Raw genomic sequence first — 140,438 nt, 5'->3', positions numbered from 1 at the left:
CTGAAAAACCACTCCAGCAGTTCAGCTACAAGGCTGCATATTAAGCTATGGAAAAGCTTACGAGTAGCTCAGAGGTACCAAAATACTGTTGCCACAGCAGCGAAGACCTCGATCAGAATTGAATTTTAGCACACTGTACAACCATCTCAGATACATAGCAATGATATTTTTGACACTAACGAAGAATCTGAGTGTAACACAACGTATAAAACTACTCAAACTGAAGTGCACAAGTGTTTTCAAAAGCACTGAAAACTATTTAAGCCCAACCAAAAAAACCCTAGAGTTTACTCAAGGCAGAAGTGGAAATGCAGCACGTATCCAGTACTTTTGGTGCACTACCAGGGGCACAGCATTTCAGCAGATAAAATACCTGGACTCCAAACTCTTTGCAATACAGTGTTAGAGCCAAGGCAGTCCACCTTGAAGGCTCATCAGCTTGAGAGCGCGGATGACTCCCAGGACAGTCCCTAGAAGTTCACTCATCAATCAGAGCCGTTGGTAGTGCCCTCCACCCCAAAAACGTCTCTTACATGAAGGAGGTGGGGGAGTCAATGGCACAGGAACTTAGCACACTCACTGGGAAGGACTACAGAGCTCTAACCCTGGGGATTTTCCTCCCTTTTTAAGGGCAGGACGTGGTGTTCCTATCTGCAGACACAGAGGTTATGGGGACGCATGAAGGCTACGCACAGATTGACTTTCCACTTTCAAATAAGACCGCCTGCCACGTTATTGATTCATTTCATTTTTGTGGAGACTTTTTCAAAACACGGTCACCTGTGTATAGCCATGTCAGAACAGTTCTAGTTTTACAGTTACAACCGGCGCTCCTTGTCAAGGCAGCACAGCACTGATGTGAAAAGATCAAAAGCATCAAAGAACACACTGATATTTTTAATTCATTAAAAAAAATTCTCACTTCTTGCTTCATAAAAGCTAATTAACAAAGGAAATATGCCACTGGATGATGGCACGGGTAGGTCACCAATACCAGTACACAGTTTGGTATGACACCTGTCTTCAGAGAAAGACTTGCACGTCAAAAACAAGATCAACTTAACTCAAAAGCCTCTATAAAGCACTGGGAGAGTAAATAAAACATTTTAGCAAAACACTCACCCATGAACATGTCTGCTAAAGAAAGAATTTGTGATAATGGTTATTAGACAGAAGAACAAAGCCATCAGACTCAACCTGAGAAGCTTGTTTTGCAGTGTTGTGCCAGCTCTAAGCTTTGCACTTGCTTTGTTTACCAGTTCTCACCTGTCCTAAGAACTTAAGGCACAACAGTTTCAATAAGCATGTCTGCAAACAAACAGGTGCTCCTTAACGGGTGACATTTTACCTTTCGAGCCTGCTCCTCAGCTCGCTCCTTTTTTATTTTTTCCAGTTCAGCCAGAAGAGCTGCAGTATCATCGTCATCACTGTCTTCCAGGTCATCATCTTCATCATCCTCCTAACAGCAACAAAAGCAGAAAAGAAACAGTTTATGAATTTCACATAATAGACACGGCTTTTAATTCTGAACACTGATTGCAGAGATGTCTCTCTCATTTGAAAAAAAGAATTAGGAGAAGTCCCCCAGTAGTGGTGTGTTCAGCTGAGGCTGACTTCTGAAGCATGTGGGTGCCAGTAGCAGCAGCCAATATCATACAGATTGTTTATTTGCTCCTATACTATAGACACAAAAATGTAAGTGTCTGTGTTTTTAGATGACTGCAATTCTCCTTATTTTTTAATAATTCAAATGCTATGTTACTGACAGATTCCAGAAAACAGCTGGCACTCTTCATCATTGTAACACAAATCATTATAATCGTGTGCCTGAATACCTCATCCAGCATTGCTGGGACCAAATATAGCACAATTAGAAACAAAACAAACATCAGCACTCTGTCAGTACTTGGACAACTTCAATACATCAGTGTTAAGGAAAGGAGCCAAGAGCTCATTACTCATGCAGACAGTCAGGGTATCTCAACTGTTCTACCTTTGGGGAATTGTAACTAACCCAGTACTTGACTGAGGTTAAAAAACCAGCAATACTTTAAGTGGTACCTTCAATTCCCTAGTTCTTGTATGGTAGTAGTCACAGCATCCTTGCTCCCTTCTATGAACACCATTAATCACAGCGTGTAACTACTATGGCCTTCCACCAGAATAGAGGAACTGGATGTAGAGTGTCCCTGAACCAGTTCTTAGTTACAAGTCTTAATTCATTTTCTTTTAATATCTAGAAGTTCATATTCTATCAATGGCAAAACCCCAGGCAGGACAATGGAAGGAAAGAAGACAGAAAAGAATGCATACATCAGTAAGAGGGTCATCTGCATCAAGGTTTGCTGCAGGAATCTGGTCCAGTCGAGGCTTCTTAGACACAGAAGATGACGTTGTGTGTTCTGTGAGATAAGATTTAAATAAATAAATAAGAAACAGCACAAAGTCAATTTCACTTAATGGCATCTAAAGTCAGATATCAATCAAAAAATGCATAATTAAGTTGTCTTGCACTAGACTAAGAAATATGAGCTTATGCTTAGTTTCTCCTCACCTTTCAGTCTTAATGTCCATGCTAATTCCTCCCATGTAGGCACCCTCAAACGAAGCACTAACATCCCCGCGCTAACCATTCAGACTCCAAGTGTTTTGAAGTCATTACTTCAAGAAAGAACAGTGGAAGCTGTGGAGAAACATCCTTATTCTGTATATTCAGCCGGACTGTTTCCATTGTGGACCACCCCAAAGCATTACAATTATCTACTTGGGTCCAAATGACATCTGCTTTTAGCTGTCAATTAGAAAGTTCCATAATACTCCTGTACACTTCACAGTTAAACCTAAAGTACCTAAATTCGGTCAAGCTTAATATTAAAAAGTGAGTATTTCTCAAACAAGAAACAAACACTTTTAATTTTTGTTTCAGTTCTCACTTCACTGTACCTGAACAGAACCAGATACTTTAAAAAGCAATTTATTACTTCACTGATGCTGTAACAGCTGAAGATGAGTCATTCTCCTTTTCCTTCCTGTCTCATTTGTCCAAGTACGAAAAAAAAAAAAAAGCCCTTTATTTACTGTACATACTTGCTGCCAATTCATTACAGCCATACTGTTATCAGCTGGCCTGCTTGATGCTTCCCTACTGGCTGGCCTAGATTTTTGCTAGCATGAAGCCAGCACAAAAGCCAGTGAACATTCCCTTGCAGGTCCAGAGCTCGGAATCAGGCCAATATCCCACATTTTGCTCTCCCAGCACGCTGTGTGTAACTTGCAAACTTACAGCATGGAATTTTGTGCGAGAGCAGCGTCATGTAAAGGTACTAAGAGCTGCTTGTTAAAGGTTTGATTTTACCTCTGGTTGGTCTGTCTCTGTTCTTTTCCCTCGCAGCAACCCGCTCTCTCTCCTCTAGCTCCCTTCTGAAGTCACGGTTACGCACCTCTTCGGGAGCATCCTGAGTGGCCTGTCTGAAACAGCAACGAGGGGAAAAAGCTGAAGCTGACAGTCAGAAGCTGATAGCAATTTTTCAAACGAGGCCAATAAATCCAGGGGTGAACTTGTTATGTATAAAGAGTAGAAACTAGGTACCATGTAGACACATGCTTCTTTCTCTGTATGCGTTACATACATACATGCATTAAATACACATGTTCCTTCCAGTGGTTCTCAAATGAATTTTATGAACCTGCATACAGTCTTGCAAAACCAGGCTGACTACATCTGTATTTTGCAGGCTTTTGTAAATCTGTTCTCCTGCAGCCCAACCCCAGCGGCCTAACTGACATCTACCAACATTCTGGTTAACTCTCTTTGCCGTTTTATCATCTCACATTGCTGCAAACAAATGTCTCAGGCTTGCAAGTAAGACCAAAACGAGAGCATACTGTCCTCAAATCTTTTCTCCCCATAAGATAGAAAACATACCACCGCAGGGAAAAAAAAACAAAAACAAAAAACAAAAAGAAATGTGCAGGGAACAAGCACAACACTAGCTTTAGTGAAACACATTGCAAATGCATCTTTTCCCCTCTTTTACATAATACATACAGGCAAAAATCAAGAGATTTTTATTCAAGTCACACCAAGTTCCACCTAGAGCGTGCTGAACTTCTGCATAAAACTTGAGAAGAACTGATGAATAAAATCAAGCAGCAATTCTTTTCACCTTACTGTGAACCCAGGTCTGGAAGTAAGAGTGCCTGGAAGAAACCCAGACTCCAGCCATTATAAATACACTGTGTGCACAGGCTGTCTTTATGCTGAAGCATTTCATTTGCTTTTATAATTAAAAACTTGAATTCAGAATCCCTGACGTGGCTGCAAAAATCGCCCCCAAGCCCTGTGTCATTCAGCCATGGGAGAGTGGGACTGAAACACCGAATCTTTCCTGTAATGATGCAGTCCTGGCAACTTAGCAAAGACAACTTTGTATTAGGTATTTGGGAGAAAGAACTTAAGACACTTAATGTCCTCTCATACACACACACTCAAAGGGATTTGTTACAACACACACAGTATATTCCTGTATGTATTTCTCCCTGCACACTACTCTCAGAATAACAGACTGGTGTTCCACACGCCTGCTCTGTTTGAAGAAGCAAAGCACCAGCCATTTTTCCCACAACATCAAAAGGCATTTGGACAGCATGTTTTGTGCCGCTGCTTTTGGTATTCTCCTAAAACATTCCAACTCCTGTATCCACGTTACCTTCAAAGTTATTCAAACGGGCAGGAGGGAAGCAGTGAAAGAGTAAATATCTGCACTCAGAAAGTAAAACCTGACCAATAGTTTAAGCTAGAAAAAAAAATACCAAACATTTTTAGGCTGACAATTCATTAAATCCAAGCACCTGTGGCACATTTAGTCCAGACTTCATGCAATCTTAAAAGAATATAAACCAATTACTGTGCATTCCAAACACAGGATAATATTCATATAAAATCCCATTATCTTTCAGAGTAATTAGAACACGACTCTTCTAGGACCTCTTCTAGTGTTTAACATCAGCTCTTCCAACACCTACTAATGCCTGAGTGCTGTTTCATATCGCCTTGCCTCTTCTTAGTGCTCTTTCCCAGTGGTTCCTTGCCAATACATAACATGACTTTCCTCCTTTTAAGGCACATCCAACTTCATGCCTCCTATCCCACCTTGTTCTGCAAGTAAAGGCACCTTACTGGCTGAGCTGTCTCCATATGTTCCCAATGCTTTTCTTTTCACTCCACTCACTACCTGAAAAGCTTTCTCTCTAAAGATCACCTTCTAATGATTCACTTCCACAGGCAGTTATCCATACCTCTAAAACTAAACCTTCCAAATCAGTTGCAACCCATTCAATCTCCTAAGCCTGCTTTTGAGACTTGCTGTTTCAGACCACTCATTCAGCACTGTCTGCTCAATGTCAAGCAAATGAATATCTAAGTGAAAAAAATACAGAGTATTAGTCACATCAAAAAGAAAGAAAACAATGAAACATCCCAAGCCCGTTTTGCTATAAGACAGACAACAACAATACTTACCTGTATTTGATTTTAGTATGAGAGGGAAGATCTCTGCTGGAATATTGCTTGGATAGCTGACTTAAATCTCCTTCACCTTTTCCTCTTCCTCCTCTCGCAGGCTCAAACGTTGGCCTCGCTGCTGTCGTCATTTTAGTTACTACAGAGTTGAGGGCAAAAAACAGTCATTACTATAACTTAATGGCATTCACCAGAAGCTACATCGTTACTGGAGCTGTAGCAGCAAGAGCAAATTCTACACAATACAAACTATCACTTGAGCCTTAAAATTTAAGGAGTTATTTTTGGACAGCTTCTATTCAGATATTCTAAAAATAAAGCCTCTTCCAACACGTCTGAAAGTTGATATAGAGACTCTAACAAGAATGCGAGGTCGCGTTTATAAAAGTGGATAAAATGCCAGGAGCCAGTTTCTATCCTTAAGTCTTGGTAGCAGTGTAATTCATTTCTTCCCCCTCCTGGAAAAAAAACACAGCCAAAAACGACAGCCTAATGAAAACTATCTCTCCATTATGCCCCAAAGTTTATCTTAGTATTATCACCACAAATGTCAGCCGTGGACTGTAGCATGCCCAGTGCTGATAACTGAACAGTGATGATGGTCACGCATCCCGAACACTGTAATCCTTGTCCTGGCCCTGTTTGTTTCTCCAGTACAGGCACAGCACCAACACTGGTGATGCAGCATTGCTGGCCAGCAAACCTTCTGAAGTGCTTCTGTAAACTAAGTGCAATTAACAAGACCTTTCTCAGACAAACACAGAAGTTCACCAGCTCTCCTAGAGAAACTCACATGCTACCAGAGTGATCTAATAATGAAATAACTGATGCCAAGAATTGCAGGTATGGCAAAGGAGTGAAAGGTGCTCAGCCCAGCCTCAGCTACACAACATCTGTCAGCACACATTGTGCTCAGCACTGCAGACAGCAGCTGGAGGCCCTGCAGGCCCAAACCAAAGGGCCAGAAGTTTAGGGTAGTCCATCAAGGAAAAAGAAAAACCACCGAAAACCAAAACAAAACAATAAAACTAACCAGACAAACAAAAATCCTGGATGATCAATCAGTGCCATCTTCAGTCTGTTAAATGAAACTACGCTCATTTCTGCCTCACCAGCAAGCGTACACCCACTAAGCACAGCCTGAAGACTTAAAAGAAACAGACACTCCGAAGGTGCTGGCACAGGCTGCCCAGAGAGCTGTGGTGCCCCATCCCTGGAGGTGCTCAAGGCCAGGCTGGATGGGCTCTGGGCAGCCTGAGCTGGTGGGGGGCAACCAGCCCATGGCAGGGGGTTGGGACTGGGTGGGCTGTGAGATCCCTTCTAACCCAAAACATTCTATGATTCTATGAAGAGAGGGAGCAGGCAGGAGCCCGGACTCACTGCCCCCAACTGCTGACACTTCTAGTGATGTTGTGCAGGTGAGCCAGAGCTCAGCAGGCCTTGTAGGCTTTGATGCAGACCCACGAGCTGAGAAAGACCTGATCCCACGACTTATCTCTGCTATTTATACGTAATGGAAGAAATCTCCGAGTTCAAGCCCCGGCTGTATACACCCATGGAGCATTACCAAATCCCACGGAAACTGCTCCTGCAGCATCTTTCTGAGCTCATCCTGCACTTGGCTTGGCCGGAAAGGACCCGAACTGCGCCTGAAGCCACTCAGGCCCGTTTGCTCCGATGAGGTTTCGGCAGCGCAGCACTGGAGCATCCCCTTCAGTGCCGCAGAACGCAGGGCCGGCCGAGCCGCGTCCATCGGCGCACCCCCGCGCCCAGCCAGGCCGCCCCGCCGCCTCAGCCGCCCGTCCAGAATCCCACCAGGCCGCCCCCCGCCCCGGGACCGCCTCCCCACGCTCAGAATCCCCGACTTAGTCCCTTCAGCCCCCGCCTCTGACCTCAAGGCCTCCTCCCGCTGCGCAGCCAGGCCCTATGCCACCGCCATCATCCCGCCCGCTACCCACAAGGCGCCGCGCGGCGGCCACAGAGCGAAGCGGCGGAAGGAGAACCTACCATAGAGATGGAGACCGGAAGGGCTTTACGTCACTGCGGAGGCGCGTCCGCCATGTTTGCTACCGAGGCGGAAGTAGACGCTGTTGCTGCCTGCGTAGCGATGGCGGCTTTCTCCAGCTTCACCTGCAGGCGACCTGGGCTTGCGGTGCGAGCTGCTCCTTGCCCTGCTCTTCTCAAACTCTGGCCGTCCACGCTGGGCCTGGCCGATCCCCTCGTGCCTCCCTCACCCTTCCTGTGAGCTCCAGCCACCCGCCCTGCGCGGGCAAGCCGCTGTCAGGGCATCTGTCACAAATAGGTCCGTGAACAGAAGGGAAGGAAGGAGTGCAGGCTGTGAGCCGGCTGGAGGAACAGGGCCCTTCCAGTCCTTGTGTCAGCAGCACCACCTGGGCTTGTCTCCCAGCTAGCAGCTCCCCACAGCCGATGCCCTTAACGTGGGGTATTTTCATTGCTGTCTGCAAAAAAATCTGAAGTGTGAGAGCCCATCACCCAGCGTTTAAATATAGTCTCTCTCTGGTGTTTGCTGTTACTTCTAGCTTTGTCAGACTTTGGGAATCACGTGAGGGTATGCGATGTCAAAGGTTCTTTGATATATCTACAAAGGAAACTTTTTCCTGGGAAGCTCCTCGTGCAGCATGCAACTTCGAAGGGAGCCCACGAGAGGTCCCCGAAGATACTGCCAAGCAAGGAGCCCCAGCACCTAACAGCAGAGTGCGCCCTTCGGAGCCGTCAGAGAAAGCCCTTGGAAGTAGTGGGCCCTCGCTAAACAGAGAAACCACGTCACCTCCTTGGTTTGTGTCCGCTTCCAGCCGTGCATTTCCACCTCTGCAAGTGGGAATTTCTGCATTCCAGGCCCTGTTTTCACGATTATAAACCAACGTATCATCAGATAACGTAAAAAAAGACAATGACAAAATCCCAGGTCTTTCACTTTCCTATGCCTGCTGTAAACAGACCAACTCAAGACCAAGACTGCTGTCTTCCTGTGGAACATTGAACCTTGTACCTCTTTGCACCAATAATTTGCACCACGGATGCACCCTTGGCTATTCCTCTGCTGAGCAATTTGGCTGTGGCAACTCTAAGGAAGAGATTTTGAATTGCATGGGTAACATGAAAGCAGGAAAATTCACCACTTCCCTTAATAATTTCCTCAAGTGATTAATTATTCTCGCAGTTCAAAATGGCACTTTATTTATTTTTAATTTCATCTTATTTGGCTTTCTTCCCAGCCATGGGTGTCCGCTGTGTGTTTCTCTGATAATGTGAAAAGCCCATTTTCTCACTAGGTATTTACACTTTGTAAGCTAGTCCCATAACTACCTTTGGATGAGGTAAGCAGACTGGCCACTTCTAGTCCTTTCCTTCTTCCCACCAAGTACTTGCTGTCTCTTTCTTCCTCTCCTTCTAACTTATCAACATCAGAAGTATGAGAACTCTTTCAACGTCAGCCCCAGTGACGTGAACTAGAGATGTAAGATCCCATTTCCCCCCAGCTTTCTGTGCAGCTGTTTATATAGAAAGAATCACACTGGCTTTCTTCCCTGCGCCACTGCACTGGGCACTCAAATGCAGATGCAAGTCTTGCTGATTCTTATATTCTTTCCAGGGCTGTTGCTTTCTTGGTTAAAAAAAATAATAATAATCATGTAGTCTTTGATCCAAGATGAATGAACATCTTTACTGGTGTTAAATGCATCTGGCTTGAAAAAAAAAAAATCCTTTCTGGTATCACTGGCATGGTCTCTCAGTCACCACCCCAAATTCTTTATGGTACCTGTACATATTCTTACTGCAATGTTGTATTTACTTGTAGATCACCAGCGCAAATGCGGAATACAGAGACCACCATGTTACTTCCTCTGGGGTGCTGTCAGAAATCCCATTTCAGTGACTGCTTATGGAAGTGTCTCTGGGTCTGACACACGCGTTGGGGTGCAGTTCCTGCAGCAAAGTGCCTGTTTTGCAATCATAATGACACTACCAATCAAACATTTCATGAACTCTCCATTTGTTACATTTACAGGGCCACTTTATGACCAAACCCAAACTCCTGCTGAAGAATGAGAGCTCCCCAGGATCCTTGGGCTTCTGGTCTCTGCAGCCTCCCCGTATTCAGAGATGTTTTAAATGTTCACACCAGGAGACCAATATTCTCTGGTTATCTCAGTGCTCCAAGATGCTGGTGCTTTTGCAAATATGTGTTGCTCTTAAATGTTGGTCCTTCCCTGAGATTATCAAAGGACTGAAGAATGCATCACTTCCTAAAAGAGAACAGAAACATTTACATAAACCTTGTGCCTGTTTGGAGACTAATTAATGTTCTTCTCATCTACTTCTTGGCCTCTGACATTATGAAGATTTCTCACATTCCTAAAGGACTTTAAAAAGCTCCTCTTGGCCTTACCAAGGCAGGGATTTATCCCCTTCTTTCCTGTGTCATATTTCTGTTCTTTAAAGGTTCTCATGTATACTTGTTGCTATCTTTTCCTCATTTCTTCCATTTGTAACATTACTTTTAGATTTAATTGTTGCTTTCCACTGTTTTTTTTTCAGAGTGGGAACTTAGACAACTTTCTTCCCTGAATCCCTGGCTCTCGCACTGCCAGCTCTGAGACCACCTTCTGCCCACCCTCAAGCACAGCATCACGGTGTGTGACCTGTGCTTTTGAAGCTGTGTGGGACTGTGAGCAGCACACCAGCATGTCCCTGAACTGAGCAGAGATTCATGCCCAAATGGAAATATCTGAGCTGGAATTTGCCACCCTTCCTGTAAGAACCTGTCCTTTGCCATCCAGGGCATGGCTTGCACGGCCACAGCACATTTCCTCCTTTGGCACGTGTGTGCTTTGAACGGCTGAGCCTCCCGCTGGCCTGGCGACGTTGCAGGGAACTGTCAGGAGTGGCAGCCCAGCGCAGGAATGCTCAGCATCCAAACAGCAGCCTTAAAAGAAGTTGGTGGGAAGTCTCTGTTTCCTTGATTGGGAAAAGAACAGAGGTCTGGCCGGGCTGTGACTCAGCCAGTGAGCCAGTGCAGGGCTGCTTTCCGATGAATACATCTAAAAGGGCTGGCTCACCATCATGCCTTCTGCACTGCTGTGGTGCCGTAAAACCCTGGTACTGCTGTGAAACCCTTGTGCTGCTCTGAAACCTGTGTGCTGCTCTGAAACCCGTGTGCTGCTCTGAAACCCGTGTGCTGCTCTGAAGCCCTTGTGCTGCTGCTTCTCCGCATGCCCACTGAGTCATCTCAGCCCTCAGACTCCTCCTGGCTGCCTCCCACCCAACCGGTTCTTTGGCTGTTTGCCTCTGTGCTCTATCACAGCTCCTGGACTGCTGTCTGCCTTTGCTTCTTGAGGTTAAGTGTGACATGACAGCTGTCAATGTCTTCGCAATGAGGAAGAGACCTGTAACTATTCACAACAGAGAAAAATCCAGGAGTCGGCAGGAATTCCCTGCAAGAAAAGGCACAGGGCAAGGACATGAACTAGGCCCTTCCAAAGCGCCCAGGAGAGGCCCACGGAGGAGCAGGCTGTCCCCTTGCAGCCCATGGGCACCACGCAGAGCACATCTTCATGCAGCCATGGAGGAGCCCACGGCACAGCAGTGGATGAAGCCTGGAGGAGGCACAGCCCATGGATACCCCCAGAGGAGCAGCCCCGGGCCGGAGCTGCAGCCTGTGGAGGGGAGCCTGCAGTGGGGCAGGAGGGCCAGGGGAACTGCTGCCTGTGGGGCTGTGCTGGAGCAGTTCCCCACCCACGACATGATGTCAGCCCAAAGGCACTCAGCAAGGGAGGGAGGAGGGTGCTGTGGGCATGGGTGGCACTGAAGAGCACACAGCTCTGCTGCTCTCTATCTTGGGCACACGCTCGTCCCTGTGGAGGAATTCTTGTTTCTGCAGAATCAAATGATTTCTTTGAGCTTGGACAAAGCAATTAATTTTAGCCATGTGATATTTACGTGCAGATGAGCTGCTGGGCCATACCTCTCTCGATAGCTGCATCCAGTGTTAGGCAAAAACACCCCACCGTGACTTATTAGCCAAACAGCTCTGCTAAGGGCTAAGCTAATTTTATCCTTTTCTCAGTGCTGGGTGACAATGACTCAGTCCCTGCCTGTCTGGAAGGACTGTCAGTACCTGGGTGCCTAGACACCCAAATGAGCATTGTATCACCCAGCCAGGAGGCAGGGGCCCACTGCCCACGCACCGCTGTGGTCTGTCTTGAGGTTTTCTCACTGTCTGCATAGATATGGAACAAAGAATACCAGTGAAACACCCCACAAATAAGCTTATCAGGCAGGATGGAGTAGGGATGCATGGGGCAGCAGCTACCTCATTAGAAAGCCTGTCCTGGTGTTTGATCATCCTTATGGTAAAGAAATGTTTCCTAATGTCCAATCCAACCCTCCCCTGGCACAGCTCTGTGCCACTCCTGTCCTGCCACCAGCTCCCAGCAGCAGAGCATGGCACCTCCCTCTGCCTCCCCTCCACGGGGAGCTCCAGGGAACCTCCTCTTCTCCAAGCCAGACAAGTTAGGTTGGATGAGACCCTTCTTGTTACTGGAAGATTCAAGGTGCAGCTAAGTACTTCTCGTAAATGGGGCTGCAAGGAACACAGATGCCAGCATGAAAGCACGGACTCTCCTAGTTTATATTGAGTCTCTGAACCAGGAATGCAAGGAAGAGTTTATGAGAAGAGCAAACATCCATGTATCATCCTGACCCATTTAAAACCCAGCTTAGTTTCTTTTCCAGCAACATTTCAGTAGTGCAGCCCTCAAGCTCACCGAAAACAAGGTAAGCCATGGGATCAGTTCCCACGTCTTCCAAAGATGCTATATTAATTTATGACAATTTTGTAGCTAAGAGGATTCCAGCTGCTGTCAGCCAACCCTCTTAACCTGCAATAGCCCACCTACAGCTACTGACCCTGCACTCTGCAACGTGTTTATCCAGTCTCAAGGCAATGCGGGGTCTGGAACAGTCTCAAACACCCGCATTGTTCCTTATGGGTGTGGGCAGAAGTCAGTTCACTCGGAGTCAAGTGAAAACAAAGAACAACAGCTTGGAAAACAATGCACTCTGGACACAGGAGTGGGAGCTGCCAGGTTGATCCTTCCTTATTTCTTTGTTACAGTTCACATTATTTCAGGTCTGAGACCTCAGGAGAGCCCTTTGCTTATAGGGACTTGCAATGAGCGGAAGAAAAAGAAATTTGTATTTCCTCTCCAGCACAGCCACTAGCTTGACAACCTTGGAAAAGTAACCCCTGCTCCCCAGGTCCTGCACAGTTCCTTCTTTATAAAAAAGATGGATGAAGCACCAGAGGCTTTTTCTCTGAGACCTGTAGACACAATATCCCATAAAACAGCAGGGCGTGAAGTCTGATTTCCTGTGTTATATAGCCCAGAGAGCTTTTATAGAATAACAGAATCACTGAATCATAGAATGGTTTGGGTTGGCCTGAGCCCTGAGCACCTCCAGGGATGGCTCACCCTCAGCTTCTCTGGGCAGCCTGTGCCAGCACATAACCACCCTCACTGTGAAAAATTTCTTTCTAATGTATAACCCAAATCTACCCCATTTGATTTAAAGCCATTACACCTTGTTCTATCCCTGCACTCCCTGATGATGAGTCCCTCCCCATCTTGCCTGCAGGCTTTTTTAGGTACTCTCCTAAAAAGGAGACTTAGGAGGTCTCCTTTGTGTCTCTTCTCCATGCTGAACAAGCCCAGCTCCCTCAGCCTGTCTCCATAGGAGAGGTGCTCCAGCCCTCTGAGCATCTTCATGGCCCTCCTCTGGACCCAATCCAACAGCTCTGCATCCTTCCTGTGCTGGGGGCCCCAGGCCTGGACATAGTGCTGCAGGTAGGGCCTCATGAGGGTGCTTCCCTTTGTATTTTTACCGTCAGAACTCTAACTTCTATCTGAGCTAGACTTGACACTGAGCCTTGTATGCATGGTTGGCTCAGGGTTTGCAGTGGCCAGCTTCCCCAGCCAGGGCTGAGCGCAGTGCTGCAGGAGCTGGAGGTACCCCAGCAGGGCGTGGTGCAGGCGTTCTGCACGTTTGCCTCTCCTTGGCAAGATGCTGCCTGCTTCCGTCTCACTGCTGCTAAGTAGCAGCAACTGGAACTGAACTTTACATTCCCCTCCCTTTCCTGTTCTCCCTGGCCACTGCCTGAAATGAGCGCAGCACGAGCTGCCCATCTCACTTCTGGGCCGCAGCTCACACTGCTCACATGCAAAAGCACACATGAAGCACCTCGATCTTATCGCTCTCACTCATTGCTGCATTAGTGTGTACTTAGCGACTCTGTCTTGCCATGCTCAAGGATGGCTCAGTGATAGCCCCATGCTGGGTGCTGCACTGCTGGGTGCTGAGGACCAGGGGTGAGCACAGGGCTCCTGTCCATCTGGGTGCTGCACGGAGGACCTGGAGAGCATCATGTCATGGTACAAAGGCTGATGCTCAATGGGACTGCAGTGGTCCAGGCTGGGCAATGAATCTTTTCCTGCTGCACTTTTAATAACGAATTAAAGTACTTTAATGAAACGAACAGTGGTTTCACATACAGCCCAACAGCAGGAGAAATTGCTCAGAGCAGCAGGACAGTGACTGGAGCACTAGGATGGAGCAGGACAGTTGGCCCTAAGCCCTACTTGCTTCCTGAAGGAGGAAGGACTAAAACCTTGGCCTCCTGGCTGCTGATGCTGAGGCTAAGAGAGTGGGAACAGGCTTGCGCTGAATGCCTGCAAGGACAGGATTCATGGCTGCACAAGCTGAGGACAAGCAAAGTTTTCACGCCCTTTACAAAGCATGACAAGAGTTACAAACATGTTAAAACACCTCCCAAGAAAGTCAAAACAAGCAGTGTAAACAACCAATAACAGTTCTGTGGCAGTTCCCAGAACAGAGGCTGCAAAATCCTTCTCTTCTTTTAAGCTGACTTAAAATAACAGTTCTGCCAGGTTTGCTCTCCAGAGACCGGGAGTTTTGCACTTCTGTTTTAACCTGTGATCTCAAACAGCCACTCATTTATTTAAAGCACTAATTTAAGATTAGTATTTCCTTCCACTCTGCGGTCAGTTATTGTGCCCAAAAGCATTTCTGCTTTTGTTTTTAAGAGGAAGATCCTTACAAGCACACATGCTGCCGTGCACACATGGATAGCAGAAGCTCCGCCTGTGCTCAGGGCAGTGACACTATCCCAGGCATAGTGGCTCTGCTCTTCACATCTGAATCCATCCCAAGGCAACGCTGGCCAAGAGTAGCACAGCCAGAAGTACAGTGTGGAAAATATGATGTTAACATACGCCTACAGCAGCCTCAAGGTGTACTGCAGCAACAAGACATGGAGAAAAACCTCACTCTTCCATGGCCAGTGAGTCCATTTTTAAGGAGCTGAGTTCCTGCCCATGTTTCAGGGATGCCACCTCATCCTCACACAGACGCATGGGATGAGCCCCCATCCCTGCAGTGCTACATGGGCTACAGAGTGACTTCCTGTGGCCATCTCTGTCAATGCTCTGTGAAGGCAGGTGAGAAAAATGCACTGCCTAGCCCCGCAGGATTCACCTTTCCCCCCTGTCTCATGGCGCTCCCCACTGGGCTGGCGGAGCCTTTAATGCGGAACACGTTGCTCCTCCTCCCACTCCTCAATGCCCAAATAATGCTGGAGACAGTCAGCCCTGGGTGTGGCTGCTGTCTGCCTCCTGATTACAGCTGGGCCCTGCCAGTAGGTTTGGCTTTCTCAATGATCATGGCTTTCTCATTCCCTCTTTGAGATGATGCAAGTGCAACAAGCCTGTACCTCTCTTTGCGGTCCCACCCATGGGTTTTCTGCCAGTGCAGCCTGTAAGGAGCTGCCTCACGCCTTGCTTCCATGCAGCACCTGGCACAGCAAGGGTTCAGCACTGGCTGAGCCACACAGGGCTTGTGAAAAGTGAGAAAAAGTAAGTATTAGTGCCTAGAAGAAAAGCATTCAAGTGACTGACTTTCATGTCCCAAACAAATTTAAGATGTGAAGGAACTGCTGTGGCTGTGCAAATTGACCGTGGAGCAAAGGTCATTCAGAATATCATCTCTTTTAATCTTGGCTTAAAGAGTTGAATTGTCGAGCTTTCAGAAGGTCTTTAAATAACTCATTTCTATAATAAATTCACACTATTAAAAGCATTGCCCCATACCATCGAAATCTATCCAACTTAGCTGTCAAACACTGGATTTTTGTTGTGCTTGTCTCTGGCAGCTTGGAGGTTGTCGTAGAATTATCCAGGTTGGAAAAGACCTTCAAGATCACCAAGTCCAGCCATCAACCTGACCTACCGAGTCTCACCACTAAACCACGTCCTTTAGTGTCACGTCTACACATCTCTCAAATACCTCCACGGATGGCCACTCCACCATGGGCAGCCCATTCCAATGCCTGACCACCCTATTCATGAATAAATTTTTCCCAATATCCACTCTAAACCTTTGCTGCTACTTGAGGCTATTTCCTTGCTTCACTGTCACTTGTCAACTGAGAAAAGAGACCAAAACCCACCTTGCTGCAACCTCCTTCCAGGTAGTTGCAGGGAGCTCGGCCTACTCTTCTCCAGACTAAACAATCTCGATTTCCTCAGCCTCTTGTCTTGTTTTCTAGTCCCTTCAGTTAATAGAAATTTCTTGAGTCTGAAGGCTACGATAAAGTGCTGAAGGATGGGGACTCTGGATTTCATTGCTTTTATTCAGTATTTATGCAAGTCTGCATCCCTGACAGCTCGAGGTATCTGGTGGCCTCTCAGAATCATGGAATAATTAAGGTTGGAAAAGACCCCTAAGATGCCCTAGTCCAACCATCAACCCACTCCCACCATGCCTACTCACCACATCCCTCAGTGCCACATCTCCATGGTTCCTCCAGGAATGGTGACTCCACCACTTCCCTGGGCAGCCTGTGCCAGTGCCTCACCACTCTTTCTTCAGAAGAACTTTTTCCTAATATCCAATGTGAACCTCCCTTGGTGCAGCTTGAGGCCATTACTCTTGCTGGTGCACCCTATGCTGTGAGAATCGTGGCAAGAAGAGGGTAATGAAGCAGCACTGTTGGTGATGCTGGTTCCTCACCAGCACGAGGGGCACCACAGGGAAGCTGTGAAGATGCCAGTGTAAGCATCTAACAAGCAGGCAGCAGAGAGTGGCACGAAGACCTGTCTTAAGGTGGGAATCAGAACTCCAACAGCGCATTGCTAAGCTCTTCCCCAAAGGGTTGATTACTTTCCTTCTGCTCCTCTTCCTCCCACCCTTGAATCTCTTCATTTTAACACAGAAACTGTTTCAGTTTTTCTTTTCTCCCTAACTCAGCACTGGGCTCCTTTCCCAGTCTGTGTTTTTGAGTTAATTTTAGCAAGAAACTCCATCCCCATGAGACAAGGAAAAGGCAGATGTGCTCTCTGACATGCAGTGGCATGTCTGCTGGGACTGCCACGCTCTGAGCCAAATCTTTGACAGTGCTGCCTCCACTGAATCACTTTCTTCTTCTTCTTCTTCTTTTTTTTTTTTTTTCCCAGAAGAACGGGACAGTCACATACAGTCTGGCAGCCCACCCAGAGCTCATAGCAGGAGACAAGAGATCTGCCCTGGAGAGATATTTGAAGTCGAGTATGTTTGGAAAGTCTAGGCTAGTAGGGTCAGGCATGTGAGGAGAAAGGAGTTATTTGCAGCAAACTCAGTGTCAGCCATGTGAACAGAGAGACCAGGCTGGAGGCACAGTGTGGGAAAGTGGGCAGACAAGCCAGTGGCTTCCTGTTGCTACAAGGGCTGAATACTGGCATGCTTTTCAGGATCATTTGGTCTTGGCGCTTGAGACCCTTGGGAAGAGGAGGTCCTCCTCACTAGGTCAATGAAGATGAATGAAAGCCTCCTTTCTGTCTCATTTCCCATCTTCATGTTGTTCTCCTCATTTTCTTATCACAGAAGAAAAAGCTTTCCTCAGCTCTCTCCCATCTGCTCGTTTGACCTCTCCCATTTTCCCTCCTGGGTTTCTTCACATCTATTTCTATCCATTTCCCTTCTTAAGCTTTCCTTAGTATCTCATCAACTAATTTTTGCTCAATCTCCTTCTCTTCCTCCTGGTCAACATCATTTCCTAGAAACTCTTTTCTTGCCCCTTGCCCAAACTCTGTCTCAAATCGCTTCTCCCCACTTTCTCTCTGGTATGCCTTGCTAATTCAGCATGCATGCAATCTCTGCTGTGCAGCATCTCCTCTCTTCCCACGCACGTTTACCTGTTGCTGATACATCACCTTTCCCTTGTCCCTTTGACTGCCCAGAGAGGTGGTGGATGCCCCATCCCTGGAGACACTCAAGGTCAGGCTGAATGGAGCCCTGAGCACCTGACCTAGCTGTAGGTGTCCCTGTTCATTGCAGGGGAATTGGATTAGACGGCCTTTAAGGGTCCCTTCCAAGTCAAATGATTCTATGATTCTATGATCATCTGTATCTTTGCGCCTTCCATGTGCTCCCTCTTCTCTGTCACATCAAGCACAACTGCTTGCCTTCAGTGCCAGCCTCACTGGGTTCATTGCAGTATTGTCCCTTGGCCCATGTTGGCATCCATGTTGATAGTCAGCATGGAAATGGAGACCCTGACTCTTCAGACTGTCTAGTGCTACTTATGTGCTGGTACATGCAGCAAAAAATAGGCAGGCATAGGCCAGCCTCACAGCCTGGAAAGAAAGAAGGTTTCCCAGAAGCAGGTGAGAGGCCCTGGAGGCTGGGAAGAGTGCTAATGCATTGCAGTGGGGCTGAGGTGCCCTTGGAGGTAGAACATCTCCCTTTCCTGGTGGAAGGACCTCTCTGCTCAGCATGCTGCTGGCTGTCATACCCATCTTGAAGCACTCCAAGCCGCCTTCACACTGGATTGGGACCATGCCCAGCTTGGAATAACGCAAATCAGTCAGAGTGGAATGTTTAGAAGCACTGCATTGCCTTGCTTTCCCTACAGAACATGGCTCCAGGCATGGGGAAAATATTTCCTTCTGTTGCCCAGGTAATTGCAAGCCTGGGATCAGATAAACACCCAACAGCTCAGGTTTAGCTTCAGCTCTTGATTTCCCAGTAGCGTTTTTTACATCCAGGGAAATGAAACGTTGAGCCTGTCCTTTGGAGCTGCTGTGCTCTGGCTGGGCCGTGCATGTGTTTCCATTCCCATCATCTTTCTGCACATGACTAATTCTTTCTGCCAGGGCTGAGTGACCAGGCCACTGCCTGGAAACCAAACAAGCCACTTACTGCATTTCCTGCCATTCCCCAGCCTGTCCAGCCTGCCTCTGTCTCCCCAAGCTGATAACATCACATGAAAAGGCGTTGACGTATTTCTTTGCTGTGCTGCTTCAAGAAGTCATCCCCGAGTGCAGAAATGAGAGTCTTAGAGCCCGGGCTATTTTTAGGACTTTTACAGGCTCCTTCCCTGACCTTGGGCGGGTGCCTCGGCAGCGCTCCGTCCCATGGCGTCACTCACGCTCCAGGCTGCACGTGCCATACAGCTTCTCTTGCAGAGCAGCTGAGAATTGGCAGCACTTGGGGACTCCTGCTTGGAAATCGCTGTGGCAATTGCGTGACAGCTTTGTGTGACAGCGTCCTTTATGGCACCTTGGCTTTTTTAATTTGTGGGAATGAGTTACTGGCAGTGTATCTGATCGTATCCAACTTCTAGAATGGGGAACTGCAGATTTTCTTGATCCTGAGGAAATAAATACTCTGTAGTCTCTCCCACCCCACTGCTGTGAAAACATTCATTTTCCCAGCTATCACAGTAATTCTTTTACCCGTTTACCCAGAAGCAGCTGCTGTAGGTTCACAGGCAGGTGACAGTGGATCATAAACTCGAGGAGTGGTTTCATTCCTTGCATTTTTTTTTTTTTTTTTTTTGCCAGCTCTACCTTTGGCCAAGCATGGGCACGGTGCTGGCAGCAATTGCGGTGGTGGACACCCCACAAAGGGACACAGCGTGTTCCCGGCGGCGCTGACATCCTGCTGCCTCTCTCCTTCCTCCCCTCTCCCTTCCTTCCTCTCCCTCGGCCGGGCTGGTGGCTGCGGACAGCAGCTCACCTCTTCTTCTGGGCGGCAAATCTGACTTTGCGGCATCCCCCCCGGCAGCCCCAGGAAGAGTTCTGGCTGCGTCAGCCAAAATTCCTCCCGGGGACTGTGCTGCAATGCAGACACCACACCCCGCTGCTACATACGGCACCGCCGAGGGCTTCCCTCCTCCTCCTCCCAGTTAGCCGCGATGATTTCGGGTTGCCCGGCGTTCTCTCCTCGGGGCCGCGGTGACCGCAGCGGGTATAAGCGCGGCACCGCCCGTGGCCTCCGGACTCCGCAGCGCCCGGTGCCCGCAGGGATCACCGCCCGCCGGGTTTCGCCTCCCTCTCCGCTCCGCCCGACGCTTTCTGGCTCCGCCGCTGCCCGGGCGCGGAGTGCGGGTCCTGCGCCGTACCCAGCCCGGACGGACGGGGCGAGGCAGCGGGCCGTGAAGATGTCAGTGCTGTATTTGCTCTTCTTGTCGCTTCTCCCGAGCTTTTCCCAGGGCAGAGTCGTCGGCAAGGACGAAGCTGGCTTTGCCGAGTGTAACGTGTTCTTCCCCGGACGAGTCCCGCCGGAAGGATTCACCGAGCCCTTCCACGTGAAAATCTGTCAGCAGTACAACGGGGAGCCGCGCTTCGCGACCCTCTACAGCACCAAGGACAAAATCCCTCTTTATTCCGCTTTCAAGTACGCGGGGACGGCCCGAAGCGGGGCGGAGGAGAGCTGGCTGCTGGAGCCGCAGGTAGGGCAGCTTCCTCGGGTGCGGCTGCCGGCGGGGAGCTGGTCTCAGCCACGGAGCCCCACGGGTGCCCGTGAACCCCGGCTGACTCTGAACTTAGATTTCGCTGCGCTCGAAAGTGGACAGATAAGAGCTCGTCGGGAGAGCTGGGTGCGAGGGGCGGCGTGGGGGCGAGGAGAGCCCCCCTGCCCCAGCTGCCCCACTGCCCTGCAGCGCCAGGGGGTGCCGGGGCAGAGCCCGGCTGAGGTTTGCCGTGCTGCCAGCGAGCCGGTGCGGCAGGAGCCCTTCGTTCAGCCTCACTGTGCGGGGACAGAACGCGCGCGGGTGGCACTGCAGTGCTGCCGTGTCCCCGTGCTGCGGACTCGGCTGACTGCAGCCAGGTGCGTGGGGCAAGCTGCGGCCTCGGAGCGCTTGGCTGCCCTGGTGCTTGCACCTCCTTGAGGTGCTATATTTAAAAGAAATCCTCACAAATCTGCCCTGAGGGACCAAGTATGTTTCCCCTAAATTCTTTTTTTTTTTTTTTTTTCCCCACATTTCAAGTGTTTGCAAACACTAAGCCCCCACGTGTCGCAGGAGCTCAGAGCAGCCCGCGAGGTGCTTGGCCGTGGTGTGAGGGCATGGTGCTGCACGCTGGGGCAGGGGGAGAGCTCTCCCTCATCCTGGGGCAGTGGCTGCTCTGCTCCTGTCCCCCCGGGCTGGAGGTGAGATCCCGAGACCAGCAGGCCAGGGCAGGGCAGATGGGGGTGGCATCTCCGTGCTCCCCTTGGGCTGGCCGCCCGCTCCTGGGGCTGGCTGATCTCTCCTGCCATCACTCTATGAGAGGTGTTCTCTTGCCTTTTGGAGGCAGAGGACAGCTTTTAGAAAACTCTGGCATTACAGCGATGAGAAAGGGAGCAAAGAGCCAACTGAGCACCTGCTGTCAGCACCAGCGGGCAGCGAGGCTGAGGTGGGGCCTTCCCCATTCACCTCAGCCCCTGCACCCACAGTCACCTCAGGCCACCATGCCACCTCCTGCACCTCGGGCCTGGCTCACCCACCTGCTCGGGCAGGCCGAGAGGCCTTCCAGCAGCAACTTCCCTCCTTGTCCAGCCCTCACGCTTCCGCCACCTTGTGCTCACCCTGCTCTCAAGCCCCAGACTTTGTGTTTCCTGCCTCAGAAATCTACTCAGCCCCAGAAGCCATCAGCTGGCTCTGCCTCGAGCTGCTGTGGCCTCCCACCTGTGTAGCCCGTGGGATGCAGTGGCTCTGTTCTTAGGTGACACCAGATGGTGACAGCGTCAAATAGCTGAGCACTTCCAGGATGTTTCTTCTACAGAGCAAGTTGCTGTCACTAGTGCTAAACAAGAAAAATCATACAATCGTTTGAGTTGGAAGGGACCCTTAAAGGCCATCAAGTCCAACTCCCCTGCAATGAACAGGAACACCTACAGCTAGATCAGGGTATTCAGAAAAAAAATAATCCCCTGGACTCTTTTGCTTCCTTCTCTCCTCCTTTGCCTGCTGTTTTCTGAGCAATTTGTTTGCCTGTTTTCTTCTTTTTCAACTACAAAGCATCCCAACTGACATCATGATGCACATTCAAAGGGATGCTCCACGTACACCCATGCCTGACTCCTGGTCAAGATGCAGAGCTTTACTGAGGACCAGTGAGCTCCAGGCAAAAGAAGCCTCACAAATTTTAGCATGGAGAAGAGAAGGTTCCAGAGAGACCTCCGAGTGGCCTTCCAGTACTTGAAGGGAGTTTACAAGCTGGAATGGGACCAACTTTTTACAGGGTCTAATAGAAATAGGAAAAAGGACAATGGCCTTAAGCTAAAAGAGGGGAAATTTAAATTAGATGCTAGGAAGAATTTTTTACTCAGATGGTAGTGAGGCCCTGGCACACGCTGCCCACAGAGGTTGTGGTGCCTCATCCTTGGAGGTACTCAAGGCCAGGTTGGATGGGCGCTGGGCAGCCTGAGCTGGTGGGGGGCAACCAGCCCACGGCAGGGAGCTGGAACAGGGTGGGCTTTAAGGGCCCTTCCAACCCAACCCATTCTATGATTCTATGAAAGTGAAAGGCTTCCTAAACAAGATGTGCTCTTGTACAACAGTGAATGAGTCAGCTAAGGAAAGATCTCAGTATGGCCACCTTGGAGGATGCTGTGCTGGAGGTGGGAACATCACTGATCTCCATGTCTGAAAGACACTTGTGGCACAGCAGGTGGCATTATGGAGGGAAGGAAGACAGAGATCGTCTCCCTCCTGCTTACCCTACCCCCTAACTTGAGGTTTTGATGAGCAGCATGTAGTGGATAACTTGACCACTGCTCAGTCAATGCTGAAGCCCTTATGGGGCTGCAGAGACCCCAGTAAAGGCTGGTTGGAGAAGGCTGGAGCAAGGCTATCAGTGGTGAGACAGGGCAGTCATGCTCTTTCTGGCTTAGAAGCATCATACCTTGGGTGGGCAGCAAGGCTGCAGTCCAGACTGATGCAGGAGGAGAAAGTGGAGAGCAGATTTCTCACCTGACTCTCATGTTCTTTCTGCTTGGGCTAAATCAGATGGTGAAGAAAGGTCTTCACAACACCTGCTCTACAGCAGGCCATAGGGATTACATCGGCTGGCACTGAGACAGCCAGGTGCAAACAGGCTGAACTGCACAGTGGTATGTGCTTTTTTATGTGTGCATGCACACCCACATGGAGATAGAGCAAGCAGGAGGAAATTGCTATAAAAATTCTCTCTGCATTCTGATGGGTGACTCAAGGTTGTCACATGCTTTGTTTTTTGGATCAGGATATAAGTTATGAGGGCTCTGTCTCACACCCTGTATGCCTACCTCCTCAGGAATGTGTGTACCAGAAATGTAGCACTGAGGCAGTCATCGAATGAGAAATAAGAGGAATGTCAGGACCACCCACAGCTGATTGGCAGCTGGAAACAGTGAATTAATCTAGCAATCAGAAAGTTAATAAGTGAGAGGGCAAGAATGGTAGGATGATGATCAGGAGACTGATGGGATGTCTTGAGGCCTGGGTCCCCAAACCTGCTCTGTTGCTGACTTCTTTTAAGACTGGAGGTAATGACCTTAAGTTGTGCCACAGGAGGTTCAGGTTGGATATTAGGGAAAATTACTTCTCAGAAAGAGTGGTGAGGCACTGGCACAGGCTGCCCAGAGAGGGGGGTGCATTCTCCGTCCCTGGAGGTGTTCAGGAACCATGGAGATGTGGCACTGAGGGACGTGGTCAGTGGGCATGGTGGGAGTGGGCTGACTAGGTTGGACTAGGTGAGCTTAGTGGTCTTTTCCAATCTCAATGATTCTATGATTCTTAGGTTTAAGAGCAAGGCACTTTGGTCTGAAAGCCTATAGTTTAGTCTGAATCTTGGCTTTAGAGAAATGAAGAACACCGGAGGTGCTTCTTCTCTTCCAATCCAGGATAGGCTGGGTAAATGTCCTGGTATTTTCATCTGGTTGGTGACTTCCACCAACCAGAGGACCAAGGCAGGGTTTGTGTCACTCAGCCATGGCTACGTCTGAGCTGCTGTTCTTGTCAGCCTTGGTCATTAAGAGAAATGTGCTTCTGGAGCCACTGGTGAGCTTCCTACAACAGAGACTGTAAGAGAGCATGAGGTTCACTCCCTTCTGTAGAATGGCAACCCCCACTTTATGAAGAACATATAATAATGATAGGTGCTTGGGCTCTAATCCAAACAGGTGTTTGGATGCATAATTTATTTTTAAATCCTCACAGGATCTAGTTGTTTACCTGCCTGCTTGGGCCTTGCCCCTAGCTATTGCAGGGTATTTTTGCAGGTGAATTCACGCTTGGCCCATGGATGCAGATGTGCTCTTGTTGCAACACAAACCAAAGGCTCTGGGAATCAGAAGGCAGCTTGCTCACAGGTTAGATGCAGTGCTAGAGTCAGCTTGCCTTTGGAGCTGGATTACAGGAGGCATGAAATGCCCAGTAATACGTGAGTTATTACAGACCATGGTATGAGTTATTATAAGCACTCACTGATGTCAGAGTCTTACGCATGCACAGCACACAGCCACATTTTTCATGTTCTTTCTTAATTGCACCCAAACAATCCCAATGGTATGTGCAAAACCCTGGAGCTGAACAGCTAAGCAAGCACATATTTGCTTGATAGGCACCTCCAGGTATGCATTCATCAGCTCATAACCAGAGAAACTCAAGTCTATGCCCTTGCAGCCGGGGAATCTTTGCAAGGAAACAGCTGTGCAGTCTCAGGTCTCCATGTCTTTGAAGTACAGCACCTCAGTCTCCCCCCACCATTTCCCTTATTCTGACAAGGAGGCAGTAGGTGCCTGAGCAGGAAAGGGACTGCAGCACTGCAAAGGGAGCAAGAAGGAACGAGGATCTCTGAAAGGATGTCAGGCTCAGAAGGGGGCACAGCACTCTCGTCTCACGAAAACGGGAAACAGGGCAGGCAGGAAGGGACTGAGATTTTGTGGAGCGCAACGCAGCAAAAGAGCTGGTCAGCTGCAGCCCGTGGGCTCCAGAGCAAGTTTGAGGTGTCTGAGCGAGGGGTGTAGAATTAGGCAGAAGTGCAGAAGGATTTTCTTTTAAGTGCTATCTTTAGAGAAAAATGCTGAGACTTGTGCATCAGCACGGAGGAATTCTTCCAGTCCCGAAGCAATCAGCCTTCAAGACGAAGCAAGATCCCTCCTAGCAGGCAGCCGCGGGTAGTGCAGCCCTCGGAAGTGGTTCGTGTTGGCGCTGTGTCCAGCCCTGCTGCAGAGACAGCACTGAGGCCAGGCTGCAGGGGATTGACTGCTGCAAGAAGCAACCAGACCTCGATTTGTGCAGCGAGGATGATGGATAGCTGCATACACTGAGCACAAAGCACACAGGAGGGGATGCAGGGAGATGCAGCTCTGAGAGGGTGCCAGCTCTGTGTAAGGTTTCAAGGGCATAAATGGTAGCCATGCGTCCAAGCACACTCCAGGAGAGCCCAGGCACCAGGAAGAGTGACTAGGGCGTGATTCAAGGCAGAATATGAAATGTTTGCTGTGTATGTCTCCAAAACATGTGTTATACAGTGCAGTAAACAGCCTAGGGGCCAGAAGCAAAGAGAGCAGATTTAATGGGGTCAATGCAGTGCTGGGATGAGAAACAGAGATTTCAAGAGGCAGTGACTGCCAGATGCTGCCTGCCACCATGTAGTTCCTACCAGCATGATCGCCCTCTAATTTGGGGAAGAAAATGGCAATCTGGCACACCCCCCCTGGAGAGGCTGCAGGCTCAAGAGGAGCAGGGAGAGCTGCAGTCACCTGAGAAAGCCCTGAACACACCATGGTGCCCCGATGCTCCTGCTCCCACTGTGTATTAGCTCCTTGCATAGCTCTGTGGGGTTGTTAGTGCCTCTGGCTCCATGCGGTGGTGAGGGCAGACACAAGCTCGTAGCACAGATTCCATTGAGGACCTGTGGTGACAGTCTCCTCAGCCACAGGAAGCTGGGAGATCATTAAAGATGAGGTTCAGACTGCTAATGACAAGCCTGGGCTCAGTGTTAAAGGCAGTGAAATTCAGGTCATCTGCCATGGTGTCCAACTTACTCAATTAGTGGAGACAGGTAAATGCCTTCTCTAGGCATCCTACATATCATGCCTTTCATTCTTCATTGCTTGGATTTGATTAAAGATGAGACAGCAGATGCTTAAAAGAATTGAAAATACCTTCACCGCAGGAGGTGAGAACGTAGACCTAAATCAATCCTTCTATTAAAAATCCCTTCTAGGTTTTCCCTTAATACCAGAAATCCCTTCTAGAAAATAAGCACCAGTTTGAAGCTTAGTGGAGGGTGGCTGGTGAGATGCTGGAGGCTGCGCTGTGCTGCAGGCCACACTGGAGAGCTGCAGCTAGCCCTGGCAATCTAAACGGACTCATTTAGCAGGACAGCAAAGGCAGCGTACACCCCTCTGAAGCCATTGCCACAAGGACAGTGAGGAAGGAGTGGAGCATGTGATCCATGGCACAGCATGTAATAGCAGTCCTCATGGAAAATGCACTTTAAAGCCTATTTTACACATTGCTTTGTAGGAAGGTGAATTGCATGCACTAACCCTTCTCTCTACTTTTTCAGATAGATGATCCAGAGAATGACCAGCGTGAGATGGTGCTTGAAGCCGATGTTGTTGGCACTTTGGACAACCTTGGTGCAAATCAAGCTCTGACCTCAGACTACGTGGGCTCTGGTTATGAGCGAGGGCTGCTGAACCCCAGCTCGCTCAACAAGGAAGACTTCCAAATGGCCACCTACACACTGACAAACGCTGTCCCTCTGCGTCCCTCTCTGAGCAAAACCTGGCACAGCAACATTGAGAGGGTGGTGGAACAAGCTCTGGTCCCTCATTGTTCCAAGAAGGACCAGCTGTACCTCCTTGCAGGAGCAATTCCTTCCAGTGTCCGAGTTAAAGGCAAGGTGTCAGTGCCAGAGACCCTCTGGCTGGCAGCGTGCTGCGATGCTCCAGAGGGATGGTCTCTAGGACTGGTGAAAAAAGTCGGTGATGAAAGCAGTTTGGCAGACCTCACGGTGGGAGAGCTGGAGAAGCAACTCCTAGCAGGGCTTGACTTGTTCAAGGGCAACTGTGGAGAAGACAACGAAAGCAATGAGAAAATGGAAGCAATACTGCAAGCTGTTAGTCAGATCCGATCTGGAGAACAGGTAGGAACAAATGACAACGAGGAGGCCAAAGACAGTGGCTTGGTGAGAAAAGTGGTTGGCATAATCGCTACCCCTTTCATCAAACTTCTGGAACTCCTCATCTACCTGATTGTGGAGCTGGTGAAATTTATGTTTTATATTCTGTGGCTTGTTATCAAGCGAGTTGGCAGTACTATTCTGAATGGAGTCTACAGCCTGTGGAACGGGACGGTGTCCTACCTTAAAGCCATCAGCATGGTGCTCATCAGCATCCCCTATGATGTGGGGAGGGTCATCACCAACATCTTCTTGGGCTTTCTGGGAATTATTCAAGATGTGGCAGTCATCACCTACAGGATTCTACGCATCCCCATGGGGTTTGTCCTTCACCTCGCTTCTTTCCCTTACTACTCCATCTGTGCCATTCCCTCTGTCGTCAAAGACATGGCCACTGGGATTGGTGGCACCTTCTCGCTGGCCATTGATGCCACAGCCTCCATCCTGCATGGCTTTTATTACGTGGCTAGCCACATAGCCAAGCGGTTTGTCCCTAAGGGCTCCTCTGGTGACTGATAGGGATGGAAATCAAGGCTGCAAAGACAAAAAGTGAGAGAAGAGTGGGGCAATGCTTTAAGATATGTGGCCAAACGCTGTTGATTTTGTTCTGGTATTTATTGTAAGTGACATAATAATACAGGGAGTAACAGGGAGGGCCAAGGTAACTTCACGAGGGGACATCACCATTGCAACTCAAGCTCTGTCTGTTTCAAACTGTTTGGATTTTATCGGTGCAGGTCACAAACCTCCTGTGATTTGCAGACATCAAGCTGCTTCCTCTGGGAGATGCTCTCTAAATGTGGTACAAGGTTGCTTCTTTCCTACTGAGACAACACTGAGACCTATGCACTGGCAGTGACCTCTGCAGAAGCACATCCCTCGTGGTGTGGAGGTGGTAGTCTGGGGAAAGACTTCAGTTTCTGAAAGAGAAAAGGTGGGCAGGGTGCAAAGGGGCAAGATGGGGAGTGGGAGGGGAATGGGTCCAAGTCCTGCTGCTGGTTGCACCGCTCACTGCACTGGAGTCCCGCCAGCAGAGCCTGGGAAGGAATTTGGCTGGGTGTGTTTCATCGCTCTCAAGACCAGCTGCCAGCTCCTTCCCTTCACCACACCAAGTTCACTTTCCCTGAAGTGACCAATCAAGATCCCATCCCCAAATTCCTTGCCCTGGCTGGTGGGCTCCAAAGCCCAGTAGAGCCGTGTGGATGATGCTTTTGGCCTCAAAACAGCCTGTGTGTCAGTGATCAGCCTGCCCTGCCTATGTTCAGAGCTGGCGATTCATCCAACACACAGCTGATCCTTTGTGCCAGAGATCTCTGCTGGATTGTGCTGGGAATTGGTACTGTCCTGGTAATCCTTCTTAAGCATATTTGTCTAAATGCAGCTCAAGTGGAGAAAATGATCCTTGTGTGCTTTCCTGTAGGACTGGTCTGGGTTGGTGGCAGCACTGATGTACTTACAAGAGAGACAGGGGGAACACATGACAGGGGAAGAGCAAGGGAGCACTGGAGGTAATTTTGCTGCTTTCACAGATTTTATGTTTTAATAGACCTTGCCTGGAGAACAGGTGGAGGTGAGGAAGGCCTGGGGCACAGTGTGCATTCTGCTATGTAAATATCTGTCCAGTGACTCATTTATGAGCAGTGTTCATGTCAGAAGGGCACCTGTCCCCTCTTCTGCATTCCCTGTCCTCACTGCTCCTGTTTCTTCAGCCCTTGTTCCCATGGATGTGAGCCAGGAGCCTCCAAAACTGGGACACGAGAGCTGGGGTGTGCACGGAGGAGACTCCGTGGGGACAAGAGAAGAGGGAAGATCTAATCATGTGAAATCAGCAACATTTGACCAATCCCTCCTTTGTGCTGAAGCTGCCAGTGAAGCAGTGGACACCATTGTGGGTGCCCCAGGGTCCCCTCGGGAGGCACACGTGGCGGCACTGGTGTCCAAATGCAGCTCCAGCTGCCCCCCACACACCTCTCTTGTGCCTTAAGCACGGCCTTATCTCTGACCTGCTCTCATATCCCAGTGCACTGGGGAGCTGGTGTCACCACATGTCCATCACAGTTGTCACCTAGCGAGGTTGAGGCCAGCCCGTAGGCACGTGTCTGTGCTGCAGCCCTGGTTGCAGAGTGGCTGGTTCTTTCCATCCGGGAGACTGCAGCACTGTAGGATTTGGGCAGATGTGGAGCCGTACTATTCAAGTTGTCTGAACACGCTCAGATTCCAACATGAAGAACCCTGACCAGCACAAGTCATTTTTCTTCTCTGCTGCACGTCTGAGCAGGCAGCGGGAAATCTGCCTGAAACACCCAGTAATTGTTACAGAACAAGCAACATCCTGCTGCAGAGTATTGTTTCAGATTATTCTTATCTGGGCATGATTTATGGCTTGTGAGCTTTACTCTGTCCTTGGAAATGTACGGCTTTAACAAAATAAAAGTTACTTTTGCAAAGAGGGATGGCTATCACATTTCTGTCTCAACTGCAAACAAGATAACACAGCCCAGAGAGCTCTGGCTAATCGAGAAAGTAACAGCAGCATAGTTGTTCTTTTTTATGGCTTGACAACTGATATTAATGGCCCTTTTGTGCTTTTAAAACACCTCTGCACTATCGAAGCACGTTAAAAGAGTTAATTCATTATGCTACAGAATATGTAAGTAAGAGCTGGGGGTTGCAGGCAATGTGTTTAGCACTGCATGTGCCTAAAGAGTCCCCTGCCTGGACAGGCTGGTCTGCAGTGGGAAGGGACTGGAGCAGGAGGGGAAGGGAAGTTTCCATGCGCGGGAACAAGGGCTCAGGGCCTTCTGCTCTGCTGGGAATGGGACCCCTCTGCCCGGGGTGGATGGATCTTAGGGCAGGAGAAAAGGTTGGGACCAGTACCAGCAGCTGCCTCTGGGCAGGTTGCTCTGTGCTGACGCCTCTCCTTGAGCACATCCTCTGGAGAGGTCTGTGTGCCTTTGGGATCTGCAGCTTGGTGCTTGAGAGCAGCCCTGAGCCACAGATGGACAAAGGGGAAAGGGCTGGTCTTCCTTACCTTTATCATGATAACTGTGGGCTTGGAGTCACTCACAGGACAGGGAAGGCAACATGAATTGAACTCGCCTCAACCAAATCACCCAATCCTTCAATGCAGGAGTTTCTGTGCACTTCAAGGTGACCCTTGTCTCTGTTATCTTCACTCTGGGTTGAGCCCAGTGTAACAAGCCATGCATCTATAACAACAGCAACCCCAGCAGCACAGCCCACAAAGCCCAGCCCGAGGTCTGGTCCTCTGGGTCCCACCTCTGCTGCCATCGTGTGCTTTGGAGCTCCATCCTCTCAAGGTAGGCAGCTGCTGCAGTCCGGAAGGGAATCGAGCCCTATTTGTTCACAAGTTATCTCTTCAGCTTAGGCAGCGTTAGGAAATGAAAGGAAAATAAATACACGTGTAACTTGTTTGGCCAGAAAGGATTGCCTGGGAGCATAAAGTGCAAGGCGTGTCTGCGCTGTGCTTCTTAGCGAGATTGCGATACCACACACTTGGCGTGGAGTAATTCCTCTTTGTGCAGTTCTGGGCTTGCTTCAATTTGTGAATATACCTAACACTGGGTAACATCTGCCATTGATTTCAGCAGAACTGGTGTTTTCAGCCAAGCAGAAAGGCCTGCAGACTTCCTCGCAGTGTTGGTATTACAGCTGGTTGGAACACCTTCAAGGAAATGTATTGTCAGAAAGGGTTGATTTATCAAAAAGGACTTTTTCTTTCATTCTTTTTTGTTTGTTTGTTTTCATAGTAATTTGCCATTTTTAGTGGAAAAGTCTTTTTGGGTCCAGGCTGGAAGAAGGACCAGAAGCATCCAGGAAGAGCCCATGCTCTGAGTTGGAGGTGTGGATGTGGACATTCAGCACGTTCCTGCCTAAAGCTAAGCCTGGCACATGAATGTGGCTGTCTCCATCTCAGAGGGACACCCACTTTGCGTGGTACCTCATTTTCTTCTGTTTTCAGGATTAAAAAAGAATCCTGTTTCCTTTCCAAATGTGTTGAAATTGTGACCATTTTCCTGAGAGGCAGAAGCCTCTGTTCCATCCTGTTGTGGTGAATAAAGCCTAGCCCAGCATTTCCGCAGAGCCAGGTGAGCAGGAAGATGCCAGCGGGCATGGAAGGAGCAGTGGGAGCTCTTCTCTGGTGGAGGGAGGATGGCAGATGGATGGGATGCTTCAAACCAAGTGGCCAGAGCTCAACAATAAGGATTAATGGCAAAGAAGTGGTCTCTGCTTGATCCTGACACCAGCAAGCCACAGAGCTGAGTGGAGGAGCCATGGAGGGATGAGAGGTTTGAGAAGCCAACACTATTTGGATTTATGTCACCTAAGTGTGGGCATCTAAAATCTCTTAACCTACATGTTTCTATTCTATGTATCAGTGATCCACTCATCAGTGATCCACAGTGATGAGTTATCCAGGCTTTAACCGGGATGCCTCAGCTAGGTGCCCAAAGCTGGGGTCAGTGAGGCCTAGATTGGGGCTGGTGGCGGATGGGACTTGACCCACCCACTGAGACCCTCGAGGTGCCCATTGGCTCAGGTCCCCCAGGTGATTGCACAGAAGGGAAACTCTTTCCACAGCCCCCTGGAGGGCTGTTGGGATGCTCGTCCCTTCCACGTGGGCAGGACAGATGCAGTGACCAGCACCTCTGAATGCTGCCAGAAACCCTCAGGGCTCACTGCTCCATCTGGGTGGTGGTGTGGATTTCTGTGTGGTCCTGATGCAACAGATGGGATGAACCATCGAGTGCACCTCAAACTTTCCAAGTTGGCCCCACCTGTGCAGAATGCTCCCGTTCTGCCAAGAACCTGACCCAGAGTGTTTTGAATGCACATTTGTGGGGTGGCCATGCACATCCTCCACCTGTAAGGAGCTGGCGGGGTGGGGGCCTCTGGTGTAAGCAGACACCTTTGCACTGCTGGAGATAATAGCCTACACTTGAAAACAAAGCACTTCTCTCTGCAGAATTAAGGTGAATCGTCTCATGCTGGGCTGCCTTTGGAAGAGTCTGAGAGACCACGGACTGCGCTGGCTGCAGAAGAACTTTGAATGGTAACAATTTTTTTTCCTGGTGTCAGAGAGGTGTAGATAATCTTGGAAGCTCATCATCCGACCAGGCTCACAATTCAGATGAATGGCATCACCAAGGGCTGGGGAAGGGGTACAACAACTCCAGGAATGGAGAATTCATCCCCACATCCTTTAATGCCATGGATCATCCCCCCAAACTCAATGAGAAGTGGGATTTTGTGCAGTGGGATGTATGTGAGAGCCTGGTACCTGATCTGATCTTTTCAATATCACCATGCTGTACTGCAGCTTTGAGCAGGAGTTTATTTTTCTGTAGGATGAACACTGCAACCCAACTGTAGCCAAAATGAGTCTTCTTGTACTTCCCACGTCCTGCTTTTGGACTTTTTTTTTTTTCCAAGAAATGTTAATATTCTACTTATCAGGCTCAGGCAGGAAGAGAAGGAGGACTTCCCTTCTGGAAAAGCAGTTTTGTGTGGGTCAGGAATGTTTAGGTCTTGGTTGAAAATCCTGATGAAAGCCAGAGCACAAAAAGCACACATGGGTAATTTACAGTTAAGCAGCAAATATAAATCCAGTGATTTTATTTTCTATGCTGAAAAACACTCACCAAAAACCCCTTGGTTTTTTGTTTTTTTTTTTTGCTGTTTTTTTTTTTTTTTCTTTGGCCTTGGGGTCAGCCCAGATGAATCTCTCTGGGTACCCGCCACCCATGTGGGGCTGCCCACCTCACTCCAGCCCTTGTCCCTTCCTAGATCCTGCTAGGCATCACACAGGGGTTGCCTACAGGGGGTGGTGAAATCATCCCACATCTGCCCAGTGTGGCACCTGAGCATTCAACAAGGAGAAGTGCAGAGACCAACACCTGGAGAGGAACAACCCCAGGCACCAGGACATGTGGGGGCCAAACAGCTGGAAAGCAGCTCTCAAGAAATGGGCCTGGGGCTCCTGGTAGGTACCAAGTTGAACAAGAGTCAGCAATGTGCCCCTGCTGCTGAGAAAGCTGAATATTCTTGGCTGCAGCAGGCAAAGTATTGCCAGCAGATCCACACTTCTGCCCATGACCATGTCCAGGCAGCTTCTGAAGATCATCAAAGAGGAGACACCTCCACAGACTCCGGGCAGCCTGTGGCAGCGCTCCATCACCTGCACAGCACAGAAGTGCTTCCTGAGGGCCAGAAGGAACTTCCTGTGTTCCAGTTTGTGCCTAAGCAAAGCCAAAGTGTTGTGTTTGAAATTATGGCTTCTTTGGCAATCAGTGTTAAAAGAACAGAGATTGAGAAGTACAAGAAGGCCCAAACCCATCCCATTTAACAAACTGCCCTGCAACACAGACCCTGGGCTTCTTGCAGGAAAAGAAACCCAGCATCCTTCTTGGGCATGACACAGTGTCCATCAGATCGTGATGTCCATGGGATCATGATGTCCACTGCCCCAACCATAATCACTGACAGCTGCATATTGAAACAACATGACCGTCAGCAAGAGCAATATATTTTTTGGGACCTGTGTTTGCAGTGGAGATCTGGACTAAAGACCAGGACAAGTACATGGAAGGGAATGACACTTCTAGGACCAGAGCTCTTCCCAAAACATATTGTGTTCTGCTGCGCTGACACAGTCCTGAGCACTTTGTAAATAATGCATTGAAGAAGAGGCAGGTTTTATCAGTTTTATTTAACCAATGAAATTCCTACTGATAACAATGAAAGTAATTTCAGCAAGTATAAATGCAATACAGTTTTAAACAAACCCCATTGTTCCGTACCTATAAATAGATTTTTCAAAACCTCATAAAAAGTGCAGATTTATGAATTGCTGTTAAAATGTTAATACATGATTCCTTTGTTTAAAAATGCATTTTTGTCTCTTAACTCACAAAAAAAAGTTCCTTCTGCATCTGTTCAGATAAATTCAAGTCGGGTAACTTAAAAACTAAAAAAAAAAAATCACACACGAAAAAAAACCCATCCCACTAGGTCAGTCTGTCTTCTGAAAAAAAAAAAAAAAAAAAGAAAAGAAAAAAAAAGAAAAAAAAATACCAATCAGCAAGAACAGAAAAAAAAAAAAAGGTAAAAGCTGCTGTGGACACCCACAGTTCAATCCTAGCAGCTGCCATGCCTTGCAGGCAAACCTCCGCGACAGCACAGACCCTGCAAGCTCTGCCCAGAGCTGAGGGCAGGCGGTGGCCCGAGGGACAGTGCAGGGGACATGTCCCTGTGTCACCCATCACCCGGCAGAGCCGCAGGGGACGTGGTGGGACGGAGCAGCAGGATCAGAGCTTTGTCTTTCTTCCTTTGTCCCCAGATAGGACAGAGCTGGCAGCAGCTGTGGAACAAGGTGCTCCCTCTCCAGAGGGGAGAGCTGCAATTGGCAGGGAGCTGCCTTCCTGCCGGGATGGCCCTGCACTGCGCTCCTGACAGGAGGCTCAGGCCCAAGGCCGTCTCTGGAGAACCACCTAAATGGGGAGCAATTCCTGCCCTTAGCGAGCCAGCCTTTGTGGCTGCCAAACCAGAGGCCCACCTGGGTACTGCAGAGAGGCCTGGGAGCTATGCTCCCCGCCTCGGCCTGGCAGGCTGGCCAGGCGCTGGGCCATCAGTCTGCCTGTCTGTCTGTCCCTCCTCACCAACAAGGCTCCCACAGCACTCGGGTTGCTCTGTGTGCACCATCAGCGAACTGCAGAGGGGATCAAGTGGCCTGCTGAGCTGAGGAGGGCCGAGCCTTGTAGCCGTGGCCTGCGCAGCAATGGCCCGGCGTGGCCAGGCATTGCCATCTCAGCACTGCCAGAGCTCCTCCCGCATCGACAGTGGTATTCCACCTACAGCAGGGTCTGTTTAGCAAGAGCAGTTTAAAGTGGCTATGTTTATCAAGTTTGCTACCTTATGAATTTAAAAAAAAAACAAACAACAAAACAAAACCCCCCAACAACTATAAATACAAAGACTCTCACTCACCAGACGCTCGCAGCCGGTGTGAATCATAAACCGCATCAATATTCTGTTAAAAAGCTTATTCTACTTAAAACTATACATAGTACAAGAGATTGAAAAGTGGCAGTGGTGTACGGCCGCACTGCCCGCCCAGTGGCCCACAGTCAGGTGCTTCATAGAAATCAAGGAGTTACAGTAACAAAGCACAGGACTGCAGAGCCCATCACAGCTTCTGATTACACTGCATACAAAGTACCAAGGGAAACACAAAATAGAACTGGTGTTAATACTGATGAATTAAAGAGTAACTATAAAGATCAAAACAGACGTTCACAGCATGCTACATATATTGCTCACAAACTTTCTTTTTCTTTAAAAAAAAAAAGAGGCTAATACAAAACAAGAAGTTGGCAGTCTGATTTTCAGTTATGTCAGATAGAAAGATAAAGCATATACATTCATTATATAACTCTCCAGCAAAAGGAGAAGGGGTAAAACTGAGAGATTTCAAGTTTACAAAATTCCTATTTTTTAAGCTACCGTTTATATCCAGTTCCGGTCAATCGTCATGAAATATTGGTGCCTGCGCCTCCTCACAGAGTCCAAGGGATGCAGCCTAATCGTTTTAGTTTCCCTGCGGGAACATCTTTTTGCCCTGGATGCTGGAGCATCTCATAGAAAAACAGAATCATAGAATGGCTTAGGTCGGAGGGGACCTTAAAGCCTACCCAGTTCCAATCCCTCTGCCATGGGCAGGATTGCCAACCACCAGATCAGGCTGCCCAGAATCCCATCCAGTGGGGCCTTCAATGCCTCCTGGGATGGGGCATCCACAACTTCTCTGGGGTCTCCAGCCCTCTGCAGCCCCGCTCACCTGGCAATGGATGGGGAGGGAAGCAAAAAGGAAGGTTGGTTTGCATCCAGTGGCATGGCATGAGCATGGAGTGGTGAATGAGGAGCATACTTTACGCAGCCACATGGGAAAGGTTCCATTCCCCTCTCCATTCACGGAGTAAGAAAAGAGAAAAGCTTTCCAGAGCAGCTTGGGGTTTCATCTTTGAGGAAATCTCAGAAGAAGGTATTTCCTACTGCCTCCTCTACACATGGACGTACTGAAGAACCTTTTAGACACATCGGTGAAGCTTCTCCAACTGACCAAAGTGTCAACATCCTTCTAAACCAGGTTCATCCCCTCAAGAAAGCCTGTTGTCTTCTGTTTCTGACTCCTACAGCATGAGCTTCTGCCCACATTTAGTATATTCACTGGCAACTTTAACACTGGCTCTACCTACTGTCAAGAACAAGGGCAGAATTTGGATTCCTATCTTCCATGAGCTCTGATCAATACCCAGACATGTCTACATCTCAAGTAACTACTCAAGTTTGCAACTGGAGTTATTCCTTGAATAAATGAAAAACCCGAACCCATTTGTTCTGAAGGCCATTTGCGTCTGTCCAACTACGGGGAACACAAAGAGCGGCTCAGTTGGGCCCTGTTGGTGCCTGCCCTACTCCCATCTGCTCTGCACACGAGCAACTCGAAATTCCCATGACAACTCCCCGTAAGAAGCCTGCCCGGCTCAAAGGCTCAAACGGGTACGTTTTGCCAAAGAAAGCATTTTGTCAGTGGATCCACTGGATTATTCCTCTAATTCCACAGATGGAACATGACGCAATACTAGCAAAAGCTACTTAAATGTTTTAAGCAAGTACTAAGTGTTGTACTTTACATCAGATTTAGATTTCCTGCCCAGAAATAACCTGATCCTGGAATTAAGTGTTTCTGAACAGGAGAAAGGTCCTCTGAACTCAGCAATGAATGGTAATGTCAGAACTGTATGTTGTTTTACACTGTTTTACAGGGTTATGGCTGTAAGGCTGCCTCTGCAAGATTGCTGGGGGCTGTGAGTTGGGATGATAGGAAGCATGTAAGGCGGGGTGGTGGCAGCAGGTTGAAAAATGACAGGTTTTGCCCCTAGTGAGCAGCAGAAGGATTAAATGTCTGCAAGAGAGACCTAATGTGTGCCGAGGGAGCAGGTGCATGATGGCATGGCAAGAAAACTTGCTCGAAGAGACAGATTAACATTGTTCAAGATACACCTCAAGTTTCCTTGTGTTACAGTGCTACTTCCATCTCCCACCGCTGAGATCCATGCAGCAGGTATGAAAGTCAAATTAATTTTCAACTGCAGATGAAAAGCTTCATTTAAGATTTCCAAAGGTGAAAAGACTGCTGGGTGCTTCTCTTTAGACCACCATACTATGCTGGCAACATTAGGGAGAATAAATCTAAAGCTCAGATGGGGAAAACTGACATTTTTGTCCAGCTCTTGGAATGACAGTTAATGGCAAACCAATTCTAACAGTTTTATATTCCGATCAGTTCTGGGAAAGTTCCTTTACTATGAATCCAAGCCCACCTCCATTTTGTGCAACATTATCCCTATTTATGGGAGAAGGATCTGAACACCTAAGGAAAGCATCTGAAAGAAAATCAGTTGAATTTGAGAAGATTTGGAATATATTCAACTGGCCAAAACTCTGAAGTCCTAGCACAAGCTATCCATTTGCTAATGGCAGTTGATCTTTTCTGCAAGCAGAGGTGAAATAATCCAGCTCTTCGAGAAGGGAGTCCAAACTCTGGAATATGAGCCTGAAATGCATGTTGATGTCCATGGAAAACACACATGCATGAGAAACAAAAACCTGTTTTGCAAGAGCAGCAGCTTACAGTTTAACTTCTTTTGGAAAGATTTCTCTATTTTAAGCCTCCCCCAAAACCCATTTTGTTAACAACTGCTGCAAATCACATGGATCTGCTTCATATTATTGCCTTAATCTCTATGGAAACTGATTTTATTCTATAGAACTTAGGTGATTAAGTATCTTTAAAAATCTGATTCAAAAATGCAAGCGGGCACCTTGCAGAATTTTGCTGAGTGCCTAGTTGCTTAAATTCCCACTGAAATTCTGGCAACTAGCTCCTCTTCCCCAATCCCATGAAAGCATCTCTCAGCATTGCTAGGAACAAAAATACTACTGAAGAATTTGGTGCTTTGACCTTCTGCACTCAAGTAAAAGAGAAGCAAAATGTGTTCTTCCGTGTTCTGCTCTAATCTGTTCTAAATTTGTACCGAGGCCTACATTTATAGTTGTTTATAATCATGGATTTTCCTGTGCTTTAAGGACTTTTTTAATACACGGGAAGAGCTGATGTGGCAATCCACTAGTTCTTAAAGCAGAAAGTACATCCTCTTCATTTTAATGCAGGCTTTAGGACTTCTGAACTGCTAAAAATAAATCCATCTGCCGCTTACCAGAATGTTCATAGGGTACCTCAACACTAGTTGTAACAGCTATCTCCCAAATTCTACCTTAGTTTAAAATGGTTTCTGTTCCAGCATGATGACACTCTTCTGATGTTCAGCTGCGGGCAGAGTATTCTGGGAAATGCAAACGTTTTCTCCAATTAGCATCTTTTCCACTTCTCTTCATTACCAAGAAAAAAAAGGAACAATTTCAGTGATAATGGACTCCATCATCAGAACACACATTTTACAGTGATTCTGCAATTATAAGAAGCTGTCCCTGCTCAAAGGCTCTATTCCCTACTTACATTCCCTACGCTAGCTAGTTAATTTGTACCTAACGAGCTTTCTCTTCACAGACAGGAGACTGTACACTTCATGTTGGTCACAGCTGGGATTTTGCGGACTAACATTAATGCTGGTAAATATCAATTCCAATAAAGGAACACAGATGGAGAGTATCTACACTTCCAACAATTACTGTACTCTTCAGAATAACACTAATGATCAAAGCGTGAAGATTCACATTCGTGAGTGCTTTAAAAATGCAAAAAATCCAAGAACACTTGCATATGAAAATTTGGCACAGTGTGAGCCTAAAGCATGCATGAAGCATATGGTAGAACTGTATGATTTTAAAGATCTATTCCGAACAAATGTCTATTAAAAACCATAAATTTGAGTATAAAAAACTAGGCTATAAACTGTTACGCCGTAAATGCAATACTCTGGAAAAAAAAAACGCCACATGGAAAACATTTTCAGAAGTTTCAAGTTTGCTTTTAATATTAAAAAAAAAAAGGAGTAGCAAACTACCTGACATTTCCTATGGTGGAATGTCTTGCAGGCCATATGTGACTTGATATGGCACTTAAAAAAAAAAAAAAAAGATTACTGATTTACTACAAATTTTATGGAACGATCCATTTATGGTTTCTATATTTCAAATCTGCTCATGTACTTTGCTCAGAAGGCATTCGAGTTGGCAAGCGTATTTCAAAAGGAAAGAAGTAAAGGCACTCATGTTTCCAAACACAAAACCCAACCTACTCTATGAGTCTTCGCATTTCTGAAGGGAAACTCAGTGGTCATATTCCTTACCCAAACGTAGTTTCACCTCCTTTCCGGAGCTCAACTGTGCTTCTTGAGAAATACTTGACTTTTCAAAGCAAAGGAATTTAAAGTAGTACTGTACAGTTCTCATCACTTGAAAAAAAGCAAAAGTATTGCATGAAAAGTCCTCTCAGAAGACCTGCTTTATGCACAAAAGCCATTAGGTGCGGCCACTACAGTTACAATAGGTAGGAATAAGAATGAGAACAACTTAGAAAGTTAATCTCAAGTTCATACATCCTCATGTCCTAACACTTCTGAGAAATCTTTGCAGTCAGCTATAAAAAATAAATACATCTGATGTTTTCTCCAGTGCTCTCTCTAGAAGAGACTCTGATGCTGTCTGTCAGATAGTTTTCTAAACAGCCAACATTACATTTAAAAAAAAAAAAAAAAGAATTACTGATTTCTTCCTCAAAAGCTTTTCACACGCAGCGCCTGCAGCCTGAAAGTGCAGCAAAGTGTACAATCATCCAGCCTTCCCACCTGGAGCACACGGACAGAGAGAAAAACCGACATGCGAAGTCACGGCAAAGCACTGGGAGAAGGGCAAAAAACTAACTTCAGAAGCATACTGGTCCATGATTTTCTCAATGAGAAGTACGACTGGACTGGTAATATCATCCTTTTTCAAAAACTACTCGGTAATCATCAACAGATAAAAATCCCGTATTATCTCCTAAAATACCATGGAATATTAAAAGTAAACCTATCCAGTTAGTTCTGCGTGTAGGCAACAGAAAGAAAGGTCACTCTCCTCAAAGTACTATGGGAAGTCCAAACCAAGAGACAAAAGTTTATGCAGTGACAACTTACATCCTACTGGGTAAGCTTAAGCATCTCTTTAGGCACTTCACTGGTTCATTAAATGCAATACAAAATAAAGCTATAAATATCAGCATTTTGTGCTCTTAAAATTAGTCAAAAGCAACAGAAAACAGCACAAAAGTGTGACATTTTTGGCAGCTTATTTCTTCCCTTCCCCAATATTACCAGTTGTCTAAGAATGCTTTGTTTTGGGGATGCTTTGGCATCTCAGTATCAGGTTGTCTTAAGCCACAAAAGCTAAAACAAAACTGCTAGGCCTTAGACAATAAAGAAATTTGGTTTTAAAATTTCTTTATGGCTATAGAAGAAGGACACTTTAGCAGTGACATGATAGGGAAAAAAGCTTGCTTTTTTTAATATTGCACTTTTCTTTTGTTCACCCACACTAATGCATAGAAACATTTTAAGCTTTGAATATTAAAATTTCATGCTATGAAGTTATGGGAAATAAATTTCTATACATCCAATATGACAGAACACATATGCTAGCCTTCCTTTACTTTCCTTACTTAAAACATCGAGAAAGAAGAGAGTGCAAAAACCCCACAACCCTATTTTTGGTCAGCCCGTGTATCAGCTTTATAGGTGCCAACTCAACAAACTGCAACATGTGATGAGCATGGACATTGTAAAGACAACTGAGGGTGGCTGTCAGTAAAACAAGATTACGCATGATTCAAACACGGTAAGTGTAGCTGAAATGGCAAATTGCGAGGGCTCTCCTCTTGGGAAGAGGCACGATAAAGCAGATGACTTTTGCACTTCCGTAGCATGCTGTAGAATTTGTCATGATTAATTTCACATTAAAGCGTGGTCAAGGTTTGCATCCACATTTCACATCACCTTCAATTGCTGTAGTAAGACAGTGACTGGCAGGCAGTCTCCAGGAGACACAGAAGAATCCAGTGGGCAATTCAATGCAACACAGCACGTGCATCTCTGTCAGAGTTATGACCTGGTGGTACGCTCTCAGAACAGGCAGAACCGATCTTCTGCTGGGCTCCACTAATCTGAAAAATGATTGCTTGGAAAAGAAGTCTCTAAGCACTTCACTCCCGTGCTTAAAGAACAAAGCGCTAGAATTGAATTTAATAAAAATAGTTTTAGGATTCTGACCACCGCGCAGAAATCCAACCGGAAACAATGCAGAGTAGTGCTCCTCAGTGTTACTTTTGTTATCATTAGTAATGTTAAGCATCAAGAAAATAAAACACGTCATTGCACATTACAGCCGTCAAGAAACACGGCTAAACTTTGACACTAGAGAATTGAATAACCTGATGCTACATCACAAACAGCTTCTGGTGTGTATCTATTTCAAAAGGTCTTTACATACTCAGTAAAAATTCCTTTACTCCCTCCCAGTGAATGCTTCAGGTTAAGTGACGAGTTATGGCACGAAGGGCGTACAGAAGTTCTGCTTGCATACGAGCTTCCATTAGAAGTAGATTGACGTGAACCTGTTAGAAATTAAATCAGACCTTTAGCTCACCCCTGCATGCAGTATCATTTATGTATGCTAGCATCTGGAACCTTTAGTAAAGTATCACATCAAGAAATGAGGTCCTTTCTCCCTGTGCTTGCTGCAAGACTCCAGTTCCTTTTGGGACAACGTCCTAGGAACTAGTCTTGCCTGCTTTAAAGGATCTTCCATCTGAAAAGTCCCAACAAAACCACTGCTATACCCTAACGGAATAGTTCTTCACGAATCATACTTTCTTTGGTTTACTACCCCTTATGACCACTATATAGGAGCACAGAATAAGGAACAATTTATACACCGGATAGAGTAGCAGGCACGCAAGTACTGAACCTGTCAGGAAGCATTTAACTTAGATATCTGAAGACATGTTGACATTTTTATTGATGGAAAGCACCGTGAAGATTATATTTATATGGAATAAGCTCTTTTTTGATCCACAAATCCAAAGCATTGGCACGGTTGACTGCATCTGCATTCCCAAGTTTATCCACTTTTCTATTACAGATGTCAGTTCAATTTTATGCAGAAATCACTCAAAGTAAAAAAAAAAAAAAAAAGAATCAATACTTCCAGTACACTAGCAAGTATTTTTGTAAGACCGATATTTAACATTCAATGAATTAACCTCATTTGTTTTTCTCTTGTTAAGAACGGTTAGTTTGGGAAATATAGCCATTTTTGGGAGTCACAGAATGACAAAATGGTTTGAGTTGGAAGGGACCTTTAAGACCATCTAGTTCCAACCCCCCTGCCATAGGGAGCCACACAGTTTCATTTACAAACAACATGTGTGTCTCTGTGCAGCCAGTCTGGCTATGCAATACGTACCTTCTCCGAGTGCTTGAACTGACGCCAGTAACTATCGTACATGCGCTTGGTAGTTCTCTCCGGGTAGCAGGTCACTGTCTTTATGTAAACCTTCAGGCTGCGTTCAAGTAGCTGATTAACTTCTCCATAATCATAGTCATCATACCTACACAACAAAGGCAGGCACTCTGTTGGACATAAATTCTTAAAAAGCACAGACTTCTGCAGCATTAAGTTCTTATGCTTAGGAATTCAAGCACTTGTTATATATGCTAGAATCAATTCTCCTAACAGAGGAAAGGCTTACTATTGGGATGCTGTCTTTTCTGACCAGAGAATACAGGCTGGTTTCAGAGCTGACACTGCCGTAACAACTTCCAACCCAACTCATGATCGTTTATGTGACTCAGAATCATAATTCGCTGGAAGTAAAACCTTTAGTGACACAGCAGCGAAACCACTTTTAACTTCTAGACTGAGGTACTACCTCCACCTCTACACTCAGAGTCTAAGATGATGCTTTTCACACAGATCATTTTTCATTTGGTATTGACACAGTTTTGAATGTACTCCTTAGCCAGGGGTTTTCTCCCGTACCTGATTCCATACATACAGTGGACATAGTTAAATAAAGCTCTTCTTAACGTAGTTGTATCAACATCTTCGTGTGTTGCCATAGTGTTATACGTGAGGTTATACACCATCCGGAACTTTTCGTCAAGGAGATGCCCAATATCAGAATAAAGCCTGTTTACAAGGGAAAAGCCATGATTTTCCCAAGTATAGTCCTGCAGAAGAAAAAGGAAATAAATAAATACACAAGGGAAGTAAAGTCCCTGCTTGATTCTCTCTATAGCTCAATGCATTTTGTTGTCTGCAAGTAACGCTGTTCTCCAAAGAATTGCATTTTGAATCCTTCATTGATATCACCTACTCCATTCCACCAGGTCTCCTTGTTAATGAGTATCACATCACAACAGCCCTCCTTTGGTTGGCTATCACCATCCTACATGAGAAAAAACCCCAAGCTTGTTCTGAAGTGCAGAGGTAATTTTCCACTCACTGCTCTACTGCTTTGACCAGTGTCATTCTGAGCACGATAGACTTGTAAAGCTTAAAAATTTATTCCTCTTGGAGGCTTTGGTGCTTAACTCCAAGCAGAAGTGGTGTACGCACTTCCATCCAGGATGTACAATCTCTGGGTAAAGTGCCAAAAAGTCCTTGAACAAAGTAATAAAAGCCAGGTCTTAGCCAAGCAGCTGGATTGCAAGAGTAAAAGTATGCCTGTTTGCATCAGGGATAGGAAATCTTTGCATGGTGATGGCATGGCATCAACAGCAGAGGAGAATGACTCCGTGTGCATCAGAGTAGCGTGCAACCACTCTCCATGTTGGGGTTATACAGAACATGTTAGTTCACCCACGTCCTTGGCAAGTGTTCAATTACTCCATCACAGACTCTCTACAACTGAGGGCATCATCTCCTCATCCTCCTCTGTGCCTGGCTGCTTTCCAGAAGTACTGCTGGGCAAGGGCTCTACTCATGTGCTCATGTACTCTAAAGAGCTCATCTACTGGACTGAACCCCTGGTTAGGACTAGGGGAAGTATCATGAAGGATAACATTCAGCTGCTTAAAACTGGAATTCAGTGACACCTGAAATGCCCCAGGTCCCACTTGCCCTCCAGTTGCCGGTCCAAACAACCATAACATTTGAGAGCTATGCCTTATCTACCTGGTCCTGCAGAAGTGTCAAGTACACCCAAGGGACATCATAAACGCTTCCAAAAACCAGAAACCCCAGGATGGGGTAAAGCACTGCTACTGACAACAACTGATTTATACCAATCATGCAAAAGGAAAAACAAAGAAGTTTAAAGACATTCTGCTGCGTGTGTGAAGTACCTGCTTCTATCACTGTATTTAAATGCACGGAGACAAATGATAGTCTTGTTTCAAGAGAGTAAGGATCGGATTTATTACAGAGTTTTGTGATGCTACTTCAATTTAAGCAGCATTAATAGCAGAGTATTTGGATGGCTGTGGGTATATACATTGAACTGCTTTCGAGTAGGACATACTAATAAAGTTAAATTACTAAGGTGACTCCTTTGAATATAGGCCAGAAGCTGTCCTGTTTATTTAAGAGCAGAGACATTTTAGTTCCAATTTCAACTCTGGTTGAGCTTTTTTCCATGGGAGCCTGCTGCTCCTAAAGTACTTAAGCAGTATGTTTGATTTACAGGCTCTGACTCTGCCTTATTCTTTTTGGCAATATCTACCTACTTCAGGCTCATATAAAGACCGCAGAGTAAATTATCCAGATCAGCAATGGCTGCTATATTACTAAATACATTTCCTGAAAGTGATCACAGATTCTTCATTTTTCAGTCTTGGATACATCTTCTGACCATTGAGTTGTCCTGCACCTACTGTGCTTTACTCGAAGTTCTCTGTTTCGGTTTAAGATTTCTTCCATTCCTTACAATTTATCACTAGACTGACTAGACTGCTGATGAATCTACTCTATAACCTGAAACAGAACCATCCATAAGGTCTCTTCTGTATTATATATTACGCAGAGGCTTATGAGCCTGGTCAAGGACGAAGATACCACATGTAACACAAGGTACAGACAAAAGGACAGTTCTTTCAACAGCACAATATATATATATATATATATATATATTCACAAAGAGTCAAAAACTTCAATGTTGTGGAAATCATATTTAAGAACTCTTTTTCTTTTCAGACATTCAAGTCCAGTGTTACAGTGTGTCTCCAGGAAGGACTCACCAAATCGCTCTCACACACAGATACATCTATTTATTGATAACCCAAGTCAGAAAGCTCTTGATATAAGTGCAGGAATAAAGTATTCCTCCAGTAGGGTCTTTTTCACATTTGGAGGGACAGAATTTTTTTTTTTTTCCTTTCACTTTTATTCCAGATTTAGTAATATGCTTTACAGTTTTCAAGTATTAATTCTGGTAATACTTGGAATATGACAGAAAACAAAATACCTTGTTTGAGATTTACAGACAGTAAAAGACTCATCACTGGTAAATTTATAGAAGATTCCAAGTTATTTAATGGACCATAGCAAGAAAAAGCACATGCAACAAATGTGTCCCAATCCTTCTTGTTCCTTGTCCTGCAATGACACCTGCATATATTCTTTGTGTACTTTAAAGAGAGGCTACCTGAGCTCTGAATGTTGGCAGATGGTCTTCTCCTCGCCGTGCAAAGTCTTTGTACCCAAACCCAGGATCTTCAACATAGCGGGAGACGTCTGTAGAAACTATTTCATCATCAAATGCTGTGAAAAAAAAAGCAGAATACCTTGCTTTAGGCAAGCACAGGAGTTAGCTCTGACTTCAAATTACCACCCTACTGCAGAACTAGAGAGCAATTAAAAAACTGTGCAAAGGAAAAGAGCGGTAAGAAGGAAGGAAAAAAATCAATTCCCATCTGCTTGTATGGAATCCATCCTTCTCCTGGAGTCACCTACACGTTCTACACCAGACACCAAAGTTAATTCTCCAAGATGGGAAGAGATGGACTTAACTTCTGGAGAGGTCCTCCTCTTTCAGTTCACTTCTGAGAGAGGCTAGGTATCTCAGACAAGATGAATCTTAGTAAAGTTATTATGCTAGAATAAGAAACAGAAAAATAATCCTGTTGACAACAGGATTGTTACGCTGAGCAGGTATGGTGTCCAGAATTACACCAGCTCTGCACTGTAACAACCCAGAATATAAGCAACACAAAAGCAATGCAGTACTGCACTTGTAAATATCAACGAAAGAGTACATGAAAGCAAAGAGCTCTACAGCGCAGGCTGAAATTCTGCCAGAAGCTCCAGTAACCAAGCATCTTCAAAGAGCTCCAAAATGTGTCACTAAGCAAGTGTAGGTTCTCTATCAGGAATCAATCTTTCCCTCCCAAATAAACAGGTGGCTTGGTTGTGTAACTACCTTTGCAGAAGTTGACTACTGCATAGCTGACTGCATTTGACCCTGATGTTAAAATCCTGGCTTGCTTCCACGTGCATCGACAGAAACAGCTGCCATATGTCCACTGAAAGTCGGTTAGCCTAAGAATTGCAGAAGTGCTTTATCTCCTCTCTGCCTCATTAAACAATCAAAACATAACTGCGTAGGAAGAAGATTGCGCAGCATCTGCTAAAGCGAATCCTCAGCAAAGAATAAAAAACCTGCACACATACACCCCTCTCCCCAGCAATGGCTGAATTTCCTGGAAGGGTAAAATGCACGGTGCGTGCAGGCTCCTCAACTCAAACCCAGCAAAGGAAAGTCAACAAGACTGTCAGCAACCCCAACAAAAAAAGCCCTCCTAGCCCAAACAACACCTCGTGCTTAAAAGCTTGAGGGGCAGAGACTTACAGAGGTCCCGATTTGAAAATCACAGACAGAATCACAGAATGTCACGGATTGAACCTCTGAAACTCCAGTGGGTCTCAGTTTATCTACACTGTTGAGACTGTCTAAGCAAGAATGGCCAATGTCCATTTCTAAAAATCCAACAGTGATGTTGCTGGATATCTTCTTCAGAGATTTTGGGTATTCTTAGAAAGCCACAAAATGATCTCTGCCAACTCACAGTATTCTTCCTCCCTTTGGGCTTGGTGCACAAAAACTGAAATACCTCAAGTGTGCTTGTCCTGGCTTGTATTCCGAGCAAGAAGAATTAAACACCGGTACATATTTTTGCCTTTCTTACTGGATTCTCTCTGAAGCGACTGATATCATTAAACTCACAAACAGTGTCCATACAGTTTGTGGCATTTTATGAGTCATTTCTTAAAAAGATTAAAGCTGCGATATTCAGGCAGCCTCTAGTGCAAGGACATGGCTGGAGATTCTCACTGTCTCAATCTTGTTTCTTAAAATGCTTCCTTGAGAAAAAAAAAAAACCTTGCTGTCTGTACAAAACACTTCATTGCATTGTTTGTTAGAGATGAAAGCCCCCACAGCATATGAAGAATACTGGAAAACAAGCTTTTAGCTCAGAATTTTGAACAACACTTAAGAATAAATTGAGTGCTAAGCAAACTCTGACAATGCACTGGTAATAGAAAAGCACAGAAGCATCATCACTAGAAACAGCAAGTTGGACAGGAGGCATGAACGAATAAATCTGAAGACATAGAACACACAAAGAAAGATGAGTTTATACTCAAATTCTTACAGAAGCCTGGAAGTTGTTTTTTTTTATTAAACACATAAAAATTAGATTTCAAGAAGTAAATTGGATATTGGTGTTTGCCAATAAGGAAACGCTAAGAGATGACCCAGGTGATCCTTACCACATTCTTACTAAGCCAAGATACAGCATGAAGAAATGAACAAAAAGAGCTGTAGGTACTGAACTGTACTCTTTGTTTAGTTCTTGAAAAGCACAAAAAGACCCAACTTGAACTGAAAAAGCATAAATACCTCCACTAATGACTAGCAGACTCTCCTTCTTCTCCTTCTCAAAGCGAGTGTCCATTTCTTCCTGAGAGGCTTCTTCATCCTCTTTATCTTCTTGTAGCCTCTTCATCCTCTCCATTAAGGCCTCCAGCTCACTTAAGGAATCTGCAATCTGCAAAAACACCGTGACATTCTGTGAGATCAGAAGACAGACAGCATGCGTCATCTTCACGTTTCATGCTCAACAATAAATGTTCCCAAAAAAAAGAGGGCAGCAAATATGAAAGCTCAAGCCAGAATTCCTTGCGTCACATAGAGCGAAGACAAACAGCTTTCAGAAAATCAGGAGAAGGGAAGAGGTAAGTGATGCTCTCATCTATCACAGCACAGTACTGCAGCGGGATTAACAGCAGAAGAGGCAGTGTTTGAACATGGAAAACACAGTTGCTTAAAATGCATTTTCCTCCATAAAGATTGCTCAGGCAAAGACACCCATATGCCCTACATGCACAAGAAAACAACCTTTATGGTACTTTTACTCAGTCTACTGGTAATACAAAATACCTTACTGAAGAGATACAGCGCAGTACAGGAACACGAGCTGAGACAGGAAAATAGTATTTTCCTTTTTTTTTTTTTTCATTTCTATTCACTATATGTGCTCAAAACAACTATTACGTGGACCTTTTTTTCTTGTTTTTGTGCAGAAAACAGGTCTCCTTAACAGAAATACATCAAAGTTTGGGGCTTGGTGATCTGCATTTACCATTCTGGTTTTCCACAAGGTGAACTGCTTGGTCTTTCTTTCCACCTTTTCTTCTTGATTCCAATTTTCTGCCCCTAACTATGAATGTCTTTCAGTGTACCACCCCTTGCTAAACAAGCTGCCCACGGCCAGCGGCAGCCCCCTGCCCACTACATCCTGGTGATTTAAGCTGGCATGTCTTACAGCCCAGAAACTTCACTTTGGATGCACTAATGGAACTGACGGATCCCACGCTCACGTTGTAAGCTGACTGCTAGTCTGTGAAAATGCACCTACTGACTCTGCTCACAATCCTTATCTTCCACCAAAGGAGATGAGGCTAATTCACCAACTGATATTAATTCAAGGACTTTTCTTCAAAGGCAATTTTAGGAAAAAAAAATCACATTTATGTTCATTAACTAGTAATCGAAGTCCTGTGTTGGTTCACTCAAGACCAGAACACCCACATGAAGAACCATGCTATTTATTTCAGACATTTCCTCTCAGCCACACAGAAGTGTTGCAAACCTGACCTGTTTTGTGATCACAGACCCCAAAGTCAAAATGAATAACGTGACCTCTGCTTTTTTTCCCACTTCTTTTTTCATTCCACGTGGTCCATGGATAACACTGTGTTCTCATCAGTGATACACCATCTGCAGACACTGGCACTTTAAGTTTTCAACTGGAAGCATAGTTTCAGTCTTGCTCAATGGGTTGTGAGATTAGCTATTAAAATCACATTACTTTAACTATCATCCTCTGTTTCAAAGTGGTTTTGAAAAGGATTACACAGCAACTGCTAAAGCTAATGTAAGAGTTACCAGACCCAAGCATTCCAGAAAACAGACAAAAACTTTCAAACTACCCTGAAATTTAAACAAGAAAGAATGGAAGAAAGCTTTCTAATGCAAAACAGAGGCAAGCAAAAAGAATCTTCTTGCAACACTAACCCCAAAGTTGCTACTTGTGAGAGATGCATTTTCTATGTTGTTGTCATTGGCAAGATCACAGACACAGAAGTTGTTGACTGCTATAAGTCTGACTCCATTAGATGTATCCGGATCTCTCTCTGGATTAATGCCACTACCAAATACAAAACTTGCCAAGGCATGATAATGTGCCAACAGGACAACAGCATGCACCAGTTCAGGAAGAGACCAATTATTTTCCCCAGTCTTGACAAGTTTCTGAAATGAGAATAAAAAAAGTGTAAATATAAAAATTCCTTTTGGCCCCCAGCTTTTGTATAAGATGCTACACATGAGTTTTAAAAAGGGATCAATTCTTTTCTTTCAATAAACACCATACTCCTCTTGCACATAAACACTCACTAGATTAAAAAAGAGAGACCTAATATATTACCTCTATTCTCTCGGGGTTATTTTAGTCATTGCTATTCCTAAAAAATAAACCTTGTTGCCTTTGCAACACAGCAGAATTTATTGGCTTATTCGATGCTCTAGTAATTCCCTGATTTTTTTAACACCAGGTAAAAAAAAGTCTAACCAGACATAGCTCAGTTCTTAGCAGTTCTTATTATTGGACATTTACTGCTATTACAAGGCACAGTTTAACAGGTACCTGAATGTGCTCTTTCGTGATCAGCCAGGGCCGGTGTGCCAGGAGTTTGTTTATTTCATTCAGATTTTTCAGCCTTTGGGGAATGTATTCTAAACCGTTCAACCATTCTGCAATCCCACCAGTCTTCAAAAACTCATCAACGTGCATATTTATTAGGTAGGAACACTGATGTCTGGCAGCGGCCTAAGATAATTGAACACAGAGGGAAAAGGTCAGCACATTAGCAAGTAATGTGATTTTGTTGCAGGTTGAAACAGGATATTAACGCAAAACAAAAATACAATTTGATTGCAAAGGGGCACGTTTTATATTGCAAAGCATTTCTACACAGTAGGGAGTCTTCTCCAATAAGCATGATTACCTTGCAACACAGACTCAAACTGAGGTTGCAGAGGATCTCTAGACCATATTAGCCTCTTCTTTCTAAAGGCTTCCTTTTCTTTTCTTAATAAGAAAGTCAAGGTCAAGGGAGAAAATGGATAGCCCATTAGTACATACCATGATAGCAATGTAGTGCCTATATGGCAAAGGAAGGGGCCCATCCATGCGCAACATGTAGAACTGGCTGCGGAGGAAAGACTCCAGGTACTGAGTATGGATACTCATGACCTGTGTGATGTTGTCCAGGCGACCAGATGTAGAGTACTCTTCCACAAGAAGATTAGTACGTTCATCCAAACCGTTTGCTTGCATCACCTTCAAAATGAGATGGAGAAACTTAAGATATTTTATCCAACTTTAGCTCTGGAGAGAAATATACTGTAGTATGAAAGGTTTGCTTGTGCAAGAAACTGCCAGGCAATTCTGTAGATCCAGATGTATACATGTGCCTGTTTATATGTGAATATGCACACAGATGCTACTTGTATACTGAGAACTGAACAACACCATACGCCTGTTGTTTTAGTATCTTTCTACAAAAACCCAGAACATTTTCTGCAGAGCTTTCCAAAATGGCTCAACTCTCAGATGCTTAATGTAAAGTCTGTATGGAGATTGGGAAGTGAGCAAAAACTAAGCAGAAAGTAAAGTCTTTATGAATGTCAACCTGTATAGATACACACCACGCAAGCATTCAGCCCTAAAACCAATTCTGAAACTAATGGAGAGGAGTGGGGTTACGTAACTGAATTATAGAAACAGTCTGGCAATCTACCACTTCTGTATTTGTATAATTGAAGAGGAGATCAAATGCTAATTTGTCTGTAACATTCAAGTATTATGTAGAGTAGGAATTTAATGCTTTCTTTAAACAAAAGCTGTTCTTTAATTATTCCAGCCGATCCAAACCTTGGGCACAAGATGAAATGAAGCTGTACAAGTAAGCAGCAAGCCCTGACACAGTGTAAGTACTATTACTCAGTGTTTATCACCAAGAACTGCCATTTTAAACATGCTCACCATTGAAGTTACAAGTAAAAGGCTAGAGTACCCAGTCTTTATCCTGAAATAGCAGTGTTAGATTAGCCAGCTTACTGCTGCAAGCACTATGAAACGGGAAACCATTTTCGCAGGTTTACTGCACACAGAGATAGAAAAAGTGCCTAAAACCAAGAAGACACAACTCTTGCTAAGCGACTGTATTTAAAGCATGTTTTCCTTCTTGGTGATGGGCTGATGAGCATACTGTGTGCCAAACCTTTTTCCACTAAACTCCATATAAAAGCTTATAAGCAAAGAAACACGAACAACATACTACCTTTCTTTTCTCACCACTGTACTCCCGATTTTAATTTACAGGCCCATAGACAAAGGGGAGAAGCAGCTGGGCAAACCCATAATCATTACGTGTGTCACTCTTCACTATTACAGCTTTCTTTGTTTTGCACCAGAAATGATGCCACTCTGGCTTTCCTCAGGAATGTTTCTACCATCAGTGGTTTATTCATGTGTTAGAAATCAGTCTATCCCACTTAGTATTTTATACCCCTCACTCCATTTAAGGAGTCCCCTGATTTCTTCAGCAAGTTTATTTTCCTGGTGTGTAAGAGATCTTTGTCTCATTCAGTAGTTCCTTGGGGACATTCTACCTTTCAGTCCTACTGTGTTGCTGGTGTGCTATTCTCCAGCTTGGCAGGAGTTTTCCATCTATCTTAGCACAAGTTAAGGAGAAGAAATTCTGCTGACAAAACTGAAATACACTCCTGTAGGATTGTACTGTTGCTATACAAGGCACAGCAATATACAGCATTACTGCTTCTGAGATTTATCCCCATGTATATTGCTATTCTCTTCATACTGCACATGTACTTATCCCTGATTGCTACTCTGACCGTATTCATCACGAAAATAAAACCAACTTTGATGAGACCAGTGTTCTAGTCAAGATTTGTGAGACACTGAATGTACAACCAGGCTCTAACTACATCTTCCCTACCTACTGTATTACTTAATGCCAGGGAACGGGGGAGAAAAGTAGCTGTTTGCTTAACAAACAGGATTTAAAATTGGTTTACGATACTGAATAATTCTTTCCTTCCTACAGGTGAAGGTTCCACCCCTGAGTTACTGCTGCGACTGCTACTTTCTGGAGACTGCTCAGTGCTTTCCTCCTGCACCCTTCGCTAGTACCTACTACCAAGCGTATCAGTTGTAAAACAAATTCACTAAGAACCCACTCAAAATGTTATATGCTATTATTTTAATTACAATCACATTTCTCCTTTTCATGCAATTTTGCTCTTAACAAGAAAAACCACATCATTATGAAGTTCAGCATCTCAAGTGTGTGTTCTATACATAAAGGAAGTCCTTCTCACAAGTTTGGCTGGCTGGAACTCATTCCGCTTCCTCTTTCTCCAGTCTGCAAGGCTCATTTTGACATCTGTTCTTTTTTTACTTCATTATATTTCTTGCTGCCAGGGTTTACACTTACTCTGTTTTTAGATTCAAATCTTTGCTGTGTATAAACAGACAGAGACTAAGGGAACAGCAGATATCCTGTCTTTCAAAAATTTCCTTTTGGCTCTTACAGCATGTGAATTATCTGCCTTTACTAAGTATTTAAAAGCAAAACAGAAAAAAGGCCCTAGTTTTACAGTCTGCCATCCCAAACAATTTGTCAATCAATAAATAATACTCTGTGAAGATTAATTTCAGGGCGAGGGAACTACAGCACAGGAAAGCTTCTATTTACTGTGGCAAGGTGCAAATCAAGGCTTAAGCTGAACATTAAATCATGCGCAGAAGTCTTGAGGCTGAAATCAAACTGTTCCTTTCAACCATAAATTCTCTTAAGAGCCACAGTTACAGTCTCAGAAGTTAGTCATATTTGTAAGTTCACTTAAACTGAAGGTCAGGTACTGCCCTGAGAGCTATATAATGCACTGCCGCAGTACGGGATGGGTCTCCCCTTAGGCCTGACATTAGCAGTAAGAACGGATCATCCCCTGTGAAAAGAGCAGAGCAGCACTCAGGGCTGGCATGGGGAGCATGGGCAACTGAGAGCAACTCCACTGACAGTACACGTATGAAAGGGCAGCTTGGCTCTTATCCTCTGGAGCTTGCTCCACTTAAACAATCGCTGTTGCTCTTGAAGGGACTCATTCAGGTGCTCCTGGGCAGGCAGGATGGTAAAACTGTCCTTCAGTATTTCCATGTTAAGAGTCACTTCACACCCAGCCCAGCTAACAGCAAACTTACCTCATTCTCTGGTATAAAGGCACTTGGTCCTCTTGTTAACGGTGGAGAGACTTGGACTCTTTTTTCCTGCAGAACAGTCATATAATCAATCAGTTTGAGGAACAACACATTACCCCACTTTATCGTGCAAGATTAGATCTTAAAGGCCTTGGCTTGGTTCTCTTCCCAAGGCCACCTGCATATCTCACAGTCCAGTGTACAAATGAAGCCATCACCCCACACTGGATTTGCCTCCTCTGTGCTTTGATCTGCATGAACTTTGGCAAGGGGCAAGACCAAAAAAAAAAAAAAAATCTGATCCATCCAATTGTTTTATTGGTCCGATTAAAGATACGTGGACAACAACAATAAAAAATGTGGCACAATACGAAAACTGGCAATTTGCTGGATTGAACAGAAGTTCTGAAAGCAGAGGGGAAAAAAAAGCTGTCTTTACCACTATGTACACAAAGGCCACACTTGGGAAATTATAATCATGAAGCTGTTTTCTTCCATATAAGAACCTAATTAGATTCTAAGTGTTCAGAAGAGTATAAGCACTTTGTTTGCCAAATAGTGGCTTGAAAAGCCCAGTCACCCTTCACGTACACCAGCAAGAAGACCCAGGTAAAGACTCCTTCCAAAAGAAAAAGACAAAAAGACTATGCTGTTCAGCTGCTGAGTCCAGAAAAGAACAAAACATGCCATGCAACACTTGGTGTGCCAACTACAGCTAGAAGAAGAGCTGGAGCTTAACAATTATTACATGTTCTTTGATAATAGGCAGAGTGTAACAAGAGCAAGAGAACTTCCTGTTTAATAATAGATAAGAAATGGAGCTGTGGAGATTTTCAAACTGTTGCCACTGACAAAGAGAAAGTGAGAAGGGACCTGCCTCTCTTCTTTGCTTCTTCACAGCTATATCCCATGTATCTGGAAACTATGGCTGTGCATTTCTTCAGGTCGCTAATGACACAGCAGCGTAAGTCACTTTTAATAAGTTACCCATCAACAGCAGTATCAGATTAGCATGGCAAATATTTCATGTCCCAAGCATAAAAGTCTGAGGTTTTCCGTAACAAATGACCCTTAAATACCTCAGTGACTCTACTGGGCAGGCTTATATTTAGCGGCCATGTACACGAAGATCAGCACAGGTCTGAGAGTGCCACAGATGTACACAAAGGAAAATGAAGACACTAGAAATGCGTAATTGCTCTGTGTCTTAAAAACATCCTGTCCCTTTTAAATTAGATTATGAAAAAAAAACATGCAAAAATCAGCAGTGATTATTCAGGAAAGATGTTGCAAAACAAACTCTCTCTTGACAATTAAATTTGTTACTTTGGAGTAATTCGCTGTTAAATGACGAAGAATGTACTCATGCATACTTTCATTCGTTTTCTGAACCGAGCTGAATCCACTCTGTGAAAACAAGTAGTCAGGAGACAACTCACTGTGACCACTGCCCGCTGTCACAGCCCCACAGTATCGTAAAATACTCCTTATGAGTCACACGTACGCAGCCTAAAGTAGTGAAAAAGGTATAGAGACTGGATATCTGCCTGTGCAACCTCTTCTCCATGCAGCTATTCAAGGCTCAGAAGGTATCTTTTAGTTTTAAATGCACACTTTTGCCAGCAGTCAATCATCTTGGTCAACCTTCAAAAAAGAAACATTTTCCAAGATTACTACTAATGTTGTACATCACTGGTTTTAGGAAGGTTTTTTGGATATCAAGTCTTTGAAAGCTTTCATTTCGCACCAAATACCTGGAGGAAACAATTTATGTGATGGAGATGACTTGGATGGCCCCTGGCCAAAGCGAACCACTACTTTTTCCCAGTGTGCCCTCTGAGCTACATCTCACTTTGGCAGATTCTGCCCAGTCTGTCATCTAGGTCAGACTGGGGCAAAAAAAACAGCATTATCATCCTGCTTTTAGGAGGCTATGACCTCCATTACCTACTTTCCCCATTCAACATGGCTGCCTTGACCTTTTAGAAAAGCTGCTTCTAGTGGTGTAGAGTACTCCCTTCCAGCATCAGAAAATACTATGTTGCCTTTTCACCAAAGCTTCTGTTTTGCTGAAACCAGTTAACACAAGCTTATCAGAAGGAAAGGAGCAAATATGATTGAGCTGCACAAATTCTCAGGATGCTGTTAATGAAAACACAGGAAGTTTGCAAGCATTAAGTAAGGTAACGCTGGCTTTGTTGAACTGTAGATGAAAACCACTGCTCCTGGACACACTGTATATGGAGTAGGGATTTAAGACCTATCCAAGCATTCAAACATGAAAAACTACATATGCGAATTAGCAAGCAATGGTTCAGATATACGGTTCTTCATGATGAGACATTCTCGCAAAGCTTTTTGTTTCCCAAGAAAAGCTGATTCAATGTCCAGCTCAACCCATCCTTGCAGGTTACACTGGCTGTTGCATACTAAGTCAAGTGGAGTCCCAAATACCTTATTTGAAATTGGATTCTTATGCTAAATGACTGAACCAAGGAACAGGTTGCTCAGCAACCAAAATACCATATGCACTTCCATGAGCCATTTTCTGCTTCGTGTTCCTCCATCAACACATTGTTGGAGTATGAATAAGTGATCTTAAAAGGCTCGTAACCAACATCATTTACATTAAAATTAAAAGAGTCTTTTTGGAAGCGCTGATTAGGAAAGAGAAAGATAATGAAGAGCTTCAAAGACGAGAAAAGAGAACCAGGCCAGGGAAGGTTGCTGGGAAAAGGCTGCTGCTTCTTGGAGAAGAGAAGGCTCCGGGGAGACCCCACTGTGGCCTACCAGTACTTGAAGAGAGCTTATAAGGAGGGGGACTGACAGTGATAAGACAAGGAGGAATGGCTTTAAACTAAAAGAGATGAAATACAGGTTAGATGTTAGGAAAAAAAGTCTTTCTTCAGATAGCAGTGAGGCCCTGGCACAGGCTACCGTGAGGGCTGTGGTGCCCCATCCCTGGAGGTGCTCAAGGCCAGGCTGGATGGGCCCTGGGCAGCCTGAGCTGGTGGGGGGGCAACCAGCCCACAGCAGGGGGTCAGAAGTCAATAATCTTTGATTTCCTTAAGCCATTCTATGATTCTATGAGATGGGGCCCAATTCACACTGAGGTGCAAGCTCCGCAGTGGCCTGCTGTGATGTGACGGACAGATTAACCCATGTGTCTGCAGAAGAGCTGCAGGAAACCACAAAAAGACAGCCGTGAGTGGGTTTTATCCATGACTTGCATTCTGTCCTTAAGCTGTATTTCTAACAGTGTCATGAGCTAAATGCTGAGAACTGAAAGGTTGTGAAATGTAACTATTTTCCTTGTGAATCTGCAATTCACACTCAACAGTGAGAAACATCTTCCTCCTTGGATGGGATCTGCCAAAGCATGCCAGTACCAAAGGCCATACCTTGTGCCAGGATAGGAGGCAATGGGTACAAACAGGAACACAGGAGTTTCCTTTTGACCACCAGAAGCAATTCTGTGCTGTATGGGTGATGGAGCACTGGCACAGGCTGCACAGAGTCTGTGGGGTCTCCTCCTTGGAGATCTTCCAAAGCCACATGGACATGGCCCTGGGCACCCTGCTCTGGGTGTCCCTGCTGGAGCAGGGGTCGGACCAGGGGTACCTGCCCATCTCAATGACTCTGTGACTCTTGACAACTCCAAGGCTTTTTAGTTACAGCAGTGACTGTGCACCTTCCCTCAAGAACCATTAAGACACTGGGACATGACCTCCACCTTTCAGAGCTGCTGAGTGGCCTTGGTGAGGATGGGGCCAGATCCCCTTGGCTGAGAGCATGGCCCAGAGCCACACCTGGGAGCCAGGAGCACTGCTGGCCTGCAGCGGCCTTCCAGTCAGAGCCTGAATTTTAAAGAAATTCAGCTTCTTCCTCTTTGCTATCACATGAGTCATTGTGTCCTGAGGCTGCAAAGAAATGACTATTTTTAGCAAGCTGTGAAAAGAGGTTAATTTTACTTGAAACAGAAGAAAATGGAGCCGTTATCTGGCAAGGCTGATCAAACAGCTGGTTTAGAAAGCACTTTTTTTTTTAATACCCATGAATGTAGAAAGCATAGGTGAGCAGAAAGCTGGCGCAGCATTTGGGGTGTATGGAAGCTCTACACAGAAGCTGTGTGCACAAGGTAACTCATCCTGCACATCAAGATGGTCGTGCTGTGAGCGGGAGAAAAAAACCAAATTATTGGAAAGAAACATTTTGTACCTAATGTGGGAATTCTGCGACATCCCAGCTACCAGAGCAGCGCGAGTGGCTCGGGAAGGCTGGCAAAGGGCTGAGAGCCATCACTTCCACAAAAATCACCTCCACACAAAAGACACCGGGGCAATAAATAGCGCTGGATTCCATATGCATACATCCCAAGGGCATCCCAAAATTACTTCCTCCTGAGGTGTAAACTTTTTTCCCCCTAGATAGGCAGGTAGTGTAGTGATGGAAGGCTAAGAAAATGTACTTCCTACTCACTGCATTTACTGACTTCCTCTAATACTTCTCCTCCACTGTGGAAGCCAGGATGGGTTTTATTTCTGACTTTAAGCCATGCTTGTGCTGAGGTTATACTTCTCCAACTATTACTTAGATTTTCCACTGGCATTCAGCTAATCATTACCTATTTTAAAAAAATGAATGAATGAGCCCTCCCACCTCCTGTTTAATATCCAGGTTGTCTAATGTTCTGCTACACGCTTGCCCTCCAAAGCTTCCAAAAGGGTAAATACCATCCGTCCCCTGCCCTATGACTCTGTTCTTCTGCTGCTTTATGACACTTCTTAGGACTAGAGGGAATGGCCTCAAGTTGCACCAGAGGAGATTTAGGCTGGACGTTAGGAAATACTATTTTCCAAAAGTGTGGTCAGGCGCTGGAATGAGCTGCCCAGGGAGGTGGTGGAGCCACCAACCCTGGAGGTGTCCATGGTTTAGTGAGAACTACTGGCGATAGGTGGATGGCTGGACTGGATGATCTTGTAGGTCTTTTCCAACCTTGGTGATTCTATGATTCTTCCTCAGATGTTTCACTCTGCCAAGGCCATTCTCTGACTGAGCATGGAAAGTGCCTTTGGAATAGGAAAGTCCCTATAGTTTTCCTATTGCACAGAAATGCAAAGATTCAATGAAATCTCTGCAAGTTCAGCAGACTTCATCTGCTCCCTTTAACCATTTGATTGTCTTTCTGGACTTTCCTCCTATGTTGTTTTTTTTCCTCTCTCTTTTGCATTTTCCTGGTCTTTGTATAAACCATTTTTGTATACTTGAAAGTTCCCAGCATAGGATATTATAAATACTCCTAGTTTAGAATTATTTATCCATTCATGTTCTATTGTCTCCCCATCATAAAAATAATAAAAAACATATACATTTTTAATTCAATTTACTAAGCTATTAAGCTACTCTATATTCCATATTGAGCATACTGAGAATCTTTTCGTTAGATAACCAACATGTGCCCTTCAAGAACTTCTCACAGCTATTCTATCTTGTTAACGTTACGTTCATTTATAACAAAAACTCATACTGTCACTGCTGCCCATTTGTGCTTCTAAATCCATGCTGTGCGTGTGCCTCTGCTTGCTACTTAGAAGGAATAATACACTAAAAAGTTCAAATATATTTGATAACCTGGGAAGTTCTGTGACATGCTGGAATTTTAATTGTAAAGTAAGGCTTTGCTGTGTTTTTTCTTTGATAATTTGACACTGTCCAGTCAAGAGCATTTCACGTTTTCTCTCTGAGATCTTGAAGGAGGGAGTAATACATTTTCTCATTATTCCATCCCAATAGCTACTATTCAGAAGGCCGCTCTTTGAAAGAAAAATAATTTAGTCAGTTATCTCCCAGTAATACTACAGCTGCATCTTCCAAGTATCAAGACTTGCTGCTCTAAAATGTAATCATTTATGGTATTAACAAAATGCTTCAGCACTTGAAGAAGTTCAGCCAACTCAATAGGAGTTTTCTAATAGCTTCCTGAGCTCAGTTTTTTTTATTAATAGTCACTCAGTCTTGGATGTACTGCAACATAATCCAGCCATAAACTTCATTTTCCCCTCCTTCTTCATAGAAGGATTTTTAAATCCTCTCTTGCATTACAATCTTTCAGTAATTTTGCTACCATCTAGCATTTCTCAGGAACTTTGTTACTTAAATTCTGTGATCTCTCTCCTTATAATACACACAAGCATCTGAGGAAATAACCTGGAGCAGAGTCCTTCACTAGGATACCTACCCTGAGATGTTTCCATTTCAGCAAGGAGCCTCAACTCTTCCCAGCAGACAGCAAGAGCAAATGTGGCAGCATTAAAAAGCAAAGTTGAACCACTCAAGTCTCCTTGGGGTGCCCTGCCTGGAACACAACCACCACGCCAGAATGGGCTTCCACAGGTCCGTACGGTATCTATTAGTCCCTGTGGATACCCTCAGGCATCTTAAATGGTACCTAATGCCTACACTGAGCATCATGGTACTAGTTGTAGGGCATGGAGAGCAGTTCATGACTGGTGTGTCAAGTTAGCTGCTGGGCTTGGCTAGCTGCACCAGGTGTTTGCATACTGAGGGCGTAAGCTGGGAATTGGGTTTAGGACTCCTTGTTTGGGGCTGAATCATACCAAAGACATGAGATCTGGTGTAGCCTCTCATTTACCTTACAGTTCTTCAAAATGGAAATATGCTTGTTCAATCTCGGACCTGATGCTGCAGAACCTACTTTTCAGATTCAGCTTTGTGTACACAAACACGTTTTAATTCATATGGCACAGGCAGCAATATTTGCTGTTCCCGGTTAAGATCTTACCTCCAAACTGGATCCTGCTGTCTGTTACTGCTTACTGAGTACATTGAATACAGTTCCACTTTCGGTTCTTGGATGCTAAGAGCACAGTACCCCTCCATGTGCCAAATGCTCTAGGTTTCAGCAATACTTAACACAATTTCACGGTCATACTGGACTACCAGCTTATTCCATCCTCATAGAAGACAGAAGGAAGCAGGAAAAAGAATGAAAAATTTAAAAGTTACCTGAAACTGACTCTTAGCTTCTACTATTATTCAAAGCTTTCCTCATTTACTTCTACATATGCCAAGCTTCGTTTTACTTTATCCATTTAAGTTGGTAAAAGGAAGAACAGTTCAGAAGTGTGGCAGACGTTAATGGCACTCCCAATTCATTTTAGGTAGAAACATGAATACCTCTCATGTATTTACAGAGAATTCATATAAAACTGAAAGCTATACACAGTCTTGCTGACTGAAAGACAGACACAGTTTACTTGCCTTCACATTTCAGGACTCTTGGGAGGTTCTGACTGACAAAGACAAAAAACACATCAAAGCTCTGTCATTTTGAAATGTATTGACAAACATTCATTGGTCCATCATTTTTAAAGAAATGAAATCTATTTACGGCTTTTAATGTGTTAAAATCAGGAGCTTTACACCTTCAGAAGGTATCTGCAAGTTATGTCAAATTAAGTTTTGCTGCAACTTCAAAAACGTGGATGCACATTAGAAGCATAAACTTGCTGTTCTCTTTCTCAGAGCAATTTCTGTGAAGAGAAAGAAAAGAAAAACAGAAAACAAGCCAAAAGACAAATGAGAAAATGTGAAGAGGAATAATCTGAATGACACACACTGTCAGCAAACAGTGTTGTGTAACTCCTCTTTAGGACTGCAGCATTCCTAAAATGGGTTAAATTTATGACTATGTCCAGAATTAATAAAAGAGATATTCACTGGAGACAATGTCAAAATGTTAGAGTTCACGAAGTAGAAGTCTTGGTCAACAGTCATTTGTTAATGGTATTTCAAGTGGTTTTGCAACGCCTTCTTCCTCTTAACAGAATGTACAACTCCAAAAAAGCAAGCTAAGCGATAAAGATGAAAATTAGCAGAGGAAATCAAACTGTAGGAAAACTTTTTTTTTTTTTTTTTTTTTCATGGAACAGCATTTCAAAGTACTTAAAAGCCACCCTTAATGTTAGGAATTCAGTGTCTTTGTGCCTAACAGCTGATGGAGTGGAGCAAGGAGCTGGGAAGGGAGCCAGTGCAGTACAATCGATGTGGAGCTTTTGCTTTGGTAACAGGTTACAACCCTTTTGGATTTCGTACAATAAAAGGAAGCCTATCCCAAGTTCTCATCCCTCTACTCGCTATTAAGAACACAATCCACACTAATTAGAAACCAAAGGGCAGCAATTTCTACCCAACCCAAGATGTATGGCCAGGCAGCAGAAATTCAAGAGCAGTTCTTCAGTCTCTGAAAGATATCCGGTATACTCAACCTACGGAGAAAAACTCAGAAGTGAACATGCAGTCACTGCCAGAAAAGTCTACATCCTTTTTCATAAAGAAAGCCTACCTACATCTACATCCTCTTTTAGTCCCATTTGTGCTGTAACACCTTCTCCATCCTGGAGATAGTTTCCAAGTTATTTACAGCTATAAACCAAAATGTTCAACTGCAACTGGAATCAAACAGGCAAGGATTCCAAGTCAAACATCTGAGTAACGAGTTTGCTGCAAAACATTTATTTATTTAAGAAGCCAAACAGAGAATTGATCTGAATATATCATGTAAAAGACACACCTATAACTTAATCACAAGATAACTAAAGTGCAGAGTACAGGTACCCAAGAAAGTAGGGCTCCTGACCAGACAAATGAAAAACTGTCCATGAGAAGATTTCTTCAAGTAAATGGGCCAATAACCAAGCCTAAACATTGATTATTAACACATGAAATGGAGAGACAGATTGCCACCTGTTCAGTTTACTTGCAGCTAGAGATTCACTTCCATCTAATTTAAGATAAACCTCAAAATAAAAGTTGTTATTCATGCCCCAGTCATTATCAGATACTAGAACTAACCAAACACTGGCACCCAAATAAATTTGCCAGCTGGATGCTGTTTACTACCCAAAAATAAAGCTGATGTCTAACTCAGGATGAACTGAACTTTGTCATAGCAAGACCTGCTTTTCCTCTGAAGATAAAGAGGAATCCATTGGTAAGTGGCAAGGCTTGCACTGTCACCAAAGTGGTCTTCTGGTCTAATTCAGCCACCAAAGAAGAAAAAACAAAGTGAAAGAAATAAAACTCCCCTCTTATCAATCCCTGAAGGCGCAGACAAAGCAACTGTGCCTCCTTCCTCCCCCGCACACCCAATGCTGGAGGTCTGTATGCTCCCCAGGAAACACCCTCAGGACAGAAGATCATTTTGTGATGGTCAGGATGACTTAAAATCCTACAAGCACAGCAGAAGAGCATTTTCTACATCAGCAGCATCAGGCATCAAGGGCAAAAGTTACAGTGGAAAACATCAGCAGTTTAGCTGGGACAGCCAATGGGTAGAGCAAACATTTGACCTAACATGAAGATAAGGGGCAGCTGCTTCGGCAGGTCTGAATTAATGTCTAAATTAACCACTGATAGATAGCACATTATCTTTAGCATACAGTAACTGGGCAGTTAAATACTGCAATTCATGAATGCGCACACAGTTATTGGGCGTGCTGCCAATCGGAGAGGCATAACTGGTGGACATTAAAAAAAAAGAGAGAGGAAGACCCCCAGGGTTATGTAAATCTGCCACGTAACCCTGGCAGAACTGCTTCCTAAGAATACTCCGCTGAATTTTTAATAGAAGTACTGTCTGAAAATGCACGCCCTGTAAGCAAGTAAAACTGAATGGTATCCATCCATACTGTAAATCAATAACAGCATCCTTCTACTGTGAAGTAAGTGGCTGACTTGTTTTAAACTGGATTTCAAATACGCTAAAACGTTTGAAAGATGATTAATATAAGAGCAGCAACCATCAAAATGCTCTAATGACATATTTTATAGAAAACCTTTAACAGGCTTTGCAATCCATGCCTGAACATCTTCAAACACTGCAGCATTCCAGCAGAGCTCATTACCACCGAGGACTTTAAGGAAGGTGCACCTCACTGGGAGCTGCCATAAGAACAGACTGGGAGAACTGTTTAAGCAGAGGCTGGCATCGAGGCCGCATTCTGTCACCTCTCCTCTTTTGGCAGCGCTGTCACTTCGCTACAACAAAGGACAGAGAGACAAAATTCAGGCAATGAACCTGGATGGCTTCAACAGAAGAGCACCATACTCGCTGTGAACAGATCTCTACGTCCTATCTTTGCACTTTAATGGAAAAAATAACAACAATATCCTCCTTTGATTAGCATCTCAATCTCCCTGCTGTTGCAGGGAACAAGCTGGGCTCTGACCTCTGCACCGCCTCGCTGAAATTGCTTCCTCCCCAGCTTCAACTGCTGGGTTGAACAACTATCCGAAATAACAAGGCTGTGCTGGCCACACAAGCATCGCGCTGGCTGATGCTCCTGTCGAGCAGTGTTCATTATCTGCAATGTATCACAGACAGCTGCATCTCAAGGAGGTGGTAATACTGCAGAGTCGAGCAAGAAGCTCCTCATGCATCCCTGCTAAAACTCCCCCTTGGTAACTCTGTGTCCTTGCAGTGTTTTCAGCAGGATAAAAAGTATTCCAGAAAAAATAAATGGTGTCCCAGAATACGCTGCTGCAGAAAAATGTTTTCAAGCACCTTTCACTTAGCAGGTACTATATAAAACTCAATCTATTCTGAGACAGAGGAAAGTCACACAGATGGCAGAAACATGGTTTTTCAAACTACTTTTTCCCCACAAATTTTATGTACAAAATGATCATACCAGTTATTTTAAATCTATGTGCAAGAACGATCTTAAGACTCATGGAAGTAACTTGCTAAAATTCAGAAAAACAAATCCTCTCATCCAGATCGAAGAGGGAGATGTGCTTAGCTAGGTTACCTTCCAGCCATCTTTTCCATGTAGGATTTAAGTAGTTTGGGTCTTGGAAAGCAACTAAAATGCTGTACTTGCTGTCACAATATTTCGCTTGATGGCCTCCTGGCTGCCACAGTCCACAGAGAACTGGGACCACTTCCAAAAGTAGGATTCAAACCAAGTCACAGGTGAGAAGGCCAAATAACAGTACCGCAACTCTTCAACAATGCTCAGCTAAGGCGTGGAAATCCTTGCTGTAAGAGACTGTGGACCCCTAAAGTTTGTGTGGGTTCAGAAGCAAATCGTTGGAGCTAACAGAAGAGAAATGAATAAAGGAGTATTAAATATCGGGAAACATGAGCTGCAGCACTAAGACAGATTTGGTTCCCAAATACTATCTATTCTATATAGGCTATTACAAAAAAAATGAAACGTATTATCTAAAATAGGTATGAATTGGCATCACCTAAACAGGGAGAGAAATTTTAGCTACACTGGACTGTTGCAGAAACAATCATCATGCTACTCCAGTCTAAGACATGCAGCCCACATCAGATAACTCCTTAGCAGCCTGGCTGAGCACATTATTGGGCTATATACATTGTTGGACTGGATGATCTTGTAGGTCTTTTCCAACCTAGCTAATTCTATGATTCTATGATTCTATAGTCAACAACTGTTGCATCATTTACCTCATAATTTTGAGTACTTGCACTTTAATTGTTAACTAACACTAGATTAAGTAAGAAAATACTTTTTCCCTTTGCTGAATGTGCCTTGTCAAAAGTGACATCTATTTAGATTTCAAAAAAAGTGAAGAAAAAAATCTCTGAAGAGTTAAAGCAGGAAGAAAATATATGTACACTCTGTACTCACTGATAGGCAGATGTTTCTTTAGACTGATATGTACCTGGAAGAATACAGACAGACTTTGGCTATGCTACCTCACCACGAAGGCCTCCAGCTGAGCTGTTCACATCAAAATGCAAGCCAGCATAAAAATATTAAAATACAAGGCTGACAAATTTTCTAGTTTACAGGAAACAGAACTTGTGGCTATGGTTCCTTAAAATTCCACTGAGTGAAATGTTAACATGACCCACAGAATTTCATAAGTTAATCCACTGAAAAGCTTTTGTAACAATGAGAAACCCCCTCAGCACCAGTTTCTCAGTCCAATGCTCATTTACAATTGATGACTGCTGAGCATCTTTGTTACAATTCAAATAACGTAAGAAACACTGATGCTGCTCTCCCAGCTCTGTCTGGAAAAGGATAGTCCCTCTGGATGCCCAACAGGAACAATGTCCTCCTGCTTTCAGAGAAGCACGGGTTTTGCCATTTTAATTTGGTCCATGACTCAAACAGAAAGAACATGCCAGATGAAAAATAGAATCTCCCTGACTAACACACTTTTACTCTAGCCTAAGGGCACAGTTTCCAAGAGCAAGCACCTTGCTGTCTAAGCCAGGGGCTTAAGCCTTTTCTGATTAGTTGACTTGTAAGTGTCTCACAGAAGGAGCTGTTATCTGTACCATACATATGACTTCACTGGAGTAAGATTTCTTACATGGCTTTCCAGAGACTCCTTAAAAGAAGTCTCCAAAACCTTTATGGGTGCTGGGGCCATAGATGGGAGAACCAGGAGGGAGTCCTCGTGGTTCCTCACCTGACAGGAAATTCTACCACAGCCACCAGTTATGACAAATTATTTCTCCAACTGGTCTTATTTGCAAAGACTAGAGATTGCTTTTGCAACAAGCAAGGAGCTGACCCACCAACCATTTCATGTTTGATTAATCTGGGAAATGTTTGGACAGGAGACTGATCGAGAAAGTGCTTCATCTCAGCAGCACAACTGAAAGCCACCAGCTTGCTGGAAGGACCATAACTACTTACAGTCAAGCAGTTTCCAGTTTCTTCCTCTTTTTTTTTTTTCCCCCCCATCTTAAGCTAGGTCTTACCAGGGTGAGTCACTGCTGACACACCATCTCCGCAGCACGCTGACTTAACACAGCTGAGCTGAGCTGGTGGCAGTAATGACCTAACATACAAAGCTTGTACTTTCCTGCCAAAGCTTATAAGAGATGCTGATTTCCAAAAAATGAAGATTCATAACTGGTATAGAAAATGCACTGTACCTAAACACATGCACATTGCCCAAGCCGGCTGGTTGGCAGAACTTCACGTTCACCTCCAACCTCACCTGACGGGCTCCATCATCTCCTCAGATTACTGCTTACACTTTCACTAAGAGGACTTTTGGCTGCATTTAGTGACTTAATGACTGTAAAAAAAAAACAGAACAAAAAAAAAAACCAACACCAGCTAGTCCTGCAGAAATGATAAAACCACTTATTCTATACCCTCTCCTATAGCAATGGAAGAATGGTTAACATGCGTTGTCTACTGAGATCTTCCATATGTTCCAGTCTACATGCCCTTCTTCTGTATGAAGTAACCAAATCCAAGCCAAGACCCTAGCACTGGAGTAAGCCCAGCTCCTAAGAGGCTGACAGCCTTTACTTCTACCCAGCTTACCTCTGCGTGGATAGAAATTAGACCATGCAACAGGTATTCCAAGTTTTTTGAGAAATATGAATTGAAGTCATAGACCTAGCTCCTAAACCAAGAAGAATTACTCATGTTGGATGGCTGGATGCTGCCTTTAGGTATTCATGAGGCACAGCTTAACCCAAAGGAGTGTCCCATATAAAAGAGCAACAGCACCGCATTGTCAAACTGCTTTCGCTTGTACTGCAAGTTTCTGTCGGATAAATAGGTCAAGGAACTACAGCTTTATCTAAAATATCTTTTGCATAAGTCACCTAAAGAACAGGGGCATGGAGGGAAACCTTCCTTCTGCCTCCATTCTCATTTTGCTTTTCAAAGCTGAGGGTGAGAAACAGCTCCAGCATGGCCGAAGACGGTTCTCTTTCCACTTGTCCTCTGCTCATATCTAACACGTACAAGGCTTCATCTCCTCTGAAGAACTACAAGGCAGGATGTAGGTTCTTTCACTCTTTAATAATGCTGCAGTTGACCTTTTCAACCAACACACTCTTTCTCCCAATTACCTGCAAAGCACCCACACTGAAGTCAGAAAACAAGTTTTAAATTGCTGGAATAAGAGTCACTTATCTTAAAACAGGTTCTACTTATGTGATCCCTCATGTTACTGCCTTGTTCAGTCTTCCCCCAGTAACATAACGTGGGCAAAATTTAAACTACTAATGTAATTGAACAGTTTGTTTGTGTTTTCTGGAAGGAGCATAAGATGAAAAAAAAATAACCTCGAGCTTTAATATGTATTAAAACAGCATAAATCAGTCGGAGTTCTTTTGGTTCAACACCCTCCCATCGTATTTGCTTACAAGTAGAAATTGCAAAAAGTAAAAATACTGAAGACCACAGTGGATGAGAAAACTGACAAAAAAAAACTATAAAGGAAGAATACAAAAGATACATTAAAGCTTATCTTCTGTAAGCTTATCAGTCAAAATGAGCTGTTGACTAGTGGACATCATGCATTTCAAATGTTGTTTTCATGTGTTTCCTACCGCAAAAACCAGGAAGTTTCCACTGCAAGATATTAATAAAGAGTCCTGATTCAGACTTTTCTGTCAGTAGTCCACTTGAACAAAAACTGCATCCAACTGAGCTAAGGGAGCTTAAAACACAGGTGCTAGAACAACTGTCAGGGCACCCGGAGATTGTTTTGATCAACTTTTGGAGGAAACAGAACAAGCCATCTCGTCATGGGGAGAGCTGGGATCATTCTGCAATTTTTATCTTCATCTAGTGTGCTCTTATCAGCTTATTGCTTCCCATGAACACTAACAGCTTGTGAGTTTTAACAGCATACTTCGACAACATCTATATGTTATACAATGCATACCATGTATGTGCACAGCACTTCTGAAGTCTATTTAATAATACGGGTGCTTCCATTTAAGCAGTTGCCTTAATTTTCTGATTCTACCCTCATTATTGCAGTGAGGCAATGAGCACTCAGCTGAATAATCAAATCCTGATGCTGGTTTCCAAGGAAGGTCAAGGTTCACCCTGCTGGTTCAACACCCAGTGGGTATTTGCAAGAAGGCAGTTGATTTCAAGACACAAAACATATTGTAAAAAAGCAATATTTCAAGTGTTCTTCCAACCTGGATGAGATCCAACTGGTGTCAGGTAGAATATTTAGACAGTGTGTAGGCGCTCCATTTCATTAGAGGTCTAATCAAATTTCTAAACTCTAGAACAAATTACTATTTCCACACCTCTAATCAGCAATGAGGGCGCTTTACTGAGAAGAATGTCAATCAACTCAAAGGGAGTATTTTTTATTTCTTTTTAGTTAATAGAGATAATTACATTAAAACAGATTTAATACCATATGGCCAGGACACCTCCAGATATACTTAGCCAATAATGTAACTATATTCCCTTCGCCACATGCTAAAGCAGGAGATATTAAACATATTTACAAGCTCATTCTATTGAATTAGGTTCACTGCTGTTAAGATAGCGTCTTACTTAATAATTTTAACTGCACAATTCATAAAGGAGAGAGAACATATGCTGGCTTTCAATTGTTTTGTCAGTATCAGCAAAAGCAAATCCAATGCAGTTATAATGCAGAGACAGATAAAAGATGATTTTGAATAAGCACTGCTCTAAGAATGGTTTACACCAAGACAGCTAGCACTTCATGTCATCAATATAACTCTGACTTTAGGTTCTGTGGAATAGCTCAGCAGCATAAACTCTTTAATTCCCAATCCACCTATCCCCAAGCCACATTTAATGTTCATCTGTATGTAAAAATGTTAAGTGAGAAGACAACTTTGCAATCATTACTCCCTTCTAAAGAAGAATCTTTTAGAAGTATCACTTAACTCTGGAAGAATACAAAGTTCTCTCCGGTTCCATGTCAAAACTTAAGTTCAGATTTAATACTCATTGAAACAGATGGACAATTATGTGTTTTGATTGTAAAGTGCAGTAACTGAGATATATTAAATGTATTTATGAGTTTATTACTCACTCCAAATAGATCAAAATTTGGGTTCGAAGTAATCTTCCAAATGTCTTCCATGCTTTAAGAGGTAATGGAGATCTATGGTTCCACAAAATCCTCAAGAATGTGGTTTCTCCTGGCTTTCATACGTGTTAACCCAACACTTGTTATGTTGGAAGATTTAAAACACAGCTCTAAGGGTGGTCCACACATTAACCACACAATATGGAGCAAGTCCATGGGGAACTTACTTGTGTGATGCAGGCTTATCCTCTCTGCTTCCAGCCTACTTATAAGACACAATGCCAGGAATACTTCAAACTTCTCTAAAATTACTAGTTTTTTCCACCCAGTGCCCCAAGGAAAGGGACTGCATGCAGCCTCAAGTCACAGCATTGCTGGTCTATGAAAACTAAGTGCTTATCTTTAGAGAAATACAAGAAAGTCATTAACAAGAAAGAAAATAGATGTTTAATCAGGAGGTTTTATTTACTTATCTTTCTCTAATTCAGGTGACCAGGGACATTCGGGAATGATTTAAGATGCCTTTGCAGACTGAGGACACCAATTTCCATCTCTGACCCTGACTGTCATCACTCTGCTCAGCCCTCCCCTAACTTGCATCTGGTTAAACCCATGGTTGTTGCAAACACTACAACCTAGAAGAAAAAAGCCTATGCTTCAAAACATCTCTCTCAACTTATATACAACGCAAAAATGAAAACATTTAAATGAATCAGTGATTGATAACAGCCTATACCAAGAGAAAAGCAATTTGTTTCTCAGTATCCTAGACACGCAGTATTAACTCTCATCTACACTGGCATTTTGTCCCAACTAATAGTTATCCAACGTCTGATATGCAAGAAGTATCCTATAATACAAAACTGAAAGCAGTGGTTAAGAGAGACATTTGAAATTAATAGTCCTTGATCACGGTCTCCCTTATTATCAGTAACACCAGTTTGCCCAGGGTGTCGGACAGAGAATCCCGTACAATTGTTGAACCATTGCTACTGCATTCAATGCACTGACTGATAAACAGAAAAAAAAAAAAACCTGTTTGCAGAGAATATCCCCACCTCTCTGTAATGGAAGCACACAAAATATTTGAGCAATCTACATTACGCTCCCTATGGCTTCTACTTAAAAGGCACAGACTACCAGGCTGGGTTGCTGAGAAAACAATGGGAAGGACCTCTGCATACAAACAGGAACACCTGCAAAGAACAGAGAAATTAAATAGCGTAAATTATTTCCATACAGATTTTTCCAAAGCTGATGATGTGCCATTTCTCATTAATAAAGGTCTCCCTCCTGACAATTTGAATCTCTTTCCGACTGAAAACACCACTCTCCCCCCAGTCTATCCTGACCCACTTAGACAAAAGCCAATATTCAGTCTGGCCAAGCAAGCTGCAATCCATCCTCACTCTCCAGTCCTGGAAATGGAAATCTGATAACAAGATCTCCAGACGAACTCCCCTAGCTAAGCAAAACCAGAGGAGAATTATACCACTATCTTCTCTCTCAAATCTCTCTAGCCAGAAAAAAAACAGTTCAAATAAAGAACCAAACGAGTATCAACATCTCCCTTGCCAACACGAGAGAGAGGAAAAACCTAGGATGCTTAACAAGCCATCTATTTTTTTTTCAGATTTCAAAACATCATCATTTAATTAGTGCTTCAAATTTCATGTCTTTAAGTAATATGCATAAATTTAAAGCAAATGCTCACGGAATCCACATCTCCAAACCACAGCCTGTGATTTGGCTAATGTAATGCACCACTCCTACCAGCAACAGTAAGTCTTAATAGAGGACAACCTCCACGCTTGGCTAACTTGCTCTCAATGCTAAACCTCAAGGTTTCTTTTGAAGAAAATCCTCCTCCCCACTCTCTTTCCCTTCCTGCCTCCACTAGTTCCCTGTAATTCAGAGAATACATTTTCTCTCTCTCTCTCTCTCTTTTTTTTTTTTAAAATAAAAGTCACTATTCTAAATGAGCACAGTTCATTGCAAGGCTTGTCATGGCAAAAACATCATCCTACACTGGAATTTCATTTCACTCGTGTCACTCTTACTACAGGTCAGCTGAAAATCTGCATTCTCATTTTCAGCACATGAGACTAGAAAGGCACAATGAAAAAGTTTTACGCTGACACTTAAGATACGAGGTGGAAGAAAACAGGAACACAGGAACATGCTAATGAAGTAGTACTGCTCTCCAATTCCAGACACCAAAGCTAATAATTAAGGCAGTCGAGAGAACAATTATTTAAAAGGGTCAGATTCTAAAAAGATAGAAATTACTGTAAGACTTATGAGGATCGAGGACAGAAATCAATCGTCACTGGACTTTCAAATGCATACATTCTGAAGGGAAGAATCTTGGTACGTGAAGGGGTTTGTTTATTTATTTATTTGTTAAGCCAATCTTTCCAGGAAAATAAGACCAAGTGATGAGGGTGAGGGTCTTGTCAATTGCCTTAAGAGCCTGGTTTTTATATTTTGGACTCTCACAGACCATACTCCCCGTCTCTGCTGAGCACTGGAGTGACCCGAGCTGGTTTCTCCCCAGTTCCATTCCAAGGGACTGGAGGACAAGCTCACATCGTGTCTCAGACAATAGGGAGTCACTAAAACCAGATTCAATGAAGAGTTAGCTCTTCATGCCAAAGCCTGTGAACTGTTGTGGGAACTCCTTTAGAAAGAGGCCCACCAGAGATCTAAAGTTGCCTAGATGGCAACCACGAGTTGAGATAACTACAGAGTGACCAAGAGCAGCCTAAAACTATGTAAATTTAAACAATGTCCACCAAAGTAAGACGCTCTGCCAAATGTGATGGTTAGCTATCCAACACCAACCACAGTACCCTGGTACCGTACCACAGTACAGTAATGTAAAGATGCTGCATCATGGAAAACTGGAGGTGTTCTTGAAGCAAAGGCAAAGCAGCTTTAGTTTGCATATGTTCAGAAGCCACTGAACCAGGCTGGCTTTCCTTAAAATAGTTGAAATGTCCTTGAGAGGCCTTCTGACTTCTACAGAACAGGTGACAGTATCTCCATGCACCTCCATGACTCACAGTGACATGCATTTTCACTTACACGAGCTTCTAAGACCTGACATCAGACTATTTTTGAATCACTTTTGGGCTACTTTCTTATTCACCCATGTAATACAATGAAGCGAATGAAAGTGTCTCTCTTTTTTTTTGATGTGACCTCAACTCACTGAGTCCAGGCCAGTGCTATTGTTAGCACTACATCATTTAATGACGTTCATAACATTTTCTATCTTAAAAGCAGGTGTATTTTTGACAGTCTAGACCTAGAACAAACTCTACGAGAACCTCACAGCTCTGGACACTTATTTTCCAGCCTAAATATATTTATGACCATTTTATATCCATTTACTCCTTTGCTTATTTCTCCTTGCTGGTTCTTACCATCTGATGTATTTATAGACATCCATCATAACCCCTCTCAGCCCGTATTTCTGCTGCATTAAAAAAGCAAAGGTCTTTTAGTCTCCTTTTGCAAAGTAAGCCGTCCATTTCTCTGAGCATCCACACAGTTCACCTCTACACCTGCTGAATGTGGATCCCTCCTGGCTTCCCTCCTCACAGCTGCAAAACCCTGTAGGACTGTTCTGGTCCTCCAGTACACCGAAATTCCTCTCCTTGGCCCCTCCAGGGAGCAGCTCTTCCCCAAACTTATGAGTAACAAGCAGTTACAGGTGACTCTTACATGCCATGCCACTGCACCTCACCCCAACTCTAAGTACTCTGGTGCTCAAGGTCTCCCAGCTTGCTGTGAAACACTCTGCTCTTTCCCCGGATTGACAATATTTACCACTTCTGGCTCCTGTATGTAACCGAGTAACAGTCACACTTCCATCATGATTCAGGAAAGTGTTAAACCAGATTAGATGTGAAAGCAATCTACTGAAAAGCCAATGTCAGCCTCCTGTCACTGTGGCCCACCACCATCCCCAGCCCGATCACCCCTCTGCTTGCTGCAGGAACAGAAAAACAGATAAAAAGGGTCAGGCCACAGGTCTGCAGTGCCCACAGCGCTGGCACAGCTGACTTGCAGCAGCTAGCAGAGCTGACAGCAGCACCTGCCCACAGATTTACCACATCCTATTGACAGGTCTCCTTCCATTTTTCAGTCACAAATTCGCCCCATTACTTTCCAAACCTATTAAAACTTTTCTCTATCGAGAACAACATTCACTTCCAGCTGACTTGCTGGTGAAGCCAGAAATTTGGCCTGTGATGTTACTTCAGATGTTTAATGAATGAGATCTAGTTTTAGTCAATCTGCAGCTCTCAGAAGAGGACACTACAGCAGATCTCATCAACAGAAGGCTATGATTTAAGTCTGGTGTGACCTACTTTGGCAGTATCATATGTATTTTTCATATCTCTGTATGCTTTTCCTTCTACATCTGTTCTAGTAACTTGCCTATTGCTGAGACTTGTGTTGAAGGAGACCAGCATGAGGGATGCGGAGCATGGAAAATTCCGTCCCTCACATTCAGTGCTATTTCTCCCCCAGAGGATCACCTGGATTTGACAGACTTATGAAAAAATGGGAACAGCTCTGGGATTTCAGAGTCCTCCCAGGACACCATGAAGCAGATGGGCTCAGGCCGGCTGAGCAGGCCTCCCCTCCATCTCCCTCTCTGAAACCCGGCACAAAACAAGTATTTAACTCTGGAACCACTCTAACTCATTTTCTTTTCTATCTCACCAACCTGTACTTACACAAAAAAAGATCCTTTTACTATCTATGTGTTGCCATTTGCAACTGAGCTGCATCAATTGGTGAATTCTCCCTGTTCCTACATTCCCTGATGTGTCGGAGTTTTTCCATCTCCTGATGACTCCCTGCTTACTGCACAAAGCCTTCCTGAGGCAGTTATTTGTCCAAAGGATTACTGAGCCCCTCCTGTGTGTGCCCTTCTGGCTTGCTCAGGATCCAGCTTTCTTTTAGGTAAGGATTCTGGGGCTCAAGACAAGCTGCAGCCCTCACCCACTCCCTTACCCCTGCCCAGCCGAAGACTTTCCACCTCCAGATGTGAAGACCACATGGGTCAGAGGGACAGCAGTAGCTCTCAGCCACCACTCTGAAACACTTGGCTCCATTAATTTTCAGCTGAATCGCAGCATTAGCCTTGACTGCCTTCCCAACAAGCTCACTCGCAGTCCAGAACAGCCTCACCTATGACTGGGTGTCATCCTTTGATTTGGAAAAACAACTCAGCTCTCACAGCTACAACCACCTCAGCCCTTCTGATCAGCAGCAATTGTTCTGCAAGCATACCTGGTTACCTGAAGTGTCCTGTAACAATAAAACCAACTGGAAACAATTATTTTTATTATGAAAAATCTTCCTTGTAGGCTAATATAACCAGAGGATCCTCAGCAAGTTGCTAGCACTACCCTAGTACAGAACTTTCTGTATCATTAAGTCACTGTGATTAATCAGAAATGATCTGAAATCTGAAGTACTGCATCTAGCTGTTTCTGCTGAAAGAGAAGCTCACCTTCACCCATCAGCATCCAAAATCTTCCAGGCTATTTCCAGTCTCACCCCGTGGCACTGAGCAGGAGGCTGCTTTGGCCCTTTGTACTGACACCGCACTGACCAGCTGCAGCCACTGAGTGCCTTCAGATAAAGACTTGAGACTGAGGAGGGCAGAAGAGATTCAGCACGTTTTAAGGCCAATCATCCTTCCAGCATATTATCACATGAGCTTAAAAAAAATACCATCAAAAGAACAGATGAGGCAGCACTTATCTGAAGATTATTACACTGAGACTTGGGTCAAATCTGCATCTCACTTCCACTAAGCCTTGTTGTTTTCTCCGTTTTCTACTTGTACGCTTGCCAACAAAGTGCAAAAGGTTAAAATTTACAGTGATTTTATTATACCGCCTTCTAAATGATTACAGATGGAGTCAGCAGCTTTGTGCTTCTATGTTGATTTCCCTGCCTAAAAAAAACAGATGCAGTGATGTCCTGGTGCAACCAATGCAAGCACAACGCACGTTTCAAGGGACAGGCTGGGTGTTGTGGGTTACAAGCTTTCTCTTTCCTTTCCCCAGTTTTGCAGCAGAAGTAGTTTATGTGACCGTGCACACACTAGGGCAGTGCTGAGTGCCCTCCTCCAGTGGATTCCTCAGCTCTGCCATACAGCCATTACCACAGAACCATAGAATGCCTTGGGTTGGAGGGGACCTTAAAGATCACTCAATTCTAACTCCCTGCCATGGGCTGGTTGCCCCCCCACAAGCTCAGGCTGCCCAGGGCTCCATCCAACCTGGCCTTGAGCACCTCCAGAGATGGGACATCCACAGTTCTCTGGGCAGCCTGTGCCAGGGCCTCACTGCCCTCTGAGCAAAGGATTTTTTCTTAACATCTAACCTAAATCGCCCCTCTTTTAGTTTAAAACCATTTCCTCTCATCCTATCACTGTTATGTTCCCTAATTGCTGAAAAACACATCTAATCTGGGAAAGTTTCCTGTTACCTGGACCATAAAAACCTACTCCTACCCCCCGAAATCAAAGCAACGCACAAAACCAGCCCTACCCAGCACGGCGTGAGCACAGCTTCAAAAATCCAACAGCAACTTAATCATTTCAATTTAATTTCAGACATGCCAGCGCTGCCAAGCACCACTTTATTTGTCAACAAAACGTTTTGATGATTTGGCAGAAGGCAGCACGCTCCCTCCCTGCTTTCTCCACATATTTGGCACTGCTTATGTCAGGTCTGGAGCTGTTCTAGGCTTAAACCCCGCAGAACTCCTCTCTTCGGGTCACCGCTGCCTCAAAGGCAGCACTGCAGCCCGGGAGGTTCGGCCCTGCCAGGAAATGGTTAAGCTGCCGATGTGCAGCTCTGATCCATCGCATTTCTCGCAGGCTGAGCTCAGAGCCCAGCACCAAGTATCAGCCGTAACATGATCCAAGAGTTTATGGAAAAAATAACTGCGCATACCAAGCACGCACATTTAATAAGATTTTCTTTCCATTCAAATAGTCTAGAAACATGATTTTTGAGATCTGCTTCGCCCTCCGACCGGGCTCTAACATCCCTCCTCCCCCTCCCCTAACACACACCTCCTGTCCAAAAACCAAACCCTTGAAAAAAAAAAAAAAAAAAAAAAAGCGCTCGTACTGCAGGGAAGAGAGGCTGGAAAAACAACTTTGATTGGCACTTGGCCTGACCCACAGAGGAAGAAAAACAGATTTTGGACAAAGAGCGCAAATATTTGAGCTCGCTGACTTCGAGACTTTCACAGCGTTTCGGAGAACGAACCCGGAGCGGATTGAATCGGAGTCGCTCCCGGGCTCGGGGCGGCCGCGTTTGCACAGCTCAGCGCTTTTAATTCATTGGCGCAGCGCAACCGGAGCGCACCTCGACGGGGCCGCGGAGCGGTGCGGCACATCGGGGGGGGCGGGGGGGGCCGAGCGCTGCGGGGCAGGGGTCCTCGGAACGGGGCTGCGCTCAGTGCACGGAGCGGTGCTGCCGAAGCCCTTTTTGGGGTGATTTCGTGTATTTTTTCAAAGCTTTGATTTCTGAAGCTCCCCGCCCCCGAAAGGCGCTGGGGATGAACGTCCCAGGTTCACAGCAGCCCCCAGCCCCACAGGGACCCCGGGGCGGCACCCCCAGTCCCCGACACTCCCACCCCGCTGCCTTCACCCCCCAGCTCCCAGCCCCGAGCCCTCACCCTGCGCCCATTTCGCCCCCCCCACCCACGGTTCTCCGCACCTCCCGGCCCCGCTCCCACCCCTCGAACCTCTAGCCCCAAGCACCCCCCGCAGCCCTTCCGCACCCACCGCCGTGCCCCCCGCTACCTGTCTCGGCACCTTCCGGCAATTGCCGCACACCCGGTACTGGCCGGCGGCGGATGCAGCGCTGCCGCCGCCGGCGCCGATGGAGCCGGCGCTGAGCCTATTCATGATGCCGGGGCCGGGGTGCGGCGGGGAATGAGGCTCGGCTGTGCTGAGCTCCGCGCCGCTCAGCAGCCCGCGCCACCGGCAGCCCCCATCCTCCAGCCGCGGCCCCAGCTCCCCGCTCCGGGCCGCTGCCCCCCGAGCACACACCCCTGCGCGCTCCGCCAATCCGCGCCGCTCGCCCCGCCCACCGCTGCGCCGACCAGCCAATCCCGGAAGCCACACGCCGATGACCAATAGGAAGAGCTTTCGCCGGCTCCCATCTCCGGGCAAGCTGAGAAAAGGGGCGGGGAAAGGGGCGGGGACAGCGCGGTGGAGGGGCGGGGCCGGCCGCGTCTCTGGGCAGCGTTGGGCAGAGAGGCGGGGTCAGCGCGTCGGCGCGTGTCCTCTGCTGGCCAATCGGGTGCCTATGCAAATGACGCGCGGGAAGCCCCGCCCCCGGGGCTGTGAGGGAGCGGTGGTGGCGGCCAAGTGAGGGGCGTGTCGGGGTTGCGTTTCCCCGGCCGCGCTCTGGTACCGACCCGGCTGCGGGACCGGCCTCGGCCCCGGCCCCGCTCCGCGACCCACGGTGGGAGGACTGACAGGCTCAGGGAGCAAGGGCCAGGAACTGGATGGCGGTGAGGAGGCCTGAGGCGAGGGCCCAGCCTGCCCCTCCCCGGGCCTCCCTCAGCGGGCTTCGGCGCGGGCTTCGGCGCGGGTCGCCGCGTTGGGAGAAGTGATGAGTCAGGTTTCCTCGGCTCCATGCTAATGCGCGGAGATGGAGGGTGTAATTAGGAGAGAGGCAGGGCTGTAATCTGCAGCGCAGGGCAGCCGGGGCACGAACCTCCTCTGTGCATCAGAGCATGGCTGAAGTTTTCCTTGTTTGCGTGCTCTTCGAGTTGTAACGATGTATGTGCAGGGTTTAATGGGAGCAGTGCCACAGACGTCAAAAGATGTTTGTGCGTGAAACACCGTGCGTTATGTAATTCTGATGTGGAAAGATTACGGTAAGAAGGATTTGTTTTAGTCATGGAAACTGAATATTACGGCTCTCCAAATCTCTAAGAAGACTTAGGATGTTGCGCACAGCGTTTTCAAAATTTCTCCTCTCAAAGTAATTGCAAATTGCCCGCTTGAGTGCTGTGATCTGCTTTATATGCTTTCATCCATTAGAATACCTCCTATTTTCGCAAAACGAAGCATTGTGTAATTCAGGCAACTGGCCGGGCTAAAAAGGGCACAATGAAGTTAGTAATTTACGTCTCTTAGGGAGATTAATTGAACCCAGCTCTGGCCGTCTTCAAGAACTACTGAAAAGTCTCTCAGCAAACTTCTCCACCAAAAGTGAAACCACAGCCTCTGCCACCTTGCCCCTTCCAGCAGCTTCTGATGGAATCTTTTCCTGAGATACAGCTGTCATCAGCAGTGAGGATGGCCACTCACCGGTCATTTCAATGCAGAAAGCACCCACACACAGCAACAGGCAACAGTACACAGCGCTCACAGAGAAACAAATATAAGAGGTTTTTATTCCCCAAGCAGTACAGTAGAAATGGCATCTTAGTGTGAGAAAGCACTGCTTGCTGGAGTGTAGATGTTTGCTGTGCCATGTTTGCATCCCACATGCTGCAGTATGGTGCTATTAGCACTGAAGAAACAGTGGGAAGCCAGACAGGTTGGTTTCCATCAACTAATCTGAATGTAATGCTAAAATGTAAGTAAACAACATGAGTGATGTAAACGGCTTTTTATTTATTGCTGAGCTCTATGACATTATCTGAAATGAGAAGCTTTAAAACAAGCAGTAGAGGAGCAGGGTTATTATAGCCACGAGCAGCAGAGTTGACTCTTTAACACAAGTAAGATCCATTGGAGTCGTATGCTGTTGAAGGGCCTGGTTCAGAACTCAAACCTGTTGGTAAGGACAGTAGTAGGCAGGTTTGAAACACGAGTAAGATAATGGTTTTGACTGAGTTAACAGTTAACATTGGAGTATTGGCAAATACTCAGAGTTCTTTTACAGCATTCATTTATTTTATTCTGACAGTGACAAGTACCTATGACTGGACATCCTCAGAAACATGGTTGTGTCCTGTTCCTCTCCACTACAATTATTCCCACTCGGAGTGACTGCTTCAGGCCTTCAGCAAAGCCCATTACAAATGGGAACATTTTCCATTTGCCAAGTGAGTGTGAAAGTAAGGCTGACGTGTAAGGCAACTTACAATTGGAGAAATTTGATATCTAGTCTCTGTTCTGCCACAAACTTCTTGTGAGAGGAGGCGGGACATACTTGCCCAGATGCCTGAAGTACTCCATGGACTAACTCTCCCTTAAACCATAAGCACTTAAGTACCTTTGTGGATCCCAGACTTGCCTTTCAGTACTTTAGTGTTTGAGAACTCTCAAGAGAAACATACGCTTTGTGTTTCATTGTTTCTGGAAACAACACAGCAAGTAGAAGTCGACTAAAATACTTTTCCTGCACCCCCACAAAAAATTCTCTTGCGTATCTTTTCTGAAGTTCATTTTTTTTCTTCTCTTTGCTTTTTATAATCAGTTTTTGATACCTAATGGAAGTGAGAAAAGTATCTAACTGGGCCAGACGCAGTGCATATCCAGTATCAGTATTAAATAATTTATTGACTAGAGACAATTTCAAAAAAATTCAAGATACCTGAGGTCTCTGTCTAGATGCAGCACTTTGAAATGAATTGTTGGGATCCCTGTGGCACTGATCATGTAAAATGCTGTATATGTGCTCAACTTATGCCATCTGCAAGGCCCTGATGCCTGCAAAGACACGTGCATTGTGTGACTGAATTTAACCCTGGGCTTGTTCCATTTCAAGTTAAACAAACATTTAACTTCTGCAGAATAAAAGTCTTTGCACCAGCTGTCTTCTTGGTGAACGCAGCCACATTCCTGAAAGTTCTCTTTGTAAATTTATTTCTCAAAATTACAAAAAGAGTCTGGTGCTCCCTTCTCAATTACCTGTCAGCTTCTATGATCCAACTGTACCTTAGTTGTCATCCATTGCTGTGCGTTTCCTTCAGGTTTTGTCCAGTTACTGAATGGTAAAGGAAAACAGAATCCTGAAATAATGAGGTAATTTAGTTACCAGCAGCCTGGCACCTTGACCTGCCCAGAAATGTTAAGAAGGTGGTGAATTCTATAAACACAACCAGTCTTCTCTGCTGAGGTCACCTAAAGAGGCTGCCAGTTATTGGCATGTATGGGAAAGAGGGAGGATTTTTTTCTCAATGGCGTGCATCATACTGGTTTGAGACCATCACATCCTTCCAGACAGATCACTGACCTGCTGAGACAGATTTGCTTAAGTGGTTACTGGTTTAAGCAGAATTTTATCATCAATGATTGCAACTTCTGCAAAGTTTTAAAACCAAACAGTAATACAAATTAACAAGGGAGGAACAAGGAACAAAAGAAAGTAGGGTTTTCTCTGCCTTCTCAAGTATTCACGTGCATTCTTCAGAGACACGTTACAGCCAGGCACAGATTGCTACGCTCACCGTAGGAGTAACTGGATGAGATGTGACAGCCAGAGTTCACCTAATGCTTTATTCAGCCTTTGAGTTGGTTCAAACCAATCAATCAGCTAAGAGATGTAGCCCATCAAAACACCAAGCTGTATTCATCCCTGGTAATGAGCACCTACACCATGGTGGGATACCAGCTTTTGGACTCACTTTGTGGCTGTGATATTTCTGCCTGGACTTTCCTAATGAGCAAGTTGGGAGCGGTACTGTGCATCTCCACTGCCTTCCAGAAAGCACTGCACCCAACAGCCATCAGCTGAAAACAAATCTGTCCATGCGTGGTAAGTCAGAAGATGCTGTGTCCTGGAAAAGAGCGCTCAGTAGGTCCATATCCGTTCTTCCCTGTGATGTGAACCTGCTGTAGAAGGGCGCAGTTCTTTCACTGTCCATACATAAATGCAAAAGCTTGATGCTTCCTGAAAAGGTCGGATTGAGAAGATCAGTGTTGTAAAACTGAACTAGCTACGCAGTGGATGTGTTTGCAATTCATAGACCTCCGGGACCTTGGAGAGAGAGGAAAGGAGGAGGCAGCTGCCATGCAATAACTTGGGCTGCATTTCTACAAGACTAGAGATTTCATCAGAAATTAAAAGACCCTCAAATTTTGTCCATAAAAAAAAAAATTCAGAAGCAAAAAAAGGGGATATGTGAGCACCTAACTGGAGACTTACCCACTCTCCCCATCTGACTGCCACTATAAAACACAGTGCAAGTGTCAGATGGGTGATTGACATGCTACATGCCTTACATTTCATGAGTCTATGAATCATTCAGTAGAGCCATATGAAACACGGATAGGTAGGAAAATTGATATGGTTTCTCAAAGGTCAAAAAAGCCAGCACGTTACCAGCATGTCAAATGAGTGACAGTCCTGCATTCATTATCACCAGGATTGGTGCACCATTTTAGCACTGTTTGCATAGGACTTTTATTGCGTTCTTAGCGGAAGGAAGGGCAACAGATAAAGTTTGTGCCCTGACACTACAAAATGACTTCCCATCCTTAGAATTACACACACGAATTTGGAAAATGAGTGTTCAGATAATTACATGAGAAAGCAAGATGTCAGAGTTTGTGGAATTCTTCCTCGAGGGTGGGGGCACACACCTTTTCATTAGCAGCATTTGAACCCTGACTAGATAAAGCACTCAAAATTATGTTTATCATGTGAAAGAATTACAACCTGGCTGGGAGAGCTGAGCCTGCCAGCCTAATAGGCCTTTTTAATATCTAGTTTCTTTGACAAATACGTAATTCTAAAAAATTAAATCACTACCCAACCAAGAAATCCCTTCTCTATGTTTTTCTTTGGTTTGCAAGATAATTTGCTAAAGACATTTCGGCATGTTGTTTACTTCAGCTCAGCCTTCCGAGACCACACAGGCCAATGCTGAGACTGTAAATAGGGATCATCTAGAAAAAATAGGTTACGCTTCAAGTTGACTTTGGAAATATTCAAATTCACTTTGGAAGTATTTTGGGCCATACAATTCTGGGGAGCGATACACCAGGGAAATACATTAATTGAAAGAAAATCCAAGAAGCGGGACAAAGGTAGCCTTGTTAGTGGTCTTCCTCCCTGATTCAGGAGAATTATAAATGATCCCTTGTAATGTATTCTTGTAGATGTGAATCCCGCAAACAAATGCTGGCGAACCCAGGATTTGGGGTCTGCACAACAGCTGTTGACTCACCAGGATTTTGTCACTTCCCTGAAGATGTTGCTGGCTGTTGGCTTCAGCTCTCAGGTATCTCTCATAAAGAACTCCTAATTTTGCCTCGAACCCTCTTGTGGCAGCCAGGCTACTGTGGAGCCAAGAGTTCAAAAGCCAAAGGGCCAAAAAGAGGGCAAGCAAGAGGGAGGTTTGGCTCAGTTCTGTGCCTGGCCAGCATTTGTTGTGCAAATGTCTTTGTCTTGCTGGAAAAAAACAAAAAGAACTCTCAAGCAGCAGAACTTGTCTGTTCATATTTTGCAAATGAAACACGTGGTACAGCATGATGCCGCATTAAAGATGGAGCTGATCAGTGAAATTAGCTTCTGTTACTCACTGGCAATGTTATGGCTCTCATTATTTTCACAACAAATATAAAACTCAGTGGCCTTTGGGATGCGGCACATGATTTAGGTCCATTTCCCATTTAAGCCCCCCAAGATATAAACCTAAGTACAATGGAAGATGAGGTTGAATTATAACAGTTTTATTCTCTGTTTCTGGACGAAGAAGAGCTGAAGTGATGAAAGATTTGCATCTGTTTTAAACTTGGCTTATTTTGACTTTAAAATGTTTTTTATCCCGCTACATTATTTTTCTGATGGTTACACCCTGAAAAAACAGGTTGTCAGTGCAAGCAGGCTTTTCTCAGAAGGTACCCACAAGAAGCAATTAGATGTGTGAGCAGAGGCAGTCAGCACATGGGATCCTCCCAGCAAAACATGCTCAGCGCTGAAGGCTTGTCTGCATGGCATGCTGCTGCTTTCATCGAACACCAGCAAAATGCCAGGAACATTCCTGGACAGGAGAAATCTCAAATTCTGTAATTCAGCCTTAAAGAAACACTCCTCTGGGTAAAGAAACACTCCTCTGGGGAACTGCCTGACTGCCTGATGGAAATGAAAACTCTGACCTATTTCAGCCCAGCTTTGCAGAAGGCACAAGCTCTATTTATGCTGCTGCAGGAGGGGAAAGGCAGGGTGCAAGCAATGCACCTTGCTCTGCTTGGAAAGCCCCAGCAGCCCCAGCTCCAGCACTGGAGCCCCGCATCAGGAGATGGTGGGACCTGGCTCCTTTTGGGGCAGTTAAAGGAGTAACAACATCACATCTGACTGAACCTCGGGCACGCAGATCTGGCTACTTACTCTTGCTGCAGAAGCATTTATATTGACAGAGATTCAGGAAGATGCTGGGCAGAAGCTTCAGGGAAACAACTTTTTTATAAGCAGAGCGATGCCTTCGTACAGCACAGGAGTGTGATCTGAGATAGAAAATACAACAGGACTGTATTTCCACAGCAAGGTCATGTCTTAAGAATTTTACTCGTCCTCATTTCTATTAATGTGTCTTTTTACAGGGAGAAATACCTTATTTTAGTTATGCTGTATAGCTCTTGAAACTTAACCTTCCTCTAGCTGGGCTCTATAAATCACAGATTTTCTTATAAACAGACTACAGATCCACTTACATCTTTGTATTATTTGGCTCTTTTATTTCAGAAACAGAATAGGCCAAATTCTTCCCTGGCATAGCTCCATCCCCAGTATTCTTATTTTGAGGATGCTGGGCCAGATTCCTGATCTCTCTTGCTTTGTCAGTGGGCACTCAGAGTCATGCTGCTACGATCACTGCTGTCATATATCAGTAACACCACCCTGCTGCTGGGCCCTCTGCTTAAACAGCACTTTGATCAAGTGAAATAAGGAAAATATTGCTGAATGTAGCCTTCAGCATATTACTTGTTCTGCTGAAAGATCATCTGCTCTTGGCTTAGCTTATTTCAAGCATGATGGTCCAGGAAAGAGTGTACCTGTGAGTGAAATAAGACTCAATGGGAGTCAATAAGAACCAAAGTATTGCGGTATTAATAAATGTGTATTTGTGCTGAAGCATGCTAAACCTCAAAGGCTGGATATAAATATCAATGTCTATTGAATTGCAGGAAGAGATGGCTGGTGGAAAGCATGCCTAATGCCGTTCTGCAATGTGCAACCCTGTTTACACAGGGGCTATTCATAGGCACGTTCCTGTTGCTGGACAGGGAATTTGCTTCTTCTCAGCCAGCTCATGCAAAGCAAATTTTCCCCCAGAGTTCTCAGGCAGAAGATTTAACTTCCCTTGAAGTAAAGCAATGTGCTGTGCTGCCATGCAGGTGATGGGCCAGCTGAAGGTGCGGGACAAGGAGCTGCCCAAAACCTGCCAAAGGACGAAGGCAGCTTCATAAAAGCAGAGGTTGTAATGGCACTCATGTCTCCTTGTGATCAAATGCAGGCTGCACTTCTTTAGTCAGAAAATGTGCCACAGTTGGAATCTGGTAAAATGAATTCTGAGCACGTCCCTTCTGCAGTCAGCTTTCCTTCTGCCCACCGGGACAATGGAGAGATGACGTGGTTCAGAAATAAACCCACAGCTCGGATTTGTGATTCTGTCAGAGTGGGTTCTCCTTTCCCGCTCCTGGAATTGCTCTGGAGGTCCTTCAGCTTTATGAAGCTGTAATGGACAAGGTGAGCACTGGGGAATTAACCCCCACCTGCCTCCTGCTATTCCCTTTCAGGGCTTTCTGGACCAGTGCTTCCTGGAGCAAGTGAGGTCTGTTCTTGAAAGGTGCTGAGTGGTGAAAACAAAAGTCCAGAAAGAGGAGTTATCTTGGGAGTTATCAAGAACAGTGCCTACTACTTGATAAGCTGCAGAGAAAGTAAAGCCTGAAAATGCCCAAATTGAGAACAAAGCTGATGTGCCTACTGAGTGCCTGATAATAGCACCAATGGGAAGAGCTCAGCATGGCATATCTGGAGTTATCTGAGTGACTGATGAAGATAAATTATGTTCTGCTCACCAGAAAGGCAGTGTGATAGTTCTGAGGTGATCTCATTTTCTTCTGCTGTCATCACTTTCCTGCGGTTCACACTGGGGTGATTAGCCAATGCAGGATCTCTTAGGAGAGGTAAAAGTCCTGCTGGGATGTCGGCCGTCTCATTAGCGACCAGTCTCATTAGCTCAGGGAAAAAGCTGTATGGGGTTTTCCCCTCGGCACCTGCGTTACATCCATCCCTGAAAGCTATCAAAAGAGGAGAACGCTGTTTGCTGTGGGTAACTGAGGGACGGGCACGGCCTCTGCTGGAGCTTGATGCCTGCATTTGCAGGAGCTTGGACTGATGCACGGCACAGGACAGCTGGAGCTTGTCACTGATCACTGCGAAATTGCCAGGGGCACTGCACCTGCGGACAGGCATCTGGGTGCAAAGCTCACGCTCGCACCTGAGCACAACCATGGTGCTGCAAGAGGCTGCATGCATTGCAGCTGCACCGTGACAGAACAGATTCATAGAATGGCTTTTGTCCAAACATGCTTACTCCATGCAGGTATTAAGCACATGTGGCAGGCTTGCAATTTTGCCACTCAAAGTGTTGCAGAAGTGCTAACACACTTGGCTCTTCATCTTTCAGGAGGATGATAGGAGCATGTGCTGCGGGCCCCTTGCACTGCTGAAGGCTCTGGCAAATAAACAGTTTCCTAAAAGCTCTTCACAGCTGCTGGCTGAAGCTAGGTGGATGTTCGTGGTGTAATAAGAACCAAATGTGATGTGCATGTAGCAGAGTATCCTGAGCAGCATTGAGAAACTTGCATGAGCTACTGCATAATTATACATGGGAGAAGAAAAATCTATGAATAGTTGTATTTAACATCATTCTTTGCACTTCTGTTAATGTCTCTTGCCAATGAAGAGCGTGAAGACTTGCAGTCTGGAGCGGCTAGAGGCCCTTCCCTTAGAGTATAAAAGGAAAAAAGGAGAAAACCAGGAGACCTTGCAGAGGTGAGGTCAGATGACACCACAACCAAAGCTGCGCATCACAGTGAGTGGGATCACTGCAACGTATCTGAATGAGAGGCCCCAGCTGGAGTACTGAGTCCAGGTCTGGTGCCCCCAATACAGGACAGACGTGGAGCTGTTGCAGAGGGTCCAGAGGAGGGCCACGAAGATGATGAGAGGGCTAGAGCACCTCTCCTATGAAGACAGGCTGAAGTAACTGGGCTTGTTCAGCCTGGAAAAGAGAAGGCTGTGGGGAGACCTCATTCCAGCCTTCCAATATTTAAAGGGAGATTATAAACAGGAAGGACATCAACTTTTTACACAGGTAAATAGTGATAGGACAAGGGGGAACCGTTTTAAGCTAAAAGAGGGAAGATTTGTGTTAGATGTAAGGGGGACGTTGTTCACTGAGAGAGTGGTGAGGTTGCCCACAGAGGTGTTGTATGCCCTGTCCCTGGAGGTGCCCATGGCCACGTTGGATGGGGCCCTGGGCAACCTGATCTAGTACTTGATCTAGCGGTTGGAAACCCTGCCTGTGGCAGGGGGGTTGGAACTTGGTGATCCTTGGGGTCCCTTTCAACCCAAGCCATTCTATGATTCTATGAGTGAGCCATTTTGAACCAAGCTCAGCTCTGCTTCCATGTACCCATGGCTTGGCAGTGTGTTGCCAGCTCTGGTCACCCTACAGTCAGTGGCTGGGCAGCAGGAGGCCCGCTGATGGTGGCTGGAGCCAGCCAAGTGCAGGGGTTTTGGCCTCTGGCTGGCGAGAGCACTGCAGAGGAAAAAGAGTGATATCGAAATGCCACCTGAGCCAGGAGGTGCTGGGAAGGTGACACCAGTAGCCAGGGCAGTCAGTGAAATGGAGCAGCGAGCTGGAGAGACGCTTTGGACACCCAGGAACAAAAGGCTGTTTCATGAGGATGATGCCCTGGGAACTGTGCTGCTGGGGGAGGAGGGCAGAAATCAATGAGAGGGCAAAACCTGCAGTGGCTGTGTATCAGCGGACAGGGTGACTCTGAAAGCTGCCAGTCCTCTCAGCCCAGATGAATGGCTTCTATTTACGTGGATCCCTATGCAGAAAAACATTGTGAGCATGATCTAAGCGGCCTCGCAGACGTTTTGGCGCCTGGGCTGGCTCCTTCCTCCCACTCCAACAAGCCTGGCAAAGCTGGCCAGCCCTGCACCGCGCACCCTGTGCCGTGCCGGCTCAGTGTCTCCCAGCGCTGTCCCAGCACTCACAGGGAGGACGAGCAGGCAACATCCCTGCTGCCCTGCCCATGTTTTGCTCCGCTTTCAGCAATGCCAGCACGGCCTCTGTGGTGGCCCTGAGCCCGGCATGTGCTGCAGCGTGCAGCCGGCTGAGTCATGAGTCAATCCGGCAGCTCCCATTCAAAGGCTGCTGCCTCTGCTCTGGTCAAAAATGCGTTCATTATTTTGGTTCTTGCTCTTCTGTGTAATGGTTCAAGTGGCAGCTTGCTGATTATCACACGTCATGGGCTGTGCACAGCACAACAGCAGAGCGAGATGCCGAGATACCGTCTGCCGGTACAGGGTGGCCGCACCGCACAGGCCCCGGCACTGGGTGAGCTGGTGAGCCTGTGAGCTCCTGAGTGGGATGGATCTGGGCACAAAGCAAGCAACCTGACTCGCTTTCCGAAACTGGATTTGGAATATATTCCCGTGCTAGCAATCAGGGAGTGCAAATGGCTGGGATGGATGGAGGGCCTTGTTCCTTCACCCCATGACGTGGCCGGACTGGGCATGCCCTATTGTTGCCCATCTTGGTGAGGCCACAGGATAAACCCTCATTGGCATCATACCCAGTTGTGCAGTGGACACAACGGGAGGCTCCCAGCCGAGGAGTGGAGACCTTCCTCCGGCTTCTCCCCCTCTCCTGTGCGCAGCTCAGCTCCCTCGGCACTGCACGTGCCGGCCCCGCGCCCTTCGCCCCCTGCCCTATTCATTCTGCACCCGGCGCGTTCGCGCGCCCGCCCGGTGTGTCAGCGCTTTTCCACCCAGCAACACGGTGACGTCACAGCCGGGGGCCAATGGGGTTGCGCGGGGCGGGCGCGGGCGCGCGCTGCTCGTGCAGGCCCGGCGGGGCGCTGCGGTTTTCGCGCTGCCGCGCGTGGGCCGCGGGGATTTACCTGCCCCGTGCTTCGCTCCGGGGCGCTTTGCCTCGCCGTGATGTATGCGTCGTTTGTGCTCTATCCGTATTGGTCCTGTGCTGCTGATGGCAACTGTTAAAAATAATGGTTAGCGTAGCCAAAATAGCTCCACTTTGCGTATTTGCTATTTCCATTCCAAAGCATGAACTTCAGTAACTGCCTTTTCAAGCTTCCTTTTTTCTTCTTTTTTTTTTTCCCCCAGCAAGTGCAGCTTTGGTCAGGTCTCGGTGTAGGACACAAACTCATCTTGCCAGCTCATGAATCAGGGAGATGAAGGACTTTACCTGCTTATCAGAGACATGGGAACAGGAGGCAACCAAGTGTGTGTCATTGGCACAGCTCAGAGCCGAGCATCCTGCAGTGCTGTGCTCCAAAAACCGCTGGGTTCAATGGTGCTGTTCGGTGGTGCTGTGAATGCTGCCCTGCCAGCAGGACACACACAGCAGAGATGCTCCTTAGCAAAGGGCATTGCACAGGATGTCCTGTTGACACTGCATCACCATAATTTAAAAGAGTTATTTACGGAGATTTTGACTGTTCGTACTTTTATAACAGCCCCTGTAACAGGAAACCATTTTTTATTTATATTTCGGCTGAGGTGTCGCAAGGGAAACAGGTCCTTGAGCTTCTTTGAAAAGTCTGCAAAAGAGTCGGACGTTCTGATGCTGCTTATATCAAACATGAGCAACAGGCAATGCTTTGCTTTGCTGCGCTCTCCTCTGGTAGGCACCGGGCCCCTTCTGCTGCAGCTCCAGAGGTGCAGAGGATGGTGAGGGACATGGGCTCACAAAGTATTCAGAGGGAGCTACGGTTCCCGTACTTACCGCCCACGTGTTCACCACAGAAGAATGAGATAGGAAAAAAAGAAAAGCAACTTCACAACTGAATTTAAAAAGCTCAGGTTTTCTTTCAAAACCAAATTGACTTTTTCCATGCTCACTTTTTGCCATCTGTTTCAAAACACAACTGCACTGGGGCCTCCAGTTGGGCACTCCAAGTCAATCTCCTTTCCTTGTCCTGTTAGTATTCCTTGAGCTCAATTCCTTGGTTATTCTGGCTTCAGCATGCACTAGGGAGCAATCAGGGAATAAATCTTTTCTTCCCTGCAGTTTGGTGCATGTTTTTGTTGTACCATGAGTATCTCTTTGGCAGCGTTAGGCCCTCTCCGTGAGGCACAGAGCAGAGGTGTGCTGGGAGCACAGGTGGCCCTGGCTGCCTTTGGGGTGAGCTGGAGGGATTGACCTGTCCAAAGGGTGAATCTGCCCATGGGACAGCTGAAGGACCTCTAGGAACTCCCATAATCATCCCCTGACCATCCTGAGAATGAACAATCACAGTCCAGGTACCTGGGTTATATGGGATGAGTATAAGCTTTAGGGTATGTCAGCATTTCAGAGTTTACTTGGCTTGATCTTTGGGTTCCCTCACTAGCTTAGGCATCAGTATCTGTGCTAGTACTGTGGACTTACCCTGTGCACACAGCCATGCCCTCCCTAGTGCTGCAGTCAGCATGGAATGGAGATGTCCCATGGCTCCAGCTATGTCCTGATGCCCGGCACGGAAGAAATTGCTGAGTCTCCCCAGTGTGCTGGGCGGATCAGTCCCTAATGCTCAAGAAACAGATATTTAGAGTCCTGGAATCATGGAATCATAAAGGTTGGAAAAGACCACTAAAATCATTGAGTCCAACTGTCTAGTCATCGCGTTGAGGAGAATCTCATCATATAGACTTTAGAACGCACGGGCCATACTGCAGTGGAGACTATTTTGGTAGCCACTTAATGCCCTGAGCCTTGATGGTCCTGCTTTAGTGAGGAGGTTTTGTGGCTTGGTGAAGTGGAGATGACTGGTCTGACTTTAAGTAGAAACAGTACAGTGCTGTAGAATGAGCAGCAATGCATCCCAAACCTCTGTGTGTCAAAGGGAGGCTGCCCAGCTGAACTCCATCGGTACGATGAGTGGAAGGCCATCAGCCAGCCCTCAGTGCACAGCCCAGGCCTGCGGGAGGTGAGGAGGAGGACTGAAAGGAAGGCCTCTGGCTGTCCTGAAGAGGGTCTCGAATCTGTATCCTATTTCCAGCTCTGAGTGTTGGTTCCTATTCGGTTTTGTGGTCCTGGAAGAGCCTGTTGTCATAGAATCATAGAATCATAGAATTGCTCAGGTTGGAAAAGACCTTCAAGATCATCAAGTTCAACCGCAACCTAATCCTTCTACCCTAACTCTTAACAACCCACCGCTAAATCGTGTCCCTGAGCACCACATCCAAATGGCTTTTAAACACATTCAGGGATGGTGGCTCAACCACCTCCCTGGGAAGCCTGTTCCAGTGCTTAACAACCCTTTCTGTAAAGAAGTTTTTCCTGATATCCAACCTAAACCTCCCCTGGCGCAACTTGAGGCCATTTCCCCTTGTCCTGTCACCTGTCACCAGTGAGAAGAGACCAACCCCGCTCTCACTGCAGTCACCTTTCAGGTATTTGAAGAGAGCAATAAGGTCTCCCCTCAGCCTTCTCTTCCCCAGACTAAACAGCCCCAGTTCCTTAGGTCTCTCCTCGTAGGGCATATTCTCCAAGTCCTTCACAAGCCTTGTTGCCCTTCTCTGGACCTGCTCCAGCGCCTCAATGTCCTTTCTGTACTGAGGTGCCCAAAACTGAGCACAGCACTTGAGGTGGGGCCTCACCAGCGCCGAGTACAAGGGCATGCAGTATTTACTTATACAGAAGAATGAAATTAGGCAAGAGCTTGATATCTTTTAAATTATGTCTGGTGAAATCTGCTCTCAAGAGGCACATTGTCAAGAAAGCAGTGGAGAACATTTGGTTCCCAGCACAGGGCTCTTCCATCACAGCCACCCCATGAACCATAGCTTGGGGCCCATGCAACCTCATGCAGGAAAGACCCCACCCCCCACCCCTTGTGAACCCCATCTCCAGCTCGCCCCATGGCCTCCACGCAGCTGGCGGTTCAGCTGTTGCAGCTGCAGAGACTGATGGGCCAGGGTCAGTGTAAGGCCCAGAATTTGCTTCAAATAAATACCAGTAGACCAGACAAAAGAGGGGAAAAAAAAACAGATTCATTATAAAAAAAGCAAGAGCAATGTGGAAAAATAAGGGTATTATTTTAGTTTCAAACATCATTAAAAACTGTACTTGGGAGACAAACTGAAGGTGACCAGCTTGTGATCTTGCAGCACGTAAGATCCTATTGAACAGTTCACATCCTATTAATGCCAGAGGGCCACAAATGCACATGGAGACTCATTCTTTTATGTGCTTTTCAAGCCTAGAGCTTTCTCTGCTTGTCTCCATGCTGTGTGTTTCCGGGATGGCATGCTGTAACCTGAGGTGCCCCTGTTGCTGCCTTCCCTTAGTGCCAGGATGGACACGTGGCTGCACCAATGTTGACCTGACGCAACAAGAGACAGAGCCCTAGGCAGAAGAGCATCACTTACCATGTCTATCTCAGCTAATTTGAGTGAAATTCTTGTATATTGTTGTACCTAATCCCTTAGTTTTGCTCCAACCTGCAAAAATTCCTATGGAGCTTGAGGCACAGCTGAAACCTGACTTTCCAAAGTGACAAGTGCCAGCAAGTTCTGCTGCTGCTGCTTGCTGCGTTTGGGAGTGCTTGATGTTTAGGAGAGGATGCATACAGATGCTATGGCAGAGAAGTAAGAATCACGTTACCTGGCTTTGGTCATTTAAAAGCTAGGTGCCACAGTCCAGCTGCCCATTTCTCCAGCCCTCTCCAGAGCCAGGAGTCCTTGGCAGACAATTTGTCCTATCTGTGTCAGGCACCCCGGGTGGAACAAGGCATCATGTCTCTGCCTTGGCTTGAGAGGGTTTATGGCAGGTCCTGCGGTGCTCCTCTCTGTCACCGCTTGTGGAGGAGTGTTATGGGGCTCTCGGGACAGGTGCTTGGTTTACATCAAGACTCCAAAAGAGAAGGGAGAACAACGCTGTGGGGCTGGGATTTTGGCTGGCCAGATTGCAGACCTGGGAAATTGAGCTGGCTTTGTGCTGAGGTGGAAACAAAATCTGCCCTGTTGTTCTTATCTGCGGCGCTGCGAGTGATCCCACAGGCTGTTCTCTGCCTGCCCTCATGGAGCAGATGCGGAGTCTCCATTTTCTGCTCACCTTACAGGAGGGCTAAAGATAAACATCTGCAGTTTCCTGGGCTGAGAGTGCTAAGAGCCAATGCCACCCCTGCTGAGCTTTTCAGATGGTTGACTAAGCACTTTAAAGGTCCAAGTTATATTTGGAAATGAAAAGATCTTTGTCCCAAACAGAACATGGCTTGTGTGCTGTTGAGACCCACAGTCACTAAAAGCAAGCACATCTGCTGATGCAACCTAATTGCTGTTTTGATTGTCCAGCCATGACGGGGCACAAAAATATTGTCTGCTTACAAAAAAAAGAATGAAACCTCACTTGGCCATTTTGTGCCCAAATACCTTGGCATCCAGCCCTGCAGAGCTGGAGTTGGGCAATGTGAATTCAAAAATTCCCCAGTGGAACCAGCTCTTAACAATACAAAGCTGTGCCTGTCTGCCTGGGTGGACTATTTTCATGACTCCGAATAAAAACCATGTCTGGAGCACTGCACGTTTCTGTGGGGGCTGTGCAGGCATGCTGCCCTGTGCCTAGGAGTTTTCCAGTGGAGACAAGCATAGTCAAGGACATAAGCTACTAGAAAACATCCCAAGGAGGGCTACAAAAGTGGGGAAGGGTCTGTAAGACGGGGCATATGAGGAGTGGCTGAGGTCCCTGTTGTGCTCGGCCCAGAGCAGAGCAGGCTGAGGGGAGGCCTCATAGCAGCTGCAGCTCCTCACAAGGAGCGGAGGGGCAGCGCTGAGGTCTGCTCTCTGGGACAGCAACAGGGCTCTGAAGCAGTATGATGGGGTTGAAGCTAATCTCAAATTACCAGAGACTTCATCTGCTTGCCGAGGAGATTTTGGATCTATCTTGTGAAGCTCCAGCATTGCTAACTATGGGAAAAGGGAGAGTGATCTTATTGACCAGAGATATCGATTAGAAGGGCTTCTCTTTCGCTTGATTCTGACCAAAACCATGTGTTATACTTGTTGCTTGTCAGTTTGAGTTTTTACCAAGTTATACCAGTACGACAACACTTAATGTCCTGCTTCTTCCTCTATCTGTCTCCAGGTCCAGACAAGGGCCACAAAGATGCTCAGAGGGCTGGAGTACCTCTGCTATGAAGAAAGGCTGAGGGAGCTGGGCTTGTTCAGCCTTGAGAAGAGAAGGCTGCAGGAAGACCTCATTGTGGCCTTCCAGTGCTTGTAGGGAGCTTATAAGCAGGAGGGGAAGTGACTTTTTACAAGGTCTTACGGTGATAGGATAAGGGGGAATGGCGTTAAACTAAGAGGGGAGATGTAGGTTAGATGTTAAGAATAAATTCTTTATTCAGAGGGTGGTGAGGCCCCAGCACAGGCTGCTCAGAGAGCTGTGGTGCCCCATCCCTGGTGGTGCTCAAGGCCAGGTTGGATGGGGCCTTGGGCAACCTGACTTGATGGGGGGCAGCCAGCCCATGGCAGGGCATTGGAGCTGGGTGATCTTTAAGGTCCCCTCCAACCTAAGCCATTCTATGACTGTACGATTCTCTCCCTGCTCCATGCCACCTGGCTGTTCCACAGTGCCAGGTCCCATGCAGGAGGAATGAGGACCCCACCACGACCAGCACAGCCCAGCAGGATGCTACTCCAGAGCCAGCCTTCTGAGCCAAAGCTTGCCTCGTGCCTACCAGCTTTCTCCAATTTGCCTGTCTATAGGAATTAAAAACAGAGAGCAGGGATGGGAGTAAGCCACAGAGAAGAAAAGATTGTTCTTTCCCTCCCATTAAAAGGGTTATTGATTGAGCTGTCTATTTAATTGCAGCCTTTCTGCACCTTTCAGCTGTCTCCTTGTACCACTGCTTTTGCATTATTCTTCCCTCATGATGAAGCCTTTCCAGTCTTTCTTTATGGAGAGAACCAAGTGCTTTCAGGCAGCAGCCCGCCCAGCTCTGTGCTGGTGAAGGGCTCTGGGATGCTCTCTGGCCTTGTTCAGCTTGCTAAATTGTGAATATCTACCCTTCCCTCAATGCAAAAAAAAAAAAACAAACAGAAAGGCTTAAAAAGCAGCAGTCTTTTGCTGTTGTTGAGGTTTCTTAAATTCCCCCTGAAGACCAGCAGGTTTCATGTACTCAGTGAGGATGTGTGCCAGAGCCGGCTCTCGTGTGGCTCTGACTGCAGCATCCCACTGAAAGCACTGGGGCACTGCAACCACCTGATTGCCAGATGAGAAGAACATGGGAAAGACAGACTGCTCCTTCTGACAACCTGTTAGGCAGACCCAGGCACTGTAAAACCAGAGTCTAAAATCAGTTCTGAATTTCAGATCTTTCCTGAGCTATGGGAATGTGTAATCCTGTAGTCAGTATTGCTGATGCAGCTTCCACCATGTCTCCAGGCTGCTGTAATCACCCTCGTCTCACCTGCTTGAGTTCTCTTTGGCTTCTTCTCATCAGTGCCCCAGTCCCACACGGAGGCTGGGTGAGGCTGATCTGTGCCCAGAGGAAGCCGACCCTTTGACCATTGTCGATCCGTTAAAAGAGAACTGCACCTTGTAGAGTAGTCTTTCCTCACAGCCACAGAATTAGCACCTTGTGGTGCCCCAACACTCAGAGCCCCTTGGGAGGATGTGTGGAGAGGGTCCATTTGTGGACATCTCCCAGGGATGAAGAACAGAGCTGCTGAGAAGATAATCATAGAATATCCTGAGTTGAAAAGGACCCCTGAGATTCGAGTCCAACTGCTGATGCCACGCAGGCCAACCTAAGAGTTCAACTACAAGTCTGTTTTCCAAATGCTCCTTTAACTTCAGGAGCTTGAGGCCATGACCACTGCCCTGGGCAGCCTGTTCCATGCCCACTGCCCTCCAGTGCAGAGCCTTTCCCCAGCCCCCACCTGCCCCTCCCCTGACTCAGCTCCATGCCGAAAGCTCCAGGAATTTGCTGTACCAATGAGCCTTGTGCCTGGGATTCAGCAGGGCAGACTGCCAGAGTGGTGCACATGAGCCAACAAGAAACAAGAAGGGTTTGGAGACCCACCTGGCAAGTAGGGGCTGTGTTGGAAACCTGCCTGGTTTCTGTCAGAGTATTGTCAAAATCATCCCGTTCCCAATGTTGTCTTTGTGTCGAATCAGCATTTTCAGGGAAAAGGAAAAAAAGAAAAAAGCTCATTTGGAAAGTTTGCAGCAATCAGCCCAATAGCAGTATGTCCCTGGCTTTTACAAGTCTCTGGAAGAAGGCTTTCAGGTGAACTCTGCATGTTGGACAGTGCTATAGTGAGGCTGAGGAAGGTAAAGCAGAGCAAAGGCATTTTGTTCCACAACTTTATCCCAAAATAAAATGCTGTAGATTAGAATGACCAGGATTGTGACTTTTTGAGCAAAAAACCACCTTACTGACTCCTTCAGAGCAATCAATCTACCTTCCTCAAAAGCAGTGCTGACTGTCTCTGAATCCTAGACCTGATACTTCACCAGCCATCATCTACCGCAGAGGACAAGGTGCAAAATAAAGGCTGTTTGGTGAGGTTCTTTTAAAATCTGCCATATTTCGTAAGCACCTTGCATCCACACTCCTCCAAACAAAATGAGGACAGTGTTACCTTATGAATTTGTTCTGCTACTAGATAAGTCTTATCCATAAAAAAGCAATTCCTTTCTCCTTATAGGCTCCTGGCTTTTCTGTGAGATCAAGACCATCCAGACCTACCAGTCTACCTAAAACCAGAAGAAAACTCTGCTCAGCGTTACGGATAGGGAAAAGGACAAGCCTGAGCTGTGAATAGCATGAATAGAAAACAGGTGATTTCTAGAGGGATGAGCATCAGCTCCTAAATAGTGAGGTAGTGGTTGATGCATGAGGTAAGATCTAGCTTCCTGTCCACTCCTGACCAGAAAATGAGATCAGAACACTCAGCTGCTGGTAATAGCCGAGACATAGCTGCTTTAATGGCCAGAAAGTTTTCAGCTGCCTCCTCAGTTCTGTCATCTCCAGGGAGGCTGCAAGTGCCAGGAATGAACATGTCCAGCATCACTGCACTGGAAAATTCAGTTGTGATGTGAAGCAATAATCTGATGGAATCAGAGGTTGGAAAAGACCTCCAACCAAGGTTGGAAAAGACCTCCAAGATCATCCAGTCCAACCATCTGCCTATCACCAATATTTCCCAGAAATCACATCCCTCAGTACAACATCTAAACATTTCTTGAACACCTCCAGGGTCAGTGACTTCACCACCTCCCTGGGCAGCCCATTCCAGTGCCTGACCACTCTTTCAGAGAAGCTCTTCCTAATGTCCAACCTGATGGTGCACCTGGGTGAATGGCATACTAAACCCAGTGGCACTGCCCCTTGAAGTGGACATTTTCTCTCATCCCTAACAAGAATCTTCTCTCTGTGATCACTACAGCCTCCTGTTCCCCCTAATGGCCTTTAAGTCATGGTGTGTTGCTGTTTTCAGTATTCTTCTCATGCCTAGGTAGCCAACTAAATTTATATCTTGGATTGTGGGTGGCCCATTTCCCTGCCAACAGAACATTTCTTGTATTTAAGCAGGGTACTCAGGTGTCATTTATCTCACCCAACTTCAATGTCTACACAGTAATAATAATAGTTTATAACAATATAACAATAATTTATACCTGAGCTGATCACTCTGAGCTCTTTACACAGTTGCTGGGAGAAATAGATCCTTTCCGAATGAAATGCACTTTATTTATACCTCTTATTTATGACATGTATTGAAAAACCCAGTGATATGCTCTCTCTCTTGTGTCTCAACAATTTGAGGTCCTGAGAAGATGATCTGAAAAGGGCCACAATTATGCTCTTGTCCAGGATCTGTATTATGTCTCCAGTGTGCCATTACATAATTTCAAGATGTCACAGGGACTGAGGACAGCAGACTCCAATACTGGTGTTCATGTTATTGCCCCAGTGATGGCAGCCACTGACAAGATGCGGCTATCAAGCAGAGAAGTGAGTAGCAGGAGTGTAGCACCATACCAAAAAAGCGCTTGTGTATCTCGTCCAGCTCCTGCTCTTTGTCTCTCTCTGAAGTGCTTTTCAGATATGGTTGTACAACCCTCTTATGTCCTGCTTGAACCTGTTTGCCACTATAGCCAAGTGAAGAGAAACATGAACACAGTCACTTCCCAAGCTGGTCACTGGCTGACACCTCAGTACAGTTTCCAGACTCAGCAGTGGTAGAAACCCCAAACTCTTTATTCTCACATTGTCAGGGGTTTCACCCATTCACAGTGCGAAGGCCTTCATCTGTCCTCTCCCCATCATAAGACCACTGTTAAAAAAAGAGCAGACTCCTTGTGTAAGACTCCCTAGTGTCTACCAATACGGGTTGCTCCCATTGCCGATGTTCCTTTCCTCCCCCAGAAGCCAGACTAGATGTTCAACCCTTAATGAAGTCTTATTCTTCCTGTTATTTTTTGACACAGCAGGACCATCACAATCTATCCCACAACTAAATCTCTTAACATAAGCAATATATGATGAATGGGAGAAAGGAAGTTTTACAGCGAGGGGGGTATGAAGGAAAGGCCTCTTGAGTGCTCACTAAGTGAGAAACACCTTCAGTGGTAGGTGGGGAGCAGAGAACAGCAAGAGCAGATCCTGAGTTGGTTGCTCAGTATCCATCACCTGGGAACAACTTATCTTGTAGGCCACGTCCCTGTACTGGTAATCTTCTCTGTTAACAATAGGGAGGGTCTGCTGTGCAAGGTGAAATAAATTTTAAAATCCAACCCGGAATGGTTGCAGGTGATCAGCAGGGCATTTTTTTCATTACAGCTGCCACCTATTTGATTTCCAGGAGAAGACTTACAGAACATCTGAGCTGAGTCATTCCCATCGCGCATGGCCAAACTAACATTTTGTAGAGATGCGTTTGGGGAGGGGAGTGGGAGTAGGGGGAGAATCATACTTCATAATTTCTTGTCTTCCAAAATAATCTGTTTTCTAAACGCACTGCTAAATCCTTGTGCTAGCAATCTACCATCTGCTCCTTCTTTCAACACACCCACTACATCGTCTGCTGTCTTGTTTTACTGCCAAAACTCTATATACTGCGGGTAGAAGAGAGTCTGTGCTTCTAGCTGCTTTTCTTGGGTCACAGGGAGAAGAATCCTTTGTGATTAGCACTAAATAGAACTGAGTGCATTGCTATGCTGCTTGCCCTTATCCTGCAAGCTGTGATGTAATCGCAGCAGCAAACCAGCAGATAAATTTTATCCCTGTAATTCCAGGCAGGGGCTCTGGTAACACCCTCCAGCATCGACTCGAGCTGGAATGTTTTGGGTAATCTCCGGAATGCCTCAGTAGAATTATAAATCCATAAATCAAAGCAGTCATTATGTATTTGAATAATATGTGGATCAAAGTCTCAGATTGAGGGCCCCTTTGTTCCCATGCTCTTTTTATATCTTACTCAGTGAGCATCTATTCAATGAGGAACAATTACAGTGAATTTAGAGCAAAAACATACAGCACTAATGGAGCTCTGAAGATCTCATCTGGCAAATTATTTAAGCATATGCTTAATTTTAAGCACATGAGTGGTAAGGGTGGAATTGCACACAATAGAGAAGCATTTGGTTCAGTGATATACTGAATCAGTATCTAAATGTAAGTTGACCTCTCAAGATTGAGTCTTTTTGTAAATAAGTCATCTTTGCTCTCCCAGCCATATACTTTCCTAGCAGTCTTTCATCTCTGAGGCCTGTGCAAATGCTGCATGAAATCCTGTTCACACTACTCTGGAGAGGGATCTGCCTTCAGTAGGAGCAATTAGAGAAGAATAGGACAAGGGCTGCTATCTAATTAAACAACGCAATTATCCTGGGAAATATGGCCGCTTATTTTTTGTCAAAGGGAAGCTCAGGCATAACAGCTGAGTGAGTTACAGCATGAAGAGGATCAGTCCATGCCACAGCATACATGGGATGACTCTGCTGGATCACTAGTTGCCACCACCAGAGGCATCAGCCAAAAGCTCCTGCCTCCAGCCTGGGGTAATCCCAGCAAACCCATCTTGCTCTTTTCCCATCTGGGAAGACTTCTGGGGGGTCAAAAGGTAGGGGTTACATTGCTGTGCTGGGAAGCCTCTGAAAAGTAGTACAGGATGGCCTAAAACTAGGATGTTCCATACAAGCACACGGAAGAACTTCTTTACGGTAAGGGTGACGGAGCACTGGGACAGGCTGCCCAGAGAGGTTGTGGAGTCTCATTCTATGGAGATATTCAAGACCTATCTGGGTGCCTGCCTGTGTGACCTATTGTAGGGAACCTGCTTTAGCAGGGGGTTGGACTCGATGATCTCTTGAGGTCCCTTCCAACCCCTGTGATCCTGTGATTCTGTGTGAGATTAACACAAAATACGACTGCACATCTGAGAAAGAACAGAGGAACACTGATGGATCTGGAAAGTTGTACACACCACTGTGCTGCTGCCTGCTAGGTAGTAATGAGGCCAATGGGAGAAGGATTAGAGATGCATTTTGTTTACACACAAGGAAGTAGGATTGTCCTCTGACCTTAAACTACCTGTGCCGAACTCCCAACAAAACAAACCGGTCCGGGTTGGCTCCCTTTTATGCTCTCCAACATGGGGATGCAGCAGCATCTCAAGATGACTTACTGATGGGAAGGGAAGGATGTGAGCACCCAGCTCCAGTGCTGGAGATGCTGTCCAGGGGCCACCCTCGTGTTTCCTCCAGGCTCCTGTGGATGGCCAGGGCTAGTCCCCAGCAGGAAACCTTCCCTGTGTGACTTGCTCTTTCACACCAGAGAAAACAGGAATTGTGAAACACTCATCAAAGCAATCAGGAGCACAAAGGAGGATTGCTTAGAAGGTGAAAATAAAAAGCTATTTTAAAAGATAGATGTTGCAAGAGACTGCTAGACTGCATAAGCGGCAGTGAGAGAGACTCATGCTGCTGAGCAAATGAACCATGTTTCTGCACCACAATCCGCTGGATAGAGTGGAAAAGGCTCGTTGGAACTGAAACCTTTCCAAAGGGAGAGAGAAGGAGATGGAGCATCTTCTTCACCATGTTCATGCTTCAGTGCACACGCACTCATGTGCTTCGCGTTAAGCACATTCTTAACCCTTACTGACTTTCGAAGCTGCCAAATCCTAGAATCTTTGATTCCTTTCAAAATAAAATAAAAGCCAAACCCGCTGCTCATATATCAACTCCAAAGTCTCTTACCACACTTCTCATAGGAAGGCCAAACCCAGTATGAGCCCCAGATTGGCCAGCAAAGAAGAAATGCTTTCTAGACTTGTGGTTGATGAGCATCCTGCAGACTGCCACATTTTGTCTTACAAGAACCTCTGTGTGCAGATGTTCCTGTGCAACTCTCCTGGTGGACATGATTAAACTGATGAAAATAATGGTAAAGACTTATTCAGGTCAGCTACTGTAATTTGAAAAAATGTTGTTTACGTCCAAGCTCTTTTTCCCTTGTACATATTTCTCCCCCTCTCTAAATGCTTTTCAGTTTGGCCCCAACTGAGTCACAGATCAAAGCAACTCAGCTTTTGAGTTTAAATTGCAATTTATAATGTCTGTGGTTTCAGCTAATCTGTCTCTGTGTCATCTCATTTTAAATCAACAGAAAGCAGCACAAAATAACTCATTTCAGTATGCCCTGCTGAACTAAGGATTTTAGCTCAGGCACCCAATGCCAGTTCTCCCCTCAGGTAAATGAGGTTTTCTTGCTTTATCTGAGGGCATTTTGTTCCTGTGGTAAACATCTGTTTTGTAAACAACTGGTGCTCCACGGAAGTGAAAAACTGCATCTCTAAGCCTGAGCTAAGATTCTGGTTTGTTTCCCTTCTTACAGTTTTAACTGTATCAAGAGGTAGCTTAATGTTCTAAAGAGCCTTTCATTTTTAATTAAGCAAAGAAAGTCCTAATTTTGAACCCACTTGAGTGGCTCGGGTTTAAAAGTTCATTTCATGCTGTAGCCTTCTTTATTCTTCACAGCAAAGACCGTGGCAAACAAGAGGTCGATTCGAATGGAAACCCAGCTCCTTGGCTTCTGAAATCACTGCTGTGTGATTTCTTGTTTTGTTCTGATGCTGCTGCCCTGACAACAAAGGGGATCCACCAAAGTAGCACAAGGATGGGTCATTCTGGGCTGCGTCTCCCGTCAGCGCTCCAGCACATCCCTATCAGCTCCGTGTGCTCCCTTCTAGGCCATCTCCTGCCACTCCATGTCCCTGAAAGTCCTGCTGTGTACCACTGCAAGTGAAGAGAAAATCCAGTCTAGTGAGTCTAGTTTCCTCTAAAATTCCACTCCTCCACCTCGCCGCCTTCTCCTTTTTCTTGCAGTCTGGTGTAGGCTTAAGGCCATGCATGTGTTGGATGGCATGCTGCACCCACATCCCGCTCTGAGCCCATGGGTGAGATGATGTGGCACGCACTTGTTGGCTGCGAGTGGCTCCTGTGTTGTCATACCCTGGGAAAGACAGAGACAGAGACATGGACTCCTTTAGTGGAAGCTACCAATTAGTGCTGCTGGAGCAGGTCTCCTTGAGGAACAAGTAACACATGAAACTCCTACTAATGCCAACCTGGCTTTTGTTTGGGATTGCCTAACTGATGAATAATGCAGGATCCAGCCTTCTCCTTTTTTAGTTAACCGCATCACTCTTCAAAACAAAACCTACCAAAACCCAGGCAAACAAATAGCCCTTCAGAACAAGCAAATAAATTCTGACCTTAAAGTGTGGCTCTGCTGCATAATATACGCTGGAGCAAAGAGGCATTACGTTCGTGGACGCAGCAGCTCTCAGTAGATCTGCCTTCTGTGAACTTGTCTATAAACTTTTGGCCTCCAGAGCATCTCCTACCACTGCGTCACGCAACTTGATTATGTGCTGAGTGAAAAAGTACACCTGCTGGTTTGTTTTAAACCTGTAACTTGTTTGTTCTGAAGGTCAGTCTGGGTTTTTAACTGTCACAGATCAAATATAGCGAAAGCTAAAAAATAAATAAATTGAGTTTCCAGAACTATTGTTTACACTTCTATTGTATTTTCTTCAAAATGTTTCTTTTCACTTCAGTTGATTAAGTTAGTAGTGAGGCTATGTGACCAAAAATTACTCATTTATTTTAACCGTCTAGAGACTGAGTCCTGCACAGGGCCTTGTAAGTATTGGTGCTGCAGTCCTGTCCTCGGGGGGCTATGGGTGCAGAAGACAGGGGGAGAGTGAAGCAGGGTTCTCAGCAGTCCCTGGCAAGAGAAGAAGTGAATGTTGCAGAGCAGCTCTTCTTTGCTCCTTGAGTTCAAGTCAGCTGATTCCTACATCAGTGGAGACCAGCCACCTTCTCCTAGTCAAGGGCACCAAACACACAGAGGAAATAGGACCTGCTTGCCACAACCCTTCCATCTCCCTGTGGTTTCTCAGTCATCAGCACATCTTTCCGTCTTCCTCTTCCACTGGTTGATGCCCTGGACTCCATGGCCCCATTATCTGAAAGGACTTCCCTGTCCTTCCCTGCTTACTTTTCTCCTACTCCTGCTGCGACAGTCCTTTCCAGGCCCCATCTTCCTCTGGCAGCATGTCCAAAACCTTTTGTGATCCTAATGGAAACTTTGAATGTAGAAATCAAACACAATAGACCAAAATGGTGTCCTGCAGCAGCCACACCAACCCACATACTCTAGAGAGGAACTTCTGCCCAGGTCCTCTCAGTGGCACAGAGCACGCCTTTATTGTTTGTGTGCCAACTTGGGCAAGCTCGTGATGTCCGTTCCTGTAAGAGTAAGGGGAGTTTGTGTCATTGTACTCAGAGGAGCTGAAGAGAGCTGCGAATTAGACCCTGTCAGCAGTACAGTGCTTAAAAGTTGGGCTGTATCTTGGGAAGGTATCCAGTTCATCCAGTTTGGCAGGGGTTAGGGGTGTGGGGGAGGAAGACAAGTTCTCTATAATGGAAGACTGGCTTCCCTTTGAGTGTATTCTACTGAAAAAGAGCAAGTGGCTGCTGGTCAGACTGAAACTCTGCAAGATGGAAGGGTTCCTGGCATCGCTTATATCCTTGTCACCCTCAGCTGCCCCAAAGCACAGCCAGTTTGCTCTGCAGAAGCACATAGCCCAGTCTTCTCTTCAGGTCTGACTGTTTTACACCCAGAATATAGAATTGACTGAAAAGCAGAATTCCAAGAAAACAGAGTCAAAACCACTCAGACTTGACAAGTTTATCCCTGCCCCACAGAGAGCAGTGCCAAGATACTTCTTGATTTCTTCTTTGTGGTTTTTCCATTGCAATATCCTGCAGTTTATCCATACAATATCCATACAGTATCCACATACACTATGCTACAGTACCATGTTTGGGTCCCATGTATGAGATGGGAACCAGGGCCGACGCCTCATACACCAGGGCTCAGTGCTCATACAAAGATAGGTATGCTCTGACATGTATCTTCCTTCTTCCCCACAGAAAACTTCCCAGAAACTGACTGTGATGTAAATTTTCTCAAAAGCACCAAGTCACATTTTCAAGGGGTTGATACACTTGGAATTGGAAAGTTGGCTTTTCCATTTAAAATGAGCTGTTGATTTGAAATGTGTTGTTTGACTTTCAAGATCTTTGTTGGTTGTTGACAAACCATAGATAGCTGTCATGTCCTGGGAATGGAAACAGAGGAGACATCCCTCCTAATTTTAGATGGCTGCAAATGTGACATCTGCATATGGTCAGGTAGTAGAGCTCCTTCCACATCTGCGGAGGAAAGCAGACAGCTTGAAGTAGCACCACGTCTGGATAGGTAGGACACATTGCTCTCTGGAGGAATTTGTCTCTACAGAAGCTAATGGAGTCTAAACAGCTGTTTTTCATTTACAAGTGGATATCTGTTGCTTTTAACTCCAGCTATAGAGAGGAACTGCACTCCAAGAATCCGGATATTTGGGTCTATGTTAAGTTTTGAGATACTTTTCCAAGTTGACCTGTCAGGACACATCCTGAAATCAGAATATTTTCTATAGCTAAGTCCAGTCCCTGGTACCTCTTCCATGTTATTTAGTACAGTCCCATCAAAGTGCTCCACCATCTGCAGGGAAGATGCACTTATACTGATATACTTCAGCACATAATTATGATCAATATTAAAGAAAAACTTTCAAGAGTGTCTCAGATCATAGTTCCCAATAATGAGTGAATTTCACAGTACGGAAAAATTGTTTTGTACATATTTTTGATTTGTACATATTTATTTTTATTTCAATCCTTTCTCCTAGTTTAGGATGAAGTAATTTTATAATGTCTCAACAACTTCGACAGGAAAAGAAGTACTGTTCTTTCCAAGTCTGCCTGAGCTTGAGAGCAATATCCTGAGGTGGAGGCTGTTTATGCTTGGTAGTTATTGCAAATGTTCTGCTGATTGAAGGCAGTGTACTTGTCAATAAAATGATTTTATGATTTTCAATCCTGTTTAGTTTGTTGACGTAATATTATCTCAAAGTTCGACAGGCTGTGTAACCATTGCACACATAAATTCCTTTGAAAAAATGCCTCTTTTCTTTGTTTTCAACAAGTTTCCTTTGATGCTTGAATTCTAAGCGAAGTCCAACATATGATACGGGGACTGCTGGAAGTACATAAACCATTTTAGAGTGGTATCTGGCCCATGAGAACACAGGTACCATTGGCTTTGAAGATACATGGAAAAAAAGACCAGGGCAGCCTGTGCTCTACACCACTTGTTGCTGACCAGGTTACCTGGCTTTAGCTCTGAAAAACTCTCTTTACGTGTGATCTTCTTCCCCTCTTCATTTTCTTCTTGCTGTACCCTTATAGAGAGCGCCTTAGAGGAAACCAGTCAGAGCTGAATGGCACCATACCAGTAACTGTTCCTTGCAGTTGTGTGCCTGGCACTGTACCCAGATGGGATGCTTTCATGTTAGTAGCACCTTGAGCTGTTCTGTGGGTGTCCCTTGCCCATGTGCTGAGGCAGTGGATCGGTCACACAGAGTGCTTGTGTCTGGTTTTTGTCATGGGGCAGGAGGGATGCTGTCAGAAGCAGCAAGGGAGTGCAGTGGAGGAAGCAGATGCTGGACAGGCTAGCAGCTGTTATGAGGCCAAGTTACCATGCGAGTCTGGTGTGGTTGTGCCTCCTCCCCAGGCAGAAATACAGGCAGTTTCTGATCCTGTGAGAACTAACAGGAGACAGGTCCCAGATGCAGGAACTGGGAACAAGAAGCAAGGGATTTAAAACCTCCTAACTCACCGTGGGTAGCTAGAAAGAGTTGCCATGGCCAGCTAAGGAGCAGGACTTTTAGTGGCAAGAAGCTCTTCTGGTCCCTAGTTGTTCCTGAGCCATTACAGCCTGGGCAGATACATGGGCTACTTGGAGAAGCTCGGTAGAGCAATGTGTTCCGCAGCGATGTTTCAAACCCAATTTAATTACCGATCTTGCAGTGTTTGTTCCAACCTTGACACCACTGGTGCTCCTCAGCAATGGAAGTCCCAAAGCAAAGGTCAGTGGAACGAGGAAAAGGATTTTCACTGATTCTGAAATACTTCAGCCCAGAATCACAAGGAATGTTTCATGCTTCCTCACACTGCATGTGTTGTCTCTTAATAATAGCTGCACCCAGCACTGTTTATATCTTTTGTGTACACATTGGCTCTAAACATGGTCTGACAGTAAAATGACAGGGGGGAATGATTTTAAACTAAAAGAGGGTAAATTTAGTTTAGATATTTGGAGGAAATTCTTTACTCAGTGGTGAGAAGGCACAGGCTGACCTGAGAGCTGTGGTGTCCCATCCCTGGAGGTGCTCAAGGCCAGGTTGGGTGGGCCCTGGGCAGCCTGAGCTGGTGGGGGGCAACCAGCCCATGGCAGGGAGTTGGGGCTGGGTGGGCTCTAAGAGCCCTTCCAACCAAAACCTTTCTATGATTCTCTGATTCTGTGATTCTATGCACACATCCAAAATTTAGCAGCAGGCACATTCTGCCCATACCTTCAAACAACGAGGCTGCAGGAGAGCAGAGAGAGCAGGAACCAAAAAAAAGAAAGACCAATCTGGATGTGTGGGCTGAGTTTTGTGCTTTGGAAGGTTGTTTTTTTTTTAGTTTTTTGTTTTGCTTGTTGGACTTGTTTATGTTGTATCTTTCCAGATGGCTTTGTGGAAGCTTGTCACACAAGGTGCTGTTGCACTGCGTTTATGTAGCAGAGTTTTGGTAGCAGGGGGCTGCAGTGATGGCTCTGTGACCAGTGCCCAGCAGTGCCCCATGCCAGAGCAGAGCAGAGCAGCTGCTCCAGCAGGGACCCACCACTCAGCAGAACGTGAATTCACACTAAGTGCTCAAGAAATGCTCAAACTCAGTTTCTATGTGCACCAATGGACACACAGCCCATTCTGTGCACAATGAAAGAAGCTGCACCAAGAGCTACAATGCCTAACCTAGTTTTTATTCATCCCATTTCGATCCAGGCCCCTGGAAGGTCAATGGTTCTTTGAAAAGTAAGGGAAATGTGGAGAGACGCCCAGCCTGCGTCCTGCTGACAGTGCACTTCTCCGACACATGCACAGCGCGCTGCTAAAGCACTGATAGTGGTTTTTCACAGAGGTCTGCAATCTATTATCCAGAACTTACTGCTTTGAGTCGATGTATCAGCCAATCCAAGGCTAAGCAGACCATAAAAAATTATGAAATATTTGGCTAGATGGCAGTGATCCCTGTAACCGGCAATGTGAGTGTGTAACAGTATATACACACATCACCGCACATGTACGTGCGCACGCACACAGATCAGGGCAGGGATGCTGATGAATGGATCGTGCACCTTTGACCACCTCTGCTGCGCTAATCCATCTCTCCAGGCGCTCCAAAACCTCCCTGCAGCTGCCAGCAGCCACTGCGCCTTGAAGTGAAGTCAACCTGCTGCAGAGCTGCTTCCCTCCTCCTGCAGTGGGAAATTCCTTTTCCACCCACCCCATATAATTAGCCATAGAAATGCAGACTAGACAGTGTTACGTCCTGGCCCAAAAGCGGGGTTAAGGTCCAATTATTGTGTGACCGTACAGGACTGAAAAAGAGAATTTTGTAGGAATAGAAAAGCAAAATTCTCAGCTTTCTTCTGGAACTACCAGCATAGAATCGTAGAATCATTTAAGTTGGAAAGGACCCTTAAAAATATCTAAACTATCAAAATGGGCTGTAAGAAATGCCTGATGTTAATATTACCACTCCAGCTGAGTAGCTAAAGAGATTTTCTCTTGTGAATGGAAGACTTGAGGGGCATAGGGCAGTACTGGCCCTTCTTAGGGTGCCTTGCATCATCGTCTGGTTAGTGTCTTAGCCTTTTGGCCAAGGGTTTCCACAGACTTAGAGAGACTTCGGATCCAAACCTTCTTTGTCATGCACGGTCCGCGCTATGAAGTGTTTGTGTCAGTACAGGCTGCCAGCCTAGTGCACTGCAAGTGGAGTCCATGCAGGTGCTTATGAAGCTCCTAAGAGTTGTGCCCAGCACAATTGGTCATTTTAACTTTCCTCATCTAGAAAGCGTTTTGCCTACATACTTCAAAGACTCCTGACCAAAGAAGCATCGTGCTAGGCAGACCCTTCTGCCTTGTTTTGTCTTAGAAGCGTGCTTGTGAGGTTGAGATAATGTCAGTCTGGTAATGGCCTTTCCTATTGCTACCAGCACCCTGGGACTGCAGAACTGACCTTTGTGTTGTCTGCTTCATTAGTTCACCTACTGGCAGTTGCCGTGCTGAGGTCACTGGTTTTTCCCATTCTGTATTTTTAGCTTTGTGTGTTGCTATCAGCATGCAGATTATCAGAGCCCTGATCACTGCATTTTGTAGTTTATTAAGACCTTATTTTGCTAATCACAAAAAAAACTAGACTCAGCCAACTGGTCAGGAGGGAAATTTTGTTTCTCTTTTTTCTCTTTCATAAACAGGTGTATGTTTTTCAGGTACTTAGGAGGTGAAAGAGAACAGGAGATCTGCAGTTTACACATGAGCCCATGCCTGGGTTTAGGACCACGGGCCCATTTTTTTCATCCCTTCTCCACGTCGACAGCAGTGGGTGCTGGGCTGACGGTTCATTATTTTACTGGTTAACGTCTACTGTCTTAAAGCTTCAGTTTCTGGCTTCATGTGATTTTGTGTTAATATTAAGGATTGTTTTAAAGGGAACATCGAATTTTTAAAGTTGAAGAGAAAACTGATGAAGTGAGGATCTCTAAAAGCTTGGACGCCAGCGAGCAAATGAAGAAAGACATACATTTTCTATTAAAAAGAATTGAATGATATAACTCTTGGCTGGAGGCCATGAAGCTGCTCTCAGCATTATTTCTGTCTGTGAGGGCCGGGACTGAATGCACAGGGCACGTCTGCTCTGCAATGAGCCAGTGAGGGCTGCAGCAGCGTGCCCAGAGTCTGGCCAAGGTGGTTGGACTGCTCCTGGGCCAGACTGGCATTGCCATGAGAGTGTCCTCTGGTTTTCGCATGTCAAGGTGTTGCTGAACACTGCTTGGTGCCAGCTGGAGCACCATGAAGGTAAAACACTACATGTGAATCCTATGTGTGCAAAGAAGCTAAGTTTTCCTGGATCCATGGTGCTCTTTCCAGTCAGAACCATGGAGCCCTAGTGCTAAGGACCAAAGGTGTGTGACGTGGCTGTGATCAGCCTGTTGGAGAACCACTGTGAGAGGAAGAATTCCACCAAAGGGCTACTTTCCCATCTTGCTAAAGGACTATTTCTTGTACTTTCTTGCTTTTGAGTGTGAGCTTTGCTTAACCACAGAAATGGATATTTCCCAAATGCTTGCCCTTTGTTGAATAGTTGCTCTTTTTCGTACCTCCTTTATAGTGTGCTTGGAGCCATTTGTATTCACTCAGGTATTTATTCCTGCTGTGTTGAAGGTGGGGAAGTAACATTGCAAATGATGACAGGAATTTATTGTCCCTCTGTGAGGCCAGCTTTCAGACAAGAAAGAAATGGATAAGAAGTGAGAAAAATACAGTTGTACAAAAGGTTTCTTATATGATATTCAAGATTAGATTAAACCAATAGCAAATGGTGAAACTGATGTACTGTAAGAGAAGTGATCCTAAGAGAGTTGTCAAAAACAGGTGGGATTGATCACCTTCTGAATGTACTTGTCAGTCACAATCAGTGATCCAGAGATCCTAGACAACTACCTTATATTGAGCAATAAGTCCTGACAGATTTCCTGAAAACAGCATCTGGTTCCATTAAAAGCTCCCAGGAGCTCCCAGAACACCTGCATGGGCTAGTGGATATGAATGCCCTAATGAGTTTTGCCTGGAAGCAGGCAGGACAGACAAGGATGCATGGTGTGTCATAAGGTGTTCATGATGGGCAACCAAATCAAACCCAAGGGTGGGGTACAACTGCAGATTCAGACATCTGTTTTTAGATATCAAGAGCTGGGCATCTAAACTCATATTGTAATCAAGGGAGATCTGATCACTGGAGTGCAAAAGACAGAGCTTCAGGTGGGTCCATACAGATACCTACTCTAATGTAACAGAATCACTCTCTAGACTCCATTGACTGGGTAGGACTTTGTTGCCTACCCGTGACACATAGTGCCATTTGAGATGACTTTCAATATCAAGATATTCACTACAGGATGTGTAGATATGAGGCAGACCTGAGGCCTTCTAGAGCAGCAGCTCAAGCATAGGCAGGACACTCCAGGGCATCTCAAATACTTGCTAATGTGAAACAAAACTTAGATCTCAGCGGACCATGGAGGAGCTTGGATACTCAATTCACATTCGCCTGTGCATCCTACTTCTAACATTTAGATAGTGAAAGTTCAAATTTTTCTTGCTTTAAAAATAAATCTTTATCCAAAAAAGCCCAGTGTCATTTACTGAATCCACTGAAATTCTATCTCTCTGTGTTTTCAAGTGCTTTGAGAATGAAGGGAGCTATTACTGATTAGCCAAGTCTTACCCTGCCGTTAGCTACAATTCAGGTTACACCTACAAACCCCAGTGCTCGCATAATTGGAGAACAGTCATCTGCTGCGTTTGTCAATTAATGGCTGTAAAGCTTAGAAGAAATATCAAGGATCTGATCTCCTGCATAACACAGTCCTTATTGCAGGCTCTGACCGCTCATTGAAGCCAGATTCTATAAAGCTGTGACTCCCATGAACCAACCAGAATTAGGGCATGGCTTTTAGGAAAAAGCATGAGCCATGATTTTAAATTAGCTTTGGATAGAGAATTCTCTGTAGCAATTTGTGGGTTGTTCCAATGATTAATCCTTTCACTATTAAAATTCATCTGTGTTCTGCTCTGAATTTGTCAAATGTCAATTTATAGACATTGGACCACATTGTAGATTTGTCCCCGAGCAGTGAACCCTTTATTGTTCCAATTCCTTCATGGAAGGAACTTACAAGGTATCATCAAGGCACTATTTAATCTCTTGAAGGACTGAGCTCCGAGTCTTCCCCCATTCTTTGGTCATTTCCAGAGCTTGTCTCTGAACTGCTCAGTTGTTTGAAGTTCCAGTTCATGGCTAAAAACGTTAAGGAACAGAAGGTTAAGATAAAGGCCAAGCACCTTATGGGATCCTGTTAGATGACATTTCCCCAGTTGCCCCCATGAAGTCCCCACACCTCTGAAGAGCATCACCACAGGGATGTTCACTGCTGCAGCTCACCCAGCTGGCATCACCGCTGCACTTTCCCTTCTGCTGTGCTGTCACAGCCAACACCGACCTACCTGGTGCTACGCTGAGTTAATCATTGCTGAAACAGTCCGGTGGAAATGCAGAGAGTTGTGAGAGCAAGTGGTGTTATCATAATTAAATCAGTGTCAGACCAGAGCGCTGCTTAAATTTACAGCTCTGTGCTAAAATGTGCAAAAAGGACCATTACAAAAGATGCTGGACTTCAGGCGTACACTCCTTTTTTAGAAGGGCAGAAGGCACTGTAGTGCTTTGTTAGGGTAATTTCAGTAATGTGGAGGGTTATGGAATGGGGGAATAGAAAGAATACTAAACATCAGTATTATTCTGCTACCTTTGTACAGCATCTCAACTCCCAGCCAGCAAAATCACTGAAGCTGAGGCAGTGATACCAAGATTAATCTGACAAAGAAGACAGACTTAGAACAGAAAAAAAAAATAGCATTTACTATATGTGCAGTAAATTGCTAAAAGGAGAGGGAAAATGGCTGTGAAAAAGGAAAAAAAATACATGGAATATTAATGAAATTGAGTGTAATAAGTACAGAACAACAGCAAAGGTAAAAATAATGTAGAAGATGCATAGTTTGTTTTAAAATCCTAAAATCACATTTTTTACTATTTTTGGTCCCGTGAGCCAGCTGGGCAGCTGGGTATTTCACAAATCATAGTCTGAATGTGAGAAAACAGTGTAGTGATGTGGTGTCGTTGCAGTCATCTGCTCCTGCTCACATGCTTGTATCATAAGGCTCCTACTGTACTGTGGGTCCTTGCCGGATCGGCTGTGAACATCGCTATCTTTGGGCTCTGTTTACTGCAGCTTCTGAATATTGTAAATTCTGCAGTCTTACAGGAATGGTGCCAGAGGCTCTTGGAGTCTGGGCTTGCTTAAGATTTGTGGTGAAGGGAAGGGAGAAAGGAAGGAAAAGGGAGACCTCCATCTGGGGTAAATTAGGATAATGCTATACCAACCTACAGCAGCTTAAGACCACTTCAAGGGAAAAGGATAGGCTGAGAGTTCACCCTTTTGTTCAGTTTAGCTGAGAAAATGAAGTGAGGTTCTTGGTTTTATTCTGTTTTCATTTCTAACTCCCCACCAGTATTGATAGATCAACAGCAAGAAGAAAGTTTGACTTATAAACCAGTTACTAGCTGTGTTCCAGGTATAAGGTTGGACTCCTCCATTTGAACTTCGGTGGGGTAAGAAAGGTTGAGTCTGAGGCTCGTAACATATTTTCCTAGCATTTGAAAGAAAGAAGTAATTGCCAAAGTTTTCAGGAATTTCAGCTATTGCAAACCCTTGGACATTCTTACCTGCAGTTTGTTTTGCAGTCAGTTTGTCTTTACGGGAATATCATTAAAATGCTGAAGTGGGCTGGGATCCCACGTTCTTCCCTTCATCCACCTTTTTCTCACATGCACTCACCAGAACTTTTATCAAGGGCAGCTCTGATTTTCCAAGACTTGAAGATAGTTTTGGGGAATGTCTGAGTTCTGGTATCCCTTCCCATGTATGTGTGCTGGGGGCTTGTGTAGCTGTGCCTTGGGAAGTATTTGCTATTTCAGGAGTTTCATGCATTTTGTGACCATCTGTTCCCCACTTCTCCTCATAACCACAAGAACACCTTTGGAGAAGAGATGCAGCAGGTGGGATAGTTCTGCAGTCCTCCAGGAGCCAGATGGATGTCTCTGAAAGCCTACTGCAGTGCTTTTCAGTCAGGATAGCTTGATGAAAGCATATAGAACAGACAATTTCCATGCGCCACGGAGGGGTTTTACATTAATGGATTTCCAGAGACAACTGCTACATCTGATGGGTGAGGAATGGAGATGGATCATGCAAAGCCAATAAATCCCGTTGTGTAAATCAGCTGAGGGGGAACCATCTCAAAGGAGGGAAACTCCTTGTCACAAATTAACCTGAAATAATGTAGAGACCCTCCTGAGCTTCTACGCTCTGCAAATAGGACAAAGACCCCACAGTATCTCCCTGCTCAGTATGCAGTGAGGGCAAAAAAAAAGTAAATGTAGACATTTACTGGTGTTGTCAGTGATTTCCATTTTGTCCTTGAGGAATCTAATCCCATTCATTGCGGTTGGTCTGGGTTACACAAGTGTTGTAGAGACATTCCAGATTTACAGCAGTACAACCGAGAACAAAGCTTTGCTGAAATATGCCACTGATTCGATTTTGTACCTATTGCCACTGGCATAGAATGGATCTCTCTAACTAGCTAAGCTCAACAGGTACGCAAAGTTGAGCTTGCAAGCCTGTCCACAGCAGGAGTGCTGGAACGAAGTGATCTTTAAGGTCCATTCCAACCTAAGACATGTACGATTCTGTGATTCTATAAGCCCAGGCTCACAATCTCTCTCCTCCCTGACAATGAGGCCAGGCTTGGACCAAGAGGATGTAGACTCACCAAGACTACTGTATTTTCAGCAGCTTCAGTATTTTCTTGTGGCCAGCAATGGCTTGTCTGAAAGGGAATTCTAAGAACACAACTGGAATGCTTCAGTGGGATTTGCCAGTCGGATTCTCTATGCCCACTGCAATGCTTACCCAACAAATACAACAACCAAACCTGCCTTGAGTGACTTGATGAGCCTGGATCTCAGCTTAAAGCTTCTCTGAGCTCCTACAGAGCAGCAGTGAGCACCCGTGTTTGAGGCTCTTTGCTATCAGGATCACTTCCCTCTAGCTTGTTGCACCAAAAACCCAGTGCTGGTTTCGGCAGTCACCACATTTTTCTGAGTTAATCTTTTATGGCTGTCACGTGAACTCAAATAACAGAGCTTTATTTTTCTTTATTTTTCTTTTTAATTTTTAGTACTGAAATACCCTATTAGCCATTTCTAAATGCAGAGCTTTTATACATCGCCACGGACACATTAACAAGTGTGCGCATCTGGCCTAAATTAGACCACCTATGGAGGTGGCCTACAAAATCTAGATATTACCAGAGGAAACACTGGAAAAGGCAGTTTACTACCAAGAAGAGAAACATTTTAAAGCCAGCCCACCAGCGAAGAGACCCTGGCAGCCCATAAAGAATTCTTCAACAGAGAGTGGAAAGTGCATATGAAGGACAGATACTGATCCCACTTCTACCAAAAATAATTAACTGTGTTGACCTTGGGGTATTTACCTTAGCATTACAGTTGTGGGGCTGAGTGAGCCATGGATGGAAGGCAAGATGCACTTCTGAGGATACGTGAAGCCATTGCAGAGCTGTGCTGAGATTTTGCCTGCAAGAAGACAGAAACATTAGAAAAACAAAAAAAATTGTCAACAAACTTTCTGAGAGCATTGAAGACTTTGTCTCTGCTGTAACAGAGGTAAAGATTTGTGGCTACTTGTAACACTCCAAAAAATAAAGGAAATGAAAGCGAAGATGCATACATTTAAAGTATTTCCTATTTCCTCTCTACAGAGCTGAGAAGTCTTGATGCTTACCTCACATACCAGAGTAAAAGGACCACATGCTGTCCTATATAAATGCTGCCAGTTCAAGTCTGATTTTTCAGAGCTCAGGTTTGGCTCAAGAAATTAAGGCTGCCTGCAGCCCTCTGCTTTCTCTCTTGGCTGTATCACCAGTGTGCAAAGCTAAACAGGAATAACAGCTCCCACAAACAGGGTTTATCTCTGTGCTACTGAAAAAAAAGAGGAGTTTGTTATGTTATGGCAACCTGAGAGCATAAACTGAAGATCTCAGTAAACACTGCCAATGTTTTTACAGACTGCAGTTAGAGATCCCGTTACATGTCTGGTATTTGGTTAAATCGTCACAGAGGATCTGGTGCTTAGTGCTTCGCTATTACTGCTGCTTTTAAAGCTATTTAATTGGTGGAATGTTTGGAATATGGTTTGAGGTTGGTGCATTCTTCCTCCATGTGTAGTGAAAGCAAATTGGTCAAGGAACATGGTGGGGAGCGCGATAAAGATGAGGTCTTTGGGGAATCCCTACTTTGATCTTCTGCAGGTGTTTGAGTGCCTCATCATAGAACCATAGAATGGCTTGGGTTGGAGACCTCAAAGCCCACCCAGCCCCAACCCCCTGCCATGGGCTGGTTGCCCCCCACCAGCTCAGGCTGCCATCCAACCTGGCCTTGGCCACCTCCAGGGATGGGGCACCACAGCTTCTCTGGGCAGCTGTGCCAGGGCCTCACCTCTCCTTCTACAGTCTCTGATGGCCACTGTTCTCTTGGGTTCCTCATTAGCTCTCTGCTGATCCCTCAGGACGGAGGTGAAGTGCCAGCGGCCAAGAGGCAATGGAGCTGACATGGCAGTCTGCTGAATGTAGCCCAGGTGGCTGCCAAGGCAAGAAGAGGGTTTGGGCCATCAGCATCACTTTGCCTGGGTACTGGCAAAGTACAAGTACTTGGACTGCATTTGTGTGACTGACTGTGACATGATGGGGTGGGGGAGGGTGGGGGGGATGAAATAGTGAATGAGCTACTTATGCTACTTCAGAGAAGCCTATATTTCTCCAATTTAGAAACAAAGATGTGGTGTGGGACCATGGTAAAGGCCTTGAAGGAGTCCAGGTAGTTGATATCTGTTGCCCTTCACTCCTGTCTATCCTGCCCTCACCCTGTCCACTATCACTCCATCATAGAAGACTACCAGATTGGTCAGGCCCAATCCGCCCTTGGTGAAGCCATGCTGGCTGTCTCAGATCACTTCCTCATCTCACGTGTGCCTTAATATCTCTTCCAGGAGGATCTGTTCCATGGTCTTCCAAGGCACAGAGGTGAGACTCACTGGTCTGTAGTTCCCCAGGTCTTCCTTTCTGGGAGTGATAGGAGTGGTGTTTCCCATTTGACTGTGGCCCTCTCAGTTTCCTGTGAATTTCAACAGCAAAATTAGTCCTTCTTTTGAATATCAGCTGAGTCTGGGTTCATGGAGACACGGCAGTGACTCTACCCTGGAGCCTACACGAGGAGCTGAAGCCTAACAGTGGAGGAAGAGGGAACAACCTGCCATGGTAAACTTGTTCACCATAAACTTGTCCACCATAATGGAAAAGAGGTAGCATCCACAAGTGGGGCATATGCTGGAGGAAGGGTTTTTTTTTTATCTTATTTGATTGCATGGGCGAGCAGAATTGGCCTCAATTTAGCTATTTCAGACACTTTACTGCCCTGTGCTGGATTTTTCATCAGTGTGTACTGCAGAGCAAAAAGTGGAAGTAATTCTTGTTTGAGAGCTTGGATACCTCCCATGTTGATTGTGTGAAGTTATATACAGGAACACACAGCAAAATCTCAGCGTGCAAGACCTCCCCAGGCTGATGTCAGAGCTGCTGTCACCTTTGGGTTATAACTCCCAACGGAGATGCAGGATTCCAGCTCAGAATCAATTTTTCTCCTCTGAAAGGTTCCCAAGCTCCTGTTTGCATAACTCAGGTCACACTGAGAGCCCTATCTATACTTGAGTGCTGACTACTACCCAGTAATTTCACTGGAGTTTCATTGGAAGAAGAAGATGTCATGCGCACCAGTGAAGTCAGGATCCCATACTCCACACGAAGACACTTTTCATGGAAAACATAGTCTCTTACCAGGTAAGTGACACCTTCAGCTACTTGATTTAACTACTGTTTCGCAAGAAAAAAAGGAAAATAAGCTTTGATCATTGCTTCCCCAGCTTTGCTGTTGGTGTTTGTAAGACAAGGAGGACTGGTGGAGGAGAGCTATGGGCTGCTTTTCCTCCTGGCCACGTCCAGTCCCCATTCTGTGCAGCAACATCTGTCAATGAATGAAGAAATCACTGGTGTCAGATTTGGAGATGAAAGTCAGCTAATTGGCCTTAGAACCTGACTAGCATTTTTTTTAAATTATTCGGTCTGTTGCATGTCCTGGGTTGATGAGTAATCACCTCACTGCTGCCATATTGAGGCTGCTTACAACAGGGGCCGCTTACTTACCCTTGCATTGTTTATTTGAGCATTTTCTGCTGCCACTATGATTTTCCAAAAGCCCTTTTAAAAAGCTGACATTTATACTGTTTTACAGTATCGAACTTATCAAATCCATGTGAAGAAGTAAAATCACCTTCCTTGTTGCAATAATCATTCTCCTGTAAAGATATCCAAATATCATGTGACCCCTCTTGCTGTCCTGGAGGGATGCTCCTCAGCTCTGGCCCTAAATCATCTCAGCTTTACTCCATGGACAAGCAGATAGAAATCAGATTTTATTAACACATATTTTGTTTCAGTGGATCCTGATTGCTTTGTATAATGGTCTCCTTATTCACCATTCTGCCTGTACTGGGAACACCCACAGACCTTATCAGCAGTGGCTTTATGGTTCATTCCAGATGACTGATGGCAGGCCACCAGCAACACATCCATCCTACTTGTTGAGTGCTGCCCATTAGGTGCTGCCAGACCCATACAACACACACTGCTGCTGTGTGCCAAGACATGTCCAGTGGGATACTGCTGGTGGCATAGCCTTAGAGGCTGCTGGCAAAGTGGTCGCTCTAACAAACCTCTCCAGATGAATTCGGGGGTTGATTCTCTTTGGGAAGGGCTGAAAAACTTACCAATTCCAAAAGGCCTTCCCATTGCAAAACTGGGCACTTGTGTTTCGGAACCCCCTCTTGTGCATTCAAGAAAGGATTTCCTGTGTCAGTGAAAAATGTGAGCACAAATTATTTTAAAAACAAAACCCTGCCCTGTGTTGAATCATAGAATCATAGAATCATTAATGTTCAAAAAGACCTCTAAGGCCCTTTAGTCCAACCATCTGCCTTCCACCAATGTTGCTCACTCACCTCGTCCCTCAGTGCCACATCTCCACGGTTCCTGAACACCTCCAGGGATGGTGACTCCACCACCTCCCTGGGCAGCCTGTGCCAGTGCCTCACTACTCTTTCCGTGAAGAAGTTTTTCCCAGTGTCTGAACTGAAATTTCCAACTTGGAAGGGTAGAAATACTGGAAGCATCACATCAGTTATACTTATTGATTTCAAGTGGAAGACTGTCGGTTGTCAGCAGCTTAAAGGTATAAATATGAAAAGACCAAATTGGAGTCGATAATCCTTGTGGGTCCCTTCCAACTCGGGATATTCTGCAGTTCAATGATCATCAACTGCCTCAGCATCACTGGGATTGTTTCCTCTGGAGAGGAGGAGGCTTAGGGGATACCTTATTGCTCTCTACAACTGCCTGAAAGGAGGTTGTGGCGAGGTGGGGTCTATCTCTTCTCTCAGGTATCAGTGATAGGATGAGACAGAATGGCCTCAAGTTGCACCAGGGGAGATTCAGGTTGGCTATCAGGGAAAAATTCTCCTCAGAAGGAGTGGTGAGGCACTGCCACAGGCTGCCCAAGGAGGGGTTGGTGTCACTGTCCCTGGAGGTGTTCAAGAACTGTGGAGATGTGGCACTGAGGGACGTGGTGAGTGGGCATGGTGGGGATGGGTTGGGGTTGGGCTAGGTGATCTTAGAGGTCTTTTCCTACCTAAATGATTCTATGATTATGACATCCTGCATGTTAGATTGGAAATAAAGAGAGCTCTAAGGAAAAATCTGGGAAAAAGGAGAGTTGTGTTGATCAGCAATTATTTCTGCAGGGAAAGAATGGTTTCTGGAAGTTCCTCTCTGCAGAAGTGAGCTCTCCCTCTTCTCTGCTGATCACTGCTCCTGTGTGCCAGGGAGTGGGCAGGAAGAGTGGGTGGCTGGTGCATATTGGTGAGAGCATCTTAGCACATTATCTACAGGATTCAGGTAAGATGTTGATCAGAAGGTTTTGCGGAGCAAGCACAGGTTTTTGTATTTAAATTAGCAAGGCTTGATGTGGGATTATATGAAGTTTACGTACTGTCATTGGAGCACCTGATTCCCACTAATGAAAACTCTAAAAAAAACCAAACAACAGAATTAAAACTCCCCAGTGGAGTTTTGAGGTGCTTACATCAGGCTGGTATCATTTTGGTCCTTCCAAAATATGCACCTATCCAAAGCCCAGAGAATTCAAAGGAAAATCCTTCCACTTTCAGTGAACATTGTGTCAAGTCAAATTAGACTTATAACCATAACTTATATATGAGAGAAAAGTGGCTTGCTTTCTCCTTCATCCAAACACTCCTAATTAATTAGTTCTCCTAATACTCTCTTCTGGCAAGTGGCAAACTTAAGTCAATGCTATTACCAGGTATGAACATGACCCATTTTTATGCTGTGGGTATAGCACTGTGTCTCAGAAATCCCAGTGAGCTACTCGATATGTCACGGGGAGGCAACTTTTGGCGTTCATGAAATGCTTCTTTGTATGCCAGTCTTTATGGATAAATGAGGACTTCAAGCTGCCCATAGAAAAGGACTTTATCAGCTTTATGGCATTTCGATTGTCTAGAGGGAAGACTTGCTGATTAGACATTTTGAAGGCTGACTTTATTCCTAGATCTCAAATGCTTTGGACTCAGTGTACCAGGCAACTACACCCAAAAGCATTTCTCACTACAATAAAAAGAAATTAGAAACGCTTCAGGAAACTGGGAGAACATCCAGGTTTTCAAAGCAAGGCCTAAGGAAAGAGAAAAAGGAAAACATAACACATTCAAATGAAGGCACTGAGCTGTTGCGTCTTGGCACTGTCTAGAGCAAGGGGGCCAGGCTGGGTCCCAGAGGTCTCTGGGTCTGCTGCAGATTGTCTGGCTGACCTTGGGACAGTGCCTGCCCCTCTGCTTCCCTTGTTCAAAGAGCCAGAGCTATCTTTTACAAATATTTGCCTAGCTTGTGCCTACCACCAGGACTCAAATGTCAAACTTACCCCTCATTCTTCTTGTTTAAAGTCTGTAGGTGCTATTTCCTCTTCCTAAGGGCAGTGCTCAGGGCTCATTGTTCCACAAGCAGCACCAGGGGACACTAAAAGGCATCAAGCTTAATCAATGACTGTGTAAAATAATTTCACTTTTTTTTCTAGCTTTGTCTCTGAGATATCAGGATAAGCAAGAGGTCCAGCAAGCCTGCTCCAGTAGCTGAGGTCTTGGTGGGAGCTGCCTGGCACAGAATTACAAACTCCTCTGGGGCACGCTGGGCTGTATTTTCTTTCCTAACCAAACTGGGAAACTACACCTGGCATGTGCCCCTTGGTATTTGTCATCTCACTCCAAAGCATTCCCTTCTGCCTGGTGAGCCCAAACCCTGCAGACTATACATCAGTGGCATTTTGCCTTAGCAAGGCTAGCAGAATCAGGCCACATGACACCAACATGAGGGAACAGCTTTCCTGTGATCTGGAAAACTTATCTGGTGATGCTAGCGGCTGAAATGCTTTCTGGAATGATTTCCCTGGTGGGGAGGTGATATCACATGTCCCCTAGGAACGACACAAACATTGTCCAGTTGTCAATCAGCTGAGATGGATCATTTACCCATTCTGGTGCAACTTATCCTCTGAAAGGCAGAAACTAAATGGTGTGCAGGAACACTGCAGTAGAAAGAGATGAGTGATTTTTTATGAAGCATTCACAAGTAAAACTTTTTTTATGGGAACTTTAGAACTTCAGAAAACCTGTCCATCAGATGAGAATTCTAGAAATGAACCCAGTGAAGAAGCCCTAATCTCTAACGCCATCCTTTGAATGAGAAGACTCTCACGTGCACCGAGTCCCCAGTGAGCTCCTGGTCTATACTCAGCACTTCTGAGAAAGTTGTCCACTTGACCAAGTGAGTTTCCATTTTAGGAACGCATTAAAAATCACAGCTCACTTGCTCAGCAGTTAGCACAGCGCTCAGTTTACCTGCCTTCTGAAAGCTAAGCCTTGACTTAGTTGTGGTCTAGTGGAGGCTACTGTCTGTGTCCTCAGCCAGGGTAAAGTGGAAATCTGTGGCTTTACACCACCACATGACAGTGAAAGGTTTGTCTCCAGCTTCTCATCTAGAGCTGATACTCAAGTCATTACACACATTGTTTTTAAATACAACTTCCAAATAGCATCACTGCAGCTGTCTCAACTTTAACCTTGCAATCTGATTCTAGTAGCTGCAGATTGCTTGGGATATGCTCTAGGGAGTGTTACAGCTGACGCTAGTTACGCCCTGTGTTTAAGCCATCCTTCCGACATGTACAGAGATAATTTACTTATCTTAAGAAGTGTCTCTAAGTTGTAAGACTGCGTGGTGGTGAGGAACATTCACTCTGATCCTAGCAGTGTCAGGCAATGCAGAAGGTACCCAGATGCATTTAGCACTCTAAGCACGATCCTTTTCTTGTTTCATGCCAGACCTACCCCTTTATAAATCCACGTGGGGTTAATCTTGATTTATAGCTGAGCAACTGTTATCGAAGTCAACTCCTGCTCTGTCTTGCTTGTGGTTACAAGATACAAGTTTACATCTCCTTGTGAACTTTAATCTCTTAAGATTTACTTCTTTTTTTCTTCCTGTGCATTTTTTTCACCCACAAATTAATCCAGTGGTTTGTCATTTTCTTTTGAATGCTGAAAATGACCTTGCTTATTTTGATGGGCTATGAACAATAGTACTCCCTGTCTCACTTATTCTCTATCCTAGGGCTGTAAGTCATTACGGTTATGAAAGACAGAACATTGAGTCACTGGCTGTCAGACATCTCTGCGGTGAGGGATGGAGTCTTTCAAGAGCCCCTCTCCTGGTAATCATTACTTTTCTGTATTTACATTGCAGTAGAACCCTGATCCCAAGCTGCAGACAAGGCTCTGTTGACGAAGTGCAGTGCAAACACACTTGTGTTGCCGTAGTTCTTGCCCTGATGAGCAACTATGGAACCTATCTGGGACTATCCACATCTAGAGACACTTTCTTCCAAGGATCTTTACAGATACCAGTTAATTAAACCTTGCAACTGTTGCATTTGTTAGCAGAGTCAGACTACAGAGGAGTAGTTGGGCTGGTCAGGGTGGCACTGATGCAGGGTCTGGCTGGTGCTGCTCCGAGTCCCCATATGTGTTTCTTATGTGACCTTGCATAGTCTTCAGGAGGTGCTGGGCATCTGAATACCCATGAAATCTGGGTCTTAGTTTACACAGTCATCTCTGGAGATAAAAGTCATCATTGCCCATTTCACACCATGGGTGAGAAGGAAAATAGGTAGTAAAACCTGACATGTTCATTGGTGGGGAAAGTCTGAAAGTGAAGATATTTCTGGCAAATAGAAACTGCAATGAATATGGTTTGAGGTCACTGACTACACTCTCAGTGAGGCCAACCAGAGGGTGGAGGCCTGATCAATCGCCCTTGGCTGGCTGGCTGGCTCTGACCATCCCATCCAGCCACCTTGCTGGGCACACTAGTGACAGGCACACAGATGGCTTTGCATCCCAGTGGTCAGGCCCTGATGCCACTTGTCCAAATGAGAATTCTGTCTCATCCCTGCTTCAGCCAAACCAGAATTTACCTTGCTGCTCACCAGATCCAGTTCCTAATGCTTCCTACATTACAGCCTGTCCCAGTGGACCAAATACAAGCTTCAGTGACACCTGCTTCAAGGTTGGTGTGGCTATCATTGGTAGTGCAGACTTGAGGTCTGAAGCTCCAAACTGTATGAATTTCCTCGTGTGGGATTTACATTTCATCAGATGAAGTTTGCACTAGTAGCCCAGGAGGTGCTGATGCAGAGGAGGGCAAAAACCTTTCACAACTGCTTCTCAGCACAGATCTTTGGCAGCCAAATATTCAGAGGCCAATTTCTCATCTTTATGCTGGTTCTGCTGACATGGGTGTCAAATAGCAGAAATTCCCCGTGCGCTGGTAGAAATGCTGTTTTCTTTATGAGATATAATTGCTGAAAGTCCACTGCTGAGCTTCTTTCAGACACCTCATTCCAACCCCATCATTCTTTAATGACTTCTACTAGCATTAATAATCTTTTTTTCTGGATAAAGCAAAATAGGTTTTAACAAGTTGTGTCTGCTGCTCTCTGGGTCAGATGTGTGATCCCTGACAATTTTTGCAGTGACACAGTGTATGACCAGAGGAGCCATGTGTTAATTGAATCTGCCTGTTTAAATATCCTCGTGGTGGTTGTCTTCTTCCAGTTGACACAAATAGCCACACTGCAGTGACAGATCTTCACATCTCAGTGGTGAATGTGTCACCCCATTACACCAGCCTCAAGCTTTTGCTGACATCCACTCATGAAACCTTGCTCAGTCAAAGTCCATGGTGGATGGAAGATTATTATTTGAACCATACATTGCTCTGTCACTGAAGGATGGCTTCAAATGCCACTGGCCATAAAGCTTTTCTAAACTATTTGCAATTAATGTTCAGAGCAACTTGAAAGAGAAGCGCTGCCTGGCCCAGGCAACCATGGGGACTTCTACCTGGAAGGTGGGTTTTTCTGCTTAGCTTTTCTGTGCCTCCTTTGGGTTTACTCCCTGTTTTCAGATGATTATGAGCAAGTTGAGATGTTCAGGGTTCCTTGGTAATGCCCCAGCCTTGAGGACTCCATCCCCTGAAAGGGCCTTGCGTCGTGCACCTGGAGGCAAAGTCAGGTTAGGTCACTTTTGGCAGCATTCAGTGCATTTAATGGAGAGAAGAGATGATCATGTAACCCTCTGACACAACATACATGTCTCTGCTCTGAGTTCAGGATACAGAAATGCTATTTCTTGATAAGTACAAAGGACGAAGAGCTGTAAAATTAAACTTCTCAGGGTCTGGCAATGGTAAAGAACTGCTTGTTCTGGAAGTTTGTAGTTAAGAAGGTAGAAGATGCAGGTGATAGGCGTGTTATGGCAAAGGTTTCTTCAGATTCTAACTGGGCAGCAAATTAAATTAAAAAACAGAGTGACTAGAGGTAGTAGGCCTATAATTAAGTGGATGGGTGGATGCGTGGCTTATCTGCTAACTTGCAGACATTAAAGAATCCCCTAAAACCACATTAAAAAGTTTATGTGGTTGAACTTAATTACTCTTCTTCAGTATTGTAGTTGGTGAAATTAAAGGGAATTCTGGCGTTACGCAAAAAAATAAAAAAAGAAAGGAAAAAAAGAAGAGGTAACTCTGGAAGAGAATTGCCTGTCAGTGTTCTCAAGTTTTATTGCAAAACACATCAGAAATGTTCATCACTAGTTGGATAAATAGATTATTGTAAAACATGGCAGCAAAATACGTAAACGCTATCATTATGCAATAAGTGGGGTCTAGTTCAGCATAATCTAATTCACATGAATAATCACAGAAAGACCACTGGCACCATCAGGGCTTCTGACACCGATATTACTTTGCACCAACTTGCACCATTCCGAATAATTGTGACGGAGCTGGCCTATTGTTGATCATACACCTGGCCTCCTGAACCCTGGCGCTGTGCAGCAGGGCTGACATCCTATGCTTGTTCCCTCCCATCCGGATGCGGCCCTGTGGGTGTGATGTGCAAGGCCAGCAATGTGTTTTGGGCTCCAGGCCGAGCTGGCAGCAGGAGGCAGCTGTTGGGCAGCGCAGTGAGGAGCTGCAGCTTTCTGAGCACGGGGATTTGGAGTTAAGCTCTGGGCTTTGGCAAGTGTCATGCTGCAAGGCGCACCAGAGGAATCGCAATTGCAAATGAGAAAAAATCAAAGCGGGGCACAAAGGGGTTGATCCTCGCTTTCCCAGAGTGAAAAAGGCACTTTTCCTACTTATTATTTTTTTCTTTTTGGAGAGGAGGGGATGAGGGGGACTCAGTTTCCTTTCTCATAGAAAGGAGATGTTGACCCTTTCTTGACTGCCTTATCTTTAACATCTCATGGAAACTCGCTGCCTACTACCTTTCCCATTGTCCTATCCCTCCACCTGCTTTGAGTATGTAACTAAAACAATAAAAAGAAATAAAAATAAGTGCACCTTTCGGTTCTGTTTGTGCTAGCCTTTAGGAACCAAGAAAAAGCATGGCACAGAAGCTTGCCTAAGTATTTTTCTCTGGATTATATCACAGGAGCATGTCTTCCCATGCAATAAAGGGCATGTGAAAGGCTGCTTCCCGCTTCTCCTTTTTATTGCACACCACGTCCTGAATCTGAATCAAATTCTCCGTGACCCAGCTCTAAGCATCCCACTTAGTGAGCCTAAACCTCTTTACATTCCTCCACTCTGATCTGTTAATCCCCCATAAATCACCACTGTTTCTCGGCAGACTCTTAGCCAGGGCTAAGATTTATGTGCAAAAGACCTGTCATTTCCCACCAGCCTTAACCTGAATCAAGCCGGGTGGGTGCTGGGGGATGGCAGAAACAGGAGGAACCACAGCATGACAGGGGCTGCTTGGTGCGAGAGAGCAAACTGTTGGCTTGGCAGCTGAAGGAGGATTTGGGGCTGCAGACAGGAATGTTTCCGAGCCTGTTTCCATCATCCCACTCTCAGCAGGGAAGGGTCGTGAGGAACAGAGCTGTGTTTCATCAAATCACGCGAGCTGCGTGCAGAATGCCTGAGCCAGGCTGGTGGCTCGGGCTGTCAGACCGCAGCTTGGGATTTCCCAGACTGGAACATGCACACACAGCCTGGAGGACGAGGATTTCAAAGAGATTGGGAAGCTCAGTGCTTTAGAATCATAGAATCATTAAGGTTGGGAAAGATCTCTAGGATCATCCAGTTTCAACCATCAATCCACCCCCACCATGCCAACTGACCATGTCCCTCAGTGCCACATCTCAGCATTTCTTGAACACCTCCAGGGATGGTTACTGCACCACCTCCCCAGGCAGCCTGTGGCAGTGCCTCACTGCTTCCGAGAAGAAATTTTTCCTAATATCCAACCTGAACCTCCCCTGGTGCAACTTGAGGCCATTGTCTTCTGTCTTATTGCTGTTACCTGGGAGAAGAGGTCTACCTCCATCTCACCTCAGTCTCCTTTCAGGCAGCTGTAGAGAGTTATGACATCTCCCCGAGACTCTTCTTCTCCAGACTGAACAATCCCAGTTCCTTCAGCTGCTCCCTATAACACTTGTGCTCCAGACCACTTCACAGTTTTGTTGCCCTTCTCTGGACTCACTCCAGGGCCTCAACGTCTTTCTTCTAGTGAGGCGTCCAAAACTGAACACAGTACTCAAGGAAACCATGGTACTTTGATGCTTGGTGCCCTCCCTTGGCCCCAGCCTCCTCTCCTGTGGCCTAGCTGGGTTTCCCCAGGAGGTCTCCAGAATGTGCCCCAGCACAGCACCAGGGTGTCTCTGCTGGTTCTTGCACTCACCATTCTCTTCCCTCCAATTGGCGTGAAGCTCTGCTCCATTTAACAGGGCAATGGCCTAAGAGAGGAGATTGGGCTCTTCTGCTCCCCACAGCAGGGTTACCCTGTGACAGACATGGGCACAAGCTCCAAAGAGAAATCAATTTTTTACATGGGTAGGTAGTGATAGGACAAGGGAGTATGGTTTAAATGAAGGGAGATTTAGATTAGACATCAGGTTGAAAATTTTCACTGAGAGGGTAATGAGGTGCTCTCAGTGTTGCCAACCATTATATTAGGTTGCCCAGGGTTCCATCCAACCTGGCCTTGAATGCCTCCAGGGATAAGGCATCCACAATGTAAAATCATAGAATTACCAAGGTTGGAAAAGACATCAAAGATCATCCAGTCCAACTGTCCACCCACCACCAATATTTCCCCACTAAACCATGTCCATCAGTACAACATCTAAAGATTTCTTAAACACCTCTAGGGACAGAAACTCAATCATCTCCTTGGGCAGCCCATTCCAGGACCCAACCACCCTCTGAGTAAAAAATTATTCCTAACATTTAACCTAAATCTTCCCTCTTTTAATTTAAAGCCATCCCCCCATGTCCTGTCGCTATCAGACTATGCAAAAAGTTAGTGCCCCCCCTGCTTGTAAGCTCCCTTCAAGTACTGGAAGGCTGCAATGAGGTCTTCCCAGAGCCTTCTCTTCTCCACGTCAAACAAGAACATCTCCCTCAACATGTCTTTATAGGAGAGGTGCTCCAGCCCCTTGATCATCTTTGTGGCCTCTTCAGGACCAGCTCCAACAGCTCCGCATCCTTCCTGTACTGGGCCGTCCACTGATGTTAATGAAGACACAGTCAGAGCTCCTACTCTACCCTTGAGCAGCAGCCCAACTCTCATTCTGCATGATTTCCTACATCCAACTCTAGAATTTTGGTTGCTCCTGGTTAAATACCCAGAACAGTGCTTTTTTGAGCTGTGAGCTAATGATGGCATGTTTCAGAAATGCACGAGCATCCAGCATTTGCTCTCCTTTACAAACTGTTTCTCCTGGCGCTTTGGATAGATCAGCTTAGACAAATGAGGCTTAGCTGCCCTTTCCATACCAGTCTTCCCTTGATCTCGTTGCTTTGGGAGATCGACCCTTCAGTTCAAACTGTTCTAGTTCTGCCAAATCACTTTATTCTCATTCTAATTCCCATGAACAAAATCTCAGTTTTTGCTTCTAGTGCTTGTTAACAATGACAGTATTGATGGGCTCACAGTGAAAATGCATTACTGGGTCAGGCTGAGTGCAGTGGAGGAAGAAGGAGCAGAACCACCTGTGCCAAGGAAGAGCTGGAGAACAGTGGTAAGGAGATGGTCGGGCTGACGGTCACACCAAGGCTGGGAACTGAGCATAGAAGCGTGGTTGTGTGTTGGGAAATGGAAGCCTTTTATGTTTCTGGTAAACAGGCAGTGTGTGTCTCATATTGCGTAATTCCATAATCCATTTGTTATAAAAGAAAAAAAAAACTATAGCCAGAAAATTGCAAGCTGCTTTGTTTGTGAGATGAAATAACTAACTCTGTGATACACCAGGATAACAAGCCTTTTAAGTTCCCTGCAGCAGGCAGGAACCTCTGTGTATGAAAGAACCATTGCATTTTAGTCCAGGTTTACTCATTCTGCACCCGGGGTGCTACACCCTGCAGTCCAGATGTGCTGCAGAGCCAGCTGCAGGAAGAGTTGTTCTCACAGGAGTCACCATGGCAGGCAGCATTACTACTCTTTTGGTATCCATGCCATTACCTCCTACTCTGATGGTCAAAGGCAGTGGTGAGAACAGCTTTGTAGCCTGCAGGTTACCTGTAGGAACAACAAATGGCTCCAGAAACCTGGTTTCTGGGAACAGAGTATGAGCATATCTGGGAACCAAGTCCCTGAGGGCTTCTGAAGGAGGACCACGCCATGCTACACTTCTCAAAGCCAAATGACCCCGGAGTGGAGCCAGCTGAGCACCTTTTTTCCACCTCTTGAATAGTAAAGATGTACAAGTTCTATTAGGTGTATTACCGTAGCTCCTTTAGATTTAATTTAAGCTACATGACCTTGCATTTGGAGAGCCTGCCCTTGTCTGTAATCTAATCAGCTCAGTCAAGAGGAATGGTTGGACAAGGATGAATGTGGGCCCAGGAGCCAGGAATTAGATTGTGTGCAATTTCATCTGTGGATTTATAGCAGAAATTTACAGTAGAAAGGGGTGATTTTTATCTTCTGAAGTGCCCAACAGGAGGGAAAGTTAATGGCTGTCACAGTTATTGCATGAGATCTGCAAAGACTCACAGAGCTTTGTCATTCGATGGATAGAACGGGCATCCACGAATCAGTGAATTGGTAAAAACACAAGAGGAAGAGAAGTCTCACTGAAGCCATTCCTTCTTGGTCAGAAGGATGGTGTTGTGATGAAAGCCATAAACAACAGTGCAGGAAAATGTGAGGAATGCTTTTGCACCCTCTGAGCTCACCAAAATGAAGCTTTCCAAAGTTCAGGCTGCACACTCCACAAGTGTTGTTCCACACCACTTCATTGCCATCAGCCCAGTGGGTACATCAGGCTCATACCTCACATGAGTCTTGCTCCTCATCCCTCTACCTCATCGCCCTCATCCCCACTCTCCTCTCCAGGGCTTTACGTCCTGTGTGCAGCAGAAACCAATGCCTTCACCCCACATGGGCCACGGGGAAGATGCATGCACCCATTGCAATCTCAAATGCCAAATTCACAGTTTGCCTTCCCTTCCTGTTGTGCTAGGTCCTGTGCAAATCACCAAAAAAAGCCCAGATCTAGTGCCAAGAATTGAAGTGTAAGGCCAGATGGTAGGAGACACACATGGGGAGATAGAGAGACACAATGAAAGAATGAGGTGATGTTGTTTTAATATATTCCACGCAGGCTACAAGACACTTGGGTCTGTGTATCAACTGCACAAGAAGTTTGTTTGTGCTGGCATAGGAGCCCCAAGTCATTACATTCACATTTCCAGCTCTGGGTAGTAATATTTTGAATATAAAATTAAGCAAATGTTTTGCTTTAAGTCACAAAGCCCAAGTCTATTCACATTAGGTTTTGGGAAACCTTTATAAAAACAACGTAAGATTGCATCTAAACTGTTTGGCTGCCTGCCTTTAATGGCAACCTGGAGGTTTATTGTTGTGAATTAGTTATTTGGGAGAAGCTGAAAGTGTGGCAAAATAATGACAAGGGGCTTTTTAAATTATTATTTGTAGAAGGTGAAAGCTGACTGTTATCAGCAGGTACATGCTGTACAGTGTTAGAGCAGAGTCTGCACCAAGAGAGATGCAAATGCAGGAACCTGGCTGATGGGAAGTGAGAACAAGGAGAAAAACACATAAACGGGGACAAAATAGAGAAGTGGTCAGTTCTGGAATGACTGGTGATAATGAGAGACTTCTTTATGCTCTTCCATGAAAATCTCTCCTACCACCTCCTAATTTTGTGAAGGGGAAAACAGAAGCAGTGAAAGGAAATGACTGGTCTGATGGCCCAAAAAAGGCTCTGGGTGTATGGGAGCACGCTCCTTCCCTTTGGAACCTGGAGGGCATTGCTGGAGTGAGCCACAGTCCTTGTGAAGGAAGTGAGCCTGAGAAGTAATGAGCTCGAGTGAAGGGGCTGCTAGAACAATATCAGGATTATCTGAGGAAATAATGCGATATGAAGATTAGCACATAGGATAATAACTGTGGGGTATAGCAGTGTTTTATGGTCCATTCTGTGTTGCTTAACATTATTAGTCATTCTGTGTCAGGCACTGTTAAACCAGATTTTTAAAGGAAGCCCTTCGCCTTGCTCTCGTGCTGGCAGCTTTGGTGTATTGTTAAGCTTTACAGTCTCTGTGTCTCCATGCATAATGTAGCACTTACTGGTCTGAAGTGTAATTCAGTTGTATAATCTTTTACTACTGTGGGACATTGTCCCTTATGGAATTCCCATAACCTCAAATTCAATTTTCTCATAAAAACATACCCAAACAGTTGTTCCCCACGCTTCATGATTTAGGGTAGCATACTGCCTCTGCGTGGGACCTGGACATCTCCGGATCATTTTGTTTCTGCACATTAAGAAACTAAATTTTTCTTTGATGTCTGGAGTCAGAACAGAGCAGGAGATGTCCAGTTACCCTGCAGCAGTACAGTTGGGTAACACTGGTCCTTGTGCAGATCTATGGGGTTGTGCATGTCCTGTTGCCCACTCTCCTCCCAAAGACTCAGATGGAACCCCACGCTGAAACCAACCTCATGAGATGGCTCCACTCCATCACAGGGTCAGGCGCTGTCCTATCCCTGTGCAAAGGCAAGATTGAAACTGGGGGAGAATAAAATTTGGTTAGAAACTGGAATAAGTGAATTCTTGCCACACAGTTATGAAGACCATGCCAACATAGCTATAGTGTGCATTTTTTAATGAAGGTTACAGTTTTCCTTTTATAAAAAAATAAACTAGAATATCACAGAGTCATAGAATATCTTGAGTTGGAAGGGATCCATAAGAATCACTGAGTCCAGCTACTGGCATCACATGGGACCACCCAAAAATCAGACCATAATATGAGGGTGAGTACATTTCAGTTGGGGCTTATAGGAGAATTTGCATCTTAAGGTAGTACAATCTCTGTTAAATATGTCTAATACCTTCCCCTGCCCCACTGACAATCCTGGAGAGGGATGTGTTCTCTCTGTCAGCCAGATCCTCAAGCAGTCATGGTCCATGTGTAGAGAAGATTTTCATTTATTTGTCAGCCAGGGCCTGGGGGTGATCAGTAGATGTAGAGGACTCTTAGACTTTCTGCACAGTATCTAATCTTCTTCTCTTCAAGACTTTCTTGGCTTTAGATCTGAGCGTGCTTAAACCAAGAGAAGATATCTCCGCACCATGATGGCCTTAGCCGACAGGGAAATCGTGGGGAAATGGTTGACACTTGCATGGCCATGCCCAGCAGCTGTGCAGTGTGTTTTGGGAAGGATTACCTGGGACAGTAGATGCCAATTGCCTATGGCTATTATTTGCCTTGAACTGAGGACTAAGAGGAAGGCAGGAACACCGGAGTCAGAAGGAAAAGGCAAGGAGAGGCAGTTCTCCTCCAGCACAGGATATGTTGGCATTCATGCTGTCTGAACAAGCCCTCTTGGCACGTGCAGGTCTCTCTTCTCATTGAGAGTTTTGGACTATCATTTCTTCAGAGATAATGGTGATCTGGAGTCCCAAACCCAGATCTGTGCATCTAAATTGAAGATTTAGGCTGATCCCCTCCGAGCCTGAGCTCAACCCCAGAGCAAACCCTCCTGGGTCTGTAAGAAAGCTCAGGTTTGAACCAGTCCTCAGCCCTGGCCTGCATTAACTATAAAATACCATATCAGCTTCTGAGCATCTATTCTGTAGGTCATGACTGCAGTGGGGATTGAAATCCATTGCCCCAACTCCCTGAAAACTTCAGTTGAGGTTTCATGTTGATGTTGTAAGCTAAAGCTAAGGACTGTGAGATGAGCATTCAGGATCTGCTGGGATTCAGGATGAACTGTTCACTCTGGTGAGTGTAGATCACTGGCTTTATTGGCCTACAGGATTCAAAGATGATGGTAGTGGAATGAGAAGTTGTTCAGAGAGAACTTGTCCCTGTTTTCAGTGCACAGCAGGCAGTTTCTTCCTGCCCTTTCCTGAAGGACACAGTGGAGGTAATCCCATTCGCTGCCACCTTCAGTTTCCCCCCAGACCCTCCATACTTATGTCAATATCCTTGCACAGAACAAGTCTGAAAATGCACTGTTTTCTCTGCTGTTACCCTGGGACAAGGTGCAAGGCATCCCTAACGTCCAGTGAGCCAGGAGCTAAGCTTGGCACCATTTATATTTGCAAAATCTGTGCCAAAGAAGAAATTTTTTGAGTGCATCAACTTTTATTAGTATAAAACAGTCTCTGGAGTCAGGCTATTTATATTCGTGAGTGCCACCAACAGACACCATGTCTATTCCGTGTTTACCTCTCTGCTGGAGGAGAGCACAGACAGCCTCCATCTCACTGGATGAGATGCCAGGGTCTGGCAGGGACAGGACATGCCTTGTGGTGTCCAGGTTTCAGAATCCTGGGGCAGGGCAGTGGGTCCCAACTTGCCCCAACATTCCCCACACTGCTGCAAGGCAGCCTCAGGCTCCAGCTGGGTCTGCAGAGGGAGCAGGGACAGAGACAGGGCTTTATTTGTTTGGGAAGCACTCAAACACCATGGAGATGAAGGCCACATAAGCGCCTAGGTAAATAGAAAAGGCTTTGCTAACAGCAAGCAGTAATGCCTGATGAGTCATCCCTCTGCCCTGCAGTGTTGTTATCACTTCTACATTGTGCACTCAAAGCCTATGAAGTTGGCAATAAAAGTAATGAGCGATGAGATGAATCAATCTCTGCCCGGTTACACAGAAGGTGGACATTCTTTATAGATATTCAATGATAAGTAGGGGGTTGCTTTCAAAGTGAAATTTCAGATTATCGTATTTCTTTGAGCTGTGAGGAGACTCAAATCTCAATTGGGATGCTTCAGCATGGACGTCTCATTAATTAGAACTGTACCCGCTATTTACCTATATAATCTCTCCTCCTGTTTCTTCATGACAGTATGCCTAAGGGTGAATGAATCACAGGAAGAGACCACCTAATTCATTCACCACTAGGGTATGAATAGCCTGAAAGCGCTGTAGGCTAACTGCTCCTCACCTCCACGTAATGAGCTGTAACTCAGTATATACATATATAAGCAGCCATGGGGGATGTTCTTTCCTTAACTGACTCTTATAAGATGTGAGGTAAGCATTAAAGGATAAGACCTTTAGGTAAAATAGGGTGCCTCTTCCTCCACACTTTCACCACTTTAAGTACTGACCCTGAGATGAACTTTGTTTCAGTGTCAAAGAATTTCTGCCCATGTTCACTTGTCTTTGCGTGTTGGGATTTTGGATGGGATTCATGATCAAAGAGCCCATTTCTGTCAAAGAAGCTGTTCTGCCTGCTTATTTCTGGTTCTTACTAAGAGTTTGCTTTTCCTCTGGGATTTCTTGAGCTGTGCTACAAACTCAGATATTCAACTTGGTTCAAGGTAAACATGCAAGTGGTGAGAATAGTATTCAGCCTCAAGCTTTTGGAGATTCAGCAACCATTTATTTTAATAAATGTCGTTTTCAGAGAAGAGGATCTAATCCCAAATTTCTGGGTCCAAATACAGAAGATTTCATTTGTATCCAGCCTTCAGCATCCAGTCCTGCCCTCACGCTGTCTGGCTCTCACTGCCTCAGCATTTGGAGAACTTCAGCTCTGAATCCAGGCCTAAGGGCTGTGGTTTGGGCCCATCTCACATTATTAGTCATATCCTTGTCATATCACTGCTTCTAGTTAGTCACTCCCATTCAGAGCATGGATTTCACATATCCATCTCCATCTCTTATTCCTGTTTATAATGACTCTACTCTAACAAGGATTCCAACTTAAATTACTCCCTGGCATGCATATTTGTTCCTGTCCTGTTGAGCTGCTCTCTTCTAAAGAGTCTGTCCATGAGCCATCTCCAGTTGTTCCCAGCAGGGTAACACCAGATGTGCACGTGAGCAGGGTGGGTTTCAGCTCCCCTTCTCTATTTCAAGTCACTCTGTCTTTACAGGTGGACTTCTCCTTTTCTCTCAGCCAGGGATGCACTCCTCATTTGTTTAAATCCTTACTTTCTTAGCTCATCTGCTTCTCCATTTGCTGTTCACATTTCTCCGTGCTGCGCACGAGTGTGCTTCTATCCACGTCCATAGCCACTGCTCCCCTAAGTGCCGGCAGTCAGCTGAGGAGTGGGTTGGGGAGCAGGGGGTTTTCATTTCTTGATCTGACTTTTCAAATTGAAAAATACATGAGAAATATTTGGTCAGCCACAGAAGAACTCTCTGCAGACTGGTGGAATTACATATTGGATGTGAAATTAATCTTGGTTCGTGAAGGAAAGGTTTTATGTGTCCAGTGAAAAACACAGACGTTCCTCCAGCAAAGCTCAGTATCACTGGATTCTTTATCAGCAGATAGAAAACACATGTGCCTCCCTATTGGCAGGAAGCCATAAGATCCAGTTGTGTTTTTTTTTTCTTCTGTAGGAGCTGAAAGAGCAGCGCTTTGTGTTTACAGCCCCTTAATACAACCTATAAGTGGCTCCGGGACCCTAAGCAACTGGTGGGTGTGGATAGGTCAGTACTTACCCCAAGGCCCTCAGTAGGTTCTTTCACAAATACAGAAGGACCAGAAGATACTTCAGTGCAATCTGCCTTGACAATGGAATAACCATAAAGTCTTTCCTGTTTCATTTTGGGCTTGCTAACCATTTCTTCTTTCCTTCGGTTTAATTTAAAATCAACAAAAGTACAAAAAAGCTTAAAAGGCCAGAAAGAGGCCTCTTAAGATAATGGGAGATGACTGCAACAGGAAAGTCAGTTCAAAGAGGCTGCCTTGCACCTCAGACAGACAAAATTAACTGCACAAGAGAGCCTCTGTGGTTCAGTGTGCCTACAGTTGAACTTTTTACCTTTTATTTGGCTGTACCAGTCACTACTGGAAGTCACTGGCACTCATTTTATCTATCTATGGCTATATAAAATTAGCTGTCTAGCCTAACATTTCTAAGACATTTGTGCTCCTGCTCTAGGCAAAGTAGAAGGGCATGTTGAAAGGACAGCTCAGCCTGGATGTCTCAGAGCCTACCTAGACTGCTCTCTGGAGGTAACCACAAAGTCTCTTTAGAGGAACCCAAAATTACTAGTTTAGCCTTGATCTTTAGTTTTCAGATGGGCTACATTTAATCTAATAAATCTTACTTGTATTGTCCAGACCTGTATTAACCAAAAGTCTCTGCCTCCTGTGGCTGTTCTGTTGGCTTTGAACTAGCAAGTATTGCAGTGGATCACATCATCACAGCTCTTCGATGCTGGTGCTAGCTGAGCTGCACGGACACTGATCAAACTCAGTTTCTACAAACAGAAATAAGGTCCTGCTGTGCCAGGGCTGAGGCCCAGGCTGGAGCACTCTGGGAAGCTGGTCTTTCTCCCCTGCTATCACAATTTTGCAGATGTTGTCTTTGGATGCTGATGCTGCCTTAAACACTGTAAATCCATGTTTTTGGACACGCTTCTTAAAGAAAATCAGTAATAGCCCCTAGCTTCCTAACAGCAAATCAGAGCAGGGTGAGTGTATGGGTCTGCATTAGAGTTGAGAGAAGTGTCACTTGTGGGGACTGGAGCTGCTGCAAGCAGACTGCTCCTTGCACTCCAGTCCTGACCCTATGCTTGAACACGTCTGCCTCTGCCGTGCATGCAAATGCATCCCCCTTCTCATGACTTTACATGGTGCTGGTTCTTTCACTGAAGAATCTATTTCAGAAGCTGTCTGACTAAGCACCGTAGCTGGCATGGTCACTCCAGACACTAGAGCACGGAAGGAGGCAACTGTTAAAGTGAAGATACCACCAGCTCATGCCACATTACAAATTCTCATTGGTATATTTACCTTTGCACAGTGTGGGCTGACAGAGTCATTGCATTGGCCAACAAATCATTGGCGGCCAGTGTGCACAGGCTTGGGCATCTCCCAGGCTGCTCATTCTATGCCCTTGCAGCTGCCCTTCTCTGGCACGAAGCCTGCACCTTCCCCAAATAAACACCTTTGTAAGGAAAGCCAGAACAAAAGTACCAGAGAGAAGCGTCAAGGAAAGCAGCAAGTAGCAACAGAGTTTGTAGAAAGACGAACCTGCTATCCACCAGAAGTAGACAAAAGGAGAAGTTTTCTTCACTGTGTTAACATGTGCAAATAGCTCCATCCTCACTGGGGTTTCATTTGTTTAATCCCTTGGAGTAAATACTGTTTCAAATCTGCTTGTTTTTGCATGCAGCCACACTTCCTGCTGCTGCTTTCAGCACTGTAGAGCACAGATCTGCCAACAACCCCATTTCAAGAGCGATAAGCCCTCCCAAACCATGTGTTGTCCTCCTTGTGTTCAGCTGGGCAGGAGCAGGTTATCCACAGGCATCAGCCTCACTCCTGTAGTGTCTCCTAACTGCATCCCTACCACAGAAAAGGGAATCCTGTCTGTGATGAATCTGCTCCTCAAACCATGGGGATCAGCACTGCAGGACAGAGGAGATTCTTAACTTTGAGCTGTAATTTGCCAGAAAAATTGAAGTCTTAGTGGCAGAGGCCCAAATCTGAACAGTAAACAATGACTTAAACACTGAAGCCAATCTGACATCAGTAAAAAATACACTTGCAAGAAAATTATCATGAATTTCATAAAGGACCTTTTTAGTTTAATGTTGTTAAACTGCAAGAGGCACCTTGTGCAACTAGAACTTAGTTTACATTTACTTCCCCAAACTTACTTGGGATATGAAGATCTGTATACCCCTGATAGAAAACAATTTCAGAAAGATCCAAAATTTAAACTGTATAACTTTATATATGTGCTTACCATCTATATCTGTATCTATAAACAGCAAGCAAGCCAATGCACACTTTTATGTGGAGGAGAAGCAAACAGATACTAAGGTGACTTACCAGTACTTGACCCAACGAGAATAACAGACTTCATTTATAGCAGGGGACAGCAGCAGAGATCACCTGCTGAAAGCAGAGCTGGGGTATACTGAGTGCATGAAAGGGAATTATGGACATTGCAGGATGGTTTGGGGAGCACTGAGATGTCTTGGCTGTTCCAGACCACTCAACAGGACACGGCCCCGCCTTCATGCTGGCACGGGGGCTCTGGCAGCAGGTCTGGTAGCAGCAGCTAGTTATGGTTGGACTGGATGATCTTAGTGACCTTTCCCGACCTTAATGATTCTATGATTCTACAAAAACCAGAACGGGTGTGCAGCTGCTCCTTGTGTGACCTGCCTGGCTCATCATCTCCGCCAAGGAGTGGCAGTGACTGGCTTGTATCGCAATTTTAAAGACAGAGGTTTTCCTAGTACTCTCTTTGGGGACATGTGTGTGCTCTGCAATAACCCAAATAGCACTGTGTATAATAGCTGGCATTTGGCTCCCCAAGGAAGCATCCTTCCTGCCATGTCTGAGGGACCTCAGAAAGGGCTCCTAATTGGATCCATGCATGCACTCCCTGAAGGCACTCTGACACTCTTCAAACCCATTCACTCGCCTCGTGGATCATTAAAAGCCTTTGCTACTGACAGTGCTACTCCCAGAAGGCTTCTTTGATGTCTGTTTAGATATAAGACCTAAATTATTTTATAAATAAACATCTGGATGGAATTAAAAATAAATCTTGTAAAAATAAATCCTGTTTGCAGACACAAAACTGCTTTTGAGCAAAATTGTACAATTTTCTCCCCCACAAAACCAGAGGTGGAAAAAAACCCCAGCCCGTCTCTGTTTTCCATTTCATGCTCAGCTACAAGCTCAAAAGTGTCAGGTTCGTCCTCTGTGCAGGCATGTTAAGGAGGCCCATTGCTGTGTGCCACAACATGACTGCTTCAAGCAACAAATCCGAGCCTTTTTTCCCATCTGATCCACAGTGAGCAGCTCAGGGTGCTTGCGTTAGTCAGAGATGGGCTCGTGAGCCTCTCCCCATTTGCACTAGATGTAGTCAGCTTGAGGTCTGGAGCAAGCAGCCACCTTCCTGTCCTCTGGTGCAGAGACCTGTGCCATCTCACGCACGGAGTGCAGAGCTCACACAGTTTGCTCCCTCTGTACTTTCTTTCCTGGTTGAAGTTGTCTCATCCATTTGTAGAGCATTGCCAGAACCTTTCTCTTGGTCTGTGACTCCATGTGCTCCACAGCTGGCTTGCAGATCATCTGCTGGCAGCATCTGGTACGTGGTCTTCCGGAGCAGAAGAAAGTGGTTGTAGGGACAAGATTTTTCAAGGGGCATTAGGTTTAAGGGGAGCTCTAGGAGCAGGGCCATTCCCTGGCTGAGCTCTGTGGCTCTCCTCCGCTTTATGGCTCAGCAGGCTGAGTATGTCCCTCAGCATATGTCAGGTCCTCACACTGACTTCTGAGATGGAAAAGAATTTGCTTTAGAGGTTTGTGCAATCTCTGTGGAGTGCTTGAGATAACATGCCTTAGGACAGAAATCCCTTCTGAAGGCATTTGATCTTCATAAGCACCTTGAGATCTACAGAGCTGCCTGGCAAAGGAAAGGGAAAGTGGAGGCAGAGAGGAACAAAACTGTCTGCATGCCACGTAGTCTCAAACAAGTCACAGAATCATGGAATTATAGAATCATTAAGTTTGGAAAGACCATTAAGATCATCTAGTCCAACCATCAACCCATGCATGTCACTACTCTAGACCACGTCCCTCAGTGCCACATCTCCATGGTTCCTGAACACCTCCAGGGATGGTGACTCCACCACCTCCCTGGGCAGCCTGTGCCAGTGCCTCACTGCTCTTTCTGAGAAGAAACTTTTCCTGATATCCAACATGATCCTCCCCTGGCGCAACTTCAGGCTATTACCTCCAGGCCTCCGTGCAAGAAAAAGGTGCTCCATTCTCAAAGGCTTCCTTCTGTGTCCCAGCCCCACACAGCTCTCCATGTTCTTTTGGGGTCAGTGGCCATCACTGCTGCTTCCCTCTAGCATGGCATCAGTATGCTGAACTGCTCCAAAAACAGCAGTCCTGTTTACTCAAGCTCTTCATGTCATATGTTCAGGGACATCTTCCAGACATAACTTATTGTCCTTCTGTTATTTTAATTTGGAAAGAAGGAGATCGAGCATTATCCATTTAGCATCTTTTCTACAGAGCATAAGCATTCCTTGGGTTTTCCTCAGAGACCCGTTATTCAAGAGCACTGCAGCTCTTTCAGTCTATTTCCGCAATTCCTCTTGAAAGGGTGGCTGAGTTAACAGTGTTGCCAATATCAAGCTTTCAAGAATAATGATCCAGGCCTCAAAAGTCATGAGATTAGCTTTAAAATAGAGAGTGTTTTAGGTTGTTGGGTGTTGTTGTTTTTTTTTTTAAGATTTTTTTTTTAATGTGAAAACAAGCATTGAATTTTGGCATTCGTTTTATTTACCTTTTGTTACTAAATCTTTGGCATATGCTCAAGTCACACTTTCAAGCTTTTCTCATGTAACTGTTAAAAAGCAGAAGCTGATGCTCCAAGGAGCTGAATCCTTAGACTCAGGGAGCTGAGAGTTGTGAAAATGAATTCAGGCATAATTATGATGAAATTCCAAGAGTTGGGATCACTGAGTTGGTAGGTACACTGATTGGTAGGAATAACATTATTTTGACTTTAGTTTGCATATAAACCTCTCTAATCCTTGGGCTCAATCCAAGCCTGTCTATCTTAACAGACCTAACTCTGTTCATTAAGTCATCTTGTTCTGGTCCATATGTACTTTATAAACTTTATTTATTTCTCCAAAAACCATGGACAAGTATCTGTCTGTCTTCCTCTGTTCTGCATAATTAGATCCAGATTATTG

The 140,438-nt window shown here is 45.4% G+C and overlaps 3 protein-coding genes and 3 long non-coding RNA genes across 6 annotated transcripts in view; 2 read left to right on the top strand and 4 right to left on the bottom strand.

Annotated features, from left to right (window-relative positions):
* CWC15 (CWC15 spliceosome associated protein homolog) overlaps positions 1–7,543 on the bottom strand; it is a 17,317-nt gene extending 9,774 nt beyond the window's left edge. The window contains exons 1-5 of the mRNA XM_021381604.1: positions 7,414–7,543; positions 5,522–5,660; positions 3,356–3,468; positions 2,314–2,402; positions 1,349–1,459 (exon numbers count right to left, since the gene is read on the bottom strand). Coding sequence (XP_021237279.1) covers positions 1,349–1,459; positions 2,314–2,402; positions 3,356–3,468; positions 5,522–5,652 — 444 coding nt within the window. The 5' untranslated portion in view covers positions 5,653–5,660; positions 7,414–7,543. The remainder of the gene's footprint in view (positions 1–1,348; positions 1,460–2,313; positions 2,403–3,355; positions 3,469–5,521; positions 5,661–7,413) is intronic.
* ENDOD1 (endonuclease domain containing 1) lies at positions 19,735–29,485 on the top strand. Its single transcript, XM_021381597.1, has 2 exons — positions 19,735–20,330; positions 26,419–29,485. The coding sequence occupies exons 1-2, from the start codon at positions 19,794–19,796 to the stop codon at positions 27,550–27,552; spliced, it is 1,671 nt and encodes a 556-aa protein (XP_021237272.1). The 5' UTR covers positions 19,735–19,793; the 3' UTR covers positions 27,553–29,485.
* SESN3 (sestrin 3) lies at positions 33,748–77,908 on the bottom strand. The gene is made up of 10 exons (XM_021381558.1): positions 77,662–77,908; positions 53,967–54,032; positions 50,823–51,020; positions 50,325–50,507; positions 49,694–49,930; positions 48,017–48,164; positions 45,761–45,876; positions 43,156–43,346; positions 42,580–42,724; positions 33,748–41,728 (listed from the first exon to the last, which is right to left on the bottom strand). Exons 1-10 carry the CDS (start codon positions 77,764–77,766, stop codon positions 41,642–41,644), a joined length of 1,476 nt encoding a protein of 491 aa, XP_021237233.1. The 5' UTR covers positions 77,767–77,908; the 3' UTR covers positions 33,748–41,641.
* LOC110390309 lies at positions 61,885–75,339 on the bottom strand. The gene is made up of 2 exons (XR_002433687.1): positions 64,796–75,339; positions 61,885–64,022 (listed from the first exon to the last, which is right to left on the bottom strand). It is a non-coding gene; the product is annotated as an uncharacterized LOC110390309 (long non-coding RNA).
* Positions 78,189–87,086, top strand: LOC110390297. Its single transcript, XR_002433674.1, has 3 exons — positions 78,189–79,925; positions 82,927–83,048; positions 83,637–87,086. It is a non-coding gene; the product is annotated as an uncharacterized LOC110390297 (long non-coding RNA).
* LOC110390296 lies at positions 111,436–115,774 on the bottom strand. Its single transcript, XR_002433673.1, has 3 exons — positions 115,234–115,774; positions 114,926–115,025; positions 111,436–111,605 (listed from the first exon to the last, which is right to left on the bottom strand). It is a non-coding gene; the product is annotated as an uncharacterized LOC110390296 (long non-coding RNA).

Source organism: Numida meleagris, chromosome 1 (assembly GCF_002078875.1).
Source record: "Numida meleagris isolate 19003 breed g44 Domestic line chromosome 1, NumMel1.0, whole genome shotgun sequence".
Taxonomy (NCBI): Eukaryota; Metazoa; Chordata; class Aves; order Galliformes; family Numididae; genus Numida; species Numida meleagris.
This window is presented reverse-complemented; position numbering and strand designations above follow the sequence as displayed.

Excerpts from the sequence above, each read along its gene's own strand:
- SESN3 (XM_021381558.1), bottom strand. The coding sequence starts at position 77,766 with ATGAATAGGCTCAGCGCCGGCTCCATCGGCGCCGGCGGCGGCAGCGCT. Across the intron at positions 48,165-49,693 it reads TCACAAGTAGCAACTTTGGG|ATTGCAGATTCCTTAAGTGA; the intron begins GTTAGTGTTGCA and ends GTGTTTTTGCAG. Across the intron at positions 41,729-42,579 it reads AGTTCAAGCACTCGGAGAAG|GTTCACGTCAATCTACTTCT; the intron begins GTACGTATTGCA and ends AATTTCTAACAG.
- ENDOD1 (XM_021381597.1), top strand. The coding sequence starts at position 19,794 with ATGATTTCGGGTTGCCCGGCGTTCTCTCCTCGGGGCCGCGGTGACCGC. Across the intron at positions 20,331-26,418 it reads GCTGGCTGCTGGAGCCGCAG|ATAGATGATCCAGAGAATGA; the intron begins GTAGGGCAGCTT and ends CTACTTTTTCAG.